This window comes from Condylostylus longicornis, unplaced genomic scaffold, assembly GCF_029603195.1.
Source record: "Condylostylus longicornis isolate FDR11 unplaced genomic scaffold, ASM2960319v2 ptg000053l, whole genome shotgun sequence".
Lineage (NCBI taxonomy): Eukaryota > Metazoa > Arthropoda > Insecta > Diptera > Dolichopodidae > Condylostylus > Condylostylus longicornis.
The window spans coordinates 501,359-645,537 of record NW_026578022.1 but is presented as its reverse complement, the minus strand read 5'-3'; the positions used below and the strand labels follow the sequence as shown (position 1 = coordinate 645,537).

At 23.9% G+C, this 144,179-nt stretch overlaps 3 protein-coding genes across 5 annotated transcripts; 1 reads left to right on the top strand and 2 right to left on the bottom strand.

Annotated features, from left to right (window-relative positions):
• Nucleotides 1-1,447: 1,447 nt before the first annotated feature.
• LOC129611596 (circadian locomoter output cycles protein kaput) lies at nt 1,448-7,977 on the bottom strand. Its single transcript, XM_055524807.1, has 8 exons — nt 7,540-7,977; nt 4,590-4,738; nt 4,293-4,474; nt 3,989-4,208; nt 3,567-3,875; nt 3,026-3,483; nt 2,631-2,954; nt 1,448-2,562 (listed from the first exon to the last, which is right to left on the bottom strand). The coding sequence occupies exons 1-8, from the start codon at nt 7,575-7,577 to the stop codon at nt 1,738-1,740; spliced, it is 2,505 nt and encodes an 834-aa protein (XP_055380782.1). The 5' UTR covers nt 7,578-7,977; the 3' UTR covers nt 1,448-1,737.
• Nucleotides 7,978-30,197: 22,220 nt separating this feature from the next.
• Nucleotides 30,198-139,214, bottom strand: LOC129611594 (LON peptidase N-terminal domain and RING finger protein 1). Of its 3 annotated transcripts, none has more exons than XM_055524802.1 (7): nt 139,125-139,214; nt 132,212-133,848; nt 42,886-43,004; nt 32,287-32,424; nt 31,722-32,205; nt 30,733-31,613; nt 30,198-30,658 (listed from the first exon to the last, which is right to left on the bottom strand). In XM_055524802.1, the coding sequence occupies exons 2-7, from the start codon at nt 133,746-133,748 to the stop codon at nt 30,383-30,385; spliced, it is 3,435 nt and encodes a 1,144-aa protein (XP_055380777.1). In that variant the 5' UTR covers nt 133,749-133,848; nt 139,125-139,214; the 3' UTR covers nt 30,198-30,382. The 3 variants fall into 3 exon arrangements, with proteins under 3 accessions (XP_055380777.1, XP_055380778.1, XP_055380779.1); XM_055524803.1 differs by lacking the exon at nt 139,125-139,214 and adding an exon at nt 138,575-138,731; XM_055524804.1 differs by lacking the exon at nt 139,125-139,214 and adding an exon at nt 135,793-136,113.
• LOC129611595 (larval cuticle protein A2B) lies at nt 87,553-88,668 on the top strand. The gene is made up of 2 exons (XM_055524805.1): nt 87,553-87,602; nt 87,771-88,668. Exons 1-2 carry the CDS (start codon nt 87,588-87,590, stop codon nt 88,362-88,364), a joined length of 609 nt encoding a protein of 202 aa, XP_055380780.1. The 5' UTR covers nt 87,553-87,587; the 3' UTR covers nt 88,365-88,668.
• Nucleotides 139,215-144,179: the final 4,965 nt, after the last annotated feature.

The following is a 144,179-nucleotide window of genomic DNA, read 5'->3' as shown; positions in this document are numbered from 1 at the left end:
TATAAATGTGTGGTACTTGGCTACAAATGAAAATGTAATTAATATATTTCAAAGAAGAAGAAAACGGTTTTTTATTCACTTATATTTTTACGATATTATAGAAAATTTCGATATGCTGACATGACACTGTTTTTTATTGAAAAAAAATTCATATTTAGAAACTTTAATTTACTAAAGTGATTTAACGAAACTATGCAATAAATTCTATTGTTTATACAAATTATTTGAATTTAAAATAAGTTCTAAAATACACAAACTAAACCGCAAAATTCATTCCATTTACCTCAAAATGAAATTAATTAACGGGAACATTTCGTTTTCCAGGCAACTGTCTTTACTCAACCTCAACATTTGCAATATTTCAACAATGTGTTGAATGAGTATTGACTAAAGAAGGGTAATGCTGGCTAACTAAGTACTCGCTCCGGTAGACACAATAGACCTTTATATGCTTGTCATGATGCACTGTTACCCTTTCTTTATATGCACAATAGATCTTTATATGGTGGTCGCGATGCACTGTTGTCCTTCTTTGTAGTCTACAATCTACACTAAGTACTAATACAATAAAGTATTATTTTAAAAACTAAAGGTCCATTATATTATAAAAAAAATTAATTAATAATAGGCAGTAGACTCGTATATCATTTTTTGAAAGTATTATACCACACATTTTTTTTTTTGATAATTTAATAAGAATCGACCAGCTGGCAACTGGAGTCATTAATTTAATTAAACACTTAAATTTTCTTAAGATTTTTTTTTTTATTTTATTTTCAAGCGAACTGATAAGTATAGCATTTGACTGATACGTAGCAATTTCATCTGAAAATAGATTTCAATTTATTTTCTCTATAATTTTCTTTTTTTTTACCAAATATTTTCAAACTTTTTTAAAATTTTTTAAGTCTTGTTTTTTTTTTCCTCTTTTAGTTTCCATTTAACTTTAACCATATTGTTTAAAATTATTTGCAAATTTGTATAAACTATCTCTTAAAATCTAAATTTTAATTCTATAATTATTTTATTTATATTTAATTTCTTAAATTGATCATAAATGTAGATATATAAATTGTATATATATATACATATATATTAATATATACATATATATTAATATATACATATATTATAGTTTATTTTAAGTGTTTTCCCGTAGAAAATATTAAAAGTTATACGTTTTGAAATTAATTTTAATATTGATTTTTTTTTCATAATTAATTTATGTAAATTTACACTTGTATTTTTATCAAATTTTTATCAAAATTAATTTATTTTTATTATAATTTTTTCTTTATAAATACATATTATATATATTAATAAAAATTAGAAAATTTAAGAATTTCACATAAGACATTTTCAGCATTTTCATATACATAATATAATTTTCTATATACTTACTAAAATATTCTAATTTTATATTAAAAATTATAATAAAGTTTGGAAATATTATACACTTAGATATTAAGTATAGATACATAGCTAATAATAATTATTAATTATTTAGATAATATTACAAAATATTTGGAAATGTTGCTTTAAATAATAACATTTTTTTATTTAAATTTTCTTTAAAATTAAAATAAAACATAATAAAAGCACTATACACAGTTTTCATAATAAGATTTTAGTACAAATTTCAGTTAAAAATTAATTTGATTCCAAGTCCCAAAAAATTGAGTTTTCACCATCAAAAATGATAGAAAATACATTATTCCTGAGACAATAATTTATATTTTATTGACTGTGACGTGATGAACTTGATGGTGAACCAAATAATAACTGTGATTGTTCAGTTGACATTTGATATGGTAAAATCTCTAAATCATTTGGCATTTGTAATTGTCGTTGATTTAAAGAATGTTGTTGTTGCTGTTGTTGTTGTTGTTGATGTTCTTGTTGATCTTGCATAGATCCTGGTATATTTAAATTAGTTATATGTGGATTTGATACAGTTGATAATTGCATATAAGAAATCATTTCATTTTCTTGTGATGATAATTGATTACTCATCATAGGATCCATTTGTGGTTGTTGTTGTTGCTGTTGTTGTTGTGACTGTTGTGACTGTTGAGATTGTGAATGTTGATTTGATATTTGCTGTTCAATAGTTGATTGATGATCAGAACCGATTGACATTGAACCAGCTGCTGATGATGATGATATATCATGTTGAGAACTAGGATGTACAGAATGTATATTACTATGTTGATGTCGTTGCATTACTTGCGATGCTGTTTGTTGCATTTGATGATCAGATAAAGAAGATGCAGAACTACGATTCATCCCTTGTGGCTGCTGTTGCTGTTGTGTATGTTGTTGTTGCTGATGATGTTGTTGTGATTGTGATGAAGAGGCATTTGTAAATGTGACAGGACTTTCAACTATTTGTGGAAGTAATCCATATCTAGCCATTAATAATTGTTCTGAAACTCTTCGAAGTTCCTCTTGCTGTTGGACTATTAATTTTTGAAGCTCTTCGTGTTTTCGTTGTAGTTGATCTTGAACATGAGATTGATTTGGAGTCATTACCATACCAGATGGTAACATGTCAGTATTCACCTAAAAAAAAGTTTTTGCTCTGTTAAATTTTTTCATTCAAAAGAAAAATAAGAATATTTAATTCATACTGGTAAAGGTGATAAGACTGCACTTGGTGCTGGAGCAAAAGCAGGAGCTATCACAGGTTGTACTGGTATGGCGGTAAGATATTGTTGAGGTTCAATAAATGTTTGTCCCATTACTGTTGAAGTGGGTATAGGACTTAAGCCTTGTTGTAGCTGCATAGGATGCGGAGAATAACTTGCTTGCATAGGATGATGCATCATTGTTGCTGCAGCTAAGTGATGTTGCTGAAGCTGCTGTTGCTGCTGTTGTTGATGCTGTTGTTGCTGCTGTTGCTGTTGCAACAACATTTTCTGATGTGTTTGACTATGCTGCCTTATTCGAGATCGCTAAAAATTAAAATTCATTTTAAAAAAAATTTCATAGTTTCGTTATTTGATTTCAATAACAAAGTTCATACCGAACTATATTGCGTTACAGCCGAAGTTCGACTTGATGGTGAATCTGCGGACATTGAAGTAGAATCTGAACCATTCCCGTGACATACTGAATGTCTGGAACGACTTTTAGCACTTGAGGAGCTTCCAACATTACTTGAAAATTTTGAAGTTCTAGAATTTCTTGTCCATTTTGCGACAGGAGCCGGCGAGTTTGATGTTACTGACATATCTGATCCATCGGGATTTGAATCTTTAATTTGTTGGGTAATACTTGACGTTGTTTGCGGTCCTGAACATGAATTTCGCATTTGCTTCATTACATCAGCATGACTAACAACACGATGTGTACATACTACGAATTCTGGTTTTGAATTCCACTGATGGTAAGTGATATAGAATCGTGTTTGTAACCATATCCATTGTTGACCTTTTGTTAAAAATCTATAGTAACAAGATTTTCCTTCACCCTTTTGCATTACTAAAATCAAATATTATAAGAAGAAAATATATTAAATTATTAAATTATAAAAATCTCGCTGCAAAAATTTTTATAACACTTACATGCTTCGTGACATAAAATCACCTTTTCTAGGTCATCAAAATGATAATAATCATATCCAGAAGTACCTAGTACTTCAAATGGCAAGTAACCGATAATTGGAGGTGCTCGATGATCTAAAAATAAAAATTTCCATTCCAAACTGTGCCGTGAAGTAAATTCACTCTTCGTTGAATCTACAATTGACATTTCTCTAATTAATTGTGGAGTCTGTATTCTCCCCGTTCCAACAAATATAAGTCTTGTATCTTGGTCCACCGGATAACAGGTTCGAGTATTAGTTAACATATTGTCTAAATCTACATCACTCCCTAAAATTGAGAAAAAAAATATATAAAATTCGATTTCATTTTAAAGAATTTCTTTTAAATTTCAAAATATTCGATAAGGTATAACTATTGAATTCATCTAATTATTCACTTACTAAAATATCCGACAAATTGTACTAATTCATAAGAAACTTCTTCACGATAGTCTAATCCACCGCGTTTCAAATGGCATGAAAAATTTACTTGGTTTTCAGTTGTAAGTTGGCCCCCTTGTAATGGATCTATAACAGGAACTGGATTTAATAGGATATTATAAAGTTGAGAATGATCTTCTTCATAGGTTAGATCATAAATCGTTGAACTTAATAAATCACTCTGAAATTAAAAGACAAAATATGTAAGTTTCATAATAAAATAATAAATTTATCTTTTTGTCAATTTATGGGATTTAATTCTTACAGGCAAATGTCCTAATAATGACGTTATACTCTCAGATGCATAAAATATTCTACCATTAGATGAAAATACTATTATAAAACCATCAAGAGCTTCCAATATTAAATGCGTAAATTCCTCATTTGATAAAAATGATGGCTTCCAGTCTTCTTGAATTTCATGTACACGTGATCGTACAGCGATTTCTATAAATTAGAAAGACCCATAATTATTATCAAGTTTATCTTAATTTAAATGAAAACAAGTAAAATTTTATTAAATGAATAAGTATAATAAATTAAATGAAAACAAGTGACGTACCATTATGATGTTTCAAAAATGCAATTGTCGATTTAAGGACAGTTGATTTATCCATTTTACGATTTGATGATGAAACCATTGAACTGAGTTCGTTAACCAAAAGGTTAAATTGATCACGGCGCTTTTTCTCGCTAAGATTACGTGATTTTCTGAAAAAAATAAAATAAAACTTTTTACTATAGAATTTCATTGATAAAATTATGGTTACATAATTAGGTAAATTTTTATTTGATTATGTGTTAAAATATTTGAAAATTCAAGAAAAGATAATTAGGTTAAAAAAAAAAAGGGAAAGAACAAGATAGTGCAGCAGAATGACTGCTTGAAAAATTTAATTCGTATTTTGAAATACGTCACACAAATTTCCCATTACAAATAAAATTTTCCACATTGCAAACAAACATCAGTCCCTAAAAATCTATAACAAATTTTGTATAACCATCATAGTTGACAAAACGTCATATAAAAAGTTGGTTTTCAAATAAAGTAGTTGTCATTAATTATTTAACTAGTCATACTATCCTTTGCAGCGGTTAATTAAATTTCAAACTGCTGCAGTACTCGAAATAATATTTTTATAGTTCACTGAACTTACACACAAATAAATAAGTTCATCCTAATACAGCACAGAAAATTGTATAAAAATTTTCTTTAAATTTTTAAAGGAAATTTCCAGAATTTCCAATTTTTAAATTGTACCCATTAAAATTTAAGAAAGCACCTATTTAAAAATTAATTTCCATTAAAAAAGAAATGGTAAGAAAATCACACCCAGAAAAATATTTTACGTACGATAATTAATTCAAAAAAATTCTTCTTTTTTTCAATTCTTTTGTGTGAATGTTATTAAAAATTGTGACACACGTCTACGCATATTATTAGAAAAAAAATCAATCTTCATATCTCTACCTACAAAACCTTGGGAATGATTTAAATTCATTGTTAGATGCACAGAAGTCTTACACATAAGCTTTATATGAATGTTTTTTTTTTTGTTTTTTTTTTACATTTCGATTTTTTTGCTTTCAATTTTAAAAACAATTAAAAAAAATTAAAGAACTCATACCCCCGGAAACCTTCCAATCAAAATAATAATAAAAATCTAGATATTTCGACAAATAATCTAGATTCAAAAGGAAAAAAAGGGAAAAAGAAAGTAAATTGGAGTAGAAATTGTTGTAGAAAATACGAGAATTTATTAAAGAAAATTTAAATTCTTAAAAAAAAATATTTCGATGAATCTTAATTATTTGCTTTAATTTTTTATTATTCAAGGATAATTATGCATTATTAAAAATCTGATGTATACGTAACAAAACCGATCAAACTGCCGATCAGTTAAAGTGTACATCATAAATATTATAGTACAGTATGATTTTCCTTAAATTATTTCATTACGAGACTTATCCTCTAAAATTATACAAAATTACGAGACTAATCCTCTAGATGAGCTCTTTAAAAACATACATAATTTCATTTATATATATTGCTGATTACGACGGAAATCAGAATAGGTCAAACTTAAAAATTCAAATTATGTTCTTGAAACACAAAGCAACTAATTAACCAGACACAAATACACAATAAAAAATATAGAAAATATTTGAAAAGCAATGTTATATCATATATGAACAATAAGGCTTTCGTATCCGTTTTAAATCAAACAAGCTGTTATATCTTATTGTCAAATGTAATGACCAGTGATGTGTCTGCCGATAAAATTTTAATTAGGAAATATGCTACTTTACAAGTCACGAATTTGAAATTTTTCATTTCTTTAATTTAAAGGAAAGCGCCTACCGGCTATCTATAATTAAATAAGTTTAAAATTTAATTGAAACCTAATTATTAAAAACTCTTTTATTTAAAAATGCTGTTTCTCACGCAGAATGTTTCGCCTAAGGTGGCAAATAATTTCAGGGATGATTCTTTGATCAATTTCTAACAAAAAATTATACAGGTGGAGAGTACAGTTATACTCGTTTTCGACCTACAACCTGCTAAAAGAAAAAGATATCTACCAAATTTTTCCTGCTTTTAAATAAATCCTTATTAACTTCGGAAATGAGCAACATAGAAAAACTATCGGAAGAAAATTTATAAAATCTGCCTTTTCCTCTTATTTTCAAAACATATCTAACACGTTTTGTCGGCAAAACTATGAGATATAGAAGAAAATGTTATATTGGTTAAAGTTTAGCTCTCATTGTATAGCGGCATTGTCTAAAGCAAAAACAAAAAAATAAAACAAATTTCGAATTTTTCAAAAAAAAAAATAAAAAAAAAAAATAATTTTAACTTTGACGAGCTTTATTCCGAAAACAATGGCTCAAATCAAATTTATTGTAAGATCGAAAATAAAGAGCAATCAATCGCATGTAAAACCTGTCTCGAATGGTTATTCTATGTCGCACGGTTCCAAAGTTATAACCATGTATTTATATGCAGAAAAAATCTGGTACCGTTCTGGTACCGTTTTTTTTTCAATACGCTGTAACTCGAAAACGAGTATATGTGCACCCTTCTCCCACTATACACTTTTTTACTAAAAAATTGATAAAAGAATCATTTGTCACCTTATACGAAACACTCTATATAAATTCATTTTAATCGGTATATAATACTTTATTAATTAGAAAAATTTAGATCTACTTTAATTGCTCATGATTCATTGAATCAACCCTAACTATGCATGTATATACATTTAATTATTAAAAAAATTTTTAAATTACTTTATTACCCTTTTAGTGAATACAAATTTTATTTAGTCAATTTGTTTTACAGACAAACTCACTTCAATTTCTTTGTATATCTCTTATATGTAAATCTATACATAAATTATATTTTATAATACCTATAGTCAAAATATTAATACTAATTATTTAAGATTATAAAATATAAATCAAAAATAAGATGAATTAAAAATTAAATAAATTGAATTTTCTCTTACCTTTTTGTATCATCTTTGTCATCAGTGTCATCGTCCATTTTGATTAAATTTAATATATTTCCTCTTTTTTTTTTCTATTTTTTTTTAAATAACAATATTATAATATATGTATATATATTAATAGGTGTATGCAACAAGTTTACTTATGTATCCTTTATAATCCTTTAATGCAACACATGCATATACCTATGTAACTATGTATATATCACTATATATATTTCAAGGAAATTGAATTTCTTTTTTTGAATATTTTAAAGTATTTTATTCATTAAATTTTTTTTTTTCAATATTTTATCAAAAATATTTTTTTTCTTAAATAGCTTGTTTTTTTAAAAATATTTTATAAATATTAATAATTAAATCACAAATTTGTTTATTTTTTTTTTGAAATTCCTTAAATTTATTAAAATTTCATTCACTTCTTTTGTATATCCTTGGAAAAATATTTCTGAAACATTTACAGAAAAAAAAAATCAATTTTATTATGAATTTTTCTTTTTTTAATATTCTCTAAAGAAAATTTTAATATTTTTCTTTATTTTCTCTATATTAATTTTTCAATAAATAATTAAAATATTTTTAATTTTTTAAGAGCAAAAATATATTTACTGCTATACAATGGCGGTAAAACAAAATTTCAATCAAATAACATTTTTATTCATCATCAGTGTCAAATTTTTAATGTCATTAATTCAATATGATTTTGATTTCGTTACACAGACTATACTGCTTATATTTTTATATATAAATATTCATTTTATTTCTTAAATACCTTGTATATAAAGGTAATAAATAATACATATATTTTCTTATAAATTAAATTAAAATTGCGTAATGTTTAATAGCGCAAACGCACTTTAAAACGTCAAATAAGACAATAAAAATATAAAAACCTTTCAAATACAATAAAATAAAAAATAAAAAAAAAATTCTTATAATTGTTGTTGTTGTAATTGTAATTTATACTTTATTATTACATATTTGCTTTTTTTTTTTTTAATTCTTGAATGAAATTTATACATAGTATGTATATTATATATTCCACAGGTGATATATAAGAAAAGGTAAACAAAATTTAGATGACGCTTTGATAAAAGAAGCAGGGAAATTTCACATTAATATGTAAGTGAAAAAGGAAATTTATTATTATTTTTTAACATTATTGTTTGTTTGTCTATATTCACATGCTTTTAATTATTAATATTTTTATAATTAATTGGTGTATCCTTGCAATCATTTTACTTTTAAAATGTATAAGCAAAAAAATATATGTGGTACCGTATTGCCTCTATGCCATTTCGTGATGACACTTTTAAATTTATTTAATGTACGGTATTAATTATTATTTTTGCCCATGTATAGAATACCCATATTAATAAAAGAAGAAAAAATAGAGTTGACCATGTCAATTCTGTTATACTTATATGCAAATATTTGAGTTACGTTTAAAAACTGTACATTTTATAATTTCCGAGACACGACTAAAATAATTTTTGGACTACAAGCAAATTTTAATGTAATATCGGCCTCATGATCGCACTCATTTATAAAAAATTTTAATACCATATGCTTTACAGTTCGACAGATATATGACCAAATTATTGTTAGAGTTGTATTTATAGTAGTTACTAGAACCACTAATTTGACTGAAGTCAAATTAAATAGTATTCTTGCAATAACACCTCTTCTTTCGGTAATTGGTGAAAATTCCTTTAGATCAGCTTAACAAATTTTTGAGTTATCGCTAAGATGGGTGAACGGACGGAGTTAAATCGATTCAGAATTCGTTTGTGTAAACATAAAATATTGTCCCATTTTTGGATACAATTAGGTGCTATACAGATACACTAATACATTTAAAATTTTAATAATTATAGCTATATATATTTTTCCCAATATTAAAATTTTTTGAATTTCAAATTCACTTGAGTTTTTATACTACACTACGTTACTTTTATAAATTATACGAGTAGCTATGTACACACTTTATAAATAAATCAACATTAATTTAAAAAAAAAATTGTTAATCAATTCTTTAAAACTATATACGAGTACTATCTATACATATTGATGAATTGATTGCATTATATAATTTTTGTTTACAATTTGAATGTAATTATGTAATTATGCAAATATATTCAATAGGAATAGAATAATTCTGTTATATTATGATATTATGTATTTATGATATTATGTACAAACACATATGTATATGTATAATAAAATGGCCCAAATAAAATTATCAATAAATAATAAAATTTCTTATTTCTTCTATCACGAATTAGCATAGTTAAACATTGAAATGACAAAATTGCCGTTAAATAAACCGTTATGTAAAACATATTTTTTTCAGATTTTTGATATAATTTTGTAAATTGTGTATAGAAGTGTTGAAATTTTACCAGCTTTTGGACACTAATAAATGAATTATTTCATTGGAAGAAAATTTTTTTACACCACCACCACCACCCTCTCCAAATTTATAAAATTTGAATTTTCGGTATCTTATATTTCCGAAACTGCAAGATTTTCCAAATTTCTATAAAAGCAAGAAGTTAACGGAAAATGCACTCTTATCTAAATTCAGTAACTGCACCATCCAATTCAACCGCTATGTTAACACTTGTTTCAATTTTTTTTTTGCTCATCCGAAATGTATGCAATAATTGGATATATTTTGGTAAATGAGTGAGTAATTTAAGGTAGACCCCGAGGCCACATCCTAGAGAACCTCTGTCAGAAATCATTGAATATCGTTTTGTGACACAATTAAATTTTATTTTTTCTTATTATTATTATTTATTTTGAGAACTTTTGAACCTCTGGTAATGGCTCGCGACTCCGACTCAACAAAGTCTCATGCTCTTTCAAAATTATTTTAATAAAATAAATGCTTAACAAACAAACTATGGGATTGGAATGTATTGATTCAAAACCTTTTACATCTTTTTAAAGTCCACTTTTGTCACCATAGAAATTATTAACAAATTCTAAACTAATTAAATATTATCAGAAAATTAGAAATCCTCATCTCTATTTCAGTTCTAATAAAATCTTTTTTCAAGTAAATTGTTTGCATTTTCGAAAACCTTTCGAAATTAAATAATCACTATTGCAAAATTTTTTTTTAATCTATATTTTGTGTTAGTGAGCATGTATTATCAAATTGAAATACATATATTCTTACATTTTTATAGTGTATTAGACATTAAAGTTACAACAAAAAAAGCATAGCTTAATGTAAAAAAAAACGTAAATAAACAACAATAGGTGCAAGCAAATGTTTGACGATGCATTTATGTATGTGCAATCTAGTAACAATTAAAGAAAACTTTAAAGTACAATATTTATTATGCAATTAGTTTGCTCGTATTGCTCGTATCATTCTTACACACTATAAATTGTAATTTTTCAAAAGTTCACTTTTGCTTTCGTATAAAATATTATGACACGCTTATATTCCATGAAAGAATAATGTGTATGTACAACATATGTATATGTAGAATGTAGAACAAAAATATACACGAGCGTGTGCATAAATGTGTAAGTATAATAGACTATGTAATTCTTAAAGAATATTAAAGTTAAGTTGTAAACTTTAAAGTATAAATTAATTAGAATTATTATGAAATAGTTAAAAAAAAAAACATCTGATCAAACTTGCGGATTTGTGGAAAGTACAAAGCTTTTAACATAGTAAATGAAATCAAATGACGTGATTCTTAAATTTTAATGTAAAATAAAAAGTTTAAAATTCAACCCAGAAGAGGAAATATACAAGTGAGTTTAGTATGTGTGTATATTGTAGTGTATTTGTGTATATTTATGTTTTAAATTGCATAAATTAAATATTTGCATATCTAAATCTATGTACCTTTTATAAATATTTAATTTGTATACTTTGTATATAAGCGACATTCACCTCTCAAATATTATGAACGAGGCAAAACAAAATAAAATAAGCATAATTGTTAGAAAACATTCATAGAATGTTGTTGCCGTAATAATTTGTCATTATTCAGTAATTTAATCCATTATATATTCACAGTATGTACATATATATAAATGTATAACAGCTTAAAATATAAATATCGGAAATAATTTCTTTGAAATTTGTAAACAATTAAGTAATTTAAAGCTTTTTGGGATTTTCGTTTTGATTTTATATTTTACGATCACCCGAAATGTGAAATTTGAAAAAATTATCGATGGAGTCGAGGATTTATAGTTCAATCAAAACTGACAATTCCAACAAATTAATATTACAATTTGGAATTGATAAGAAAGTCAGAAGCAAGGATAATTTCAGCCTAAACAAACTTATCATGAATCAGATTTGCACATTGTAACAAGATTTATTTTTGCTTGGCTGATTGTAAAATTGGGTGTAGTGCATGTCGCGCAAGCGCATACCTCTATAAAGTTATATAAGCCACCGTCTGTTCAACGATGTGTAGTTGCGAAAGGTTTGTGCCGCCGTTTCTATCTCCTCATTGTAACGCCGGTAAGAAATTTCATAGCAATTTCATACTTTTACAAAAAGAGGTCGGGATGTCCTAAATATTTCGGTGATGATTATCTGACTTAGTATCTGACAAAACCACAAATAAGATTTTGACCCACTACCTCACGTTTAAGTTTTTTTTTCTTTAATATCCGTCAATACATATACATAAGCTTGGCCTCACATCACAATAGAACATTATTTTATTGAATTCCATAGTAGAAATACATTATGTTATTCCGATATCTCTCATGAGTAAAGCAGATACTCCTAAATCTGATCGGTTAAACAATATTGTTAAAAGATGTTTATGAATTTGGAAAAGACTCTCTTTTGTACAAGGCCTGTGTATATAAATATTACAACAAAATGTACTATTGCAAGCCAACAATTAATCTTAATCAGAAAAGTTTAATGTCACAGTTAATTAATAGTAACTATACACAATATATCCATTTTTATTCATTTTAGTTTCGAGAACTTTCCAATATTTATTAAAATTATTTCAATGACTAAATTCAGTGAAATATGTAAATCGAAAATATTGTCAAACAATTCATTTTATACGTAAATGTAAACAACTAAAATATGTACTCAAAATTCAAAGTATAGAAAAAAATATTATAAAAGTGCAATGTACTTTTAGCCGCGATTTTATGAATCAGTAATTTTGAATGCATTAGACTATTTATTGCATAATATTTTGAGATTTTTAATTTCTATTTTCTATTCTCTAAGTTTTATTTTTCATATTATTTGTAAGTTTTGTTTTTTTTTTCTGCTAATTTAAAATTGTAATTTTGAAGTGAGCTTTTTACGCAATAAAATGCTGATTTTTCAAAAATATTTTAAATTAATTGAAATATATTAACACCCTATTGATATATAAGTGTTGTTGTTCTCAACTCAATAATATAAAGAGATATTGGAAATCTAAAATGTTCCTTACACTTTAGTTCTTACTGGGAAAAATATGCGTACTAGGGAGCAATTTCAGTTTCAATAAGTACACTGTTATATGAAATCACCAAATCATTATTGAATATTTATAGCCTGAGCTCTAAACATACGATTGATGTAATACTGTATTACTAATAATTATTAAATTATGCGGCGTTATACTATTACCGCAATTTCGATATCTGAGTCATTTAAAAGAATTTTGAAATATATTGCAGCAATATCAAGTTTGTTTGATTTTCAAAATTAATTTCTATTTTTGCTGTTAAGAAAATTAAGCAAAGCCGATTTAAAGCGTAAATTTATATAAGAGCTATAGAGCAAAAGTGTTTTATCCTATCACAGCCGAAGACTTACATGGGTGTGGTTATAACTGAGACGAATTTGTAGCTTAGCTATCATTTTCCAAAATTATATAGAGCAATTAATTTCAGTCTTGATCATAGATAATTCTCATAATTATTCTTATGAAAAAGTTTAGGCCTATTCCCTGCTTAGATAGTAGAAAAAAGATTGAATATAAAACTAGACGTAGCCTCGGAAACAAAGATCATCTCACGGTAACCAACATTAGTACACAAACAAGGACAAGAATAGCACGATGGAACGTCTCTTCATGAAACAACAAAGTTTGCACTCTATAAAATCGATATTCTGGGAATAAGTGAAATGAGGTAGTATGGTTATAGAACAAATTCATTGCAAATGGTAATACTCAGTGGAATAGATGCGGATGGTGAAAGTGATGTTGGGATTATAATAAACAGAAAACTCAAGTCAACCTTAGAAAACTGAAATACAATCTGTGAATGGATCATGCATCGATAGAAGAAGCCCATAACGAAAAGAAAGAGAACTTATTGATAGTGAATTTACGGCGACTTTTCTTGATCTAAATACGAAAGTTGGCAGCGATAGCAACGGTCTTCAGAAAATTATGGGGCAGCATTAAGTTTGAGAACCTGTCTTTATTTACTTTGTTGCACTTTATTTACTTATTCGAACAGTACAGTAATTAGCACAGCAATTAGTAATTAGTTTCAATTTAAATAAAATAAGTTTAAGTACCCTAAACCTATTTTTTTAAATGCATTTCTTGGTTCGATTACCTCCATTTGAAAAAAATTATTTTCAATTGCATTAGGTAGTTAAAAAATAGCCAATTAAAAATTTTATTTATTAGTTCATTGATCATGCAAACTTAACTGATAAATTATTATTAAAGTCACTTTAAAATAACTCTTAAATCTTTTATTACCAATAATTACAATTATTGGATTTTTGCTTATGTCAAAATAAGTACATATATGCATATGTGCACTTTAAATTAATTGTGTGATCAGAAAGAACTAAAAAATAATTATGTAACAATTTTTATTAGCCATATTAGTCTGCTCAATTATTCGACGTTAAATCAGAAATATCTACGAATGAGAAAAACAAGTACTCATTGAAAGTAGTCATTAAAAAGTACTCGTTAAAAATACTTTAAGGTTTATAAGAAAGAGAAAAATAACTTGCTAATTTGAGCAATTCATTTTTCTATTTTAAGAACAAATTGAAAGCTCAATAATTCGGATTAGTAATTTTTCTAGGAAATTCTAAAAAGGGAATCCCATTTCAAATAATATTCATATTTGTATAAATCAAGTATTTAAATATAAAAAAATATTAACTGTTATAAAATAGGAGTTTTATATTATTTGGAAATGTTGTAATCTAAAGAAACAATATAACAGATCTTGTGTTTACAGAAAGTAAAAACAATTTTATTTACATAAATTAAATATACTTGTATTGAAGTATTTTTTTGAATAAAATTTTATATTTCTGCGCATGCAAATTAAAAATTAAAACGCACCAAATACTAAATGAGTAATCATGGCCCACTGGCCAAAATGCCTACTAATTACAAATTCGAACATGTGTTAAAATAAAACAATTTCAGAATGCATTAGGTAGGTAAATGTATATTGAATTAGATATAATTTTTGTTTTGTAAAAATACCAGCCAACCCGATACGCATTGCTGCAATTTTGGAAGAAAAGATGTGGTATTTTGTTACTTATTTGTTCTAATGCTTTTACGATATTCTTTATGATGTATTCTCGTTACGAAATACGATATTCATTGTTTTTCTGTCCGGGGGCTATATGAATAAATGAGAAGAGTTTCCGAAGCGTGAGTTAGTGTTATATAGTTTCCTAAACCAGAAGCCGGAATTTTTTAAATCTAGCATGTACACTTGAACTCTTGTCATTACAAAAGCGGTTTGCACTGGAAAATAAATCTAGAACTAGATATGTCCATATATACATACATATTTTTAATACTTATTGTATCAAGCGTATCGTAGCAATATCTGGTAGTTCCGTTTGCTAATGCCGGTTGGTAATGTGATTATGTCGATTGCTCATGCATGTTTGTCAAGCCTTTTGGTCAGGCAGGTTGGTCACTCTACTAGGTCATGTTGATTGTAATGCAAGTTGGTCATGCAAGCTGATCATGCCAACTGCTCATGATGACTAATAACATCGAACACGAAATGGCATGTTTAACACGCATGACCTACCTGTATAAAACACGTGCATGAGCTGTCAATCATACAAATTTTGCTAATTAAACTCAGGAAAAACAAAAATTATTCTAATAACTGACCAAATTGATAGAATTTTCAATTGCCATTCCGTGTCACAATTTCATTAAAAACTAATAAGGCCTTTTTTTAAAGGTTTCGTGAGAGTCTTAACAAAACCCATCAAATATAGTTTCAAAGCCCTCTAAAGCTAAACAATATCTGTCTCGTTTCGCCACAAGTCCATAAAGAGGTTCCAGGAAATACTATGTAGAAATCATCAAAATCGATCTTGCGGCATGTTAAAATTTTCTCGTTATTTGTATCTATTCGTAATATCTTTTCAATTTATCTCGTATTTTGTCAATTTCTTAATTGTCTCCGGAAATTACAGTATTAAACATGTTTTAAAGAAAACTTGGGGCCACTTTTAATATTATTTTCTTTTTTGTAATAATCTCCTTTATTTTTCAATATTGTAATTTTTTTAGATGTCTAGCTCTTCCAGAAAAGCTTGGATATGATGGCATTTTATATAAATTTACCAAAACTGTACAACCTTAAAATTAGTATAAAATCAAGTCATACTTAATTAACAAATACTCATCAAATTATATGGCGTGTGGACAATAAAAATGATTGTAAAATATTAAGATTTAAGCTTCTCATATTTAAGAACTCAAAATGTTGTTTTCAACTTAAAAGCGAAAATACTTGAATATTAAATTACTTAAAAAAAAAACAAATTAAAATAATAACTATAAGTACTCGTGTTTTATTATTCCCATCAATTGTGTTAAATTGCAAATTTCATTTTACATAGTATCACTTTTTTATTAAATTTTGTTTTTGATTATAAAACGCATTCGCATAATCAAAAAATTTTTAAAAACTATACAGTTTTCAATATTTTTATTTTTCATAAAAAAAAAAAAAATTATTTTTATTATTAAAAATAAGTTAAATAAAATGAAAGTTTGCTGTGGCCAGAACATACCCAACCGCATTATGTTTTGACTGAATAAAATAAATTTCCACTTATCATATGGATTTATTATTTTAACGAAAGTGTCGGCTCATAGTGAAAGTTTGGTTGTGAGTATCTAGTATTATAATAGAGAGACCTCGGTGCACCTTCTGGGGGAGTGTGATGCTCTCTCTCTCTCATAGGAGAAGGGAACTACTGGGGAGTTTTGGTCTAACGGCGGCCGATTTGCGATTTTCCGCGTCTCACAAATTGCTTGAGTTCATCAGGAGGGTGAGTCTCGAACGTGTGCTGTAAAGCATCCAGTGGGAGAGGAGGCTCGCACAATAGACTCTTATACGTGGTCGCGGTTAACTGTTGCTCCGCCTGTACAAATCTACAATCTACAATCTAATATTTCTGAAAAAATATTAAAGTCATTGTTTTAACAATCATTGTTGAAATATAAATTTCAGGGCCATTTGTTGATTATTGCGTTGCATATATGAAGGAAAATATAAATTTGCCTCACAGTAAAGGTCCGTTGAATCTAATTTTATCGAAAGGTCAATGGCTCGCCATATTGTCAGACGCAGCTTATATACATATGGTCCCCATAATGGCAAACCAGTAAATCTGCAAAATTGTTGTTTTAAGATTTTGTAAAAAAAAAAAAAATTTAACCTAGCGTTTTATTGTGTTTTCATCGAATTTTAAATGACCATAATATTGAACATTATTACAATTAAGAATTTTTGCACCTAAATATAACCATGATATTGAGTCGATTTAACTAATATTTTATTTAAAATTCGTAACTTTGTTAGTTTTTTCGGACGATGTAAAATTTCAAGAAAGCATGTTTAATATTTTCTTTAAAACGATTAAAAATGTATAATTTTGTCCGTATAACAGTGGCTGAGATCTGACATACACATCTAAATTTGAACAATGCGTCAAATTGTTAAGGTAAATTCTGGCGCAGATAAAACGTCCCACTGATGTCTAATTAAAAACAAATTATTTACGTTTCTCTTTTATGGACATTAGAGAAAACTAATTGATAAACTAATCGATATTTGTGATATTTTGTGTCATCCTCCAATACCTCCCTTATTGTATTGCAATGCTATCGTTAATAATGTAATTCAAAAAATGCTGAAATTAACAAAAATGTAAGCGGCTTTTTTTTTATTTTGTTCAAATAAAAATTCAATATACAAAATTTTTTTGTTTTATGCAAAATTCAGTCTATTTAATGAAAAAAAAAAAATTGCTTGCATCCGTTTACTAAGAATACTTATGGGTTCAATTCAATATTTTTTTTTTTTGTTTATACAATAAAAATTTTTATATTTTATAAACTGGAAAATATTTGTTATTTTGCATTCTAAAATAAATTTATAATATTTTTTTTTTAATATATTTACATACGTGTTGATAAATTATAATTTATGGGTAAGTATAGCTATATTAGAAAAGTTAAAAAAAAACTAAACAGATTTTGCAGCGTTCAGCTTCTTAAATTCTTGCATTTATTATTACACCATATATGTGTTTCACAAGTTGAAACTATGCGCGAGTAAAATTTAATATTCAAATTTTTATGATTCTTATCATATTATATTAGATATTGTAATGTATATTAGAATTTGTATAAATTATATATATATGTATGTAGGAATATATTAGTATTATATATGACAATATAAGATTACAATCGATTAAAAAGTTAATAGAAATCAAATTACGGAATATTTGTAACTCAATTATATATATTTGAATTAATTACAATGTTTTGATAATATGAAAATTTTAAAATATTTTCAAAAAATATATAATATTTTCTATTGTTCTATTTAAATTCAAAGTATAAAATTCTTACCTAACTTTTACTTGGTATATGAATTTAAGAAGGAAAAAAATACTTCCTGATTCTGAAATTATGAAAACTATAAATTCAAATAGCAGTTATAATTATGAATTTTTTAACTGATATTATGATTTATAGTAAATCTAAATTAAAACTAGATTAGCAGGCCGTGTCAACCCTGTGATACCCGTACGAATGAATGATTTTAAATTTCGGAAACAGTTAACATACAGTTTCACACAACTTCTTGCTTTTTATATATGTCTAGTGCTATTTTATATGCTATATATATGCTAGTTATTCTAAAAGTGTTTTACGTAATATGATGTCTACATTACCAAATTTTTTTGCTCAACATTTCAGCTTTGTAACATAAACGGTTTGTGAAGTTGTATGGAAGCTACCCGAATCAGCGGATCATACGCAAATTACGCATAAGGTTCCGGCATTTACTACTATAAATCATTTGTAAAAATTTGGTTAGCTTAAGTCAATTAGTTTTTGAGTTATCGTTGGGACGGACGGATAGATGATGACCAAAAAGAGATATGCTTGAGTCTATATCTCAGATCTTTATTACACAAATGATCTTAGCGTCACAAATGATAAAGCAAATTAAGTATACCCATGCGAACGTATGTTCATATAATGAGCTAAAAAATACATATATAATATGCAAAAATGTAGAGCTTGAATTAAGAGAACCTCTTTAAAAACTTTAGTAAGATTGTAGTACTAAATTCTACAATTACGAGTATATTCAAATTGTAATTGATTAAACTAAACAATATTTTGAAGTCTTCAAAAATTATATTTCCTTACAAAACGCTTAAAATGTCATTTTTTTTCAACTTGTAACAATATGGAAATCGCAAACAAAATTCAAATGGTGTAAACTTGATTCTTGTGCTGTTATATGACATTACACAAGTTTTACTTAAGCAATCAATCGCAATTTAATTTGGTTCGGAATTTTAATACAATTTTTTATTAGACAGCTGTAAATATATATGTATGAAGAATGGTTCATTTTGTAGGAACAAATTTTCTCTTCTCCAAATCTCCTTTTTCTCTAAAATTTTCACCAATCAAAAACACTAAAGTGACTCATTTCTTTAATTCATTTCTCCGAAGATGTAGTCAAGAGCAATGATAATTTTAATTCTGCTATTTAAAAAAAATAATATTTATTCTAATTAAAATAATTATTCAGAATAAATAATATTTATTCTGAATTCGACCAAGTTAGGTTTACGCTTCTCATAATTTAACGCTATCAACCTATAAAGGCATACGATGAAACGAAATAAAAAGACAAAATAAATAAACCATTGCAACAGTTAAAATTCTGTATGGGAATTGTGCCATTTTACAAACCTAAAAGTAATTAGGAAACTAATTATGGAAGTTAATAAATAATTTATTAAACATGATCCTTGCGTTCATGTGCTTACTAGCAAATTTTAATTAGCGTAATTATTAATTTGTTATTTATATTTTATAATAATATATGCAATATCATAATATTATGTATAACATAATAAATTCTATCTATATAAATATAAAAAAAAATCAGTTTCCAATTTCCTTATATTATAAAGGAATAGTATTATGGGCAAAAGTATTAAATATTTGGTTTATAAATAAAAATTTATATTACTATAATGTACTTATGATGATGTTTCGTTACAAATACATTGCATTTAACTACATCACTTACAATTAAATTATATAATTACATAATATCCATAAATATTATATACATACATATTTCTTCAATTCGATCTTGAAAGTGAATATAATGTTATCATTTCGATAAGGTACTTATATATACTTATATATATATATAATAATATTTTGACGTCACATATTTTTATATACCATTTGTATATAAGAAAATGCATATATACTTCATAAACAATTATATTCGAATAAATTCACTGTTATACAAGAAAAAAAGCTTTTATGATTTTAAATATACAATACATATATTTGTTTAATATAATTATTTATATACATAAATAAGTATATAACATTTATTAAATAATTTTTATTCCAAAACAATATTATTTAATATATATAAATTAAATAAACAACTATTTGTATATATATATAAACTGCATTATCATATTAAAACTTTCATTTTCGAATATATAATAATTATATAATATTAAAAAAAAAAAAAATTGCAAATTCGAACAAAAAAAATGACTATATAACAGTTTAAAAGTTAATAAACTTTTTTCAGAATTTTTTAAAATTACTCTTGTTATTTTATTTATTTAATTTTATTATTATAAAATTTAAAATAATTTTAAATATTTTATACGAAATTACTTACATTATTTATAATTAATTAAAGTAATTTTTTTTAATTACTAATTTATATGCAATTAAGAATTTATTTTTATAATTATTATTATTATAATATCATTTTACTAAATTGATCTTCACTTTTTCAGTATAATAGTAATAAATATTTTAATTATAAATTAACAAATATTTAATTGAAGCATAATACAAATAATGTTATACTGTATTCATTTATTATTATTTAAATAAATTTTTCATAATATTTAGTTTAAATTTTATTAATTATTTAGTTTAAATTTTTTCTTTTATACTCGTATTTATAATTTTTTTTTCAAATATATTAAATAATATAAGACATATTGACTATTTCACTGTAATAATCACGTTTTATATTATCAATTTAATAATATTATAATAATATAAAATAGTAAAATAATAATTAATGACGTACATGCATTGATATATAAATATTTATTTATTTATTTATTTATTAAATGAAATTTTAATTAATAATAATAATAATAATAATAATAATATATGTGTACTAGAAAACCACCAGTTCAAAAATAAATTAAATAAATTTATAAATAAAATAATATAAGCAGTTGAAGTTTTGTAAACCCGACAGATTTTTCTACACATCTATTCAGAATCTTTTTTATTTTGCATATAATATGCAATTTTAAAAGTTATATTTGTAAATATAAGTATAAATAAATTAAATATAATCGTGTATGTTTGTATTACTAGTTTATTTTCCTTTTTTTTTTATTTTATTTTACATATTATTTAATACTCTACTACATTTAAAATATTTCAACTACATTTATATTAAATAATCAATGCATTTCAATCACTTATTCTTGTATATCATTCAAAAACATTTCTTTCAACATTATATATATATATATATATATATACTTAATATATAAAATATGTAAATATTAAATAAAATTTTTATACAAACACACTAGTAGAATACCAAAATTTTCTATATAATTCTATATGAAATATAATATTATACTAAAAAAATTTGTTGACTATAGAGCGAGTAAGAACGAACGAGTTCCGACCACATTGACAAACACACAAGATATTTTAAATATTATGAAATAATCTAAACTTTATAATTCTTTCTATATAGTATTTATTGCACTTATTCTAAATAGCAAAATCTAAATAAAAAAAAAAAAATTACGATTCGAAAGGGGAAAAAATTTTTTTTCTCGTTATTAAATATACTACGATAAAGCGGTACATATATACGTATATACACACAAACGCATATTAATTAATTTTTTTTTTTTTAATCTTATTAAAAAATTTATTTAATTTTATTCTTAATAAAATTTGATTTTTTCTTTTGCTCTTTTATCAAAAATATTTATATTTATTTATTTTAATTATTTTTAAAATTTTATTCAATATATTTTATAAATTTTATTGGGAAAAAATTTTGGATAGCACACATTTAACATTTCTGGTAAAAATTTTTTATAAAAATTAATTAAATTTTCAAAAATTTTATTATCAAAATAGATTAAGGAACTTTTATTATTATTGTTATTGTTTTTGTTTTAATTCTTACTATAAATCACACTTTGAAAAAAAATAAAATAAAATTTGTATATCACTTTTAAAATCAAAATTAATAAATATTTTTAATTATTATAGGCATAAGAAAATAATTTCTTACTTATTTCTTAGCCAGAACATTTCAGATTGAAAGAAATAAGAAATGGCGTTCGAAACAAATGTGAAGAAAAAACAATAAATCCAGCGGGGAAAAAAAATCCGAATTGCGAAAAAAAAATTTCATTTTCCTTTTTTGTTTTTCTTCAACTTAATTTCAAGTTATATGATACTGTTAGGATTTTTGTTTTTGTTTTATTTTCTTTTTTTTTCATATAAAATTATAAAATATTAAAATTTTCATATTATCATTGCATTCACTCTTACATCATATATTATTCACGCTTATAATAATATGTGCATATATGTGTGTGCATTTAAAAAGTGTTATACTAATACACAAAAAATAATTAAATAATATAATAAATATTTAATAATTTTCAAAAATAATATTTAATTATTGTATACCGGTATTATTTAATTTCTTTTAATAAATTAAAAATAAATAATAAAATATTGAAAAATACAAAGATCACTTTAAACTATATACATACATATGTATGTACGTAAGTATTTACGCGAATTAAAATTAAATGTATAATAATAATAATAATTGCATTCTAGCCAGCTAGAATTGCATACTAAAACTGTTTTACTATATTAAACTTAAAATAAGAATTTATTTCGAAAAGCATTTTAAAAAACCTACTGATTTCTATATTTTTTATTTGTATGTAAATGTATCTGAAAAAAAAAAATTTAAATGTATTATTGTATTACATTTATATTGCATTGGAAATATTGGAAAATTTAATTTTTGATGGAAATAAAATGAAACTTTTTTTTTTTGCAAAATTTCAAAGCAATTCAAAGTTTCAAATACATACGTAATTGGGTAACGGTATGTGTGAATGTTAAAAAAAATATTCAGTTAAGTTTATTCGAGATTTCGAATAATATAATATGTAAAGCTCCTAAAAAGTTTAATAAAACAAAAAAAAAATATACATATAAATTTATTAAAGTAGATAAAATAAAGCTTTTAAACAAAAACCATTGCCATGCGTTCTAAATTATAAAAAAGGAAAATTATTTGATAGAATTTGTAAATTGTTTAGGCCAACGCAAAATTTTATGTTCTACGTCAAAGAATGAAGAACTTTGTAATTTTTTATTAAATAAATTTACACATAATTTTAATAGAAAACGCATTTTTTAAATTTTTAGCAGCCGAATTATGTATTTAGGCCAGTTGCAGTCAATTTTCGTTCTTAATAATTGAATTTGTCATTTTTTCCAATATGATTTTCAATAGATTTTGAAAAAAAAAAAACGAGATACGGTATTGCACGTTTTTCTCACGTGAAAATCATATCATACAAATATATCACTCACTTAATATAACTCATTTTTTTCACGCCCATCGAGATGCGTGTAGTCACTATCATATTATATCCAGATATTTAAATATAGAATGGGGCGTATTTTATTAAAGGACCCATTGAGCTACAACAATAATCTAGAAACATATGGACCCGCCGTTTCGTAATTATTTATTTTCTGTTCGTTTGTATTGATATACATACATACTTACTTTATCATATGTCTCAAATATTTTTTAAAAATAACTTTCCCAAAAAAACCTCGTAGTTTTACCTAACAGATTTGTGTAAATCAAATATTGCGTTGTTCTTATACAATTGCTTATCATATTTTGCTTCTTACTTATTGTAGTTTGTAATGTTGGTGACTCAAAACTTAAAATTAGAATGATAGCTATGTACTTACTTATTTATAACATATTAATAGAATCAGTGATCTCGAAATATAATCTTCTTTCAATTTAACTGAACCTTAAATATCAATGTTTTTTAAATTTAAAATACAGTTTAAGGACTGCATCATTTCACAGAAACCCTTAGAATTCATTTTTGAAAGAAAATCTTTAAAGTGCTATATAATATGAATATTATTCTAAAGAAATTAAGCTACATTTTATAATTTTAAATTAAATTTATTAAATTTAAAGCAGTACTCAAGTCCCATTTTATAAGAAATTTTAAAGGCTTTACTAAGATAAGATTTCAATTTTTCGAAAAGCTTTTCGAAAAAAAACAACATTTAAAGCTTAACGGTAACATCGAGAATGAAACGATAAGTTTAAAATTTACGTTGCAAGTTATAATTTTTACGTTACATTTTTTAAAAAATTTTTTAATACACATACACTATTATAAAAAACAGGCTATAAATTAAATACGTAAGTCATAAGCTAAAAATTTAAACGTTAAGTATGCTGTCTGTTGAATAAGTTTCATATTAACTTTTATTTTTTTTTTTTTTAAATTCTTTTTGAATAAATTCAATTTTACCATTCTGCTCTGTTGTTTTTACTATTAAAGGGCAGCTCATAGTTTATGACCAATAAACTAAGGGCTTCTGGCCAACAATTTCCTTAGTTGCTCTCATCTAGTATCGGGCTTTTTCGATAATTCAGTTCTGTACTGAAAGATCTAACTTAGGTTTGTAAAAACTTTTTACGCATACTTACAAACTTCTACAATCTGAATGACATATCTTTGCATGTCTGAAATGTTTAAAATTTTTTTTAACAAGCTTTTATTTTGTTGTTTGCAAATTGTCAATTTTATAAAAATAAAAAATGAAAGATGTCTGAAGAACAAAAAAAATTTCTAAGCAAATATGTTACAGATCAGATAATTGATCTACTTAATGAAAAAATTGAAAAAACTAATATACGTTTTTATCTGGAAAATAAAAGAAGACGAAAGCATTTGTTACTAACATACATTAAAAAAAACGAAAAGAACCTTGTACCTAAGGTACCCAATTACTTAGAAACAATCAATTTGATGCCGGATACCATATTTTTTGAACATTTCAGGATGGAGCGCGATTAATTTGTAGTAGTTTGTTTCATCATCAAGTCTGGCTTATATCAACATTTTTATTTTACATTTATCCCATTTTCTAGCTCTCTATGAAAGAAAAACATAAATTATTAAATGTACAAAACAAAAATTGCATAAATTTACCCCATTAATTCTTCAATATCCGACATTTTTCTATTTTACTAATTTTCACTTTTATTGCAGTATTAAAAAAAAATCTTTAAAATTGCCTAAGAACTTAAAGCTCAATCGTATTTTCGAACGAGCTTTTTTTGCACGAGAACATTATCGAACATGCTACTTTTACAGATTTTGCAGATTCGATTTATCGAACGTGCTTTACATTCAGAACTAAGTTAGAACTGAATTATCGAAAAAGCCCATCCTCCTCTTTGATCTATTGAGAAATGTTATCATTCATTTTGATAAAAAAGTTCTTCTGCATAGAATTTCGAATTTATTTTAATTTTTTCAAATTATAAAAATTCTTAAGAATAATCCATCACGTCAAGTGATCCGACTAACAGAATATGGGTCTTATCTGCAGATGTGCAAAAATATCTTATCTGCAGTTGTAGTTTTTTTTTTAAAAAGTACCTAAATTTTTAATACAACAGCTTTACAGTTTAAGCAATTCTTATAAACCCTCCACACTGCAATCTTGTACTAAATTAATACTGTGTTTACAGAAGAATCTTTAGCCCTTAAAAAGATAACCCATTTTCTTATAAAATTCTTGGTCATTTTTACAAGAGAAAATAAAATTAAATAGTATTTTTTTCAATGGGAAAGCTGCTTTAAAAAAATTCTTTGGAAGTTTTAATTGAAATGTGCTCGCTCATAAGTTAAAAATTTCATTGTAATTAAAACAAAAATTTTTAGTTTATATTTTTTCTTTTTCATAATTATAATTTTTTTTTCTTCTGTTTAATATATTTGTTTTTTTTATATTTTAAGAATAATTAGTAAAGTTTTTCTTTTGAAACCTTCAATTAAAAATAATAATATTTTAACTTAAGTAGGAGTAAAACAATTAATAAAAAAATTCTTTTTGATTTATATAATTTTTTTTTTTATTATTTATTTTTGTTTTTTGTTTTTTTTTTTAATAATATATTTAAATTTTATTAAAATTCTAGTGTTAATAAATTGTAATAATGGTAATTATTTAATACATAACCATTTTGTTTTTTTTTTATTTTTTTTTTTTTTGTTTTTCTTTTTTTTTTTGGGATAGTAAAGATTTTTGAAAAATATATTGTAATAGTTTAATATTAATAATATTATTTTATTTGTTTTTTTGAATTTAGAGTGCAAATTTTGTTTAAAATTGAAAATTTTAAATATTTTTCGATTTTTTTTTTTATTTCTCTTTTTTGTTTAATTATGTATTTTTGTTTTTTATATAGTTGTAATTAAGTAATAATAATTAGAGTAATTAAAAAAAGTAAATATTTTGGTTTCAATTTTTTATTTGTTTTTTTTTTTTTTTTTGTATTTTGGAATGTTTAGTGCAGTAATTTTGATATATTTTTTTTTTAAATATAACTTTATTTTTAAAATAATAAGGAGTAAAATATTTCTCCGATAGTATGGAAGTTATTAATAAAAAATAATTTTTTTTAAAATAATTGCAAAAGATTTTTCAAAAATTTTAAAATTAAAATTTTTTCTTTTCTTTATTTAAAAGTTCGAACCTAAGTATTTTTATTATTTATTTCGGCATAATTATTAAGAGTAATTCTTGTTTTTTCTATTATAAAATATTAATGTAGTGTTTTAATTTAAATTTTAATTATTTGGCATATCAAATTATAGATTTGATATGTCCATGAGATTCGAACGAGTAAACTAAATACATTTTATATTTTTTTATTATTTCTTTAATGTAAATTTTATTTAATAAAAAAATATTATATATAATGCCATGAAGTCTGTCATTTTTGGTTTTTAATTTTTTTTTTATATATTTAAATTATTTAATTTTAAAATTTTAAAAATTAATATACAAAAGAAAAAATAAAAATAATTAAGAAAAGAAATATACATAAATATCAAAAAAGAAAAATAATTGCTAAAATTGTAATACTTAAATTAAAATTTTATACAATTAGAAAATTGTTTTTTTGTTTTTTTCTTTTTTTTTTTTATAAATATTACATTTTTCTTCTAGATAATTACATAGTACGAGACATTGAAATTGTTACAAAAATAAAGTTATATAACGTCTACAATCGAAAAAAAAATTTATACTTTTATTGAATAAATAATTTAAGAAAAAAAATTAATATTGAACAAAAAAATAATTGGAATTTCAAATGTGATATGTAAAAAAATTAAGTAAAAGTTTTTGGTCTCACAATAGTTTTTGGTCGAAAACTAATTGTTTTTTGTATCCAACGAGTTCAAGTCAAGAGTTTCATATAGCTAGTGTGAATTATTTTTCAATTCACTTTAAATTTTTAGAAATTATAATTATTTTTAAGAAACTATCTTAATAAATAGGAGAATTTCAAATATTTTAAGCAAATGTGATGCTTTTAGAATTTATTTAAAATTTGAATTTTTTTTGTCAAACTACAATAATTTTTAATATCAAATTAAATAAAATTTAATATTAAATTTGTAATTTATTAAAAAATAAATTAACAAAATTTTCAAATGCTTTATTACGAAAAGTTTTTATTATTTTTGAATTTTAGAAATAATAATGTTGAAATTTATAATTATAATATTTATTTTTTATAAATTTATATTGTTATTTATGAATATTTCATTTGCATGTGATGGTTACAATGTACAACACAAAATGTGTTACAGAAAATTATATAAAATCATTACTTATTTATATATATATAAAAAATATAATTAAATAATAAGGTATTTGCAAATAATTTTACGTTATAAACGCTGTTTTTGTTTTTAATAAAAAAACACCATTTATGTTAATAAAAAAATAATAAATACTATATTATTTTTGTTTCAGTTCAAAGTTTTATTAAAATGACACAGTTCAATTAAAATTTTCGATTTAAAACAATTTTTTTTTTGTTTAATTAAAAAAATAATTATAATTTTTATTTTTGTAACAATTATTTTAATATTCTATTTATATTTTATAATATTATTTAATTACAATTTAAAAAAAAAAATAACACAATTTTGTAAAAAAAAAAAAAAAAATGAAGGATTGAAAAACATTTAAAATATTTTGTTTTTTTTTTTTTTTTATAATTTTCTAAATGTGGTTAATATATTTTATATATTTTATAATTATTATTATTTTAACATTCATACAAAAAAACACATACATATCTAAAGTACATACATTCTAATATATACATATATATATAATCTGTATTATTTACATATACCTAATATTTATTTAATATTTTAAATAGTATACAATACGATATAACATAGAAATTATATAATATTTAAATATATATATATATATATATATGTATATCTAATTAGGTAAATATTTTTTAATTAACTAACTATTTTAAACATTTAAGAAATATCTAATTTAAAAAAAAAGAATTAAAAAAAAGACAATTTATTTTATTATATTATATTTTTTCTTATTTCTAAAATTTTATTATAAAGTATGTATAAATATATATAATATATATCATATATATACATTATGTATATATATAAGAGTAATTAAAATAATCTGATTTATAATTATTTATAAATTAGTAATTTATACAAAAAAAAAATTAAAATTAAAATTAAAATTAAAATTTTTAATTAAAAAAATAAAAAAATTTTAAAGTACAAAAAGGAAAATTGATTAAAATACAAAAATAAAAGAAAAATTTTTTTTTTTATATAATTTTTCCCTCATTTTAATGATTGTTCTACATTTTATGTTAATAGGCTTTTCATATTTATGTATATTATGTATAGGCTTTTCATACAATATATATATATACATTAAATTTTTTATATATATCAATTTATTTCAATACTAAATTTTCTCTCTAAATTTAATTTGAATAATACATACACTATACATACATAAATGTAATTATTTAGATTTTCAAAATATTAAGTTTTATAATAATTATACAAAAGATAATTTTCATATATTTTTTTTTTAAATTAATTGAAAAATTAATTATTTTTTGTTTCATTTATTTTATTTTTTATTTCTTCTCAAATTTAATTTATTTTTAAAAGAGTGTTTTTCAAGAGTTTTTTTTTTTTTAATATGGTTGGCCCCAAAAATACAGAATGTTACTACAGTTTTATAGTTTTCTCTTTTATAGTTTAAATTAATAATAGTAATGTTTGAGAAAAAAAAAGAAGTAAATATAGATTAATTTAATAATTTTTTTGATTAATAATTTGCAGTTGATTTACTTTTTTTGTTTTTAGTTTTTTTTCTTTTAAATAAATTTAATATAAATTTTTTTTAATATTTTATAATTTTATAATTTTTTATTTATTATGAATTCTAATTTTACAAACCAGGGCTAGCTACAAAATAGTTGTCAATTTTTTTTTCTAAGTATATAGTTATTTAAAATTTTAATTAAAATATTACTTTTGTTTCTATTGTATTTAAATATTTATTTTATTTTATTAATTCTATTAGAAGAAAATACTAAAAAAATGTGATTTTTGTAATTCATTTTTTTTTTTTGGAGAAAACAATAAGATAAACAGAATTTTAAAGTATTTTATTACATATTTATGATATATATATATGCATACATAATATATGTATATATTTATATATATATATGAATATATAATATATTATATATATATATATATATATATTATTTACATATATAAATATATATTATTTATATATATATATTATTTATATATATATAAATATATATATATATTATTTACATATATTAGATATATGTATATATATATAAGAAACACAGTTCCATATTAAAGCTTTGGTTTATTAATTTCCTCTTTCTAAATATATTTGTATGATTTATATAATATTATTTTTTTTTTTCTTTAATTATATAATATTTTAATAAAATTGAAGAAAATATTAATTTTTTTGTTTTTGTTGTTGTTATAATTTTAAAAATATTAATATAAATGTAATTATATTTTTATTTTAATTATAAGCTACAACATATAGCTAGTTGAATGGTGATGATGATGATGATGATGGTGATGATGATGATCATTACTAACAACATTATCTGTATTGTCATTAGTTGTAACAGATGTTCTTTGACAACATTCAACAGCTTGACATGCTTGTAAACCATCACAAGGTGTTTGTGGTACTGTTACACAATTTTGTTGTTGTGTTCTACGATCTTCACCAATAATACAATCTAATGTTTTTTCAATTGCTCTTAAACGTTTTTCTAAACTTGTTGTCTCTAAAATATTAACCTAAAAAAAAAAATTATAAAATTTTTTATTAATTATAATACAATTAATTTGAAATATAAATTTTAGAATTATACCTTTAATTGTTGATTGAGCGGTAATATTGCAATTATCCACCATGCCCATGCTGGACCATCACTTGTTGTTTCCCAATTATCTTCTAAATTTGGCATTGTACCGAAACTTCTTAAAATTTCTTCTTTAATTGTATTACCAAGACTTTCAAACCATCTTGTTGCTTTTGTATAAACTTTATTATGTTTATTTGTTAATGATTCTAATGAATTTTTTGTTATCGGTTCATCATAAATATATTCAACTTTAGCTGTTTCATAACCATCTTTTTCATTTCTTGTTATTATTTTAAAACGTTTTGAACCAATTGTACTTAATATTGAGCATCCATCACCTAATAAAACTGAATCTTTTATATCTAACATTGTACCAATATCAGAATAACGTGTTTTTCCATTATTTGGTTGTACAATACCAAATTGTCTTTCACCAGATTCTATGGCACGTCTAACCATTAAACGATATCTTGGCTCATAAACGAATAATGGACATGGCACATTTGGAAATGCTGTTGTACATATAAATACTGGTACAGATGGTTCAGATTCTAATTCTTGTCTTCTACGTTTTTCATACCATTCTGGTATAAAACGTTTCATTGCAATTTCTAAAAATCTAGTTACAGATTTTGCAACTAATGAAAATGGTAATGGTGTTCTTGAACCATCATAATTACTATAACATTGTTCAATTAATGGTGACATACATAATGGACATGATGATGAATAATCCATACAACGATCTAAACAAACCCAACAATATGTATGACCACATGGTGTTACAACTGGTTTCCAAAGTGTTCGACAACATAGTACACAATCAAAATCAGCAACATCAATTAGAGCTGGATTTACAGTCAATAAATTTAAATTATTATCAGTTCCTATAAAAATAATTAAATAAAATATTAGTCACAAATTACACAATAATTAAAAAAAAAAAATTACAAAAAGAATTAAATACTTTTTTTTTTATTTTTTTTTCAACTTACTTTTAACTTTTTGTACTTCTTGTTGAATTCTTTCTAATAAAATTCTAAGTGTTGTTGTGCTTTTATTTCTATTTAAAGATTCTTCATCTAAATTTATATTTTTATATCTTTTTGAACATCTACTATTATTATTATTATTGTTACTATTATAATTATTACTGTTATAGTTGAATAAACGTTCAACATTTGTATGATTGTAATTTTGCTTATAAATTCTATTATTATAATGTATTAAATCGTCTTCACCACAACTTGAAATATTTTCATCACAGTCACTGATAATATTATCAAAATTACGTTCTATATCATCATTAATTACATTAGAATTAATATTTTGTGCGATTTTACGTAATTTTCTTCTACTATGTCGACGATTAAATCCTGTTTTTCCAGTCTGTATACAATATGGTGCTGACGCTTTTATACGACTCTTTAAAATACTATGATTTGTTCTAGTTACTGAGGTAATCATACATTGTAAAAGCTAAAAATATTTAAAAAAAAAAAAAAAAATTATTATAAATAATGGATCTAGAGATAATTTTCTAGAATATTTTTAATTTACCTTTGCTAAATCAGTTTTAAATGTTGGCTGTGATGCATATAAATACTCCAAATCTAAATTTGCTGTTATACAATATGCTATTATTGCTTCATCTGGTCTACCAAGATTTGTTAAAGCGAGTGCTCGCCTATAAAATGCCTAAAAATAAAAAATAAGAAATTAAATATTGTTAGGTATACAAATTTTTTTTTTATAAAAATATATAGCATATTCTGTCAAATTTAACTTTCACACTCTTACAAGTACAATCTATTCACAGAATATAAAGCAGGTACCATGAAGTACTGCTTGCTGTAGTCACATACACACATACATATATATATGACGTCGAAGCCTGGTCATTTATTTTATGTTTTATTTTTAAAGATTTCTTAAAACATTTGCTTTTTAATTGAAAAGTAATGCAATATCTTAAACTATATTCTCTTACTTAATTATTTTTTAAACTATAATCGCAGTAATCACTTAAAATTAAATTATATTACATAATTGTTATATAACTGTTATTATAATATCATTTCATAATATTCTTAGACTCCTCTTCATATTCAAAATTCACCTTCAAATAAAAGGTCATAATAATTATTACACCTTCTTTTGAAACAATTAAAAAACAAAAAAAAATAAAATTAAAATATGAGAAGAACAGTGAAAATATTACCTAATTAGCCTCTTTAATCTATCCATTTAAAATTCTTATTCAAACATACATAAATACATTACATTAAAAATATTAATAATATTATACTAGTAACTATATACATATAAACTTGTAATATATGTACATAATGTATACATATGTGCATAATATTTATTTATTTACATAATATATTCATCTAGATACAAGCTTATTATACATAAATGTATAAATGTACGTATGTAATACAGAAAAAGAGAAAAAAAACAGAAGATAAAAGGCTGTAAAATTGTTATTAATGCTATCACATCATCACATATCCTAAGGGGAGAAAATTTTTTCCACCTAATTAACATGACCTTTACAAAAGTTTATTTACCTTAACATTTTGCAACAACAGTTAAATACCTCAAAAAAAAAAAGAGAGAAGGAAACAAAAAATAAATAAAATAACAAGCTGTAATTCAACTCTCACAAACTATTATATAAATGTATGTACATACATATGTATGAGCAAAAATCCAAAAACAACAAAGGCAAAATGAGAAAAGACAAAAAAAAAAAATTGAGAGAAAATAATAACTAACTACCTACCATTTGGTTATTACTGTTATTAGCATTTATGCAGAAAATATGTAAATAAAAATATAAATCTATACAAGATATGTACATATATATATAGATAAGAATATATTAATGACCTAAGTTGAGTACTTAGATATACAAAAAAATAGAAATATTAAAGAAGAATTTTTTTTTCTCTTTTATAATTTAGAACTGAAAAACAACTTTCTATCATCAATTAAATAGCTTTTTCCTACAAACATTTTATCTGTTCGGCTTTCATATAAGTAGGTAAAATTCATATTCAGGTATACATTTTCATATAAGTAGGTAAAACAACAATATACACTGAAATATTAGGATTGCCAAATTAATCAATTATTGCTGCTAAAAAATATTCTGTATGTCGTTATCACACAAATTCATTCAGTAATATAGAACTTATATTTTATGAGAGAGTAGAGTATATTGTTATAACATAATAGAGTCTAACACTGACATATTAGAAAAGGCGAGTGTCTTGATATTAGAAACGGCGAGTTTATTTATTATAATTTCAAAAATTTAAGTGAACAAAACCAAAATGCATTTAACTCGATATTGGTAAAAAAATTTAGCAAGATTTTGAAATTTTTATTAATTATAATTTTGTGATTAGTTAATTAAATTAATTAAATCAGATATTTGACATAATTTTTGATTATCTTTAAAATTTTTATAATTTTCTATATTGTAATAAAATGTTGAACTGAATTTTGACGTTTAGAATTGTATTTTTCAAAAATCCTATAATTTCCTTAATAAAATCAATTCAAAAATTCAAAATTCTATATACTGAAAATCACCCCAAATGATGTAACTAAGAGGATATGGGTGATTATTTAAATATTTTTACAATTATTTAACTGTATTTGAACACGAAAATTTATTCTTTACAAAAATTTAATTTCGTCAAATAGATTTTAGAATAACTAAATTGTTAAAAATCTGGTATATTTGAGCTTTTGGGAGTTGTCATATCATAAGAATAACATTAAATAGAGAAGAAAAATCAGGTTTTGGAGAAAATATTGAGAAAAATTAAGAAAATTACTCATAAGAAACGTTCGATTTGCAAATGATATTTCACAAATTGCATAAAGAAATAGCTTTAACTACATGATAGTTCAGTTGGTAACACTCTTCAAATACAATTGAGTATGCATAGAAATATAATGTAAGGTACGTGTATGTATGTACATTATTTTACATGACCACACATGCACAATCACAATATGAAAATTATATTTACATAAGAAAGTAAAAATATTTTCGCTAGCAAAAACAAAAATTTAAAACAAAAGAAAAAACAGAATTTATAAAAGGCGCAATTATTTTGCTTCAAGTGAAAATATGAAAAATTTTCATTTTCCTTTTTGATTTTCCTCTGTTTTTTCTGTTTTCTTAATTTTCTTTTTTTTTTTGTTGTTTTTGCCTATTATTTTCATCTTGTATGAAAAGAAAATTTTATTACATCTTTTTTTTTTTTGTTCTGTTAGTTTTCTTTTCTCTTTTTACATAAGAAGAGAAAAAAGAGAAAAAAGAAAAACTAAGAAAAACTCCCATTCATTTTGCAATTTATTTTTTATTTTTTATTTTGCTTCAAGCAAATTTTTACAAGTTTTTCATTTCGCATTTTCATCCATACACTCATTTCAACATAAATAATGTTACACAGCGTTTTACATATGTAACATATATATGTATCTACATGTATATTGTGTAAGTATGTATGCCTACAAATCGAAAATATATTAAATACGCGTATTATATTTGCATAATGGTACATACATTCATGCATTATATACTTACATATTTACATGCGACACTTCTTATGTATTTACACATAATTTTATTTTAATTTCATACACGTTCGAATATATATGTATGTATGAATGTAAAATTTTCTGAGAGTACAACAACCTTAAAGAAAAGTATAAAAATATAAAGAAAATTTTCTTTATAAGAAATTTTATAAAAAAGGGAAAAATAATTTCCTTTTCTTTCAAACCTCTTTTTTTTTTCTTATTCATAACATTCTTTACTGCAAAATTTATATTATAAACGGAACCTCCCTATAAACACATTTTAAATGAAAAACTTACTAAACTTATTTACATACTTAACCGAAAAATAAAAACTAAAATAAGAAATTAAAAAAGAAAGTCAGAAAAAAAAAATAAATTAAAAATAAAATGTGAAAAATTGAGTCGCAAAATATCAAAAAAAAGAAAATTTGTTTTTGCCATAAACTAAAAAATCGTTCATGTTATAATTGTATGTACATAGGCCAAACAACATAAAACCAAAGCAATATACTATATATAAGTATATAAGCATGTACATAATATTCTGCATATAAATAAATAACAATATATATATATATATATATATAGTATGTACATATGTATACAATTCAAGTTCATTAACCCGCTAATTAGATCCATCAAATAACACACAACACACGACTCTAATGGATCGTGTGTTTGCTTTTAATTTTATATATTTTAGTAAAATATTATGTACATACTTATATGTACTGTACAACTATTTTTGTATTAGAGGGAGGGAGCGAATTATAGTTTGTTTTTATATTGTTAATTTTTATTATACTATAATATTATTGCAATTACATATTTTAACTTGTTTGTTACATTGTGTTTCTGATTTTTTTTTTCTGTTACCTATTGAACATAAATTTTTTTCTTATACTTGTTATACCTATCAAATTTTTGTAAATAATATTTTTGTATGTATGTATGTATGTAGTATATTGTGCACAACATTATGTTACAAACAAATATATATATATATATATATTATTTTTTCAATATAATGTGTAAGTCATGAAAATCTTTTTTTTCTTATATTTAATATTTCTTTATTTATATCTACTTTAATCGCACCCATAAAACAACATTACCATAACAGGAAACAAAATGTAAACAAACTAGTGATAACACAAAATTGATTTCTCTTTGCTCTTTCTTAATCTACTTCATATTGATTTGATATTCGAAAATTAGTGTGTTGTGTGATTCTAACAATAGTGTTAAATATTGTATTCAACTAATTCTCAATAATATTATGGAATTTGATGAGTTAAGTCGAAATTTGCAACAAGATATACGATATACGATATAATAACAAGATTTCTGTATATTACTTTTTCACTCATATTGATTGAAAGGGAAATGAGCAAGTAATACGAAACCATGTACATATAAAATTTGAAAGTGATTAAAATGTTTTCCATATCACGTGTCCTATTTTTTCAAAATAATAATTCGCAGTCACTTTGTAATTTTGTAATAATTTAGTTACATTATTTTGGAATGCTGAAAAATTAAAAAATTCAGTTGAATAAAAAAAAACGTGACTTAAAAAATTATATATAGAATGAATAGCAGTTTACGATCGTTTAGGAAATTACAGATATAGTACCAAAAATACTATTTGCACTTACTGCATATTTAAGTAAAGTGCATATTAATTTATATTTAAGTAAATGTCCTCTCACATCTCTCATTGATGGCCAACATTTTTAAAAATTAATATTTTTCAGCAATACCTTCCTATTTTCAAAATATATTATCTTTTTTGGATTTCGTAATGATTTGTTTTTTAAAGAGAAACATGGAGCTGGTGCATAATATCGATGATAAACTATGAACCACCAGTTTCTTGTGTCATTAAGTTTGCTAAGTGGGTGACGGGCCTTGCGAAACGATATTAGTAAAATTAAATCGAAATCGTAAAAATTTTCATATCTTTAAAATGTGATAGTATTTTTCTATGGGTGCAAATTATGGACTAAAATATCTAATTTTTGTTTTAAGATATAAGCAAATATTTTGTTTTTGCAAATAATTCCAATATACTTATAGGCTTATATGCACAATATCAAACTTATATAATTATGTAAACAGGCATATTTTATGTATATACTTATTTACTATGTAAATTTGTGAAAAATTATATGCTTTTATGTACATAAAGCAAAAAAAAAAAATCAATTAATTCGATATTAATATCAATCTAAATAAATATGTATACATAAGTATATAAAACGGGTATTTTTTTTAGTAAAGGCAATGGCACTCAAAAATAAAAGAAAACGGAAAAATTTGTATATATAGATAAAGGAAAGTAAATAAATGAATTTCCACATTTGCGAAATATTTTATTGTTGGACAAAATAAAATCACTTTTGATATACATCAACTTATATGTACGTGTATGTACTTGAGTATATACATTATTAAGTGTACAAGAATGAAATAGAGAGTAGTTTTTTTTGTTTTGTTGTTTTCAAATATATTTAAGGAGTTTGAACCCAAAAAATAATTGACTATAATTATATTATGGTTTGTACATTGGCTAGTTTAGTTGATGGCAATGAACTATTAAAATTTAAAGAAAAATTATTCATTTTCTTTTCGAGTAAATTGATCAAAAAGATAAAGGAATTTTTTTGTAATTTTATTCCTGTTTTGTATTTTCACTTAAAGAAAGTAATTTTTTTCCTAACAAAACAAAAAAATTATTATTTGTTGCAAGTGTACAAAAATATTTGTGTTTCATATTTTTTTTATAACATAGTTTCTATTAAAATTAAGATCTTGGAATAAAGCTGAAGAATGTTAGAAGAATGCTTTTATGATAATAACAAAAAGCAGTATAAATCAAAAAATTCGAAACAAATTTTAAATTAAGATTAACGTCTTTGAGACCGACTAAATTTTAATAAATTATTGATAAAACTGCAGACAACTTCAAAAAGATCAAACCCTTTTATTACCTTTCTAAAATAATACACTTATTAATCTCATATACAATTTTCACTTGGGACAAACTCTTGGTAATATTATGAAATTTCCCCGCAACAAACATAGCAGTGAAAATTTGCATTTGCTACGTATGCCAAATTAATTTAGATACCGACCAAAATAACCAATAGTTTCAAATTGAATTTGGGTCTAATAATTTGAAGACAAAATCTGATTATTCAATGTGTATGAATACGTAAAACTAATGTTGAACTTGTAGACAATTATTTCACCAATATTAAGCTTAATTTGTATATTAAATTAAAAATCTTTTATCTTCAAATATGGCAATGCTGTTCTAGAATTCCTCATTTAATCACAATTTATTTACTTACTTCCAAAAAATAAAATAAATTCAAATCAAACACAAATTTTGGTTTACTTTGTGCCAAATACCGCGTGTTAATTGTTTAATTTTAAATATTTTTGACCTTAATTGAAAATTTTCTAATTCTGCTTCTTCCAAAGACTTATTCATCTCCCTCCCTTCACTCCTATATTATTACTTTTCTTTAATAATTCATTACGCATCCAAAAAAGAAATCCTAAAAACTCTCATTTTAAATTTTTTTGAATCACATATGGCATACCAATACCAACAGAATACCAACAATTTATTTAACAAAAATTTATTTTCTAGAATTTTCACTAAAATCGAAAAATCATATCGATTTTATTTTTTGTTCTGGAAATGACAAGTGAGCGCCACAAACAATTTTAAAAAATTATAATTGAAATTGATTGTAGGTATATAAAGAGAAAGACGTATATATGTACATGTAGAATGCGTAATTGTCAACTCAAATATAACAGTTTCCGAAAGAAAAAAAAACATGATCAATGATTAGATTATTGCTTTTGTCATAATTTTCTATATGTGAATTGGCAAGACACAAAAGAAAAAAAATTATATATAAAAATTGAATATCAAAGGTCTGTTCACTTATTTTAATTGTACATAGCAGTAATGGAACTATACAGCATTGCGAAAAAAAAAGAAACAGAATTTAAAATTAAATTGATGGACAACAAACATATTGACAATTGAAAAGTAACAAAATATTCGACATTTAAACGAGCATGATGATGCTTCAAGAAAAAAATGAAAATTGAAAGCAAATGGAAAAAATATCATAACTGCCTTGAAATAATAAAATTGTTGTATTAGAATATTTACATAAAATTTGGCAAGAAACTTTGAAATTAATTTGTAATTAGAGACATGAAGCACACGTTCTCTGTACGTAATATGAGAAGCAATTATTTTACTGCATTATGACAAAAAATTTCAATAATATTTGCAATTTTAAAATTTACAAAATTTTGAAATTTATTTAAAATTTTTGGTTTTTCTTTTAGAAAATATTTAATTTGGTTGATTTATTTTTCGAAAATTATTAATAAATAAATTATTTTAATATAAAACTACATACATATATAATATGTATGCTTATACCATATATAGAATACCTAGGAGAATGGTATTCGAGCTGTACCAGAAATCAACAAAATTCTACTTTAATATTATAGAGATTTCAGTTTCAATAATGAATTATTCAATATTATTCTTAATATTCGAAAACAAAGAAAATTACGCCCTAATGTGTTGATTTTTCGAACTTGTTTCCGAATATTAATTTTTATTGTTATAATAACTACAAAATTTTAATTATTTATTGAAAATTTTTATAATGTATTCGTTTAAGAGAAAAAAAATAGTTCTCTCTATCACTTTAAATTTCAAATTTAAGAAAAGAATTAAATCACCTTTGTTTGTATTATGCCTTCGCCATAATTTATTTTATGCGTCATAAAAAATTTTCGAAAATCAACAGACTAAAACGAACATAAAAGCGCAACAAGAAGAAAATATCTTGTATTCTTCATCATAATTAACATTTTTATAATGCGTTAAATTTTTCAAAAAAACTTAAAAAAGAAAGAAAAAATTTTTCCAATTTTAAAAAACAAGAAATTTTTTTTTGAGAACAACATGTCGCATGTAGATAATGTACTTATAGCGTCACTTAGGAAAAAACCATAGATTTGAAATTCGCAATTAAATTTTATTGTGATTTCAGTAAATTTCAATAAATTAAACAATAAAGGACAGGATAACAATAAGTCTGGCATAAGAAAGTTTTTAAAAATTTTATAAAACTTGAAAATACTTTAAAAAATTTTAGTACGCTTAATTACTTTTTAAGAAAAAATGAGAGAAAATGATGACGTCATCGTTTTCTCAATTTTTAAAGTTTTTCCAAATAGATTTCACCTACCGACATCGACGCTTTTTCATACGTCACACGACGATTATTTTACACTTTAACTGACTGATTAACTTGAATAATAAAAAATAAATAGTAGCTTTTAAATTAACAGAAAAGGTTATACATATGTTCGTAATATGTCACGGTTTTAACAACAAACTTTTATTGCAGAAAAAGTTTTTTTTATTTAGATATTACAAAATTTTTGTTTAAAATAATTATCAATATTTTTAACAGAGGAAAAAACAAAATCGCAGCCAAATCGCAAAAAGAGCACCCGGGGACATAAATTTTCAAATCGGAGCCAGACGACTGCAATGTCAAGTTTCAATCTTAACTCATAAGATTGTTTACTACAATTTATCTATTTCACTATTTTTTTTTCAAATGTCAATGAAAATTAAAATGTGTCAGTCACTCTGTCGTAGAAATTATCAATTTTATTATAGTTATTTTGATATCGCGTTACATATTATTCCGTAATATCAATTCGAACTCAAAGAACAGTCGAAAGTACATTAAAGTTAAGCTAAACTTTAACTTTTAAAATAAAATTTGTTCTCATGTAATGTTCTCACACTAAATTTTTTTTATTAATTACAAAATTTTGTTGCATTGCATGTAAACCTATAGGTGTCTGCCTAATTTTAATACGCAAATTTATATGAAATTTTCTCCCTTCTCATTACAAATTATTGTAATGTGCCAAAAAAACAAAAACTAAACACTATAGGTAATTTTTATAATTAGTGCTTATGTAAATTTGCTAAAAATAAAAAAAAAATTCTCATTAAGTAAAATTGCAATTTTTTTTTTGTTTATTTGGAACACAAAAATTTATTTATTCTATTTTCTAAAACTAATTTAAAATAAAATTTTACATGCTATAAAAATTCCCCGACGACATCACGTCACTTTTATTTTTTTTATTTTTAATATGAAAACTACCAAAATATTGAAAACATTAAAATGCACAAATCACATCCCATAGACCAGAATAGTAAATATCTCGAATAATTTTAGATTTCTAGTGTATATATAGTTTAATACAATGCTATTGTCTGCGAATACACAGTCTTTGTTTTCCTCAAATATTGTGAAGATGAATATACGTTCGTCTACATTCATACATTAATTTTAAGGGAGAAACGTCTTCAATTTTTACCTCTTAAAAATATACTCACATACATAAGTATGTAAACAAAAGTTTTTGTACTGAATTTTCTCGCTTTTTTCGTTTTCATTTCTTAAAAATAATTTCTTTAACAATAAGATTATTCATTCAGGAAAGAAAAAACAAAACAATTTTTGCTTTTTTGTTTTTTTGTAATAAAATAAAAATGAAAACCAAAACAAAACAATATTGAAGTTGTGACACGACACAACAAAACGTCGACGATAATGTAACCAAAACGTTATAATATTTTTGACAAGATGCCAAATAAATTAAAACAAAAAAGAATAGAAAAAAAAAATAGAATATTATTGTTGAAAATTAAAATAAAAATAAAATGTAAATAAATAAATTAATAATAGAATCGAACCACATAGAACACAATAAATTAAATTTGAGAAAAGAGAAGATACAAAGAGAGTATAGAGAATAACAATTTGTAAATACGACGACAAATTTGATGCGGAAAAAATTCAAAACGTCATTGTCTTGTCATACAGAAAAAAAAAATATTTTTTTTTTTACACATTTCATACAAAAATAAATACAGAGACATCTATATTTTATACAAATAAGCTTTAATGTCATTCACACCTTAAAATTTTTAATTAAAATATTTAGGTTTATGTATATGTGTAGCTGTACGTATATTAGTGAAAAATCATTAAAACAAACGACTATTGCACTTTTTATAAAGAAATGAAAAAACAAACAAGAAAATTGCGCAGTTTGTCACAAGGTAAGTAAAATTAAAATTAGATGTCAATTCACGAGAGAATAAGTAAAATATAAGTGAGCTATTTTTTTGACAACATCAAAGTACATATTATGTAATAATGTAAAAAATAAATCGATCTGTCAAAAAATTCAATGATATTTCTTGGTAAACAGGCTCACGTGACAAAGCTCATTCTTTTTTATTAAAATAACTGAATATAAATTTAATAAGGTCTCATGATGAGATCGTGGCTGTAAGTTTAAAAAATTGAATTTTATTTTGTCATTTATACATACAAACATACATTCATAATTGCATAATAACAGTATATTTTGTAACATTAATTTATAATAAAATTTTCTAATTACCTTGGCTGATGTTGGATTACATTTTAAAGCGCTATCTGCATCCGCTAATGAGCTTTTAAAATGATTTAATCTATATAGAACTTCTGATCTTAATAAAAGGCTATTCACATGTTTTGGACCTGAAAAGGCAAAAAATAAATAACAAAATTTAATAAAATATTTATAATTAATTAATTTAAGTGTTGTAAATTTTAAAACATTTATATTAGAATCTATATATGAAGAGCTATGTTAAATTCGAATTTTAATAAATTTTAACTACATTACAATTGCATTACATTCATCTCCACTATTTTGATTATTATTTAAATTCAAGAACCTGTTTATATTCAAATCCCCTCCAATATTCAATTTATTTAAATAAAAAATCCCAAATTATTGTTCTATTTTCATAATTCTATTAAATGACACTATATACGCTTATCATATATAATTTAATTTAACAAAACAAAACCAAAAAAAAATAAAATCTTTGACTTTTAACAGAAAATTTTAATATTTCATTTCAGTTTTGGATTTCTTTCTTTAATAAAGCATAAACCAGAAAATTATTTAAAAAAAAAAGCTGAAATTTTTCCCAAAAACTTTACTATAAAAATCCAATTAAAACGTGAAGAATAATGGGCAAAAACAGAAAACCAAATAAACTAAAAAAATAATAAACAATATGGAATTTACTTTTCCTACATTATATTTAAATTGGATTATCCTTATTATCCTAGACAAATAATAATAAATTTTATTGTATGAAAAAAAAAAACAAAAATAAATAAAATACAAAAAGAAAAATCTTCACTAATATTTTTAAATCCTCTCTTATTTATTATATTATTTCTGTTTCCTTTTTTTTTCGTTTTCTTTCTCTCTGTTTTTATTCCTTGCTCTTTGCCATTTTCTATATTAATAAGAGAAAGAAACAAAATTAGACAGAAACAAATTAACCATTAAGTAATTATGATGAGCGATGAGCTGTTGAACTAAAAATTTTGATGAGAATTCGTAGAGTTAGGTGTATAAGGCCGAATTCCTGTTGTACTTATTAAATTTTTGCAAGAGTTAGAAAAAGAATTCGAACAAAATTTGAAAAAACTCGTTACTAATGGTCCTTTACACTGGTTTCTCCTTATAAATTATTGTAACATGTTCATTCAAAATTAAAATTCGGCTTACAAACGGTAGTTTTGTCGGATGAAATTACGAACAAAAATCAGGATGTTTTTAATGTAGAGGCTGCTTGTTTATATAGGGTACATATAATAAAGGATTTCATATAAGAACATGTGATGTACATGGTACGGCAATTGAATTTTTTAATATGTCACATAACAATATGTAGGCAAATATGCGTTGCATAGTCCCATCACTTGACGTAATGGGTTATTATTCAGAAACGTTGCAATTTTCTGAATAAAATCTATTTCGAAACGTGAAATTCTATAATGAAAACTGCAACAATTTTCAATTGTTAACCCTATTATATCAAATGTGGTGACTAAAAGAATAGTGGTGGAAGATTTCACCGAATTCTTCTTCTAATTTTGAATAGATTCTAAATTTCAATTATTACATTCAATTTGTATTTATAAAAAAAAAATTATGTAAATCTGCTTAGCTCTGTAGATATCTGCTCAAATACTAATATAGTGTTCAACTCATCAATATACTCTTGTCTCATAAATTGCTATAATTGGACGGAAAAATTCACTGATTTCAATTTTTCTTTAAAATAAATTTCATTATTTTTTTTTTTGGATCATTACTTAAAATTCCCTGTCTGTTTTAACTTTTTTCATTAAACTTTTTTAATGTTAAGTAGAAAATAAAAGATGCAAACAAAAGGATTTTAAATAATATTGTAAGAAATAACCATAAAGTGGAATAAAGGACGTTAATAAGCATAGAAAAGGCGGCATGAGGACAACAAACAAAGGAAAATAAAATGCGTCTTTCTTTTCGTTTCTATTCTTTTTCTTTTTATTTTATTATTGTAAAACATGAAAAAAAAATCAATAACTATAAAAGAGAAAAATGTCAAAAGAAGACAATGAAGTTGCCACTAACAAGTAAAAAAGCAAAAAAAAAAAAAAATAAAAAATCTTTAAGGACTTTAAAATTTATTTTTTGCCTCTTTATTTTTGTTGTCCTTTCGCTACATTAAAAATAAAAATGGTATCAAACGTCAACTAAGAGTTTTAAAACAAAAAATAAAGGAAGTCGCGTTAAAAAACAGTTAACCAAAAAAAAGAGAACAAAAAGAAATTTTCAATAAAAGTACAAAAACAAACATCCTGTGCACATTTATGATGACACACAAACTCCATTCCATATAACAGATAAATTCAAGGACTTGCAAAAGAATTACTATTTTTCAGTACAGACTTTTTAATTTTGTATGTCCAGCGAATATTTTTTAAATTTATGAGGCGCTAAAATATTCGTGACAGCTTGAACATGAAAAAAAAAATTTTTAATTCAATGTTCTCAGATATTTTATTGCTTTTCATTGGTGTTGTTGCTGTTGGAATCAAACTTCATTTTTTAGATTTACGATTATATATTTTTCTACATTTAACATTTAATATTACAATTCGTTTTTGATATACAAGGTTACCATTATATACAGTTCAATTCTTGCTATCAGTACAAAAATATAATAGAATTTTGTATAAAAGTACACATTGGAGTTGTTGCTGCAATGCTCTGCTTTCTGGTAAATTTTTAGATAATGGTGTTAAAATAGGGCAATTTAAAGTAATAGTAAGAGTGAGAAGCAAGATATTTATTTTTAAAATGAATCACCATTTTTATTTTAGCAAAAATAAAAACCTATAGATTTCGACTTTTAATTATTAAGAGTTAAGCATTTCTTTTGATTATAAATATAGTCAGTTTCCCAGAAAATAATTTGCAAAAGTGATGAATTCAAATACGCTTGTGTCATAAATTCCACTTGAGGCTGCTAACTGCATGAATTACTGTTCTCATTGCTAGTACAAGCCTTTGTCAATTTCAATTTCTTGTGCATTCTTTTAGGTGCTACTACATTCGCAAGAACAATTTTTTTAAAATGAATGCTATAATTGTATATGACAGTAATTTGAAAATGCAAGTAATTCCCGAGATTTAAATTATCGTCAGTTTGATAACGTTCACTGTGAAAGTGCCATATATTGAAGACATTTACCGAGACTATTGTCGTAAATTCTCTTATACCCAAGCTAGTATATTTGAAAGTACATAAAAAATAATCTTTATTATGATTGATTTTCACAATTCTCATTGCCATTGTTTTTAAAAAAAAAATTATTTGCATCCAAAAACCCAGCTGAATTCACACAATAGCTTTTATAGTTTAAAAATTTTTCAAAAAATATTTATTACTCTTTTATCAACACTGGCTATTATTTATGAAGGGCAAATAGTTTCAGCAATATGCAAAGACAATAAAATATAAGATGACAGTAAAACTTCAATGTCATTTCCTTTTTCCCAATTTTCTAGCTCCACTTTTTATTTTATTTTTTTGTTTTTTCTGGTTTTTTAATTTTCATAAATTTTATTAAGTAGTGGTTATTTTTTTTTTTTGTTATTTTCTCTATTTGGTTTCATTGCAGATAATTAAAATTAGGTACAATGCTGGAAGCAGTAAAACAAAACCAAAACATAAGACAAGAGAAAAAAAACCAGAAAAAAAAATAATAACAAAACCGGAAAAACATAATACGGAAGCAAAGCATGCAATTGTATTATAGTAATATGATAAAAATTTCTAAATTGCTTGCATGCTAGTAAAAATGTTATTAAAGAAATCTGAAAACAACACAGAAAAAAGAGGAAGAGAAAAAGTAATAATGAAATAAAGAGAAGGCAAAAAAAAAAAAAAACTCTATTGCTTTTTATTCTGTTTTTCATGGTCAATGCAGCTGCCTGCTTATATCATCATGTCATCACAGTAAATTTGTGACTCTACATTTTAACAAAAAAAAAAATATGTACAAGAAAATAAAAATTGCTTGCATCTGCACATGCTGTAATTTTTTTTTTTGAAATTCTTTTTAAAGAGTCAAAAATATTTTGGATTTTATTTTGTAAAAACATGCAACATTAATGGAGAAATGTTATTGTTATCATTGTTATTGCTACTGACTCTGAGTATTGGGTACTGTTTTATAACTGCTCTCATTGCTCTGTTCTGCTCTGATATTTTTTTTGTTACAAATGCTAAAAATTAAAGAGATTTTTATTCTTGTTGTAATTGTTTTTTTTTTTTTTTTTTTTTTGTTATTGCATTTTTTCTTTTCATTTTAATTCAATTTCTTATTAAGTGTACCCAATAATAATAATAGTAATACTGTTATGTAATATTATACAGACAACCAAGTGCATAGTACTCTTATAGTGTTAGTTTGTGCATCCAACATTAAAAAATTGCTTTTTTTTCTATCTTTATATTTTAAAATTGAACTTGCAAAAATTAAAAGCATATCAGATAGCAAAAAAAATAAAGTAAAATTTAAGTGAGATTTTTTTATTTAAAGCAAAAAGTTGTCATACAGGTTTTCTGCTGTTATGCAAAAAACAAAAACTACAACGAGACAGACAATAATAATAAAATCTGTATATATACATACATATTTCTAGACGATATATATATGTATATAGAAAATGGGGAAGTAAATTGGTTACTGTTTGGCCTTCAAAAAAAAAAAAAGTAACTAGTGTGTACAAGTAATTGATTGCTATGAAGTGATACGATATTGAATGTTGTGTTATGTTGTGTGGTAGAAAACTGGTGTGTTTTTTGTATTTGTAAGCGGGAGAGGTGGAAGGAAAAACGGAATAAATGTAAATATAAAAATAATTTTCATGTTTTCCCACTCATTGCTGGTTTCGTCATTCCAAGTGTTCATTTTTCATCGAATTCTTCAGTTCGAAGTCAATTTTTGAGTTATGGCAGCATTTTTGTTAAAAAAAATGAGAAAAACAAAAATAATTTTTTGTTAATTTTGCTTGCTACGGAAATTATTTTGGTCTTTGTAATGGCAACTTTGATGGTTATTGAAGAGTAATGTAGACGAAAATATTACATAATATTTTGTGAATTAGCAGGTACACACTCTCACACATACAAACACACATTTGTGACAAAGAAGAATACGAAATAAAAATCAAACATGAAAAGCAGATCACAAAAAGTCATTGGTAAGTGCATTGGAACATGATGCAATAAAAAATAAAACTAAAAATTAAAAAAAAAAAAAAAAGTAAAGTAGACAGAAGCGTTACAGATGCGCGCATTTCTTGCTTCTTGATTTTTTATTTTTCTTTTTGTTTTCAGTTTAAGCACGTTTATTTCAAGACGCAAATTCGATACGTTCATATTGCAATTATATTGTTCTATATCGGCTTTGTTATTGTGTATGTGTGTGTGTGTGTGTATTCAATAACATTGTAAATATGCAATAGAGTTGTGATTGTCAATGAAAACTTTTTATTTTTTTGTTTTGTTAAAAATGTTAACCACAGCTCTTTTTACGCTTTAAATGAAATGAGGAAATCAAGGTTTTTACATTGAAAAAATATTTTTTTTTCTGCTTCTGTTTTTTTTTTTGGTTGTGTAACAGCAGTGATGCGTTCTGTTGCGTTTTAATATTTTTGCTTTTGCTAATTTTTTGCAAAGTTGAAAAAAAAAGCGATTCAGTTGTTTGATTTTTCTTTTTCTTTTAACTTGTTTTTATTAAGTTTCTTTAATACAAGTTCGTTGATATTTTCAAGGATCTTTTGAATTAAAAATATATTTTATGTTTTATATAGTTTGAAGTACAGTAATTAATAAAAGCGTATATAAATATATCACGCTTTGATCTTATTGGGAGACGGAAATCGATTAAGTAAGACGATAATGCTTTGGACGATAAATAATGCCTAGAATATGTATATAAGCAACTAAACATTTTAATACTGTACGAATTTATTTGAGTTTATGCATATTGGTACAAACATACGTATATGACTGAAGTAAAATACTGCTAAATGAGCCTATTATTATGATAATATTTCGCTATTTATAACTTAAGAAAATTACTTATTGTGAACATTGAGTATAAAAAATCCTTCACAATAATTCACAATATATTTGCAGTAAGTAATTGTAACAAAAAGCATTTCAACTTATTAGATGTAATTGTTATACTAATATATGACAGTAGTAAAATTTACTGGAATTTTGAAATCATTGAAATGCTTATAGTGAGATGGTAGGACTTAACTCCTAACAACACTAGCATTTTATCTAATATTCGATATTTTCATGTGAAACGCATTGTTTTGTATAATAAATTAAATATTTTTTTTGCTTTAAGCGTAAAATACTAGAACTGGAACAAATTTTTATATAATGTGATCAAATAGTTTTAAGTTTGTTCTCACATTAAAATTATATCACTGTCTTTTTGCATTGTAGTGAATTTTTTCAATTATTTCTTTCAGTAGAATTATATTTTTTGGATGTGGTTTATCAAATTAAAAAATTATGCATAAATTCATTGACAATATTCCTTTGCTTCTTCTTGTTTTATAGAAGAACATTAAAATATCATTATCACAATTGAAATTAAAAAAATTTTCTATATTTTATTTATTAAAATTTTTAATTTTCAATGGTGTTGGGGGATAATCAAAATTTTTTTATGAAAATAAATTAACCTTGTCACAAACCTTGTTCCCCAACTACCCCCATTTCAAAAAATTTTAAACTTCTTATTCATATTATCCTTTCTAAAATAAAAAATAGCATTATCGAGATGTAGAGAGGGAGAGAGAATTTTGTTCAGGGTTAAAATAAATTTTATTTAAATATTTCTTTTTAAAGGATAATGCAAGGATTCAAATTTAAAATATCGTATAATCTAGTTTGGATTTTCCAATTTTTTTTTCATTTGAGAAAATATTTTATACTTTTAGTATTTTGCATTTTAAATGCAGAAACAATAACTAAAAAATTTTTTATAATAAATTCAATTTGTTATGGAAGTGCAACATTTTAAACTGTTCTATAGAATTCTATTTGTTTTTTTTTTTATTATAAATGATTTTAAATGGTCATCTATTCAAAATTTGTTGCATTCAGAATTTTTCGAAATTTTAATTTTTCATACATAAATGCAAAATTAATCATTTTAAAATTAAAAATGAAAAAATTCATAATTTTAAAATTTTTTTATTTATTTAATGTGAAATAAATAAATTTATTTGTTATTTATTAAAAATCGATTAATAATTAATTTACCTATAGCAGTATATAAAATAAATTCATAGAGCAATAAAAAATTAATTTTTTGATTAATTTCAAAAATTTTAAAATAATTTTTCTCTTCTAAATAAATTGCATATTTCTATATGGGGGTCTTTATTAAGAATTTAAAATTTTATATATGTATAACAAAATCAATTGTTATATAAAAAATAATTTAATATTCTGTGAAACAACAGAAATAATAAATGATCAGAGCATTTTGTTTTAGAAAATCTAGAACATTAGGAGATTAAAATTAAAATAAATGTATATACACGTACATAATTATACATATAAATGTTATACATATATTATACTTAATATGCTATTATAAATATTATTTATTAATGTGCGTATATCATGAACATTAGTTGGAAAATAATAAAATAATAAATTTAAATTTAAAATCTATAAAATTATGCTCATACATAAAAGATTTTTCACTTTATAAAATTGATGTATTTTAAAAATAATATGCAAGAATATAGGCAGAAATAAGAACAATATGCAGGCACAGTTGTACACTAATACATAAAGTTATACAGTTGAACCTGAATATAAGGAGAGTTTTTAAGGTTACGCGTAAGTCAAACTGGGCATTTAAATTATCGCAAAATTCATAAAATTTATTGCATTCATAGAGTATATCGGAATTCCTCTTATAGTGAGACTTTTTGTTAGAAAATTCAAGGGATCGGAATAATAATTTCATTTAAAGATGTTTTCTTGTTATCCAGGAATTATTTTCTTGTTATCTTTTTATGAAGAAATTTTATTACTTACTAATACTAAATTTTATAAATGCAAGAGTATGTTCCTGTTAGAATAATTTAAATGTTCGAAAATAAATTTTAAATTTCCAAATTCTCATATTACACCTTTTACGTATCCCTTTTAAAAATTACGGAATTCCGTTTAGGGCTGTGAAATTTATATTAAAAATTCTCTATATATAATAAGAAATTTAAAACTTGCAAATCTTCTGTATGCAAACTATAACAAGTAGTGCGAGTACACATTTACTGTTAACCGCACTTTAATTTCCAGTTGAGATTGCTTCTGATTTTCTGTTAAATTAAAAAATGCGTATAAAACAGCACACACCCTATATTTAGTTTTTCGTATCTATATACACTTATATACTATGTATATATAATGTGTGTATATTTATTTAAAGATCAATATTATGAATTTCTTATATTAAATGTAAGAAAATAAATTGAAATTTTTAGCATTGTTCTTAATTGAAAAACAAACAAAACAGAAAACAAGATGATTTTGTCTCTTTATACCATATACAAACGCACATATTATATACATATACGCCATATTTCTTATTATTTAGGTTAAAAAAAAATTTCAATTCAAGAGGAAAAATGAAAATTATATTGAAGAATTTTATTAGACTGAAATAAGAGAAATTTTTTTAAGTACACACATACTGAACTCATATATGTTTATATGTTATGTGTATATTAATATACTTCAATGCAACAATTAAGAGTTAAAAATTATATTTATGTTTATATTATAGAAAGGATAATATGTGAATATTTTTATTTTAATATATTATATGGAAAAAAATTTTCTTTTTTCGTCTAAATTAATAAATACATAGATATGAGCAAACACAATATAGAGAAATATAAACATCAAGGACGATAAATGCGAAATGAGTCACTTCTCGTCCCCTCATTTCTAATGAACATGAAAGTGAAATAATATTCAACTAAAATTATACATATTTGCATTGAATATACATACACACATAAATTCACTCTATATTTCTGTTTCAATTAAAAATAAAGGAGAATCTTAATGCACATAAAGGATTCATCGTATATTATCCTTTTTTTTCTGGCTCTTCTTTTAATCCAGAATAAACAAAGTAAAATTAAAATAATAAAAAATAATAATAAAAATATTTTTATAAAAAAGAGAAATAAAAAAAAAAAAACTTCATTTTTAATTATGAAAATTTTGACATGCTCGCTACGAAAAATTCGACAAAAATCATAAAAAAAAAATTTTTTTTTGTTAACAGTAAAACAGAACTCAAGGACGATTATTTTTTATATTAAGCTTCTAAAATATATATATATATATATTTTTCCACAACTAGGTCATTCAAAAACCTTAACGGAATATACGCTGCAAATACTCAATATTAATAATAATAAACAAAAAAAAAAGTAAAAAGAAATTTTGTAGTTATTAAAAAAAAAACAAAAAAAAAAAAATTCTTTCACCATTTTCGAACCACAAATTCGCTACACAAATAAATAAAAGAGAAAATCTTACAAAATAGTTTCAAAAAAAAAAAAAAATTAATTAGTGCGCCAAAAGGTATGCAATTTTTCATATTTTTTTTTTATATTTGATTAAAAGCTAAGTGTAGTGTAAGATTTTAATATTCTTCAAAATTCTATTACAGATAATTTAGAGTATATATATATGAAACAACCAAATTCTTGTCATTCCTTTTAAATAAAAATTTCAGAATAAAATTAGGCATGGGTTGTTTATTATAAATATTATTCATTAACATGCTACTTTCGGCAAGTGTTTCGACAGAAGCTGCATTAATTTTTGTACTAAAAATTTTTACATAAATTCAATCCAACTTGTAAATTTTCAATAAATTCTTGAAAAAGTATATATGATTATTTGCTCAAGACTTTTGTGAAGAATGAATGGTTATTTGACCACAATGCATACAATTAGGGAGTTTATTTATTGTTGGGGCTATAAAATCGGGATGGCACCCGGAAATTTAAAATTTTTTTTGTATACAGTAGAGAACAGAATTAAGACAACAATTGATTGATATTTGAAATCCAAAGCAATTGTATATGCTTTTCAATTCTATTGTACTATTAAAATTTGCTTACTAATCATACAAAAATATTCTCAATTCTTTAGCTAACTATCATTATACAATGGCAAACACAATCAATCACTATCAATGGCTACAAATGGGCTCAAATTATTCATTTCTCAAAAATATATTTGTAATAATCATAAAATTAAATAAAGTTTTCCAATTATTTCAAAATTATATTTTTCAACTATAATCACAGGAGAACCATTTACAGAAACCATTTTTTTTTATAAGAAATTCATTAAATTAAAAATCATGTCATATTTTCGAAAATTAAATTTTGCCACCGCCACAAACAAATCTGATATTTAACCTTATAACATTTTGTTAAAATAATTCAAAATATAAAGTGTCAATATAAAACCAAAAATTTAAATAATTTCGACAAACTTTCTTCCACCAATTTAAATTCAATATTTAATTAAAGAATCAAATAAGGATTTTAAACAAAATATATTATAATATTAGAATTTTTTTTTTTCGAAATGAAAATAAATTTAGTATTTTTATTCAAATACTCGTATAAAATTGTAAATATAGAGAACGCCTTTATACAAACAAAGCATTTTATGCACACACAAAATTCACGTTATTTACATTTATCATTCGCGAGAGAAACGATAATAAAAAATAAAAAAATTGTCATAGAGGAAGAGGACGCGTTTTTAAAATAAAAATATAGAAATAGGAAATAGAAAGAAATAATTTATAAAGCCACATGTATGTTTGCTTTCTATGTACTGATACATGTAGTAGTTTTGGAATGGTATTATATAAATGTATACGTTCTATTATTATTCTTCATTCTTTTTCATACAATTTTGTCGTCTCCGTTCATTATAAATTTTTAATGCAAACAATTTAACTATGAAATCCTTTGATGTAAACCCTACAATAAATGTACATTTAGTATTAAATCTAAAAATCAAAATAAATTTCATACCGCAATTATATTTAGAAAAACGGTACAATCACAACATTAAATATCGTAAAAATTAGATATCTAATACAATTAAATACAAAATAAATAATAATAAAATTAAATTGCATTCTCTTAACTCTCATCACTTGTCATCTCAATTTTAAGATGATTACTGGCCGGGACAGCAAATTCTCCGATAGTATAATTTACTGTGACGTTATTGTACAATTTATGTACATACACGCAAATGAAAGAATAGTTTTCATAAGAAATTGACAATACTTAATTGAAAAGAAGAATTTATTAAAAGAACTGCAACAATAAATTTTTGTTTTTCAGAAATAAGGGTCTTATAATTAACAATCATATATTCCTGGCAATCTAGCAATTAGCAACTTCGAACTTAATACACTCGCCACGCAAATTATTTGATTTTAATAGTTTGACTGAATATTTCAAGAAGAATTTTGATTTCTAAATTTTTAATTCATAAATTCAAAAATATCTTAGAGTAAAAAATTCCTAGAGTTTACCAAATCAACTACTTACATGCACCTACTTCATATAGTTTTTTTGTTATTTGCCCTCATGCCTCTGGGGTCGTTTTAATGTTATAAATTTTTTTTTGTGTATCCTGATCATAAGTTTCCAATATACTACACATTATTTGTTCTGTTATCCTTTTTTTCTCTCACATACGAGTATTTAATTTATGGAAAATTACAAAATATCAAACACCGAAATTTTTTATATTTGGTTTCGGTTTCATATATCAACGTGGGAATTACATTCTATGTATGTACATTTATACAGTACTATGTGTCTGTCTGCACATATACACGTACAATAGATAAATATTAATATATTTAGCAGGATATAGGAGTTTTTTTTTTTGCACATTTTCATAAAATAGAAAATTTAAAATTTTTACAAATATTTATTCATCCTTCCTTGAAAATGACAATAAATAAGCCAACAATAAACCAAACTATATGGAAATTTTTTTCGAAATCATGTGGAATGACACAATTTTTTTTTGATTTTTTTGTTAATTTCATTTTAAAATTTGTTTTTCTATTGTTTTTTGTATCCTAAAACTCAAATTAGAAAAGAAACAAAAAAAAAATTGTATAAATTGATAAATCGTGATCAAAATATTTAAATTGCATCTTGTTCTCCATTTAAGAGAGACTCGAAAATTTTTTTCCTTTTTGATAGACTCAAAGATTATAAAGTAAAAATATTTTAGGATGATTTTTATGCTGCCGTCAATTTAACATTTAATTTGTAACTTGTTATTCTAGGATCTTTACTTCTCCTGGAAATGCTATAATCGTAAATTAATTATGAACTTTTGTCATAATTTTTATGAATGGCAAAATATGTGAGTAAAATCAAATGATCTGATTAATTTAATTTAAACCTTAAATAGAAATTTAATTTGAATCTATTTTAAAAATGGTGCTAACTACTCCGGATGTAGATTTTGTTGGCTATGTTTGTGCATTCATGTACAACATTAAAGGAAATCCTATTTAAAGATTCTAGTGAAACATTTAAAAAATCCCTCGAAATAACTCCAGCTAAAAAAGACCAAACCCCAGCTTTCTACCATGAGACCCTCAAAAAAGTCATTTCAAAAATCACTTATAAAAGTCACTTCAAAAAATCCTTTAAAAAGGCACTCAAAAAGATAACTCAAAAGAATCACTCAAACCTTCCCGACAAAGAACTGTGTCTAAAGTTCCAGACCCCAGCTTTCTACATTAAGCCGTTTTCATGTTAGAGCCATTCAAAAATGTCATCAAAGTGTGATCCACTGACATAGTAGCAGATAAACTAATTAAGAGTAATTTAGTAGAGAACAAGAGGTGTTCTGATTCTGACTACATTTTCAAAAAATGCAGTATAAATTCTCTGTCATCCGAAAAATCATATTAAAATTAATATTAAAAAATTTTTTTTAAATAAAATAAAATTATTGATTAAAAGCTCTGGAATTTGTCACATACTTTTAAAATAATTTGTCACAAAAAAAGAGATTTTGTTACCAAAAATCAAGAGTATGTGCATCAGAAAAAAAATCCTTTAATAATCTTCTATAAAAATCAACAAATATGGACATGAATGGACAAAATCTTATGAACCTATCAACACCATATACACAATCACATACACTTACACATAGAACAAATGATTTTTTAATAAACTAAAATTTTCTCTTAATATTTTTTTTGAAAGAAGGTATAAAAAGTAATTTATAAGTTGTGATATATGACAAGGGAATGACATAAAATTGTAAAATAAATAAGGTGAATTGTGATGGCTTTAAGAATAAGAATCCTTTAGAGATTTTAAAAACGATACACAGAAAGGACATTATTCTTTTTTCATTTTATTATAATAAAATTTGAAAATCGTATACTTAAAATCCTTATGTACATAGATGGAAAATCAAGAAATTTTTATAATCTCGGTAAGGACCTTTCAATTTTCTGTACTATTTTATACTTTAAATTTTGTGTACTTTTCCGGAATATAAAAAAAATTATAGTTTTGGAAAGAAGTTTCAATTATTTTTAATAACTTCTTTTTATGTTCAAACACACATTTTTAAAAGCATACCATTTCGGGATGACAAAATAAAATTTTATTAAATTTTCCTTTGACTTTGCCTTGTTTGTTTGAAATTTTTATTCTCAATTTCTAAAAGAAAAAATTTTAAATTTAATTTAGTAAAATTTTTCGAACTAAAAATTTTCCATCCCTAATTATTAAATTAAAAACTTTTAAATTTAAAAAAGTTATTCTGTAAGACAAAGCGATTCATTCAAAAAATCAATTTTAGAATGATACTAAGAATTGTTTTTTTTTTTTTTATTAATTTTCTTTCACAAAAGGAGTTCCAACTTATTATTTTTGAAATATTTCAATAGGTCCACAATTTAGCTTAAGGTTACACAGTAATGTTTCTTATGATTACAAAAATTATTGCATTCTTATGGATTTTTTTTCTGAGAAAACGCTCAGAAAATCTATATTATTAATATCACAATGATCGAAGCCAATAGAATTAAAGCCATAGCCAAGGGACCTTGAATTTTAAAATAAATGAACCCAGGTATACTTGGATCTCTACAATAGCGAAAGAAGCAGATCGAATCAATAAGATATGGGCAGATAAATTTTTTTTTTGCTAACCAACATTATTAATTATAAGGGGTAACCGTGTTTCCATACTCAAAATACTGATCGCAACAATAAATTGCCGTATGACACCTCATCTCTTCTCTATAACATTCCTATATTGTGAATATTGTTGCTTCGAGCAATTGTAGCGATTTTTATTTGTTCATACTTTTGGTGTTACGAAATACTGTAGAGGTTAAGAACCAAGGATGCTTAAGGTATTAGTTCGAAAAAGAATTCACAAAAATCAAATCCGTTCTTTTTTTATATACGAGTAAATTTAGACCAAAACTAATTTAATTGTAAAATTTTAAATCTCAATTTAAAATTAAGACACAATAATTTGACCCCATTTTTCTTTAAAAGCTTTGTTAAATCGTCATTTTCAAAAATTCTTAATTCAAATATTTCTTATTTTCTAAATAATTTCATCATAATTAATAAAATATAATTTAATTTTAGGGAAAGAAGGATTTTGTAATTAAATTTCCATAAGAATATCTGAAATAAAAATTAAAGATAATCGATAAGGTAATCGTACTAGATTTAAAATGCAAATATTTTGACCTTAATACTTTTATACGCCACTCATTTATCATTTTGTTAAATTAAATTGTATATGCATACTAGCATTTAGATTGAACAAAAAACTAAAGAAAAAAAATTTAGTATAAATTCTGAAAAAAAACGAGAAAAAAAGTAGAGTTGACTTTGTCAACTCTGTGATACCCGTACGAATTTGTTATCCTATGTGCGAATAACTAATGTGCCATAACTAACTCTGGGGCAGACTATGACTTTAAGTTGCCGTATTAATTTATGCAAAATTTCAGTACTATGTGTTTTTCAAAATACTGGTTGTGCCAAACTACTATTGAAGTTGTATGGCAGCTACCAGAAAGAGCCAAGAAATTTTAGCGAATTTTATCAAGCACATCGGCCCTACTAATATATTATCTTGTGTGAAATCTCAATATCACAGCTTTTATAGTTTCTGAGATATAGCCAAATAACTTTTGAAGTTGTATGGCAGGTACCAGAAGGAGCCAAGTAATTTCAACGACTTTTATGAGACACATTGGCCCTACTAATATATTCGTTTGTGTGAAATTTCAATACCACAACTTTTATAGTTTCTGAGATATAGCCAAATAAATTTTGAAGTTGTATGGCAGCTACCCGAACCGGTACCCCGATCACGTCCAATTTAAATAGGGTTCTGGCACTTACTACAATAAATCATTTGTGAAAATTTGGTGAACTTAGCTCAATTAGTTTTTGAGTTATCGTTCGGACGGACGGACGGACGGACGGACAGACAAAGCTAAATCAACTCAGAATTTGACGCTGATCAAAAACATACACTTGAGTCTATATCTAACACCGTTATTTCTTAGCGTTACAAACGGTAAGGCAAATTTAGTATACCCTTCGAACATACGTTCGTACGGGTATAATAACGAGAGTTCGAATAGCATGTGAAAATTTGAAAAATCTTCTCAGTTTTTTTTCTTTTAAAAATTTTTTGACTTGATTAATAATTGAGCGCGCACATAAGATAAAAAATTTTTTATACCAACTGTTTTTTTTTTTGTTATATTTATTTTGCTTTTCTCTTCTTTTTCTCCTCTTTGTATTTAAATAAACGATGGAAGGAAAACAAAAAAATTAAATAATAAAAAAAAAATGTGAAAAATTTATTTTATGCACCAAAAAATGCACCAGTCTTCCATAAACTTTTACTCGATTTTAGGAACAAGAAAAACAAAAAAAAAACAACAAAATATAAAAACCAGTAACAAAATAAAAGCAATAAAGAGGCAAAAACAAAAATTAATGCTCTTCTAAGAGATGAAAAAACCTTGACAAAAAAAAAAAAATTTAAACAAAATTTAGCAACAACCAACAACAACAACTAACATAGCAAAAACGACACAGCAACTATGTACAGTATATGCAAGTATTATGAGCATAGAGAGCAATAGCAATAAAATAAAACGATATATAATGAGTAAAAACAAGAAGAATAACAACAGTTGCAAAACAGCAATATAGCAACAAATAAAATGCTATTCTCTGTTCTATTTTCTTTTCATATTTCTTTGCTATTTTTTTTTATTTATTTATTTATAAAAAAAAAATTGCACTCTAAGGATTCATCTGTTCTTTTATTACGAAAAGAAAAAAGTCCTTTTACCTTTATATATATGAGATGCACATAATATTATTATATATTATATAAATAAGGATATAAATGTAAAATATTGCAATACTTTGACTATTAAAACAAAAATAATAATAATAATAATAATAGTAAAAAGAGAAAATCATCATATAGAGACCTTCGAGACCGTAATAATAATAATAATAATATTGAAAAAAAAAAATAGAATGAAATGGTGTTGTTGTTAATGTTTAAAGTTTTCTTTCTTTACATTTTTTTCAATACACGTGGGTTATAAATATATTCCATACGTATATAATGAATATTCTTTTATAATAAATTTTATAAGGATTACTAATATTATTTTATTTGATAGAAAAAACTTTGAATGAAAATATTTTTATTTTATATAAAATAATCATAATCATCAAGGAATTCAACCCACCATCATATTATTTTAAATAAATATTATTTTATTGTTTTCTTATATTTCTTATACCTTTTGTGAATAGATTTTCAATATATATATTTATTATATATGAATACATACATACATAATATGCAAGAGATGTGATGCATGTGCAATCTTAAAATTCTGTAGAGACTATTTTTGTTTATAACAATTTATATACATATAGGTATTTAAGAATATTAAAGAAAACCTGAAAAAAATAAAATTATAGAGAAAATTATTCACGTTTTACAAATCTGTTTCTTCTTTTACATAAAGAAAACTCGTGTGTTTTACTCCTTCCTTAATCCTCTTCTTCCTATCTTAATGGGTTTCTCAATATATAAGTGTGTTGTATAGTAAGGTATAATAATATTACATTAAAAATTATATAAAGAGCATTTTAAAATTACTGTTATCCTTTTAGAATATTATAAATCATAGTTCATAAATAATTTATTTTATAACAAAATTAGAATAAGTAAAAAAATAAAATATTATGAAAAATTTTAAATATTTTAGGATATTTGTATTTTTCAAATTCAATTCCAATTCTTCAAAGAAATCATAAATCCCATGAACAGGATTAAAAAGTATTTTGAAACGAAAGGAAAAATGATTTTAATATTTAATAAAAGAACCATTAAAAATATTTTAAAAATTCAAAATATTAGAATTTTTTTTGTTTCCTGATAGTTTCATAATAAACTTTTACTTTTCAACTGAAAAATAAATTTGCAGAATTAATAAGGAAAGGCTTAAGAGAGTTTTATTTAAATTTTCATACAAAAATTTTACTCTTTCTTTTATAATATTATGCTTTCAAAAAATGAGTACTATACTGTATAATATGATAACTGCACTGAATAGTGAGTACTGTACTGTATTGAATAATACTTGCTTTAACAGTAAGAATACATTTTTGATTGCTTATTTTAGATTACTGTCTTCGAATACAACCCCATTTATGTATTTCTTAATACTAATAATGCATAATATACACGAACTCTTTAAAAATAGATTACTTTATATGAATTACAGCTACATGTGACCGAAAGTAAAGAGAATTTTTTTTTTTAATATTACAAAAATTTTATAACAATTGAAATTGTTCTTAGTTATTCTACTATTTTTAGAGATGAGTAATTTATAGGGATTCATTTCAATTTAATGCTTTTTGAGAACATATTTTAATGGAACTGAATACATTTTTTATTATCCCGCTATATAAAGGGATATATTATATAAATAAAAATATATTTATTTGATTAAAGCAGTAATATCATATATTAAATTAGAATAAATAATAATAGCGACGGTCAAAATCAAATTAAGTAAAAAATTCAATAGAATATATTTTCTTAATTTTGGTTATCTTGTTATATTTTCTAACCTATTTGATTCTCTCTAAAGCAAAACTGTTATAATAATTTCTACACGAACCAATATATTGACCTTGGTCACTAATACAGAAATGTGTATTATTATTAAAATTTCAAAAAATTAGTAAATTAAATATGTAGATGTAATTATTTTTTTGAGCAAAAAAAAATCATTATGTTATACTATAAGTTTTAACTAGACTAATTTGTAATTTATATCTAATTACCACAAAATAATGAACAAAAATTGCACTAATGTGCACATACATATATGTATAGTTGCTACTACATAATATTCAATTTTACACGATTTACATACGATTAAACACGGATAATGATTATTTGTAATATGTATAGCTACTAATTAGCATTATTTATCTATATGTAACATTTAATCCACATATATTCAACAAGTAAATTTACATATTGCAACAATGTATATTTAATCCAATAATAATTATATTAAAAATCTTACAAGCATAAAATCAGTACAAGTATAAATGCTTCTCTGTTTTACAAAGTATATAAATATCTGTGTATTTATGTATATTATATCCATAATAATACATAACAAGTATTAAGCGTATAATAACAATTGATTTTTACTGTCCCGGAATCAAAAGAGAACCATAAATAAGAGAATAAAAGTAATTTTTAAAAATAAATTTCACTTTTGAATTGATTGAGAAAATTTTTATATTGGAGTAATTTTCGAACACAATTTTTTTTTGTATAACACAATTTTACTTCAAATTATATTCTAATACATATTCTATTACTCTAATATTATATCCTGAAATGTGTTATATTTCAACATTATAAATAACTACTATGAGTATTATAAATTTAATAATTGCTCCCGTTTAGCCCGCTCCCAAAAATAATTAATTTTAATACTTTGTTATAAAATTATGATAATGAATAAATAAATTTTTCCCGTTAAGAATAGTAATATATCATTAATAAAATACTTAATAATTAATTAAAATCTTGAAAATAAATATTTGTTCACCATATACATACAAAATATAATAATTAATTACAATTTCTCTATTCTATACTTATGTAAACCCTCTATAATATAATTTATATACATATATATATAACAGTTTCATATATGTTTCATCAATTATTGAAATAAATAAATTTAAATATACAAAATGCTACAATACATATTGTGATGTAAGTATTCGTATATACAATATACTGGGTGTTTCGTATGAGATGGCAAATAATTTCAGGGATGATTTTATGGTAAATTTTTAGCCAAAAATTGTACGTTTTTAAAACATATTAACTGGCAAAATTGTGAGAGATAGAGGAAAATGTTATGTTTTTTAACTTGTGTATAGCTTTCATTGTAGCGCATCGAAAAAATTAACAAAAATTTTCGAGAAATTTCGAGTTTTTAAAAAAAAATTTTTGACTTCGGCGAGCTTTATTTCAAAAACTATGGTTCGAACCTAATTAATTGTAAGACTGAAAATAAAGAGCAATCAATTACGTGTAAAACAATTGATAAAATGCCTTCCATTTTTACTCTATATTGCATGGTTTCGCAGTTATAAGCATTTATTTATATGAAGGAAAAATGTGATATCTTTTTTTTTCAAAAGGCTGTAACTCGAAAACGAGTATAACTGAAATATCCCAGCCATGCATTTTTTTGCTGGAAATTAATCAGAGAAATATCTCTGAAATTATTTGTCACCTAATGGGAAACACCCTGTATGTATATAAATAGCAATCATACTATTTTTTTAAATTAGTGCACGTAACAAAAATTCATTATGTGACTATTATTATTTGATTATATTAATATACATTATTATAGAATATTATGATTGATTGATTAGAATGTTATGGAAAAATGAAGTGAGTACATATGTATGTACGTATGTACGTATTGTGTATTTGGAATTTTAAATAAATGTCAAGTATATATAGAAATATTTTTATAATATTTTTCAACTAAATAAAATAATTTCCTTATATTTTAAACTTTTATACATATTTGTATTTTGTTTATACAATTTATATTTATATTATATATAAATATTATTGTTATAAATATAAATATTTTATATTTATATTTATAACAATAATAATTGCAAATTTTACAAATCGACAACGCGTCATCTATCTTATTTGATTTTATAACAATCTCTTAAAATATAATTAAATTATAGAAGTGGGTGTGATTTGCATAGTTTCTATTTTTCAATAATTAAATATGAAATAAGAAATAGATTTTATATATTAAATGGATTACATACATTCATTTCTAATTATTATTAAAGTGGAGTAAATTAAAACTGGAATAAATTATACACATGTACGTTATACACCTACTTCGATTTTTGTTATACAATTTTAAAATACTCACAAAATCATAATACTTTTTGTTATTTTATTGTAAGAATTATTTCTACTAGGTTGCTACCATCACATATATTAAGGGATTGAATATGAAAAAGGGAACAGTAACATATTTGATCTCTGCTATCAATAAATCTCAGTAATTGGGGAAAAATATTTTTATATATTTTAGAATAGCCCGGAGGAAATATTATTTGAAATTAACTTGAAAATATTAAAAATTTTTAGGCTATTTTGTACAAACAAGACTTCAAAGAGAATTCAAGCCGAATAAATAATTTTGAATCTAGAGTTTCCAAGAAGAATATAGAATTAAGGCTAAAATATATCGACATAATATTATGTATAAACAAATATATATTGTGTTTTTCATTCATCAAAGCAAATATTCCGAATAAATTATAGAGCAGGAAGCAAAAATTTTTTTTAAACTTAATAATATTTAAAATAAATCAAACTTATAATTATAAAAGTTGTCCAACTTTATTTAAAATAAAAATTTATAATATTTGAATTTTTTATTAAATTTGAGTAAGATTCTAGATTATTCACTTAGTAAATATATTTGATTATAGTGAATCATAGTCTATAAATCTATAAATCTGAGTACAAATATTTCAAGATTAAATTTTCTTTTTCACTTTTTTACTACAAAAAATTTAAAGATAAAAACCATTCACGAAAACAATTACTTTATAAGTAATTGTAAGAGATCACTTATAACTGTAAATATTTATGTAAATAATCATTATTTATAGTATTCCTTAAGTATTAGCCGCAATAAACAAATTGTGAATGAAAAAAGAAGAAAACTTTAAAATTACGTGTATAACAAAAGTGAATTAAACTTTAAGTTAAATTTTTTTGATTGACGAACACAAGTCCTTGTAAAACAGTAATCGCAGTCCATCTAATCGCAATTGCAGTCTACTTATTACATATTATTAAATTTGTATTCTTATATATAACAGTTATATAACAGTTATATATAAATATTCTTATATATAACAGTTTAAAAAATGTTTATTGAAATTCAGTATTATACTAAAATATTGTATAATAGATCTTTTAAAAATATTCTCAATTAAAATTATTAAACTCCATATATTCTAATATCTATTTAAAAATACAGTGAAACCTCTATAACATAAACTCCTCTAGTACGAAATCCACCTTGAATACGAACATTGTTTTACTGCATTTTACATCATATTTATTTTTATTTGTTATACTTTATAACACATATATACATACTCCACGGGAACACAAACTAATTAATTTTTATTTTTTTGCAAATAGTGATTCGTTCAAAATGGAGATCGTAGACTGTATATAAAATAAATTCATGTTTTATAGTTCACATATTCTTTGAGCATTTCCTGACTGACACTCCTTATTTTTTTTTTAAATTTTTATTTTTTAAAATAATAAACTCCATAATATGCATAAATGGAAGGAATGTGTTTACAATGAGAAAAAAAAAAAATCTTAAAAATTTAAAATTATAAAAATTACATAACAATTTCAATAAAAGAAAAATTATTATGAAAATTACAAGTTCTTAATAAACAAATAGATTTCAATTATAACCATAATTAAGTTTATTTTTAACGTAATCAAAAAATTTATTGTGCTCTTAATTATTTAAAATTGAAAATGACTAATAATAGTTCCTATTACATAATTTAGTAAATTTCTCAGAAAATGCTTAGTAATTTAAAGTAATTTTGTAAATTATTATAGAGAAATTATTAATGATTTTCCGTTTTTCTTAAAAGATGATTCCTAACTCAAGATTTAGATATTGATCTGTAGAAATTTATTTAAAATCTGACATCATAAATTCTAAATTTAATTTAATTGGAATTTTGAATTAATGCATCACTATTTAAACTTCGTAGGCCGAAATAACATTATGTTATGCTCATATGTAAATCTTCTTCTTCTTCTTCTTTCGGCTCTACAGTTCGGGGTGAACTTTGGCCTTCTTCACGATCTGCCTCCAACTATCACGATCCTTTGCTGTTGTTTTCCAGTTTATGATTGTAAGCTTTGCAGCATCACTTTCAATATTTTCTTCCCATCGTCTTCTGGGTCTTCCTCTGTGTCTATTTAGACTAGGTCTTGCTTGCAGAATTTTGCTTTGTGGTCTATGTTCATCCATTCGAATTACGTGCCCTGCCCATTTTAAACGCTGCGACTTGCTATACCTTATTATATCCTCGCCTTTAATTAAGTCGTTAAGCTCATCATTTGTTCTTCTCCTATATTCGCCGTTTTCTAGATTTATGGGCCCAAATATTTTTCTTAATACTTTTCTTTCGAATATTCTTAAATTATTTTCATCTACTTGATTTAGGGTCCATGATTCGCAGCCATACGTTACTACCGGACGAATAATTGTTTTGTAAATTAGAATTTTAACTTGTCGCGATAGCAATTTTGATTGAATTAATTTTTTATTCGCAAAGTAACATCGGTTTCCTGCCCTAATTCTGTCTTGTATCGAGTAAGATATGCTGTTGTCGTTACATAATAATGTACCGAGATAATTAAAGCTTGTCACTCCTTCAAACTCAAACGAACCTATATTTACATTTTGTGGTCGTCTTCTTTCGTTGTTTCTCGACATTCTCATGTACTTAGTTTTATGCTCGTTGACGCATAGACCAACCCTTTTTGCTTCTCTCTCTATTTGTAGGAATATTTCTTCCATTTCTTTATGTCGCTTTGCCACTATTGCTACATCATCTGCATACGCGATAATCTGATACGATTTAGTGAAAATAGTTCCACCTCTGTCAAATTTGCCTATCGCGTATTGCAATACCATATTAAATACTAATGCCGAAAGTGCATCTCCTTGTCTAACACCACTTGTAATTGGAAATTCTTTTGATATATTTCCCTGTACCATTATTTTGGCTTGTGATTCATTCATTGTCATCTCTATCAGTTCTGTAATTTTCTTTGGTACGCCTAGCGCCAGCAGTGCAACCGTAACAAATTTTCTGTTTACACTGTCAAACGCCTGCTTAAAATCAATAAACAATAAATGTATGTCGATGTTGAACTCATAGCATTTTTCCATTATTTGCTTAATAACAAATATTTGATCTATTGTGGATCTCTGACTTCTAAATCCCGCTTGATACTCTCCTATTTGCTCCTCATAATAACTTCTCAACCTGTTACATAATATTTTTGATAAAATTTTATAGGAAGTGTTCAATAATGTAATTCCTCTATAGTTGTCACACAGTAACTTGTCTCCTTTTTTGTGAATGGGACATAGTATTCCAGTTCCCCATTTTTTCGGCATTCTGGCAGTCTCCCAAATTCTACATATTAACTTATGTACTCTTAATTGGAGGTGCTCACCTGCCATTTTGAACAGTTCCGCTGTTAATTTATCTTCTCCAGGAGCCTTACAGTTCTTTAGATCCAATATTGCACTTTTCACTTCTTCAATCGTTGGCAATCTATCCTCAGGTTCTGCAGTATACAACTCGAGATTTCTATTTTCTATATCATCCTCATGCGACGTATTTAAAATTTCACCAAAATATTCACGCCATCTATCAAGGATCTCATCCCCATTGTTCAGAATGATACCAGATTTATCCTTGCATGCGTTCAATCTTGGCTGAAATCCATTTACTTGATTTTTAATTTGACCATAAAATTTTCTTATGTTCCCTACATTATGTTCTTCTTGTATTTTCTTTACTTTATTTTTTAACATTTCTTTTTTCTTTAGTCGACACAGTTTTGTAGCAATACGGCGTTTTTCTTTGTAGTTTTCTCTATTTGCTCTGGTGTTTCTCTGTAGCATTCTTTTTCTAGCATCATTTTTTATTTCAATTGCATCCATACATTCTCTGTCAAACCATTCGCTATTTCTTTCTATTGGTTCATTACCTATGTTTTCCCGAGCCGCAACAGTCATTGCATTTTCTATATACGTCCATTCATTGTCAATATTATTTTCCTCTTCACTATCATTTTGTTCTAATTGCTGCTCTATGCTGTTTTGGTACTGGCGAAGAACACTCTGATTTTTCAATTTCTCTACATCCCACCTTATTCGTTTTACTCCTTTCTTCTTGACAATGTTCGATATTCTTTGCCTTATCTTTGTTATTACAAGGTAGTGGTCACTGTCGCAATTTGCGCCACGAAAAGTTCTAACATCAATGATTGATGAGGCCCATCTTTTAGATATAAGTACATGGTCAATTTGGTTAACTATGTTTCTCCCAGGTACCTTCCACGTTCCTTTGTATATATCTTTTCTTTGAAATGAGGTACTTCTTATTTTCAACTCATTTTCCGTAGCAAATTGACATAATCTCATTCCATTATTATTTGATTCTTCGTGCAAAGAATAGATACCAGCGACGTTTCGAATATGTTCCTCCCTTCCAACTTTAGCATTAAAATCTCCCATTATTACGACTGTGTCGTAGCTAGGGAACCTTTCACATGTATCATTCAAGCGGTCATAAAAATCATCTTTATCGTCATCATGTGATTCTTCCGTTGGGGCATATGCAGTAACTATTGTCAAGTTATTAAATTTTCCCTTAATCCTAATATTGCACATTCTGTTATTTATTGGCTCAAAGCCAATTACTGCACTTTTCAGCTTTTTATTAACTATAAATCCAGTACCATATCTTCCTGATCTGTCGACATCACCACTATAATACATTGAGAATGTAGGTTTGTTTATTGTTCCCTTACCTTTCCACCTTATTTCCTGTAATGCTACTATATCCACTTTGTATTTCGTCATTTCATTTACTACCTCCTGCATTTTACCAGGCTGCATCATTGTTCTTATGTTCCATGTTCCAATTTTCAAATCATAATCCTTTATACGTTTCCGGGTCTGTGTTCCATTATTTCCACCAATTATCCGAGGCCTATTTGAAGATTCCATAACAGTTACATTTTTCACAGGGTAGGATCGTTAGCCCTACGCCCAACCCCCATCTTTGGAGGGCCGTGGAGATGCCCCTCGTGGAGATGCTCATATGTAAATGTTAACAATAAATAAATATTACATAAGAGACAGTACGGACGATATGTACGGTATGTTTAATAATTTATGACAGTATTTGAGTTATTCAAAAATATTTTAGAGATAATATTCTATTATCTACATTATAACATTATTATATATTCTATTATTTTACAACATAACATTTAACATAACATGAATAGGTACATACATACGTTAATAAAATGTATTAAAAAAATTATACTGAATTTTTTTTCCAACCACCTACAAAAAAAAAAAGAATATAATACGTAACATGCAATCTAATGAAAGGGAAATCGTAAAAAAAAAAAAAATAATGTTTACAAATTCATAGGTATATATGTATAACAGTTGAAATGTACTACAATATATTATGTATAAATATTATGAAGGTATGTATATATTATGGATGTTTTGAGAAACAATAAATGTACTTGTTGAATAATCGCTTATGTGTTTATAGTTAGTTACATAAATAAATTCGGTAACATAAAAGAAAAATAAATTTTTTTTTTTTAAAATTAACTGTTATATTATTAAATTATGTAGGATTTGAGAGTTTAGTCGGTATTTATATGTTTTTAAGTACAAAAGTATATTGTATATATATATATATATAGGATTTTCCTCCATTTCCTATACTGTAGATAAAAGAAATGTGGAGTGGATTATTTCTATTTTTCTATTGTTAAATACCTAAAATAATTTTTGTCCATGTGGTATTAAGAGTCGGTAATAATTACATAAGCAATGAATTGAGTACATGTAGATACATTTATTATAATAAATTGTGGATATAAATGTTTGTGTTTATGTAGATATGTATAACAGTATATGAATGAATAGAATTTATATTTTTATTTTGGTTATATTGTGCTCTTAGATGTTTTTAACTTTCTTATTATTTTATGCACTTCATTTGGAACGTATGACGTAAATATTATTGAATTTATAAATTTTCGAAATTAATTTTAATTATTTATAATTATTGTCATTTACAGGGATTAATGTTAAAACTTAAAATTATGAAACTTGATTGATAACATGTTTGAAGGCTCAAAATTTAAGAGCACCCTTCATTCAGGTCAAACTAAGACTAATTTCCCAAATATTATTAATAAAGCAATAATATTATATTGCCCCAATAATAAAGCAAACAATCTCCTTTTATATGATGTATGTAAATTTAAATAAAGTGCATGTACCGCGATAAAATTTAACATGTTCATGTTATAGGATTTTAAAGGTATAGTGAACGTGGGAGCAATGTACTTTTATATACATACCTACAAGTACAATAAATCTAAGTTTTTCTGTCCAAATTTTTCTAAAATACGATTAATGTATTTTAAATAAATGAGGAAGAAAAAAAATATTATATGAGTTATGCAACAAATTAAAAATTTTGTAAATTCTGATTATAAAACTAAAAAATAAGAAAAAAAAAAATATGAAAATATAATTTGTTTCACTCCTTATTATAAAGAGAATAAAGAGGTCTTAATGTAATACATTCAAATAAGTACACACACATTTATAAAATAAAATCATTAAAAATTATTAATGTGTTTGTAATCAAAATTCATTAAATGGAAATAATTTAGTAGGAAGCGAATTGGAGTGGAGAATTCTCTTTATTATGATTTACAATTTAGCCTAGCCTGATAATAAAAAATTGATGGGCATGGTTCGTATTAAAGCATCAATTTTTAAATCAAAACCATTTTAAACTCACAAATTTAACACTAAAGAGCAAGAATAACATTACATTTTACATTACATTACATTTTGTTTGTAATTTGTATTATAAAAAGAGCTATTATTAATAAAAGTAGAGAATTTAATGAAAAAATCAAATTTTAAACAAAAACTTATTCTTACTCTCTCTCTCTTTCTCTCTCTCTTACTCTTTTTTTTCAAGAAATAATATGAGCGAGAATAAACTAAAAAAAGAGGCTTTATTGTACAGTTACATTATTCGATTCGCTTATTTTTAAGATAACAAACATTATCACAAATTTTAATTCTTTATAATTCCGCTCTCTACTATAGCACAAAAGCATTTCTCAATTCTCCATTCATAAAAAATGAGTATAAATTTTATTTACATAAAAAAAATATATATATACATTTAAAATAATCTTGTGCATAATTTTTTTTTTATTTGTTAAATTTTAATATTATTAGAACAAAATAAAAACAAAGAAATAAAATAATCTAAATATAGTCATAATTAGATCGAAATAAATGCATAACTAACCTAACAAAACATTTTTGTTTCTTACACAACACATGCAATACATACTCAATATACATACATATACGTACGTACATAAGAATTCCTACCACATGTCAAATTTTATTGTTTATTTCGTATAATAGGTACAATATTGTAATCACAATATAATTATTATGCAATAAAATTTTAATTATAAATTTTAAATTATATTCTACGAACTGTATAACAGTATTATGGGCAAAATAAATATGAATATTATTATTTGAAGTAAAATGAAATAGAATTTTCCAAATTCGTACATTGTTGTTGGTTATAAACTGATTTATATAAAAAGGTATATTATATATTTGATTTTTATGAACACGTTACATAATAGTAAACAAATCAATGCTCACTTATGTATATGTATTTACTGCTTATATACACAACACCAGTGTCCACGAGAATTAGAATATATTGCCATACATTTCTATATGTACATGTAGATTCGATTTGCGAACAATTAAATTCATTAATTAATTTAGTCATAACAAATTAAAATGCTCATATATGTAGATGTAGCTATATATGTATGATTAGATTATTTTACTTGGTTTAATTTTATGTGCTCAAAATAAATCACAATACTAAAATCTCAGTGTTAACAATTAATTTTACAGAATACAAGAATTATCTGATAAACTGATGATAATGTTCTACATAATGAATTATATAGTATGTACATGTATGTATTTAATTAAAAACAAAATTAAATGTAATAAAAATTTAATAATATTCACCACACATGCATGTATTTTTAAAATATATACCAGTTTACTTCTTCACTTAACCAAAGAAAATATTTTATTCGTATACAAATACCATAATTCAATTTAAAAATGAGTAGCAGAATAAATAATAAAAATCTTACTCATATTTATTATAAAATATTACTCATTATTTGTTTACTCATAAGAAATTTATAAAAGAATTACCAGATAAATTAAAAAAATCCAAATTTTTCAGTTTTACTCGTAAGTCATCTCTTTATATGATCACCATATAATTTCATATGATTTCCACAACAAATTGAAATTTGAAAGAAATTTGGAATACGATCTCTAGTGAAATTAATATGAAAACAAGCTCTGCTGTAATATAATTACAGCATAAAAAGATTTTTTAGTATAAAAGAACACTATCTATTACTCAAAAGAGCATTAATCAAAAGAGCGTATAGAGAGAGAATATATCATAGTGCAGCATATATTGATCAAAACAAATTATTTTTCTATAGCAATTGTTTTACGAATTACATACATATACATACACATATATGTAAATTAAAACATATTGCAATAATTTACATATTCTGCTATTTCATATTACATTACGTAACATACTTTACGATTAATCACATTCAATATTACGTTTCAGTAAATTAACTATATATGGCAAGGTTATATTTACAATATTATAATTTATATTTCATAATTATCATGAATGTTTCGATTCTGTTTACGAAAACACCATAGTTGTTACAAATTATATACATTCTGTATATAATAAAATATTCTTCTTACTCATTCTGTTAAAGTTTAAGAGACTAAAACGAATAACTTTATTACTCTTTATTTTTTTTTTAAATTCTCTCAATGTCACCACTTGCGCGAATATACATTTATAATTTTTGCATTGAGTCAACTAAGTCAACATTTCTTTATCACGTATATAACAATAATATTATCATAATTGTATTCAATCATAAAACTTTTATGAGAAAATGAATTTACATATCTCTTTCTCTCATTTTCAATTTCTTCTTGTAAAATTTTGTTAAAATCTGTTATAATTTTCTGTTATGTTGAATGAAAATTTCAAAATTTTCCTTTCATAATATGAATGTATAATTATTTTATATTAAGTTCATATTATTTAACATTGAAAATGTTAAATTTTTCACAAATTCGAGAAAATATTTCTAAAAAAGATTGATAATTTTTTTTATTTGACACAATGTTAATTGACGGGGACCGGCACAAATTATATAGAAACAAAAAAATTCATCAAAATAAAATTAGTTTTTCATTTTCTCTTGATTTTCTTCAATTTGCTTCATTCTCTGCTCTTCTAATAAAGTAAAGTTCTCTTTAAATAGTAAAAATTTACTCAAATTTTCTTCTACGCAGTTTAATAATTTTTGAATAGAAGGTTAGTTAAATTTTAATATATAAAATGTATAAATATTGAGTAGATTTTTTCTATTTAAGAGAATATAACAAAATAGTATCGAAAATAATCATTCTCATATATAACATACGAACGCATGACACATTAAAAAAATCTCTTTTAAATTATCGAGAAATTCTGTTTTTCTCTAGAATTTTTAAATATTCAAACAATGATACAAATACATTTGTATTATAATAGGTTTTTGAAATAAGAAAAATTGTGCTACATGATCTATGACATGTTAGAATTTTTATTTTCGTCTTATTATTTTATTTAGAACAAACACAAATTTCCATTTATGTATATATACATACTTATTATTTGTATAACAATATTTTGAATTATGTAAAACATATTGTAATACACATGCATATTTTTTGAAGATAAAGGCTCTATGTATAAAATTCAGGTGTGTATGAATTGTTACATAAGCAAATTTATTAGTAAATTTATTTTACTTGCCGTGTGCTTACCATATACAGTAAACGTGATTATATTTTCCAAATGTATACATACATAGTATAAAACATTTATTAAGGTAACAAAGAATTATACAATATGAGCCTATGAACAAACACAAATGAATTTATTTTACACTTTTGAAAATTTCTGTTATACATTTATATTTTACAGTATAACAATTATCAATAATATGACATTTATGCTTTTGTTTTTCAGCTAATGTTTGTACATGTTTTTTATTCGATATTAAAATCTAATTTTTCATTAACTATGAACATTTAGTTGAAAAATATAACAATAATTAAATGTAGTGCGTCGCAGCTGCAGCTCTCAATGCAAATTTTAATAAAATTAATAATATTTTCAAGTTTATAAAATTTTTATACTCGTACTAGGCTTTTCTACTTTTTTCCTATTTCGTTCTGTTCGAATATTATTTTTTATACTCTCTGAATGTCATTACATTATGAACTAAAAACTTTTCATTATATCGTGTATCTGCAATTATTGTTTTTTTTTTTTTTCTTTTATATAAAAGTTTTTGGGGTGGTTGACCTTTTACTGAGAATATTGTATACGTTGTTTTTTTTTGTTTCTTTTCTGTTTTATTGTTTAAATTTATATTATTGTATAACACATTTATATGTACGTATCTATATTTGTATGTAATACCTACTAGAATATACTATGGGGTGATTATACAACAGAGCGCGTTAGAACAAAAAAAAAAAAGAAAAAGAAAATAAAAATTAGTATGATTTTTCATTTCTGTTATATTTGTTAGAGTTGTTGTTTGTATTTTTTATGATACAGGGCAAATTGTGCGCATCATGAAAGAAATTTTGCTTTTTTTAGGTTCTTATTTTTACATACATTTGTGTATGTACACTCTCATCGTGCACAATGTTATTCATAACATACATACATACATACTTTATAGTTATTGTTTTGTTTTTTTACATTTCATATGTATAGAAAATGGAAAAAACTTAATTTTTTATAATTTACATAGAATTATGGCACATTAAAAATTCTTTGTTGCTTTATATTTTTTTTTTTCATTCTGTGTTAATTTAGTATAATAGTTAGTAGTTTAAAGAAAAAACTTTTTAAATTAAAAAAAAATGTAAATTTCGTATGGCGTTTTGCTACACGTTTTTTTTTTTTTTTTTGTTATACACTTTAAATTTCTCTATTATATATGTATGTCTATATGTATATTCATGTAAATTGATATGATATATGGAATTGTGTAATATGTATAACAATTTTATTCATATATGCAGCCGCTTATGTTTTGATATCCTTTCTCTATTGATTTTATAATGACATAAGTCAAAAACAACTTTAATTTAAGTTAAAATATTTGAGTTTAATTTAATGACAAAGTTATGAAATTAGGGAAAATCCCTGTTACCTATTGCTAATTTCTATTATTATCAGAATTTTACTGCAATATATGTGTTATATGTAATATAATATTATGTATGTATAACAGTAATAAGACACGTATTTTAATATCATTACAACAATAATTATTAATTTACTCAAAGCATTTCATTAGTCATCCACTGTTATGACAATTGCATTATGCGACACTGTTTTAAATGAAATTCTTTTTTTTTTTCGGAATTTTGTTTGTCAACAAGATTCTCTTTATTGTTATATTCAAAACAATTTTAATTCAAAATCATTGACAGGTTCAGAATGAAATTTGTTATGCCCCCCTCCATCTTCCTAAGATTATTTATCTTCTTTATGTATGATATAAATGTGTATGATTTGAAATGAACATCAAACAAAATATTATTCTGACATTTCATATATATACAAACATAAATATAGAGGTAATATTATAAACACATGTATTTTTTACTTTGTAGTCACAACTTCTAATATCTTCAAAGTAGGTATATGTATGAAAACAGATATTATTTGAAGGTACTTAGTAGGCAAGTTGAAAACACATTAAACCTGAACCTCAAATGTGTCCTTATAAGATCATTACATACAAACATATATCATGATTTTCAGATTCTTTTTTAAAAGTCAATCTTTTATAATTTTTTATCTTATTTAAAGGAAAAAAATATTTCAATATCAAATATAATGACAATAGCATTCATTGTAGGTGAAAACATGAATCACAATGGTTATCAATGTATGGTATAAGAGAAAAATAATGATAAGAAAAATGTAAGTAGGTAATGATTTACAAAATATAATCATAATATGATATTTATGTACACATGAAATGTATGTTTGCATATAAATGATAAACAAGTATGCACGTAAGTATAATATTGTGTATAGTGCGAAATTTATAAGGAAGACAAAATTTTGAATTGATATTTATTTTTATATTCTTTGATATCAAGTATATAAATGTAGCAGATATGTGTGTATGTGCACATATGCGTTCCTGAAAATTTTATTTATTGACGTCAATTGATATGGAAAAAAAAATTTTTTTTTTCCATTCATACATTTCTTATTATTTTCTCATTATGTTCGACACCCAATATTAAAAATTATGATATAAAATATATGTACGTATGTATAGGTATGTTCAAATATTTAGGTTACTTTAATATATAACAGCCTCTCCTCCATATATCTTCTTTATATTTATTTATGTATATATTATAAGAAACAATGTAAAACAATGATTAAACTTCTTATATACCTTTTTTAGGTAAAGGCTCGTTTGTTATCTCATAATGTATTCGAATATAATAGCAGGAGTCATTTGACCTAAGAATGTATTATACATAATATTATACATAATATTGATCAATACACAATTATAATATGTAATATTAATTTTTCAATAAAGGGCGATTTTAGCAACTGGAGAGGCATGTTATGAAAATTGTAGCCATCATTCTATATTATCATAAATAAATTAAGGATCACATAAAAATTTGACCAAGAAAACACCAGGCGGGTTTTAGAGCAAAAAGAAACTGTACTGAACATATTGACACAATAAGAATAATTACAGAATAGTCTAAGGAATTCCATCCATAAATAACAATCGATTAGGAAAAAATGTTTTAACTCTTACAGATTTTTGCAATAAACAATAATGTATAAATTTTAATATATTGCTCCAAAAATACTTATATGTATATATATATATATATATATATATACGTATAACATTAACATATTAACTATAGCCAAAATATCCGATAAATTGTCGGTAGTTATTATTACAATCACGCAATTTTCGTTGTTCAATTTCCTGTATATATATATATATATGTATATACACATACATAATACACAAATATCTTTATACATAAATATTATTATATTATTAATAAATACACTTGAACTAGACAATATTTATAATAAAAGAAAATCAGCAAAATCAAAAAAAAAATTATAAAATAAATCAAACCGGATTTAAAAAAAAAATTATTAATTAAAATGTTGCTTATATGACAATGAAATCAGTATTTAAATATATGTATGTAATATATAATAGATATAATCATATAATAATTTTAAATTAATATTTCATGAACAATTATTACAATTATTTTACCTGTATCGAATTCTAATTAAATATTGGCTGTACAAATATAATTTAATAAGAGAAAAATATTTCATTTTAGACCACACGAGTTGAGAAAAAAAAGTAAATAGTATAACAATTCAATTGTTAGTATTATGACAATAATTATTATGTACATATATATGTATGTAGTTATTTCCTTCATTTGAGCGTAATATCAATATTTATTGTACTACTTAATAAACTATGTACTTAATGTAAATTTAAAACATAATTATCACACGTACGTCATAAAATGTACCGTGTTTATGTATACATATATGTATGTATATGTATATGAAATTAAATATTATGTAGGTATTTTTAAAAAGCATAATGTTATATTTATTATTTACTCTATAAATAATTAATTTATATGAATAAATAAAAAATGTAGTTTCATCAACAATAGCTTTCCGTTTCATCATTTTAAATTATATCGCGAAATTTAAATAATTATTATAATTGATTCATCGCCATATAATTACCACCATATTCATTAAAAATGTTACGCAATCATGACATTTTTAAAATTCTAATTAAAAATAAAGCAAATAAAAAAAAAGAAACAAAAATCATCGAAAATATGATTCAAATTTAGAATTTAAAAAAATCACAAAATTTCAATTCTAGCTCTAGAGAGAGACAGGCATTCCATCCAAATTACATCGCACTTCAGTAAAGCAAAAAAGAACAAATCAACAAAAAAAATAGAACCAAATTTAGAATCTGATAAAAAAACAAAATAATAATAAAAAAAATGTGCTGTTTATCTCTTTCTCTCATTTTCCTCTTTTTCTGTTTCTACTCGATTTACTCTAATTATAATAAATTAATTATAAATGCTCATATAATTTAGAAGTTTGAAAAAAATAGAAAACAGTGACCTGTTATATTAACTGTCATAACAGTCATAATAAGTTAAGTATGAGAACAAAAAATTAAAGTATAACAAACACGGCAACTCATTTTAACTTCGTTTTCGTTTCGTTACGGTTATTTTATTCACAAACAAATCAATTTTATCCCCCATTTTTTATTTTGTGATTTTAATTATAATTTTTTTATTACAATGCCAAAATGAACAAAAAAAAATATAAATTTAAATAATAAAGACGTAAAGACTACAACAAAAAAACAAAAAAAAATTTGCAAATTTTATTTTAATTATTTTCCATTACTGCCAATTAGAATACCTAATAAGATTTAAGCAAAATGATAAAATGAAACCCGAAAAATAAGGGCAATTTTGTATTTTTTTATTAAATGAAAATTGTGCAAAATTTAAAAATTTTTGAAAGCTATAAAATATTAGGCCACACATTTGAATATTAGACCTCTATAAATAGAAACTACAATTAAGAGCATATAGTTACTGTTGCACGGACAAGGTGTACTTGATAGTAATTGCTATAATAATAGTTATTACTTAATTATGTTTAAATATTCAGTTTGTAAAGAGGTTCTTACACACAACTCTGTAATCATTTTTGAAAGAATATGTGTTACACTCATTGTTGTAAAAGGAACAAAGCCAATTGTATAATAGAAATTATTTACTCTTGCATTAAGAATAGGTTTTTGAGAAATTCAAACTTAAACGTTGATTATAATCACGTTATAAAATTATAAATTGTAAGGTATGAAACAACTTAGTATGATATCGAATCTTGGTACGAGTGTCAAACAAATTGTACAAGGAATTCAAAAATTTAAAATAATTTTTTGAGAAAATAGATAAAGTTTCATTTTTGTGTCTGCTAATTCAAATTGTCGAAAGCTTTTAATTTTATCTTAAACACTTATTGTTGAGATTGAACTCTCATTTATCAAACTAAGCCATCCATAAGCTCATATTATAAAACACAATCCCTAAATTCTTATACGTTTTGTATAACATATAAGAAACTCATTGTTGTTATAAATTCTTTTAGGTTATGTTCGATCTACATATATTTTCTAGAAAATTAAAATTTATCTATAAATGAAACGAGTAGCTGATATTATTCTAAATGATTTTCCATAAATAGAATAAAAAACGAAAATAAATTTAAAAAATAAAAACAAAAATTAAAGGCAAACGCAAAAAGAAAAAAAAAATTATAATTTGCGTTCTAAACGCCAAACAAACCAACCCAATCACCCCGAAAAAACAACAAAAAGCTTTAAAATTTTTTTTTTCTGCTTTCTTTTCATATTTGCTTTTTTTTCTTATTTTTTTTTTTATTTAATTTTTACCCTATTACGTAAAAAAGTTTTTTAAAGGACTTTTATTTTTTTTTTTGGTCTTTATTATTTTCATTTTAAATTCCGAAATGGCAATGAACTTTTAGGTGGTGTTGTTATGTATTATTTGCTCTTTTTTTTTTGAGTCGGTTTTTTCTCAGTGTATATGTGTGTATGTACAATAAATTATTTTAAATAAAAATTACTTAGTAAAAAAGATGAGCTCATCAGTTTTCTCATCCCAAAAGAACAAAATTTTAATAAATTTTTTAAACAAACACACTTAGGTAGTAATAAATAATTTAACCAAAAAAATAAAATAAAAGAGAAATGGAAAATTTTTTTTTTCTATCACCACATTTGAATTTTAGTTCAAACACCAAATAACCTTCACCTCACAAGTCACAACACAACAGAACACAAGCAAATATTTAAAGTACGTATAATCAGACTTAAAATAATAACAAAAAGAAGAAAACAAAAAATTATAAACACACACAATAATCATGAGACAACCGAATGCACATATCTTTTTTTTGTTAAACCAATACTACCCCTTTCAATCGTCCTCTAACCCCCAAAATTTTTTATCTACATATACATACTTTCTTTTCTTTTTTATCGCCCACTCATGCGTAAGCTTTACGTACGTGATTATGAAATTCTAAAAATAAAAATAAAAAAAAAAAATTCACACCATCGTTGACGGCGATAACATAAAATTAGAATAGGTAAAAAATTTTCTTATTTATGGAAAATTATTAAATTTTTATTGAAATTTTAAATAACTAGAGGGGAGGAGAAGCGCAAAGAAGAGGTGTGCATAGAAAATTTATTTTTGGTTTTAATATACGAGTAATGTCAATGAATTGTAATTTTTAAAAAAAATTCAAGTTCAAGAAAAAAAAATTTCAAGTGTTTTTAAATTTAAAAATTAAGAAATATCACCTGAGTATACATAGATCTAATTGGGAAGACAAAAATTTCATTATTTCTTCTATTTCTAGAAACTATATAAGTATGTTATTATTATTAAAATTTTATAATTTACAGTAATTTTTAATAATATTCAAACTCCGAATTTATTTGATTTACTCCGAAAAATAATTGTAATTTCAAATGATTGGAAAGTCGAAATCGCAGAGGTTTTTTTTTTAATAATAATTGGTGAAGTAAGCATCAGAATTGAAAATTTTAATTTTTTGAAAATATACATATAAATGTACCGGAATTGGAAGCGGAACATTTGCCGCAATTCAAAATTTATATCAAACTGACTTTAGAAAAGAAATCAAAGGAACGTAATTTTGGAGATGATATAGAACTACCATGGACATACATAGATAATATTTCAGTACCATATCAAAAATCGTTACTATTAAATAGCACATAACCTAGATGGTTTCAGGATATAGAATAGTGAAATTTGTAATTTTAGCAAAAAAAGTGAGGCGAATCATAAAATACAATATTCGACTCAATTCTCTGAACATTATTAAATTGCATTACTAACCAATAATTAAATTCTAATTCGTTTAGTAAACTTTGTACGAGTAATATTACGGTACCAGTCACATTTGAATATCAAGATTTTTACTTTAAAACTTAAATTCGGGTAATGCCGCTATGCAGAAATGCAAAGTGTTTTCGAATTCCGAATCCTTTCTAAATATGTAAATCGAAAATAACTGAATAAAAATATTAATATTTTAAAGCTGAAATATTAAGCAATTTCTAGTTCTTTTAATTTTAAGATTAATGTCACAATTATGTTAGAATAAACGATAGTATATACAATACTAAGTTCACTTTCTTCAATCCACGGTATCCAATATCCACGGTATTCAATTACCGCCAGCGAATTTTTATTTAAAAAAAATATAAAAAATTACCAAAACAAATTCAGAATTAAATTCAAAAGCATTTGAATCGAAAAAAATTTTTAAATTGCTTCTTATAAATTTTGAGAGGTCATACACACTAAACCTCAAGGTTTCGAAAAATTCAACAAACTCTTGGTATGTACCTTTAATCTGTATATAATTTCTTATTTTATTAATATATTAGCATACTATATGCATAAATATAGAAATATTAAATTTATAACACACACATATTGACCTTTACAAATTAATACCGAACAATATGAATAGAATGAAAAGTCCTTGAATAGTTTATTGAACTAAAAAAAAAAATGACCAAATAAATTCTATTTATTTTTTTTTCCCCCATTATTTTTAATAATCTTTGACAATATAAAAATGAATATAAAAATAAATTAACATATTACTTTTTTATACATGCAATATTGAATTTTTAAGGCACATGAAATATCCAAAAAGAAATTTTCAAGAGTACATGCTAATGGTTATGGTATATAGGTACATAATAACAATATTGATGGGAATAGTGGAATAATTTAAATTATAATTCTATTAATCCAAGTACCTATCTACTGTATGTATGTATATCCAGTATAGTTATACTTATGCATATATAGTACACAATTTAAATATACCTAAAATTTTTCTTCCGAAGCACTTAGATTCTCACGTTTACCCATAGGATCTTTTGTGATTTCAATCCCCACCTACATTAGAACTATTTCTATGCCCATAACAAATGACAAAAAATCTACAACGAGACCTCCATCGAGGTCACAAAGCCCCTTCTAAAGCATTTTACTCACAGGCAAGCCAACGTCTTGCATTTACACAATAAATACTCCACCGTTTAAGTTACTACGAGACTTGGCAAATTTTTAATTTTATAGCTAAGATCATTTAAATGTAAATATTTTAGGTAAAACTAAACATATTAAGTGTGTACGTATGTAACATAACTATGTTTGTACATAAATTTAATCGACTTGAAATTGACTGTGCTAAATACGCGAATTTGTCAAAAGTATAAAAAATTATTGTGATAATTTATATTAAAATTGTACACTGTCAGTGCTGTACAATATTGCCATTGCATAACAAAAAAAAAAAAAAAATGTCGAATAAATCCATTTGCCATACATGAAATTAAATATACTGGCGAACTCATTAGCTCAAGAGAATTTCAAAAATTTTACCAATTCACCATGTAATTTATTCTAATCCTATAATCTACGATTTAAAGAAATTTTTCCAAAAGCAAAGCTTATACCAGAAAATTAGGAATTATACCTACACAAATAAATTTATTAAAATAATTTCTCTGATTAAAATAATAATAAAAATGTTATTAATAATCAAAAACATAATTCACAGTCTTTAAACTATTATGTAATCTCTATAAAGCTTTAATTTTAAAGAAAAGTCCAAAGGTTTTTTTTATTTTTTGTGAAATTTTTAAAAACTTATCAACTAACAATAAATATTCACATACACACACAGACACCTAAAATAATATAGAAATTAAGAACGTCCAGTATTTGTGTCTGCTCCCAATTTACTTTGCATATTAAAATTAAAATAAAACTTAATCAGCAGCAACTTAAACAAAACAATCAAAAATTGAATTGAATTCGCTAAAATTCGACAAAAAAAAAAAAACCAAATTCATGTCCTCATTTAACCTTGATTAAAAGTCATCAAAATATTATAAAAAAATAAAATAAAATTTCTATACTAATTTTATTTTTTTATTCAATTTTATTCTTAATAATTTTTTTTGTATTATTTTCCATATTTAAAGGCTCATTGACTGCTATACAGACTAAGGAATAAATATTTTCGGAATATCAAATAGAAAAGAAAAAAAAAACACCAAATAACAACAAAAATATTTTTTTTTTTCCTTTTTTATCGCTTTATATAAGAAAAATAAAAATTATAAGCGATATTAAAAAGTTCTAAATAAAAACAAACAGAACAAAGAGAGAAAAATAAAAAACAGAAATAAATGAACACCACAAGTTATTGACCGGGGTAAAATCGCGAAAGTAAAATAATGACAAACAAAACAAGCAAAAAAAAAAGAAAAAACCATCATCGAAAATTTCAACGATTTGGTTTTGGGCTCGTCAATAAAACACATACAAAGTGAAGAAAGAAAAAAAAAGAATATTAAAAATAAGAAACAAAAAAATACCAAAAAGCACTGGTAATCTGCAAACGACCTTGACTCTTTTATTGTTGTTATGTTCTTTACTGCTTGTCAGTTGATTTTAACCCAAGAAAACAACAACAAAAACGAATACCACAACGAAAAAAAAAAGCACCGATAAAAAAATAAAATTCCCAAATAAATTCTGAGCATATGTAAAGATGTATGTACATATATAAATATTAACGAATATCGTATGTTATTATGTGCATTATATGTATATATATAGTTTATTTATTGTACATATGTAAGTACATAATATGTAGGTGAGCATGTTTGATATAACAAAAATAGCACTTAACTGTGATAAAAAAAAAAAAAAGAATTTCACTACTTATTTAAATTTTTTTTTCTTATTTCATATACAGTTGAACCTTTTTTGATTTGATTTCGAAGAGTTGAAGAGAAAGAAGATGAGTGAGAAGAGAAAATGCGTTATAATTTTTCAAAATTTCGAAATTAAATTTAAAATTTAAAATTCAATTATGACACGTCATGTGATTACAAAATTATGACATAAGTGACTGCAGAAATTTCCGTCTAATCTGAATATAGGTTAAATCATTAACGAATGTAGTCAATTTACCAACTCAAATAGGGATTTATTCAATTATCAATTTTACCAATTAAAATATTATAAAAATTAAATTCTATTTAGAAATAATTACAAAATATGTATTGTATGTAAGTACTGCATTATGGAATTGTAGTATTTGTAATAAATTCTTTGGCATAGGTAAATTTCAATTTTGACAGATTAATATATTTCATTCTACTGTCATTTATTTATGGAAATCTATTTTTAATTTCATAAATGTTATTAACAAAATTTAGAATTTTCAATTAATTTTTAATAATAATTATAAAAATTTTCAATAATTATACATTTGAAATAAATTTGACATTTTATGCGATAAAAATAATGAATTATTTGCATATGCTGTATTGCATTTGCATAATAAAAATTTATAAAATGATGAATGCTTTAAAGAGTTTTAGAATTTATGTTAAGTTTTTAATTTGAAGGAGATTACAAATATACAAACATATTCAGAAATTAAAGTACATATGTATGTATATTTGTTATATTAAAATGAAGTTTCACTGTACTCGTATGCATTCTAAATTTATTTTCAAATATTTGTGTTAAATGTTGATAGCATGGTTTATATCTGAAAATTTTTTGCAACTATACAATGAAATTGTTTAATATTTTTAGGAAGTCCAGTTCCCACGAAATACCAACCAGCCATATATAAAAATAGATATTGGATATGAATGCATAATATGTATGTATGTAGATATGTGTACATACATACTAAAAACTATAAAGAAAAAATTCAAACAGTTGACTGTTCAATTTCTATTTCAAATGAACACGACCTTAAAAAAATCAAAGAAGCCGCTTCACATTGATTTAAGTTTTCACTCCGTTCCGTTCATTTTGATGGACAATTAAAATAAGTTAACAAAATTTTTTTTTGCTTTTATTAGACTAGAACTAAAAGAATTTGGTGTATGTATGTATGTATGTATGTAGGTAAAATAAATTATAGAAATTTGAGACATCCAAATGACGTAGCATTACACACAACACTTTGAATTCAAAATTTGCCGTAAATATTGTGATACGCTTTTAATACACAATTCAGCTTACACATAGATTCTAATTGCTGAATTGAGAAGTAATGCAGTGTGATACGTCTGTGTTACGTACATAGAAACACCATTCTCGCAATAATTTAATTTGAAATTAAAGTTGAAAATTTTATTAATGAAAATTTTAGTAAGACTTTAAAGTGCCACAGCAAATTATTAGGTTTTTTACGGGGAAATCTGCATTTTTTTTATATGTAGATTTTCAAATTATAAGTATGTAGTTTCCGTCCTATATAACTAATTAATTTTCTACCTGTAACAGTTTATTCATTTTACTTACTACCGTTTTCTCATTTGTATGATGTTGACGTTTGCGGAAACAAGAAATAAAAAATAACGATAAAAAATTTTTGTTTCACAAGTGTGGAATATTTTGGCATTTTTCTTTCAGGTTCGAGAGTTTTAATTTTTTTTTTTTATTTTATTAACAAAAAAAAAAAAATAATTTAAAATTTTGCTTGTGGGTGAAAGTACAGAAATTTTAAGTTTTACGACTTTTATGATGGCTCGAGAGCTGACCATAGTTTAGGATAATTTTATTTATGCCAAACTTAAAATGTTATTAACAAGGTCCTTCAGATAAATTTGTTCATTGAAAACCATAAAAGTTTCTAAATTTACCAACATTAATATGAAATTTTTAGCGTAATTCTCGATATCTTCATAAGGATGTAACAACAACTGCACTAAAATTAATCTAGTAATTCAAAAGTTCATCTATTGTAAAACGGTAAAATAAATGTTAAGCTAAATTAATTAGTATTGTGATATTGCGCATAGGTATTCCATAAAATATTCGAATACATCACTAAACTATTTTCACTTGTACATTACTCGCCTACATTTTAAAAAGCAGATACCTCGGCAACATTAAAATTCGAAATGTAACAAGATGTTTATATTTACATATTCATTGTCCTTATACATATATGAACAAAAGTAAAAAAAATTGAACTTGTTTTTGATCTAGGTAGGACACTTATCCCATAATAAAAATGGGAATATAACAAATCAACAACTTCCAAAAAGATTCGACACACGCAGACCTTACTCAATCTAGTCTTATCATGAGATAGTTTCTGAAATCCTGTTGATAATTCTTTCTATTGAGAAGTAAAAAGAAGCTTGTATAAAGTACCCTTTTCTTCCCGGTATCGAAATATTTTCTTGTTCATTTAAGAACTATAACCAATCACATGAGGTTTCTTTCTATTTATCATGGCTTTTCAATATTGTAGTTGCTTTCAAAATAAAGTTCGGCTTTTGTTTATACACTTATTATTCTCAAGGGTAATTTGCCACAGAATACCAAACGGCATCCAACAATTGCATTTTGGTGGTTCGATACTACCTTAAAATCTACACCAATAATAATATTTTGGCTTAAAATAGATTAATTCTTTCAATTTATGCAGTCAGCGAATTTCAATCACATAAATCTGAAAACCTACACGTAAAACCTTGAAAACCTTTGAAAAGATCAAATCGTGTAACGTCTTGTAATTAATTAATTAATCCCTTCACTTTATACATACATACATTTATAAACACTAATTTGGTACCTAATATGCAATTTGTGTTTTATTTATAATTCCTTCAAAATCAATCAATATTCGAGGTCAAACAATTGCATTTTAATCACTTAATTTATAATTTCCAACATAAAAAATGTATTTCACATATTAAAGAAAAATTTTTTTAATGCAATTTTATAATTTTGGACACAAAATATTACAAAATTTATTTTTAAAAATTCAATAAATTCTGAACTAAATGTAAAGTATTTATAATAAAACGAATAATATATTTAAAACGCCTTGAAAACCTGTCAACACGTCACCATCATCCAATTCCAAGTAAAAATAAAAAAAAATTTATTACAAAAAATTAAAATTATATTCTGAATTTGTCATTTCACATTACTTACATACACACGTATGTACATTTATTGATTATAATTCTTCGCAATTAAATGCCAAATTATAAAAAACCATCATGTTTAAATAAATATTTTAAAGTGGCCAAATTAAAACCTAATTTTGTTCACCACTTATTCGCATATTTTTTCGTGTGTTTTCTTTCATTGCTTTTAAAATGCATTCAAAGCTCGCGCGTACTCTTTTTTTTTTTTTTTTTCTTTTATAGTCTTTGCTATTATTATGATTTCTTTAAGTAAAAACTTATGATTTTGGAATAGTTAATTTTTTTTTTCTATATATGTATGTATGTATATTGTGCTTATTTGTCTTGCCTTGCACATATAGCCTTACCCGATTTTCGTGATTTGAATTCAATTTCAGGAATTTTTAAATTTGAATTTTAACTTCATTCCATACTTAAATTTTAGTTGAAAACTTACGACATTTCCAAACCCTGTCTATGAATCCAAAAGCAAAAAAAAAAAAAAGAAAAATTGAAATTTCTCCATGGTATAAAAACGAATCAAAATTTGAATTGTTATATCAGTTTTGTGTTAACACAACAAATAGTAAGAAGTTACTAACTTTTTTTGTTCAAAAACAAATCCTTTAAGCAAACAATGTATTCACTTATTGTAAGTAAATAACAATTTTTGGAAATAATTTCACTTAAACGAAAACAAAGCGAATACTAAAATTGGATTACTTAAAAATTGTCAAAAAAATTTTGTGCCTAAAATACTTTCACAATATATTCGAAGAAAATGGTGTGTTTTCATCATAAATTTTAAATTAAATTTCAGATTGCTGTTATCTCAACATTGGCTTACACCTCAAATGGTGCTGTATTACATGCTGCTCCATTTGCAGCAGCACCAGCTCCATTACTTGCAAGATATACTGCTCAACCACTTTTAGCTGGACCAGCTTCAGTTTTAGCTGCCGGACCTGCACCAATTGTTCATCATGCTGCCGCACCATTAGTTCATGCTGCCGCACCAGCACCAATTTTAAGAGCTGCACCTGTTGTTGCTGCAGCCCCAGCACCAATTGTTAGAGCTGCTCCAGTTGTTGCAGCACCAGCACCAATTCTAGCTCGTACTGAAATAATTGATGCTCATCCACAATATCAATTTGCTTATGATGTTCAAGATGCTTTAACTGGTGATTCAAAAACACAAGAAGAAACTCGTGATGGTGATATTGTTAGAGGATCATATTCATTAATTGAAGCTGATGGTTCAAGACGTGTTGTAAATTATTATGCTGATCCAATAAACGGTTTCAATGCTGTTGTACAAAAAGATGTACCAGTTGCTGCTCCAGTTGTTGCTGCAAGAGCTCTTCCTGTACCATCAAAAGTTGTTGCTGCACCAGCCCCAATTGTTGCCGTTTAAATATTTTTTTTTTTAGAAAAAACAATTAAGAAACAACACTGTTATTAATCAGCACACATCTACATATATATATGGGTGATTTACAAAATCACTTCATATATAATAGCTTCTTCCTTGTATATAGAAATTTTTGGACTGACTTTTATTTTATGGATGATATTTTTTGATATGTATAATATGTATATTTGCAAAAGGTGGGACACTAGGTGAATTTTTAGTTCATAATTTTGGTCTTCCATAAGGATAACACAATAGTGTAATAATTTAAGTGACTGCCATTGTAAAATAACAAAAAAAGCAAAAAAAAAAACTAAAGTAATTCTTATCTATTTGCCATTGTTTTCATTTAATTGTATTTTTAAATTTATTTTTACTTTTGTTGAAAAAAAAAAGATTTAATTAAAAAAAAATTCGAAAAGTTTTTTAATTCAAAATTTTCTAAATTTAAAGTTTCAAACAGCTTTTAAAAAAATGAGGACAGCAAAAAGGAAATCTAAGAAAGATTTGTGAACATTTACAAATACATATGTCTCAAAATAAAAAAAAAAATCGGAAAAAAAATTTACAAATTCGGAGTTATATAGAAAATTTTATAATTTCATTTAAATTTGAAAAAAAAAGAAAAAAATTAAAAACAATTTCATAAATAATCCAATAAAAATTTATTCAAAATTCGAAAAAAATCGTTTCCGAAAGTTTCCGAAAATTTTCGGAATTAATTAAAATATTTAAAATTGTGTTCAAAATTTTCAATATTGTTCCATTTAATAAAATATAAGTTAAAATTTATAATTTAATTACTCCGAAATGTAATACAACAATTCCGAAAATGTATATAAACGAAAGAAATAACAAACAAAATACTTGTTATTCATACGATAATGCGAAATTACTTTCACTTTAATAACAAATAAATATTATTAAAAAAAAAATACCTAAATAGATTTATCAATAAAAAAAAATATACTTATAATATATTGTTTACACATTAAATCAATATTATTGTTCTTTCAATGACATAATGTCATTTAACTTTACCTCTCTCTTATGATAACAATATTATACCTAAATAGTAATTTTAATAATAAACTAAACTCAATATAATAAAGATATCGATAATCTGCAATAAAAATTTCAAAATTCACAGAGGGATAGCACAAAAAAAAAATAAAAATCTTCTGATAAAAGAAATTGAGTAAATAATATAAAAAATAATAAATATTAATAAATAAAACTCATTTAGAAATTTATTTTAATAAAAAAAAAAAATTTTATTTATTTGATTATATGAAAAAAAAGATCACTGAATACATCACCAGACATTATGACGTCTTTAGGTAATTTCATGGAAAATTTGAAATTATAAAAATATTAAAATGAAAAAATATAAAATAAGAAATTAAGTACTTATATGTGTTATACATTTAGAACTATAAATTTGACAAATTAAATTTTTTTCATAATACTTTCTACATTTTACAATATAATAATTTTTTATTAAGTATAATAAACTAAAAATATATAACAATCATTAAAATTTACAAGAATTTAATTTTTAAAATTAAATAATTAAATATTTTACAGTATTACATCAAACTATTATATTTAATATTAACATTTTACATTAACATTTTACAATTATCTCTATTGTATATACTTATAAAATAAATAATTGCATTTAATAATTTAATTTAATTCAATTTTTTATTATGAAATATTACACTTAATGAAATACACATTACATAATATTAGATAATATTATTTAAGTATATTAAAATTTTTTATTCTATTATAACTTATATACAAAAATGAATTTTTATCGGTCTTCTAAATGTTCTGTGGCAACAAGGAAAACCCGTGTATAATTCAATTTAACACAAAATCGAGATATTACCTTATTTGAATTCTTCATATTTAAATTTATAATCCAACAAAATTTCATTTAATTTGGAACAATCCAAATTGCTCAAATCGGAATTGAGAAAAATACCATAGGGAATTTATTGATTCATTAAGAGTATTTATAATAAAATATAGGTTAATTGAAAAATACTTTAAAAATTACTCTAGTCATAAGTAAATAGAAATTATAGACTTAAATTCTACCGATTCGATCGTCATAATTTGACATAATATCAAACGTACGTATATTAATTTACTCAAAATAACTTAATTTCAACTTAAGTCATTTTCTCTTATTTTCAGAGTGTCATCATATTCAATTTTACTGTTGTAATACTATATGAAAAGTTGTCAATCAGTTACCTTATATCACTTATACTCACATACATAAATGTATACGTAAATATTATGTCATATTCAAATAATAAAATATAATATCTAAGTTAGTATATAATTTATTAAATAAGTAATTTGAGTACATAAGAATATCATATTATTATTTTTGAAGATAACAAAACAATTTTTATATATGTATGTATGTGAAATTCTTTTATGTAATAAAGCTCATATTTTTATAATAAATTTCATTTTTGTAAATAATAAAATTTCAAATATAAGTGGTAGGTACTTTAAATTATAATTATTTAAGTACTTTTAAAGTGAATGAACGATTAATTAAATTTTAATCGTACTAGATACAGATTTTTTTTTTATTTTTAAATTAATTAATTATTATATTTAATTTAATATTATTCGTTGAACTCGTTACGTCAAGTTCTTGTTGTTTGGATATTTTATATACAGTCTTAGATAATCTACAATATTTTCTAGAATGCCTTTTCTGAAGCGCATGTATTTAATTTAATAGCGTTTATAAAATTTCTTTGCAATATATACAATTCCATTATGTCAATAATTTTTAAGCATGAGGCATACATATATGTATGTATATTTGGAATTCCGAATAAATGAATAAATCAATCAAATAACTGACTCATATGGCACTTGTATAGAACATTCGTATTTTCTGATGATATCAAAATAAAATGCATTTTTAAAATATGTGCTTCTAAATTTTAAAATTATTCGAATAGCAAGCAATTTGTTATTATTTTATATGACCGTAATAGGTTTATGTATTCAGAAGCACTTATATGTCAAAATTATTTAAATATAATATGAATAATATAAAACAGGCATATTAACTGATCAATCATATTGCAGTTAGCAAAACAATTAAAACAATTATTATAGAAAAAAGAAATTATATCAAACATGAATTCGAAAGGAGTGAATGAGTTGCTGCAATATGTTATAATTATAGGTGTACATAAGCTCTTAAAACGATAAGTTTTACATTTTTATAACATTTGTTTTTTCTAGAAAATTTCATTGAGACTGAATGAGCGTTTTATTAGGGCTCAGATAGTCATGCAATTTTTAGTTTTCCAACAACTGTTTGATTGCTTTCATAGGATTATATTTAAGCGTGCACACATGAAACAGTATGATCGCATACAATCAAGCAATCAAACAATTTCTAATTCTTTATATATTTTAAAGCATTCGATTTGAATTGACGCAATTGTTCAGTTGATTAGATGTGCCCGCAACGAATTTATAATCAAGCAGTAATTACAATACTGAAAATTGTATGTATATCTAAACCCTTAGTGAGAGACGGCCATACAAAATTTTAGCTTAACTTTTGTATATTGTACAGTTTTTCGATATTATTAAATATAAAATTATTTTATAACTGTTATAACAATTCCGAAAATTTATTATCAATTTGATCTAAGTTGTATTGCTGCACGTAACACAATTGTAATTGAATTAACTCGAAAAAAAATATATATATTGAAAATTTTAAGAATTACTAAATTAAAATTTCAATTACATATGAACATTATGTTGTAATCTCATAAATATACTTGAAATTTGATGCATATATACATACAAACATACCCACATATAGTCAAGTAATATTGTAAATATTTAAATTGAATCTGAATTTAAAATTAAATTGACGTTATTCTTATACAATATTATTCAAATATGTGTTATACATTCCTATAATACCAAATGTAAAAAAAAAAAAAACAAAAACTATAGAAAAAATAAGAAATTTTACAAAATAACTAAAAATACATTTAGTTTTATTGTTTAGTAATCACTAACTATATTGCTAACCTTTTTATTTTTGTTTTCTCTTTCTTTACTTTTAATGTGTAGGTGCTTGTAGTTTACTACTCTATACTCCTATAAACATTTTCTGTAATTTGTTACGTACTTGTATACCTATATTTTGTAGTCGTACATATTATGTTGTACAAATGTACTAAATTTATTTTACATTTAACAACAATAACATTTTACATTCTTATTTAACTCCTCACATTAATTAGATCACGTTTTTTTCTTTTTTGTTTAATAAAAATCTACATTACTTAAAATAAATAATACAAAATTTTATAAAAGAAAAAAAAAAATGTTAAATAATATTATTGTAATTTTTTGTTGTTGAATAAGAAATAAATGCATACAAAGAAAAATAAAAAAATTATTTAAAGTTTTTTAAAAGTTTGACTGACTAAACAATAAATTAACTGTTAAATTAATTAAGTGAAGAAACGTTTAAATGCTTACACCATTATAAATTCAATCTAATGTACTAATAGCAGCCCCGAATCTACTATATATGCAAAGTAAGCATATTATGTAATCAGAGCAGGAAAACAGGGAAAATTTTAAAAGTACTGTTCATTGCCTTGAAATCGGAAGCAGCACACTTTTTGAAAATCACATAAGGCACCAAACAAATCAGAACCGAGCCTGACTACTAAGTGTTCATTGTACTGAATAAACAAAGTCAATTGCTGATATTTCTAAATTTTAAGTATAAATATATTAATTATTATAAATACGCAATATGATAAAATATTATTCTTGTTATTATACTAGAAATGCAAAATTAATATGGACACAATCCTTCCTATTCTTCGAATTAAGAACAAAATTATCTTCATTCATCATTTTTGAGCATTTTATATTTAAATAAAACTATTTATTCCAAACAAAATAGGAGCATACATTGTCTAATTCGAATTAAGTATTTCGACAATTGTGTACAAATTTCATTAAAATTCTGACAAACATCTGATTAATTTCAATATATATACACTCAAATAAATTATTCGTTGAAAATTAATAAGGCAAGGTATAATTGTATACATAACGTAAGCACTTAGGTTTTGATGAAATACACATTTGATACTCTTTGTTATATACGAGTACATACTCGTATACATGGTTATTACGTCAAAATAAAATAAAAATTTTATTTTTGCTCTATTATTACACCTTATTATGCCATCTTTATGTCAAAGTGTATATTTGTATATTAAATTAATTTTAATTTTTTTTTTTTATTATTATTTGTATTTACTTTTGCCATTTAATTTATTATAAAAGCATATAAGTAGATAATTATATATACCTAAAAATAAATTTGTTAAAGAAATGCTTAATCTTTGTGAAAAAAACATGAAAGAGTTCGGAAACCCAATATCATTTTTTGATGTAAATATATGTAGGTACATATTGAATTTATTTTAGAGCTTAATAATATTACATAAGCAAAAACATTGAATTAACTACAAGAATTGAATAAAGTTCTTGTATAAAAACGGCTTACGGAAGGAAATATTAAAATTAATTTTCTTGAGGTCAGTTTTGCCAAATAAATTGATCTACTAATTGAAACTGCAGAATCCAGCTTATAAATTCAGTACTAAATACCTACTGAATTGGGTTACAAATATTTTACAATATCTATACCTTTATAGCTGATTAATATACTCTCGAAATGAGGTCTTTGAAGCATTTACATTAAAGAGCTTATTTTTCCTGTTATACAATTAGAAAACTTCAATTCTGTTAATAAGTATAACTGACTTCAAAATCACAATAACCAAACTTTATACACCATTCAGCTTCATTGCTGAATCATGTAGCAATATACAACAGTACTATTGCAATTTTTAAATCAGGTATAGGTTTAGAGGACTTATAAATTTTAAAATCCTATATGATTTAAAGCCGAAAACTGTAAAAATTTTTAATATACTAATTATTTGTAATATGATAATTTTATATTAAAAATTCTTATGACATAATTCAAATAAAAACAAAAAAATTAATTTCAATTATAACTTTAATAAATAAATTGAATTTGCGGCTTAATAATGTTAATTTATTAAGAAAATTTTATAACAATATTACAAAAAAAAACAATATTATTAAACTATAATCTAAACATTTACGTGATTTTCATTTTACATATTTAAATAAGCTTGTAAATTATTATACAATATACTTAAATTATATAGAAAAAACAAAATAGAACAAAAACAATATCTATACTAACCTTTCTAATCAACAACCTCATATTTATATATTATGCAATAATTGCACATTTCTATATGTATGTATGTATGAATTTAAAAGTTAAATGACCATTTAGCGTTTATTTCTTTGGTTCTAGAAAACTTTAAGCTATATTACGTATATAAATTGTATATAATAAGTATTTAAATATGTATAATTTCTGTTATATCGTATTTATGACGTATATGCATAAATTGTCATATACTTATTATATTTTTTTAAATTCCAAGGTACATACATGCATATACAAACAAATAAAAAAAAAATATTCTCGGTTCAGAAGAAAAACAAAATTCTCAAAAAAAAAATTTAAATAAATTTTTTTCCTTAGAATTAGAATTTATTATAAGTATATTTTTTTGTAAAATGTCCTAAAAGAGAGAAAATTCTGAGTGAAATTGAAATTGTAAATTTGTAATTTGCATATACATACATATGTATGAATAGGTGTGCAACGTATATAGACATGTATGTGTGTGTTTTATATTGACTAATGTTTTCGTTCTTAGTTAATGTTATAAAATGTAAACAATTTATAGTTTAATTACAGTCGAATGAAAATTTTCAGTACAAATTTGAAAATTGAACACTCTTTGTAGTTTTGATGATTTTAAGTTTAAATACATTGGTGCAAATGCGTTCAAACTTAATTGTATAGACGCATATGTTGTGCCTTGCTACTTATACAACAATTTTGTTGAAAATATAATTGCTTAGTAATAATATAGTTTATCGAAAATTCCGATATGTATTATGTAAGTATTCAAGTTGCCGGTTTTTGGGAACTAAATTCTATTGAACCTTGCCAGTTAATTTCTATAACTTATATATATTTAGCAACATGTAACAATATTTTACGTAACCGAGATTTTCATATAAAATTTTATAATTTTTTATATATAGATCAAATATTGAAAACAGTATCAATTTTAAGTCAAACAACAATGATTTGAAATTTTTTGTGGGAAATTAAAATAGCTTTAGTATAAATATGCAAATTAGTAAATAAAGGCAAAATTAAGAAATCAAACATCGTTTGAACATCAAATTTTTGACAAATTTGTATCTAATCATACAAAACTCATATTAAAATTTGTTTGATATCCGAATTCCAGCAATAATCATTAAAAGTTTTGTATGACAATAAATATTATGTAGAGCAAGAAAAAAATAATTATTATTATTTTTAAAAAAAAAATGTGCATTTTACTGTTCAAATGGACTACACACACATTTATATACTCATTATAATTTGTGTACATATACAGAATATAAATATATTTTATATGCGTTGAAGCTTTTTAAAGTCAAGTTGACCGTTTTCACGTTTTTATTTTTCATATTTTATTTTATTTTATTTTTGTTTCTATTTTATATGCCATTTTTTTTTGTTTTGTTGCATAACAATATTCATCATATTTCTAGTTTATCATATCAAAATACACACAACAATAAACTTCATAACAATTAGAATATTTTTTTTGCGTTCTTTATTTTATTCTTATACAATCTACTATTATGTTAGTAACTTTTATGAAATTATTTTTATTTTTCATTTTAAATTGCTATTTTCGTTTTATTTTATGCATTTTTTTTTTTTTTTTGATATAACATGAGGTGAAGAGAAAATATTTGTGTTATAACAATGATATATGGAATGTTCTTATGAACATGAATGTACACATAATGTTTTTGTATATTAAACGCAATTTTTAAGAAAGGTTTTAATTCCATCAAAACGTTTGTTTGTGTTTTTTGCAAAAATGCAAATATTAATTTAATTTTGAATAATAATAAGAGTATTTAAGAACAAAATGGACAATTCAATAATGTAACATACTTAGATATAGAGTATTAAACTTTGAGAACTTAGCTGAAGCATTTCTATTATTGAATTAAAATTTCCATCACATTTAATGCCGGAAGTGCCGACAATTTTTTCTTGTTCTATGTTTTATAGCCAAATGTATCAAACGTCCAAAATACAAAGTGCGTCAAATAATTTGTAGAAGATTTGGTAAAATTGTTTCGATAAGATTCAGAAATGGAAAGTATTTTCATTGGCAAATGTAAAAAAATTTCATTGAATTCAATAGATTCAGTAACGTCAATTTTGGTATGCTACTCAGTGTAATTAATGGGAGTAATTTTAAGAAGCTATTATCACTCAAGTATCATATATAAGTGCATAGGTTATGTATGTATGTATGTATGTATGTACATGTAATTGTAATCTATAGTTTCTTATATTAAAATTTTACAGAAATTTATAAAAAAAAATTATTAAAATTGTGTATATTTTCTAATTCACTACTGAACTCATTTTTGATATTAGTATTCGATGGGAACCTCAAAATAAATTTTTAATAAAATTGTACAAAATTTTATAGAAAATTTTAAATATTAAAATTTAATTGAATTGTTTGTTGCCTTTTTTTTTTAAAAATTTTGTAATAAAATTCAACAAAGTCTAAAAAAAATTACAATATTTACTATTGTGTAAATATGCAAAATTACATAATCAAATGTTAATAATTTTCTAAAATTAAAAACAAGAAAAAGGAAAAATACAAAAAAAAATTATAATACATTCTTCCATATCTACTTACAATACTTATTCTATATATACATAAGAACATTATTTAAGAAAATAACACAAAAAACAAACAAAAAAGAACAATAACAACCTGTTGCAAGCAACAAAACTAACAAAATAATAATGTACATTCCAAATATGTATATATAAGTAGATATTAAATATAAATTATATATATATTATATATTTATGTAAGTACAGTTTACGTACATAAATATATTATGTGTGTATATAAGAAAATCAAGGAGAAAGATATAAAATTAGGACTCTTCAGTATTCACACATACTAAAAATTTTCCATTTGACGCAATATTTTATGTATATAACATGTAAATTGTTTGTATGTGTTTATGTAATAATGTACATGGCTCCCGTAAATCACCAAGTAAAAAATAAAGTAATTTTCGCAAGGGCTTAAATAATAATAATATAAAAATTCCATTTTGACCTTCTAAAAATTTGTATATGTGTCAACAGTAAGAAAAAAATTTTTGTTTTAAAAGACAAAATACCAAATAAAAGAAAACTTTAAAAACCGAAAAATTTACTGATAAAATACCATCCATACCACAATTGAAAGGTTCTACCAATATGGTATGATGATTTACAAACAAAAAAAAGGGAAAAATTACGGACAAAAGAGAAAAAAAACATTACTGTTGTTATCGGCAAGGCAACAAAGAATTTCTTATATTATTGAATACGCACACAAACACATATACAATTTACTTACAAAAATAAGTACAAAAGTAAACAATATGATAAAATAGGAAACGGAAATTATAGCTATTGATATTGTTGGCTTTTTATTATTTTTTATTGAAATACTTATTAATATATACTTTGGTATAATCATACACTTGCTTATATTTATAACCATTTTTTGAATAGTAGTTATACTGCACCTATAAAATACACAATATCACAATAATAAGTACTATGTCAACAATAAGGAATAATAAACTCTTATTTTATAGTTTTGCTTACAATTTTTGTAAATTAAGTGTCTTCACCCAATTTATTGAATTTGTATGAAAGTTTTTACGTTTTTTACGTTCTATACGTTTTTTACGTATAGAACGTAAAAAACGTTAATTTTTTATCTATTTTATGTATATATTTATTGTAATCTTTATATTATTATATTTTATGTAATCATCTTTAATTTCAGGATAGTATTATGATAGTTTTTTTTATAGCAACATTTTTACTGCCAGATTTGTGGACTTGTTCTGCAGTTTTTTAGCATATATTTCAGAATAATCATCCAAAATTTCAATTTTTGAACAATAATTAGCTTAATCTCAAAATAATTCGAATTTAAGTAAATTAACAAAAAGTATCAAATCTGAAATTTAGAATTAAAAATCTTAAAAATAAAATTTTTCTTAAAATGTTGCTTGAATTATTGATAAAGGGTGCGAAATATGTAAAGATATTTCCATAATTGATAAAATTTCAATATAAACTGTTATATTATCATTTATTTTGTAATAATATGCATAATATACTATATAGTCACTATTATAATGTAACATCATCATAATATTTATATGTAATCTTCATATTACAAAGTGATTATAGTAAGTTTAGTTAGAAGTTTATCAATTTTCTGAAAGAAAGAAAAATATTTTCATACTGTGTAAATCTTCTCTTTACAAACTAAAAGTTTGTTATGTTGAGTAAAACAAGGTCTTTTATTGGTTTTATTATAACACATTGCATATTATTATGTAGTTTATGTATTTACTTATGTATAAGGACATGTTTTAAGTATGTGGCATGTAATATGTAAATTTTATTATATGCTTTTCTTACATTTTTTCAAGGGTTTTATTTTTTCAAAGAAAAACAAAACGGAAGTTGTTATAGAGGGAAAAGAGTTTTATATTATAAAAGAAAGACCCTTTTTTCTGGAATTCTATATACAAGTGCAATTTATTTTCATTATTATGATGATAATTCTTATGATATAAGATTGATATCCATTAAAAAAACATTATTTAAAAGAAAAAAAATAAGCAAAAATTTTATAAGAAAATTTTTATGTTTCAGTGAACAAAAATTCATTTTGAATACTAGTTGTTCTGAATTATAGAAGAATTTTAAATTAAAATTCTTGTTAATATTCACCGAATTAATTTATTTCAGTTATTTAATATGTTTTTCAAATACTAAAGCCTATTAAGGTTAAAGGATGTTAATATGGCCCAAGAAATATTAATGTCATAATTCTTACATTTCTTTTATATGGTACACTTCAAAAAATTTTTAAAATATGCATCTACTTCTATAGCAGTTTGAATTGAAAATTATGTTATACAGGAGTAGGATTAACCTATGTGTACATATTGAATGTAAAAATTTGCTTGATATTTACTATATGAATATACCAGAATTAGTTTTCTTAATTATAAGCTTATAGACTCTTATATGGGCTCAACTCAATATACAACTGAAATGTTATACTCTTGGAGTATTTTATGTATGTTGTTATACTCTTAAATAAAATATATAATTTTTATAATTGTATATAACAGAGAAACATTAGAATTAAGGATCATTTATTAAAATAATTTTAATTTTAAATTAATAAATTGGAAGGCAATATACTAAATTATCATTATCTTGTTAAACACTTTTATGAAATATTAAGGCAGTGTTTAAAAAAAAAATTTATTCAATTTAATTTTTAACAAAAATATTTGTACTTAATTAATTTATTTCCTCATTTGATTAAAAAATAATTGACTACTTTAATTATGTATTTGATTAAAAAAATTGTTACAACATAAATTTAAAATTTTATAATCAGGCAACGTTGCATTTAATAGTGATTAAAACGAATTTTTAAATATAAAATTTTTATAAAAGTATTCCCATATACCCAACAAGTATTTCAAATTCTATATGAGAAAATATTTTTTATCAAATAACATTATGCAATCTGCAAAATTTTGAAATCTTGAAATTTAAACTAAAAACTCTCTACATGTTTGTATATGTATATATGTATCTAAATAATTAAACTTAATATAATTCTGATTCCACGCAAATACTGTTATACTTCTGACGTTGTACAAATATTTTTAGTACATGTGGCATATTTAAAAAAAAAAAAAATTTGCAATTATTTAAAAACCTATTTTTTCGTATATATACGTACGATCATACGTATATACCTATATACATACATGTATAATTTGCTTTTTTATCAACTCTACTTTAGTTTTTTTTTTCGCTTTTAATGCGAACAAAAAAAAAAAAAATTCAAATTAAATTTAAACTCAGTTTCCATATTGCTCCAATTTTTTTTTTATCTTATTTTTTTTTTTTGATTTATTTTTTTGTTTTTGTATGACTAGTTTGGTATTACACTTAAAATATTCATGTAGCGCAAAATATTTCGTCACAACGAATAAATGTTATACAAGTTCGAATTACTTATATGTATATGCATATTTATGTATAGATGTATGGATATTAATACCATTTATAGATTCAATAGCAGACAATTTAATTTTCTATTGCCATGTCACACTCTATTCGAATACATAAATAGAGCGATAAATTAATTTATAATCTAATGTATATACTCATTTAAATTTTGTATTAATCTGAACTGTACTACATATTTTGATTTCATAACTTTTTCTAATATTCTAATGCATAAGATGAATTATAAGTACATACATAAGTAGGTACAAAATTTTAAACGACAGTTAGTAATGTGACAAAACACAGCTATACATATGCAATGTAACAACTATATTGCATGCCATTTCATAAAAATTCAAGATTTTAATAGAGAACGAGCATAATGTATGTAAAAATTTACAAATAAGAAGTAAAACGTCTAAATATCATTTAATTATTTTTTTTTTGAACATTCAAAATACTAAAATGAAAAAAATAAATTTTTTTGATGCATTTACTCAACAGTTACAGCGATAACAGTAATACAGTTGCTATGTTATGCTATATAGCAGCACAAATTAAAATCAGAGAAAAAGAGAGAAAAAAAACGAGTAAATGTACAAACCAAGTTAAAAAAAAAATGACTCAATCATAAAAATGAGAAAATCACTTATGTAATCCTTAACCGACGAATTCAATTTTTAACATTTTGAAACTGAAACTACTTTTTGACGATTGAAATTTTTTTTTGGTTTTATTTTTAATTTTTTATTCGCTTATTTGTTTGTTTGACATTATTTTATTTAAGTATATCTGCGTGCTTAATTTAAATTGAGAGCGGCTTGGATAAAATGCTTGAAGGAAAATTGTTTCGAAAAGATAAGTAAATGGTATAAGAAATTCAATTTGGGTAGGGTAGTTTAAGAATCAATCTTTGTTTCGAATAATATTAAAGCAGCATTTCAATTCTGTTCATAATTTTAAAATATTGAGCTGAGCAAGATTTAATATATAAATCATCTAACTTTCGAATGTCGGCATGTGGGAACTAGTTTTTAATTACTTAATAAAATCTCATACACATTTATAACAAACTTAGAAATAATGAAACTAATTGGCACTGGAAATCGGTAAGTACTTGTAACCGATTCAAATTTTTTATTTCTTTTAAATCTTGTTGCGCCTACGGGTATATAAAAGAGTATTTGCACATAATATTATGATTTAAATTAATTAATATCAAATGCACATATTTATGCAATCCTACATTCCAATGAAATTATTATTGAAAAAGAAAAATTTATATGTGTGTATAAATATTTATTCTGATTAAAAGAGCGTGTCAATCCTTTTAAATTTATATTTATGTCAAATTGTAAGTATAGGAGTATTTTTTAATATTATTTTTGAAATTAATTAAAAATTTTGTCATATCAGAAACCTAAACTAAAATTTATTGTAGTAATAGTAGATTTCAGACTCATTATAATATTAAAATTTTTAAAAATATTTGAAAATTGTTTAAGAAATTTAAAGAAATGTATTTTGAGGATAGCATAAAAATGTACTCGTAATTAAGTGATTAATTTTTTAATGAAATTTCAATTAAAATTTAATCAAGGATTTTGTTTTTCTTTCCTTACTCCACACTTTGGGACATAAGAACCTTCCATTGGAATTTTGAGTCAGGCGTCAGTTTTACAGACCATTATGTTAACTAGTTAGTGATCAGCCAGCCGTAGTTTTTTCTTTATATTAAAGAAGGTTATTGATATTTATTGTTAATTTTTTTTCTTGTTGGTAAGCAATATCGAATATTTATGAATGTATGGGCGGCGATTATTTTTATATTAACATTTTATTTTATCATATTTTATGTTAAGCTATATATTATTAAATAAAATTATTATAGTAACCTGACTAGGGTTTGAATCCGAGGCCCTTTGGTTAAAAGGTCGGCATCATAATCACTGCACTATTGGCCCGACTATCGAGCATTATAAGTAATTATATATTGATATTCATTAAATTTCCTAAGAAATTTAAGATTACACACTTGATCGCTATAAATACTTATTGTTCGCTTGTATTAATCATAGTGGTATGTGAACACTTTCAAATATTAAATTAAATAATAGCGGCAATGCTATAAATTGCGGCAATGCTATAAAACAAATATTAATTAAATTTTGGTTAGCTATTTTGAATAAAATTGGGAGATACTTAATGACATACAATAATTTTGCCGTCGACGACGCAATTAATGTAATGCAAAATTAATTTAAAGTAAAAAGATACAAGAACGGGATTTCTAAATATAAGATTTTTCAATCCTTTTATAAAAATTATTTTATCAATACATAAATTTGATTAAGCACCTACAATTACGAATAAATATTAAAAAATTTTCTTTAAATAGTCAAGATACTACAGACCGACACGGAACATTGAGTTTTCCATTTGCATTATGTAAAAATTATAATATTAGCATTTTCAACATTTTACTATATTCTTATATATGTATGTATGTGCATATTGTGCATATTCGATTATGTAAGAATAAAATTCGATTTAGAAGTTATAAAAAAAAGGAGAAAAGAAAAAAACAAACGAAAATCACTTTAAATAAAATAATAACCAACATATCGTAATTGCATTTTTTCACATACTCTAAGTGAGTATAAAATGAATTAATACGTATGTGTATATGTGTATATGTGTACGTGATTTAATAAAAAGTAACCTGCTATAATCAATTAATAATATTAAATATTCAATTAAGTAAGCTTTTAATTTTTGAAAAATTTTAATTCTACTTTTACGAAATTTTTTTTTTGAATTTTTAATTTAGTAATGAAAAAAATAAATTTGTACGTGATTATTTAATATGGTGCTAAAATATGTACATATAAGGATGTTTCGTATAAAGTGGCAAATAATTTCAGGGATTATTCTTTCATTAATTTCCAGCAAAAAAACGTATATGTAATTTTATATTGGGGATTGCAGAAATACTCATTTTCGAGCTACAGTCTGTTGGAAAAAATGGTACCAAATTTTTCCTACGTATAAATAAATGCTTATAACTTTGGAATCATGTAACATAGAGTAACCGCTCGGAGTTTGTTTTACAGGCAATTGATTGCTCTTTATTTTCAGTTTTACAATCAATTTGATTTCAGCCATAATTTTCGAGATAATAAGCTCGTCAAAATCAAAATTTTTTGTTTATTTTGAATTTTTTTTAAAAAATTTTTCTAAAATTTCTCGAAAATTTGTGTTATTATTATTTTTTTTGAGTTTAGTACGTATTAGAAGAAATTAGTATGAAACACTCTGTATTCATATAGCAGCAAGTATGTATAGGTTTTAAAGATGACGGATGAATAAGGATGAAATAATGAATTTAAAGAATAAATTTTGTTTTAATTTTAATAGGAGTGTGCCTTTTAAAAAATTTTAAAAAGCGCTTTTATCAGAATTTCAAAGAAAATTTTTTATAATTTTTTCAATTAAATTTGAAAAAAAAAAAATTATTGTACGCAGCTATACTCCTAGCTACGAGTATTTAATTTATTTATTTTCTTTTGAAAAAGTTCAATTTCCTTTTCCTTTTTTAGAAAATTGAATATTTAATACCTATAATTTTATATATGTATGTAAGTATGTACATATGTATCCTAATTTTACAATATTAGCATACTTTACGAACTGTGTTTTTTGAAAAAATATCCTTTTTGTATTTTAGATGAAATATAAATATTTAATTAGAATTTTACTTTAGGAAAATCTTGAAAAATATTAAATACTCGGCATGTATATGTATATATGTATGTATCTACGTAAAATTTAAATGATTTACAATTTTGAAGTAGGTGTATTGTAACTGTAAAGAAACAATACACCCACTTGAAAAGTATGAACTTTCAAAGCAAATAAGTTAAAATTTTTTGTTCCGAAAAAAAAATTCAGTCGGACTGACTAAAAACTTTGAAGAAATTTTATAAGAAAAATAATTAAAAAAACTTCTATTTCAAAATTTTATCATTTATTCAAATTTGTGTGATTTCAAAAATATGAAAAATATTTTTTTTTTTTTGATTTTAATGAATTTTAAATTTTTTTAGTACGTAACTTTTATAGAAAAATTTCTTTTTAAAATTTTGCCCCTAATTTTATGCAATTTTTTCTCCAGTATCTTTAATTTTATGGTACATGCATATATTTATATATTTTGCATATAATTTCAGATTTCATGACCAAAACTATTTCAATAAATTTACATACAAATAATGTTATAATTTTGGTACTAAATAAATAACAATAATGTTAAATACAAAAAGAAACAAAATCAAAAATAAAATTTAAATTTTTTTTTTTAAAAATATAATAAGTACCTACACTTTCACCTCACTTCAATAATTTTAGTGTTATTTGGTATTTACTTAAACTCTTTTCCCATATTCTTGAAATATTAAAAGAAAATTTTTATTTCAAGAGAATTTATTGTTAATTTTTTCTGAATAATTAAGTTGATATTTTTTCATCCGTTAGTAACGAAAATTTTATTGTTTATTTATAAAAAAAAATTTTACCTTGTACTTTTTGAAGCAAAAAAAAAACTTCAAATAATTCAGTTAAAAAACATAAATAAAATATTCTTTGCTTTTAATTTTATTATGTAAAAAAAAAAAAAAAATTGAATTAAACACATTGTTCATGTACCTATATATATATGTACATACACAATAATGTTATATGTACATACTTATATATATAAATATAATAAGGTATTTAAATTGAAAGAATTAATTTTTTGCTTAACAGGGTATAAATTTTTAATTAATTTGAAGGCAAACATACAAAATGAACAAAAAATTCTATTTAAAAATTGACCTTCACTGAATTCTTAAAAAAGGTAACTAAATAAGTGTACATAAACACATCTACATATACCTAGTATACATAAATATTTAAAAGAACCTTCAACTTGACTAGAAAATCTACAATATAGAAAATAAATACCTACATACATAATATTAAATTTGAATAATGTTTAAGCATATAAAATGCATGTTTTTTTTTTATGGCATAATATATCAAAGAAAAGGTATTTATATATTCAGGAAAAATTCTCTGAAATTTATTCAGAATTCTGAATTATTAAAATTAGTATTTTAAGTACATTATTCAAATAATTATAAATTAATAATTGAACTCTTATAATTTAATTCAACAAATTATTTTATTTGATTACAAAATTTCTAACAATAATAATTGTTATAAAGTCATAAAATTTTTTTACTTCACAATTCATAAATTGATATTTTTTTGTAATAAAATCGCTACTCGCTAGCACACCACACGTCTCTCTCGTAACTTTTAATATAACCATTTTAGATGGAGGAAAAAAAAAACACAAAAAATTTCATAACAAACGCAACAAAAATATAAAAAAGAAAAGATAAAATTTTTAAAATCTGATGTGTCAATCAAAAAATTATAACAAAATAAAATAAAAAAACCAAACCATGTACACATAAAAATATTTCATGTCACTCTGTTGCATTAATTTTTTTTTGTACAACACAATTTTTATTCGGTAACAACACAACCAATAATAAAATCACCTATCTATGATGACATAAAAATCCCAATAAAAAGAGATAAAAGAAAAAAAAAGAGTTGTGTAGTAACGCAATAAAAATTGAGTGAGAGACACACAAAAAAAAAAAAAATTTTAAAATTAAACAACAATCAGCCATCATTGGAAAAATTTTGTGAAGCCACAATCACCACAAAATTGCTGTCTTAAATGTTTCATCAACAAAATAGTAAATTGTTATATTATAGCAATAAGAAATTACATACCAATGTATTATTGTTATAAAAGCAAGAGCAACAGCAACAAGCAAATTCACACTACATACAATATAAAAATCATTTAAAAAATAATTTATTTATTATGTACATTTATTACAAATTCAAGTGAGAGATAGAGAGAGAAAGAGAGAGAAGAAAAATGAATGGTGGAAGCGTTTCTCATCGTTTTATGATTTTTGTTAACGACATTTTTCGCACTATTTTCGAAGTGTGTCAAAGTCATTCTTTTTTTCTTTTCGTGTTTATTTTTTCTTTTCGTTTTGTTTTTACCTCTTTTTATCTTTTTTTTTCATTGTTTGTGCTTAGTTCATTCTGCATATTTTTGGCGGGGCGATTTTTATTTTTGTTTTTTTTTTTGTCTTTTATTTCAATTATTATTGCTGTTTTGCTTCTTATTTTTATTTGTTTTTGGTTTTGAACTTACGTAACATCATCGACCGCAATTTATTAAATTGCTAACAAAATATGTATGTATATTAAAATATAATAAGAGAGTTTTCAAAATGTACGCAATGATTTTTAAAATTTTTAATAAGATTCATTTTACATATTATTCCATAATGCGCAGTAAGGGTTCAGGCAGACATGCAATTTTTAGTTTTGCAATTACTGTTTAATTGCGTAATATCATACTGTTTGATTTAAATTCAAATCGATTGCGTTAATTAAAAATTGCAATCAGTTTGATTGCTTAATTGCATGCGATCATACAGTTGCATGTGTACGTACTAGAATATAAAACAATAGAATAGAAATAAGTAATTAAACAGTTGCACAATTTAAAAATTCTGGTATGTCTGTCAGAGCTCTAATACAATTCTTAAATTTAATTCATAAATTTATGTTCGAACCAAATTGAACAATTCACGTTTTACAAATAAAATCGGAATTGAACATCGTATTTGTAATAGGCAACTTAAGGATTTAGTTACATCTTCTAAATCAAAATGTTGATACCATTAAACAGGGTTTAACTTCATCAAACATTGTTCATACAAAACGAACGAACTAAATACATTTTGTTTGAAAGGAATTGAAGCATGTTGTATTTTCATCCTAAAACATTTAATTCAATTAAACTTAAAATGTTTGATAGTGTATGATGGTCTAACGTGTCAGACGTCAACCAATTGCAAGTACGAGTATATATTGACGTATTAATATTAAAGGGTGTCATATCAAAATGTGCTCCGTTTTGGAAAACCTTGTAAAACTTTTAAAATTTTTGGATGAAAAGTAAATTAAAGTAAATCAACAAAATTATTTATTATACATATACACAACTGTATATATCTATATTACGGTTTTAAGTCTTTTGTAACAATAACATTGTAAGAAAAAAAAATATGTAAAAAATGAATTATAAATTTTAATAATTTTCATTGAATAAAGAGACAATTGACTTACAAATTTGCTTCTTTTTTTGTTTTTCAAATATTGTAGTACATTTACTTAATAATATATATAAATGTAGTGTGTACATGTGAAAATCTATTTCCGAGGCAAAGTATGTATAAACCACATATTTTAAATAAAAAAAAAAAAAACAAAAAATATAATAACAATGTAAACTATGTCAGATACACACACATGTGTACGTAGATATTTTATATACGATTTTACGCGACCGTATTTTCATGGTATTTGAACAATTAGGTGAACTCAATTTTCATTATTATTAAAATATTTTCAAGTTTATATAAAATAAACAATTTTTAATTTCTCACAAAATAAAATTTTATTGTTTAATTATTTTTTGTGTAACACATACAATTCAAAATATTTTTTTTTTGTTTTTATTTTAATTAGTGTAATTTCGCGAAATTTTGAAATTTTATTTTTGCAATGAAGATCACGGACTCATTGAATATACGCATACATTTATATTAACTTGACTGTTACGAGATAATGTGATTCTATTTCTTCTTGAATAAAATATTTTTACCTCAAAAATCAAAAATAGATATTTAACACAATTTATTTTATTTAAAACAAATTTAAATTATTTGTTGTTTTCAAATACATTTGAATATGAAATAATGGGGACGGATAAAATTTTTTTCTTTTCAATTTGCTATAACAATTTGTTGGTAGAAAAATTTTTGGAAAAATTTGCTTTGAATAACAAACAAAATAAGAAGTTCCTTAATTAGTTTTTTTGGACAAATGAAACACAGCAGATTAGGCACAAATTATTTAGTTGCAATTCAACCCGAGCACAAATTGAATTTCCAATAATTTCATTTACAATAAAACCATTTTGCTTTTGGAAATATTAAAAAAAAAAGACTAATTATATAAGTACATATATTGTAAATTCCTCAATTTAATTTATTTAATTTATTTTTTCCAGTGTATTTAGAAATTGTCGTACAAATTTTCAAAAAGCACTAAACAATTATTTTCTTGTATACCATTTAATCTGCATATCTGATTACGATATATATAATCTAATTAATTTATAATTAATATTTAGTTAATACTAGATACTGGATAAGGCGACCATATATCAAATATTAAATTATAAAACCACATGAAAATGACAACTGGCCACATTAAATATTCATAGTTTTGTTCTCATAATATGTATATAGTTTTGCTCCCTAGGATATGCAATTTTCAATTAATTTCTATAAAGTGTTTAACTATACTTAGCAACAACAGTAAGTATAATAATAAAATTTTATTAAGTAATTTAATTTTAATTTGCTAATTAACATTCAAAGTTGCATATTTAATTAAATTCACATGAATATTTGACAATTTTCAATTTTCTATTTTTAATATTTTATTCAAATATTTTTCAAAATAAAACTTTTATTTCAATAAAATTGTATTATAAATTTTGTAAAACTTACAGAATATTAAATTCAATTTTAAAATTCTATTTAAATTTTACCAAAAAATTTAAATAGAATTAAAAATTTTACAAAAAGAAGAAATTTCAATTATTCAATAATAACCTTGATCTATAATTTAATAACCTTAATCTAATTCTCTTTTTCTTTAAATTTTAAACCTTTACAATATTTGATTACAAAAACAGAAAGAGCATCAAATATTATTTATCTTCTATCATGCTCACATATATGTCATGCCCCCCTCCCTACATACACATAATCGTATACAACCAACAGGGGTATCTACGTAAATCTGTTAAAATAATTAGAGAACACGATACGTATTATTTCTAATTTTATAAAAATATTCCAATTTCATGTAGGTATATACGAGTACATAATTATTTTGCGGAGCAAGCCAAAAAAAAAAACAATAAAAGTATCAAATTAATAATTTATTTAACTACAATTAATGTCTAATTAAAATCTCAATATTTCTTTTGTCTTCCCATCTAGTTTGCATAGATAATTTTCCTTTCTATTTTTTTTTTTATTTAATAATTATTTTATTACTATTATATTGTACATATGTTAACAAATACATTCACAACAGAAGACACAAAAGATGAAAAAAGTATCCTTTTACATGAAATTTTAACGAAACAAGAGAAAAAGGCAAAAAAAATAACAAATAAGAAAAAAAGGAAAAAAGAGAAACGATGAATGTGTTATGTAACATTTTAGATTTTTTGTTGCTTTGTTTTGATATTTATGTGAAAATAAGTATAAGTAAATATCCTTTTGGGTGGTACAAAACAATAGAAAAATAAATAGAAAAATTTTTTTGAGAAAAGTATGGGTAATATTTACTAAGAGTTTATTAAAATAACATTGATAACTTTTTATTTACCTCAAATATACAAGTTATCACCGTCTTTAGTTACATATTCAAGTGGTATCAAATTACATCTTCAGTACGATACTAATTTCTGTTCACATGAAAATTGCTGACACAGCGTCTGCAATCGAACATGTTTAAACATGAAGAAATTACGAAATTATCGTTCCCATCAAAAATGCTGACGAAACGTCTATAATTTTGCACGAGGCCGGAAATGAACTTAATTTTAATTACTATAAATACTGTTAGATTTTAAGATATGATTTAGTCTAAAATTGGTGTTAATAAGAATAGAATATTATAATTAAACTATCAATACGAATTTAAGTAATTGTAAAATTTAATTTTTAAGTAATAGTTGTGACATTGTGCGAAATAAAATTATTTTTTTATAATCGAATCAAGATAGTTTAATAACTGGCGCCCAACGTGACTTGAATCGTGAAATCGCAAAACTCTTCGTTAAATTTTAAAAGAAAAGAAGAAAAATAAGCATATCGCGATAAAAGTGTACCCAACTATAGTGCGCGTATTGTGGAAATCCGAAGTGAAATAAAAAGAAAAAGGAACTGAAGCAAACCGTACTTACAAAAAAGTGTTGAAGATTGTGCCGCAGTAGGACGTTTACGAGAATAAAAGTTCACGTCTAAAAAGGACAAACACAACTCAACCGCTATTCGCATTACTCACCAAGACTCAAACAGATGAATTACGTTTTTTTCCTGTAAGTAGTTTTTCATTACACTTAATCTTAAAAACTTAACTGAGGGAAACTAACTGCATCTCACTGAATAAGCTTTAAAAATATAGAAGCTTCGTTAATTTTAAAAAAATTAAGATTTAAAAAAATTGAAGTGATAAATGAAAATTAAATTGAAAATTTGAAAAATTAATCAATTAACCGATAATAAATTGAAAAATTAAAATTTAACCAATAAATATTTAATACAAAAAATAAAACAAAAGTAATTAAAAATTTAAATGAAACCAGTAAAAAATTAATAAGATTAACCAATTAAATTTTATATTACCAAGAAATATTTAATTAAAAAATAAAACAAAAGTAATCAGAAATTTAAATAAAACCAGTGAAAAATTAATAAGATTAACCAACTAAAAACTTAAATTTAACAAAAAATTTGAAATTAATCGACAAAATTTGAAAGAAAAATATAATTTAAAAGTTTAAAACCGCGTAATAGAATAATTTAATTAGTGAAATTACCTTAATAAAAAGTTAAAAATGGAACAAATAATGGAAGAGCTCAAAAAATTAAATGGAGCCATCAATGCTCAAATTGAACAAAGCAAACGGTTTGAAATTCGCCTAGCAAAACTAGAGGCTCAGTTCAATACACCACAACCGCAGGTAACAAATTTGGCAGCACCGAAAAGTGAAGACGACCTGAAACAAATATCGAGACTTCCGGACTGTGTCAAAGATTTACAAACCTTTGATGGCGATGCAGTGCAGTATGTATCATGGGTGCACAGCGTAGAATCAATTCTACGAGATTACGAAGTTGTCAGAAACAAACCCATATACAGAGCAATATTACAAGCTATTAGAGGAAAAATTAGAGGTAGAGCAGATGCAGCTCTAATATCGTACAACCTGTTCGACGAAGAATGGGCCGCAATCAAGCAGTGTTTGTCCCTGCATTATGCCGACAAACGGGACATACGCACATTGGAGCACCAAATGAGCACACTGACACAGGGAAGATCAACCATAGATGAATTCTACGCCAGAGTCAACCATCAATTCTCCCTCATAATCAATAAGATCAAGACCGAGAATTATACAAAAGAAACTATAGACGTACTGATAGAATCACAAAGAAACAGAGCACTGGACGTATTTATCCGAGGGCTCAATGGGGAATTGTCCAGGTACTTGATGCTTCAGAAACCGTCAACTCTGCCAGAAGCATATTCAACGTGTCTAGAGCTCCAGAACTATAGTTGCCGAAACTTCGCTATACACAACAGGAATGATAACAACAGAATCACTGTACCATTCAACAAAATGTCCATGAAACGACAACAACCAAGTGCTGGGAACCCAAGGTCGTATCAACCAGAACAGCCATTAACAGTGGAACAACGGAACTTGGCTTACAACATTCAACATCAGAGAGAATCGCAACCTCCACCTAGACCGCCAAAACCGTTAGAGAAGATGGACGTTGACCGATCCATACAAACACGTCAGGTTAATTATATGAACCGGCCAGACAACTACAGGGGAATATACAAGAGGCCACCATCAGTAGGCAACATGCCTAGCAATAAGCACCAAAGGCTATTCAATATGGAAACACTTGAAGACGACGTAGATGACCACCCAGAAGAATGCAGCGAATATGACGAAGAACCAGCATATGCAGATGATGAGGTTCAAGAAGTAAATTTTATGACGGACGCCTTTCAAGCGTTCCTTACTTAGAATTCAAGACAAAAAACAACCAGCTCCTAAAATTTCTAGTCGACACAGGAGCTAATAAAAATTTTGTAAGAGAAGAGATCGCGACAAATGCCAAACCAACAACAAAACCATTCAAGATACGTTCAGCTGGAGGAGATATAACAATCACCAAGAAGATCGGAGGAAGATTTTTTCAGAGTCTGGGAAACAACACCTTTGATGGTATAATTGGAGACGACACGCTTAAGAAGCTCGAAGCCATTATAGACAGAAAGAACAACACCTTAAGGATCAAGCCAGATATAAAAATTCCGTTAAAGGCAAAGGCATCAGCTCAAGTCAACACCATCGAAATCGGGGCAGACCATTTACCGAAGGCAATCCAAGAAAAAATTATGGGAATAATAAGGAAATACGAGAAAATATTTGGCCCAATAAACGACAGGGAAATAATAGACACACAAGTGAAAGCAGAAATTAAAACTACTACTGATGATCCCATATACACCAAGTCATATCCATACCCAGCCAATATGAGGAAGGAAGTAGAGGAACAAATCAAAAAGCTGCTAGAGGATGGAATTATCCGCCCTTCGAAAAGCCCTTACAACTCACCGATCTGGGTAGTAGCCAAGAAACCCGACTCATCAGGTGTGAAGAAGTATAGAATGGTTATCGACTTTAAACGACTTAACGCAGTAACGGTACCAGACACATATCCTATACCGGATATTACAAGCACACTAGCAAGCCTAGGCCAGGCCAAATTCTTTACAACATTAGATCTGACATCCGGATTCCACCAAATCATGATGCACAAAAAGGACATTCCCAAGACGGCTTTTTCAACAATGAATGGAAAGTACGAATTCCTAAGACTACCATTCGGGCTGAGGAATGCGCCTTCAATATTCCAACGCATGATAGATGATGTTCTAAAGGATCAGATAGGCAAAAGCTGCTACGTATACATCGACGACGTTATCATATATGGAAAAACGGAGGAGGAACATTTAAGGAACATTGAAACGATTTTTAGCATATTGGAAAAAGCTAACCTGAAGGTCAACCTGGAAAAAACAAAATTCTTCAACACCGAGACAGAATTTCTTGGATATATAGTCACAAGCGAAGGAATCAAACCCGATCCCAGAAAAGTGGCGGCCATTCAGAACATCATGCCACCGACAAATTTGAAGGACCTAAAATCATTCTTGGGACTCACATCATATTATCGCAGATTTATTCAAGATTTTGCAAAAGTGGCGAAACCACTAACGAGCTTAACAAGAGGCGAAAACGCACAAATAAAGGCCAATCAATCTAAGAAAGTTGGAATCAAATTGAATGCAGAAGAGTTAAAGGCATTTAACAGGCTGAAAGAATTACTTATATCTTCAGAAGTCCTAATATTTCCAAATTTCGAGAAGCCGTTCATCCTAACAACCGATGCTTCCGACACAGCTATTGGAGCGGTGTTATCACAAGGTGAGATTGGAAAAGATAAGCCAATTACGTACATTTCCAGATCGCTCAATACCACGGAAGAAAACTACGCCACAAATGAAAAGGAAATGTTGGCGATAGTATGGGCATTAGACAACTTGCGAAATTATTTGTATGGGGCTAACAAAATCAAGATACTTACAGATCACCAACCACTCACTTTCACCTTGAGTAATAGGAATCATAATGCAAAGCTCAAAAGATGGAAATCAAGAATTGAGGAATATAACTACGAGCTGATATATAAGCCTGGGAGAACAAATGTTGTCGCGGATGCACTATCCAGGCTGCCAACCGAAGTAAACAGCTTATCAACAAGCTCGACCGAAACGGCAAGCAGTTCAGATGAGGACAGCGTAACGGAAACAGCACATAGTGGCGAGGAGGACAGTTCTGATCTCATACCCCACTGCGAGACGCCGATAAATGTCTTCCAGAATCAAATCATTATAAGACAAGGAAAATACATAGAAGCACACGAAGAACCACATCCAAGGTACCACAGGCATTACATCGATCTACCAGAAATAAATGAAGGAACCCTCACGAAAATACTGAAAGAAAGATTAAATCCTAACCTCGTGAATGGAATAAAGATCCCAGAATGCTACATCCGCATACTGCAGAAGGTCTTTAAGGATCACTTTAACAGATTCAAAATCCGTATAACGCAAAGCATAGTGGAAGACGTAGCTCTAGAGGAAAGGAAATTCAGCATAATCGAGAGCGAACATAAGCGAGCACACCGAAATTCAGAGGAAAACAGAAAGCAAATACTAGCAAAATATTACTTCCCACATATGAGCAGTTTAATAAAACAATATACTAAAACTTGTGATATCTGCAGCAGCAACAAATACGATAGGCGACCACATAAACCGCAGTTGCAAGAAACTCCAGTACCTAAATATCCAACACAGATATTGCACATGGACTTGATGGAGATACAGGGAGAGAAGTATATATCATGCGTCGACAAGTTCTCTAAATTTGCGAAATTCTTCAGAATCAAGGATCGATCAGCTATTCATCTAAGGGACAAAATAACGAAGGTATTACACTATTTTACCGTCCCGAAAATGATTATATTCGACAATGAGCGCAGCTTCGTGAGCCCTATAACACTGAACTACATCAGGGCTTTGGGAATAGAAATCTACACCACACCATCACAAAAAAGCGAGGTAAACGGGACAATCGAAAGGGTGCATTCAACTATTATCGAAATAGTAAGATGTCTTCAGAAAGAATACCCGCAACTTTGCCAAAAAGAAATCATCAACTTAGCAGTAGATCGCTACAACAATTCAATACACTCTGTAACAAAAATGAAGCCCAGCGACGTTTTTTTCGGCAGACCAAGTGGAACATCCTATCAGAATCTCATCGAAGCAAGAATAAAGATTAATGATGAACTCACAGAACGCATCGAGAAAAATCAGAAAACGAAATTAAAGAGAGAAAACAACAAAAGAGACGAACCTAAAAACTATCCAATAGGTGAAACAATTTACGTTCGAGACAAGCAAATCAAGGCAAAGCACAAACCGATATACAAGAAAGAGATTGTGGCAAAAAACAATAAAGCTACCATTATTACCGCTTCCGGAAAAAGAATCCATAAATCACACATCAAGAACATATAACATTAGAATATTATGTTAATAATCAAAACCTTAGGTTTCTTTTTAGACTAGCAGTCACTAGAATTACAGCATTTCCGAAAATCTTCGAATTCAAAGGCGCAATAGCAACCATTAAACAAGGACAAGGTCAAATCTTGGAAGGAAATTTCAATTTGGTGCACATCATTGATTTAAAGAGCTATGACGAGGTTATACAACAAATCATTCCTTTGGTTGATGGAATCAACTCGACCAGCATAATGAAACCACAGTTAGAACACCAACTGGCTCAAATAATGGAATTTCTGACTAAATTGAGAAGCAGCAAATCAAGAGTTCAACGGTCAATAAATTGGATTGGTACAGCATGGAAATGGCTGGCAGGAACACCAGACGCCACAGACTGGGACAACATCGTTACAAGCCAAGACAAGCTGATACAAAATAATAATCAACAGTACAAAATAAATCGTGAAGTTATGAGGATAACAAACCAAGTAGTAGAAAGATTTAACCACATTTTGGAACATGTAGGGAACTTAGATCATCGATCCGAACAAATAATATTTAACAAACTTGGAATCATAAAAGAAGCCTTGGGAGAAATCGTGTTAGCGACAGAATTAGCAAAAAATGGAATTGTCAACACAAATCTTCTTAGCAGGATTGAAATCCAAAAAATACTGAAGGAGATCGATACACTACCCTACGTCAACGAAATTGAGGCAATAGAATACGCAAAACCACAGGTAGTAACCAATGGACGAGAAATTCTCTACATATTATCAATACCGAAGACAGGCAACCAGTACTATGACCACATTATAGCGAGATCAACAATCCGAAACTCCCAACAAGTCTACCTCGAATATCAGGAACTTCTCGTGAAAGATGACGTATATGGCATATCGACAAAATGCGAGAATTTAAGAAACATCACCATATGCGAAAGAAGTAAAATTCGAAAACTGGACGAAGGACACTGTATGTATCAACTGCTAAAGGGAATAAACGCCAGTTGCAGCCTTCAATACAATAAGGAAGAAATCATAGAAACCATAAGTGAAAATATCATCTTTCTCAATAATTTCAATGGGGAGCTAACAAGTGGCAACACGAGCAAACACTTAACTGGAAGCTTTATGATACAGCATACCAACGAAACCGTTCACATAAAAGGTCAGAAATTTACAAGCGAATCTGCCACCACGTCGCAAGTTTTACCACCTGTTCTTCAAGAAAATTTAAAAGAAGGAGATATCAAGCTAAGCCTCGACTACATTCACGATCTTCATATCAGCAACACAAAACAACTTCAGAAGCTAATACCAAGGAGCCAACTCTCTATAGCATCCGATATTACTATAGGACTCGTCATCATTGCAGTCATCATCATTTGGGTCATCAAGAAAAACATCAGCAAGGTTGTGAGAAAACGCACTCCAACAGTGGTTCCTACTATAGAGATTCCGCAAATTTCAGTCATAGAAGCACCAAAATTCCAGCTTGATCTACGGGACGCAGATCTTTGAAGGGGGAGGAGTTATCACCGTCTTTAGTTACATATTCAAGTGGTATCAAATTACATCTTCAGTACGATACTAATTTCTGTTCACATGAAAATTGCTGACACAGCGTCTGCAATCGAACATGTTTAAACATGAAGAAATTACGAAATTATCGTTCCCATCAAAAATGCTGACGAAACGTCTATAATTTTGCACGAGGCCGGAAATGAACTTAATTTTAATTACTATAAATACTGTTAGATTTTAAGATATGATTTAGTCTAAAATTGGTGTTAATAAGAATAGAATATTATAATTAAACTATCAATTCGAATTTAAGTAATTGTAAAATTTAATTTTTAAGTAATAGTTGTGACATTGTGCGAAATAAAATTATTTTTTTATAATCGAATCAAGATAGTTTAATAACTTACATGTATATACATGTAATACACACCCATACGTAAAAATATTACAGTTCTGTGGTTGTAAGTAAATTTGCCTAAATCGAATTTTATATTCTTTCATTTAATTTCAAATTTGAATTTTTTTTTATATATTGTTCAAATTAAATTGTGTGGGAATTTTACTAACGAAGCTCAATTCTATTGAGAAATTCTAAGGAAAAATTGTAAAATTTTATAACATTTTTTTTAAAAATTAATTAAACTCAAGCCAAATTTAAGAATTTTTTGCAGAATAAATTCGAATTAAAAAATTTTATATTTTAATTGATATTCTGTTAAAAACTTGACTTAGCTCTAAATTTATAAATAGACTTGTATTAAAAAGTCAAACTCTTATATTCCAACAAGAATCCTTAAATTTAATTTATTTATAATGAAATTTTTCGACATATTAACTTTTGTTTCTAAAAGTGATAAACTGTACAAAATCCGTTTTGGCAGATACATACTTAAAACATTTGTGAACGCAATGTACATGTGTAAATTGAGTTAAATTTTGCGTAAAAATAATTATGTATATATATATATATAATAAGGGTAAATGTATAGCCTTATTATTTGACACTTTAATAATAAAAGCAATACTTTTTTTTTTTTTGGGCTTAATTAAAAAATAATTATATAGGGCTTCTTTTAAGAGTAGAAATTCATGAATGGTATGACATAGAAACAAAATATTAAATTTATATTAGGAACAAAATTGTTATAAAATGAAATCTTCAATTTTGTTAGCAACCTTGAAATTGCTAGCAACCACTTTACTAATTACTTATATGTAAATGTTAAGGGAGCAGCTATAGGTGCTAATAATCACGAGAATTTTACGCATAAACTTAACATTCAATTCAAATTTACTCAAAATCTCTCATGTTATAACAAAATGCGTATATATAAGTATTATAGTTAGTGTGTTCAAAAATAAATTAAATAAAATTGCATATATTACGGCAAAAATTGTAATATTAAAAATTTTGTAAAAAAAAAAATTTTATTATTAAATTTTCTTATAATCTAATAAATTTTTTGTTGTCTTTCTAGTAAAGTACCTGGTAACTCTCTTAATGAATCAATAATCAATTACATACTTATAGACCATATAAAAGCGCCTAAGTTATTATTGCAGATGCTTCAAACGAATCGATTGCTGTCACATAAGCAAAAATATCAACCAAATATTTCTACACAATTTCTAATTTTACACAATCTTTTTTTTTTTTTTTCATCAAAATGTCAAATAGTATAGTCATAATGACAGTTGACATGTTAATATTCTGACCACATTCATACATGATTTTTTTTTTTAATTTCCTGTCATTGTTGTTTTTATTGTTATTTTTTTTTTATTTAACATAAAGTTAATTGCCAAGTTATATACAGAATATCCTTTTTCATGAAAATTTTCAATATCAATTTTTTTTTTCTTATTTTTGCTTTTTACTGCGCTATTCTTATGTAATATTATTCGTTTAAATGACAGAAGGAGTGTGTGTGTGTTTATAAATTTATGCACATTGTACCTATAGATTTATATTTGAATATTTAGGTGTGTGCATATATACACGTATAAGTCTGCATAATACTTAATGTCCTCGTACATATTAAAAATAAAAATTAACTTGAGATTTTAGAGTCCAAAAACAAAAAGAATATCAAATAAAAATAAAAAAAAATTTTTGTTATTATTGTTTTTTTTTTGTATTTAATTAATTTAAGCTTTATTGTATCTTTTCGTGTTATTGTGTAATAAAAGCAAAAAAAAATATTAGGAGCAAAAAAAAAACCTTGTTGCTTAATATTAATGTGACATTTAATAATGGTTTTAATGGTTTAATACTATAAAATTTTAAAAATGCAAATACCTTTTTTATTTCTAAATACTTTTAAGTAAATATATATTTTATTCATTTTTATGTAATAAGTACATACATATATACATATGTATATCTGTTTATCGAATTTATTGGACATATTTCTGTTAAGCATTCTCCCTGGTTTCCATATTGTAAAACAAAAAAAAAAACACATTTCTCTGCAATGTTTCATGTTCTATTTTGTATTTCAAAAGCTTTCGACAATAAAGTAAGTTCCAAATTATTTAGAAACCGTTTTGAATACTCGGAAGAAAGCGGAGAGAATTCCGAAAAATTTCCCAATGCTTTATTAAAATTAAAATCAATTTAAATAGCCCTGAATTATATTTAATTTGTGAAATCAATTCGTAAATCTGGTAAATCTAAAAACTTTAAATCTAGGCGAATAGTTTTATATATTAAAAAATACTGTTTTTATTGTCATTATACCTTTTAGAAACCATAATTATTAAGCTATAAAATCTTAAAATATGAAAATTTTTAATTTTAACTTTGTAAAATGTATAGATTTCACTCTTGAAAGCACAATTTAGCTCAGAAACAGATTCACAAAACAATTCAGAAAACTTGAAATAGATTTAAAACTTCTCTGAAATCAAATTACCTCACTTTTACTATTCACAATTAAAATTCTATTAGGACATTTCACTCCTCGAAAATCTCTATAAAAGGAAGACTATAAACAAAAATTTTTCATAATTTATTTCTGCAAAATATTTTTTCAATTCGAATAGCACAAAATAGGTGTAACTAAAAATTTTAAAATCTCATGTCGCCATTTTTTTAATATCAATAAAAATAATTAAAACTTAATTTTTACTTATAGGAATTTTAAATTAGAAATCGCCATTAAATTCAAAACAAAAAATAATAAAAAAAAAAAAAACCAATAAAAAAGAAAAATTAATTATTAAAATAGAATAATTTTAAGTACGAAGAGGAAATACAAAAAAAAAGCAAGGACATTAAAAAATTCCAATATTATGAGAAACTTTTTAAAACTTCCTTAAGCTATATGCCACTTTTTTTTTTTTTTAAATACAAATAACACTAAAAACGTTATAAGAATAGAAATTTTTTTTTTGTATTGAACACAAAAGAATACAAAAATGGAAAATGAAAAAAAAAAAAGGATGTTCGAAAGATTATTTCCTTTTGATAACAGTAGAAATAGAAACAAACCCTAACTATTGAATACATATTCATATATCATATATATATGAATTTTAAAGAAAAGGATATTAATAAGGACATGAAAGAGAATCAATAAAATGGTGTTTTTTATTTTCTCTTTCAAAAAAAAAAAAATTGTTTTTTTTTTTTTCATTTTCATTTTCGAACAACTTTTTTACTAAATTAGAATGATAATAGAAATGAATAAAATATTGATATATATATATATATATATATATATATGAATGTAAGATAAGGACGATAAAGTTTTATACCTAATAATGGAATGATGAAAAAATACTTAAAAAGTATATGAATAAAGAGAGGAAATCTGACAAGAAAATATTAATTAAAGTAATTTTTTTTATTTTATTCTTTCTCTAACGAATTCAAAACGTTTTTATAATTCTGTTTTCGTTGTAGAAATATCCTTAAAAGGATTTGTTAACACCATTCGTATAATATTCTACTATATATATATATATATAAGACGACCATCTATTGTAGTCAAAAAAAAAAGTTCTTTCTTCTACAATTTAAAATAAAATCTTAAGAGAAATTTTCCTATTTCCTAATGACCTAATATACAAACTCAAATGAGAATGAAAATCAAGAAGGAAACTAATAAAATAGAAAACAAAAAATTTATTTAACTAAATATTGAGTTCTGTTTCAATTGCAGACATTTATAATTACGATTTTAGAGAGATTAAAAGATTCGTTAAAGAATTAGAATGGAAATTCTTCTTTTTTTTTGTTTTGAATACTAATGTCGTTATATAAAAGTTTTATTAAATAATTAAGTATCTAAATTATCTAAATATTTATTCGAAAAGTATAATTTTTTTATTTGTGTAAAGATTAATTCGATTATATTTCGATATTTTTTCGATTATATTAAAATAGAATTTGTATTGTTATTTAAATGCTAGATTATAATAGATTCTAGGGATTTTTATAGCTCTTATGTGGATTACATAATAATTTTAACAAGAAATAAGAATTAGATAAAACATGCAAGAACAATAAATATAATACCAAAGTTATTAAGCGTAGTTTTAGTAGGACAAAAGCCTATATACATATATTCGTATATGAGAATAAGATAAGGGTAAATGAGAATAATATAAGATTTAAATTATTTTCAAAAAAATATTTAATCAAGACTTCTTTTAGCTAGTAATTGAAAATACAAGAAATGTTAATATTAATAATTAAATTCAATTTGAAATTAAAATTTTTAAAATTTTTAAAATTTTCACGAAATCATAAAATATTAAACATCTAAGGTAACGCCTATTTATTTGTGGGGGTGGCGATGAGACCGCCGTGCACATTCTCTGCGACTGTCCGGCACTGGCTGTTCGGCGCCGCAATTGTCTTGGACATGGGTCCCTAAGTGTTCGGGAACTATTGTCCAACTCCCTTAGGGATATCGCCGGCTTTGTGATTGGGACGGGGATATTATAGACGGGGGAGTGGGGTGGCTACAATAAGTCAAAAATGGCTGCGGTGGCTTGGGGGGATGCTCCTGTCCCACTCGGTTCCCTTAGAATCTACGAATCTACGAACGCCTATTTACAATAGAATAAAATGATAATGGTGACCATAGAGGCGTACATTCATTTGCTTAACAGTTAATTAATCAACATGATTTTACAATAATATTTTGGGGATTTTTTAAAGCAATTTGTACATATTTATGAAATCATTCAAATGTTGAAAAACTTTTGCTTCAAAAATCTCAAAACTTAAATTTTATGAATTGTAACAGAATAGTATTCTATTGTTTAATAATTATAATATTTTATAAGGTAAATTTTATTCAGTTCAGATTGGAATGAGTATTTGAAGTGAATAAAATAAAATCTAGTTAAAAAATAAATATTTTTCTTGTAAAACATGTGCAAAGGTATAATTATTTTAAAATGTAATCTAAGAATTAAATTCGTGCCTAAAATTAAAAAAAAAAAAATTATATAATTTATATTTTAATTATGCTATTAATTTTGTGATCTGGTGGGAGGAAGGGTGGAGCGAGCATAAATATAATATGACCTTAATTTGAGAATTAATTATTTTTTGCCATGTTTTCTCTTTAATAATAATGACCATAATTAAATATTTTTTAAAGGAATGTGAATTTTAGCTGTGTACATTTTACAATGTTTAGGTAAAAAAAAAATTAATTTTTAAGAATAATTTTTTTTAATAAAATATTATAATGTAGGTATGTATGTATAACAATAATTAAAAAAATTAAAACTAAATTTTTTGTTTATTTAAGCGTTTAATTAAAATCCTTTATTAATTTAAGTTTTTAATATTAATAATGCAACTGTTATCGGTACATGAACAATTAAATTATCAAAATTCAATTACTTAATAATATAAGCATATGGCACATTCATTTAATGTATGGTTATAAATAATTTATTAAAATTAAATATAAATTTGAATTACTAAAAAAAAAATATTACATAAGTAATCAATATTATTGCATAACACTTCAAGCTCTTCAATTAAAGAGAATAAATAATAACTATAATTTTATGGTTGTAGATAGATATTATGTATATGCATATATGTATTAAACTAACAATATAATTTAGGCAAACAATATAATAATCAAGAAATGAGTATACCAATATTAAACATTTACTAACTATATTTTGAATTCGTCTTTTATAATAAATAATGGAATTTTCCTTTAAAAGGATATATTATGTAAGTGTACACAAGCTATACAATATAATGTAAATATATCCACGTGAATGTTACAAACATTCGAGTTACAAAGTTCAATACAGATTATTAAATTATGGTTATGTACGTATATGTGTACGGGATTTTAAAAAAATGCAAAAAAAATATATAAAAATTAATTTTATAAATTGAATTAGATATTTAATATCATAATATTTAAATAATAATTCAAATACAGTCATTTCCAGAATAAGTGGCAATACAATAGCAACTTAAAATTATACATAAAAGAATTACTCCTGATTGTATATTTGTACTTATGTTTTGCAAATTTCATTAAAATCAAGGAAAGTAAAAATTTTAACTATAAGAAATTTGATATCGAAACTAAAAATCGCAAAAATACAAATTTCGAAAGAAATTTTTGTGAAAATTAAAAATTAATGAAGCTGACTGCAAAAAAAAAATCCTACATTACTAACGAAACGAAAAACTTTAAACGCTTATGGAATTGTTTTAAAATTTTCCTATTCTCTACTGCCGAAAAATGCTTCCTTATGCCATACAATACAATGCAACTCACTGACACAAATTATGTCAAAGGAGTCGTACTAACTCAATTTTTACCATCGTACTTTCAAAATACTATAAAATTTATATATAATTAATAAATAATTGCAAATAATTTATGACAATGACTGTATTTGATTTGCCTACATTTGTATAAAAATGGCAATATCGACCCAAAATATTATGCATTAATAGAAAAAAAAACCAGTATGTACACAGAAAGTAAGTAAGTATGTAATGATTTTCGGTTTAATATAAAAAAAATGTGACATTTACTTATCTACGTCACATATTCATACATACACAATAATATATTCTCTGTTATTCATTTGCATGCCTTTATATTTGATTACCATCGATATATAAATAAAAATTATACACCTTTTAAATTAGTTTACAGTGTTACCCATGTTATTTATTTCATGCATTAATAAAAAATATTTAATAATATCATACCGAACTTCTTATACTACAATACAAAAAACAGGCACCCCCTTTTTAATATTCAATAATTTCTAATAAATTACGAAAAAATTTAATTTTATTCCATAAGTACTCAACTAATAATAATATTAAAATTCCATTTTCAGTGCAACTATGAAAAATACTATGTAAATACAAAAATATTATGAGAACATTATAATTATACTTATTTTGTGAAAATGAAAAAGTACACAATCACTTTTATGAGTAAAAGAGAAACAAATAAGTACAACGCAACACAACTTTACGTCACAACCCAACTGAAAATTTTTCGTAACAAAATCAAAAGCTTTTATTGTTGAAATTTTATTTTCATAATTTAAGAGCAATTTAAAGCTACAAAAGTAAATGTTAATATTTCGAAAATACAACATTGCCTTATTATTTTTTTTAAGCTTAAGTTTTTTGTTTGTAGTGATGTAAAAATTATTTTTTTATTATCAAATTTTACTGAATCTTGCCACATGGTTTTATTAACGAAATGCAATTTGAAAGAAATAAATTTTTTTTTGTTCGTACAGATTGATGTTATAAATTTTACAGAGGATTATGTAAAGTTTACTTAAATTTGGAAAATTAAGAGAGTAAGGAAAAATGAGCTTTAAAACATGATAAAATAGTTAATCATTAAGTAAGAATGAGGATTGATCCAACAAATTACAATACTCTCAAACTTTGAAGAATATATGCCAATACAACAAACTCTTCAAACTTCAATTGCATTTAAAAAAATATACTTAAATAATTTCCAAAACCCTATAAAATTATGATTAAATAGCTTTTTGAGTTTAATCAAAATTTCAAATTCAAATTTTAAGTCGAAAAAAATAAAACTTTTTATTAATTACCATTCCGAATTAATATTAAATGCAGCGTGTGTTTTCACTACATTAATAAAATTTTATGGGAAGGTCTATGTACTATGTACAACGCCGACAATGTATGATATAAATTGTACTTAATACTTATTATTTTTGACAATAAACTTAGACAGGAAAACAATTCGAAATGTCAAATACTGTCGGATCAAGTTTTAATAAACTGTCATTAAAATTTCTCATATTTAAAAAATAAACACCCGGCTTATAATATTTTCCAATACAAACATGATTTATGATTTATAAATTAGGCATTTGTACATAATATGTGTAAAACTTTAACATGGAAAGCTTGTATAACATTAGAAAATTGCTATAAATAAGAATTGTTACATAATTAAAATTAAAATTCTATATACTTATTGTACCTATATACCTAAGTAAGAAAATAAATGAGACTTATCATAAAATTGGTAAAATAAAATAAAAAAAATTAAAAAAATTACAAAATATTTTCCTCTTAAATTTTTAAACACGGCATAAATATGAAAATCGTCGGCGTATTCGTCATTTACCATCAACTTACTATCTATACATAAGTACATATTTCTTGCATTTAAACAAGTTATACAGGCCCATAAACACAAATATATGTAGACAGATATACATTATACATAGTGTACAGTGTTGATTATTACAATAAAAACATGCTACAGGCAAATTGTTGTTGATAATGATTATAGTAATGCAACAGTATTATGAAAAAAAAGTAACAAAAAATATAAGCTTTTATACAAGTAAGATAGAGGCAAAGTATTGTGTATTGATGGCAACATAGTAAATAAAATAAAAACGAAAAAAAAAAATGCTGAAAAAAAAATTTATTTTACAACTTCAACTTATTTTTAAAAGTAAAAAACAACAAAAACCGAAGTCAACATATTAGGCAAAAACAGAAGGAAACCAACAAAAAAACAAAACTCTTTTGAAATAGTTTTTATGTCACGAATATTATGCACAATATCAGAAAAAATAAAACAAAAAAAAAAAAATATGAGCGAAACGAAAAAATATTTTCTATCTCATTCCTTTCCATTCATTGAGATTTCTTAATTATTTTTTCTTCTTCGGTTTTCTCTCGTTTTTCTTTTTTTTTTTTTGTTTGCTCAAACTCCTGTTGCTTCAAAAGGAACTATTAAGTAATAACAAGCGATAAATACATTGAAGATATTTACTTAGATTTTCTTTTAATATTGCACGTGAATTTATAAATAATTATTTTACTACATTACAAACTTAAAGTACCTACTAGGTTCGTGTTCACACACAAAATATTAAATAATATGGTAACTATACAAAATTCGATTCGATATATAACGTAATAAAATACTCTTTTTTAATGTCAACAACTTTACGTAGAATTTCTTTTGAAAATACGTTCCAAAAATCCAAAATTGCAAACTCTGCTAAAAAAGCATGATCAAAAATTACACTTGCGATCAAATTTCTAAATTTTAAAATTTTTTTATAACTACTGCAAAAATATTACTTGGAAGAGGAATATAATTAAGAAAATGTTGGATATTGAAGAATTACTAGAGTATGTTACAAGTAATCAAAAAGCAAAATCGCAGTTTCTGCAAATTTGTATGAAGAAGTCTCAGTGCACGTATGAATTATTGAAAATCACCATTGGTAAACATTTGTAAACTCCCAAATATTCAATATTAGAAAATTTTGATCATGGGTATTGGATACTAGATATTAGATGTTAGATACTAAGTTGTGAATCTCTTAATAAAATTTATAATTTAATTAATTTAATTCTTTAATGAACAAGTTCGCCAATGAAGCAATTAAGATTTACATCGAATTAATATTCCCATTGTCTGCTCTAAATAGCTGCAGAATGTTGTAACGAAATTTAATATTGCTATATATATATGCATATAGAAATTATAGAAAATTCTTATTGCCTTCAGAGATTTTTTAATACCATCAACGTACAGTTATTATTATTATTATAGGTGCTGAATTAATTCACTAAGTGGTGTAAAAAATAAATTTTTATAAATGTATAATTTTAAAGAATTTCTGCATTTTAATTTTAACCAAATTTCATTCTTTTCAAATCAAATAAATTTTAAAAACAAAGTTGCACTTTTTTTTAACTACAAGTATTAAGTAAAAAAAAAAATAAAGCGTGTATAATTAAGAACAATGTTTACCTAAAAATTCTATTATAATATGCTGAGGTAATGCGAGTAGGTAAACAACAATGAAACAATGAAAAATCTTCTATATTTTACATAAATAAATGTATAGTCTTATATACCAGCACATAAGTATATTTTGTATATTTCGAACAAAAAGTTTGTATGAGCGCGAATATGTAATTGGAAACAAATAGGTTCTATAATAAAAATAAATTTTTAAAATTTTTTTTTTCTTTAATTTTTTTGCTACTCCCAGACTTTTAATTTTGCATTTTAATGCATTTCAAAGCGATGTACATACATACAAATATACGAATTAATAATTACTTTGTATGAAAACATATGACATAAAACAAAGTATATGTATGAAAACATAATTGAAAAAATTTATGTGGTGCGATTAAAAATAATAAATATAATTATGCAATTAACATAATATTATAGAGTGGCGACAAATTTATACCAGTGATATAACTAGAATGTTCTAAGAATCTAAAATAATTAAAAAAAAAACTACAAGAATAAGTAAGTAATTTGAGTTTATGTAGGGCACTTGGTTTATATTTAACACAATCATAATTTTTGGATTTTGAAATGAAAAATGAAAATAACTTTCACAGCATTTCATAGCTGTAATAATTTATATCGAATAATAAATTCTTAATGTTGTAAATACTTCGGTTTCACAGTTCAACTATAACGCTATTTAGATACTTATATATACATATTTAATGTAACTTAGTAGTGATAATGCAAAAATATTACATTAATTTCATATTTAATTATTGATATTATGCTACTTTGAATATGAACTCTACATTCTTGCAATTAGGCAAGAAATTAAAGTTTGTAGCTTATTTCAATAAATTCTCAAAGCAAATACAAATTGTTCTGTAGCCTGTAACTAGAAAAGTTGACATAATGTATGTACAGAATTGAGCAAAGATTGCAAGTTTGAAATATTTTTATAGTTATTGGCAATACTTTATGTATAGTTAGTTGGTTGTACTTCCGATGATTTACTTTTACACCAGATTTCCAAAATAGGTTTCAAATTACATAGGCTTACATTGCTGTTAATTGGCTTTTGAATCCAGAAGTATCACAATCATATCCGTTTTCCATTATTACAGACTACTTTAGTAAATACCTGAAATTTCCAGTTTTAACAGACTATTCAATTAAATTCAATCGTTTTACCAATCATTTTCTTCAGCCTACGTCACATTCTTTTAATATTCTTCGAAAAATGTAATATTTAAGGGTTTTGTATACATATGTACATATATATGTAAATATGTAAACATTATTAATGTTAAAGTTTGTTTAAATTTAATTTGAATTTTAAAACTTTTAATTTTCTATATTTACATAATATTTTTTTATTTGAAATATTCGATATAGGGTACCTTGATTTATTTGTTTTATTTTGCTTTCTGGATTTTATGTCAAGGGCATGAATTGTCTCTTTGTAATTAGAAAAACATAGAATATGCTTTTTTAATATCCTTTTTTTATTGTATAGTGTAATTGGTAATAGTTAGGTAACTATAAAAATTTTTTTACGCATTGTTTTAGGGAAATGAATCATTTTAAATTATTAAAACCGGAAAATTAGAAACTCATATAGGTAAAAAATTGTAAACAAAAAAATTTTATTTTCAAAAATTTTTTTCTTTATTTATAACGTTATAAAAAAACAAATATGTAGGTATTTTAATCAATAGTCGCAATTATAATTTAATATCCTTGCATAATTTAATATAAAACATTTTCAAAATATGTTCTTTGTTATAAGCAAGAATATTATAGGTGTATTGTAATAAATAAAAATATTTATACAATTAGATATACATACATATTTGTATAATGTTATTGTAATATTTTGGCAAAAAAATATTAATGAAATATTATAGTTTCTTTATAGAGAAAGAACAATGCCCACACTTTTTTCATGTACATTTTAAATAAAAAATAAAATAAATTTATTTTGAATTATAAAATTACTCATAAAATTTTTTTATTTTAATTAAAATTTTTAATATATTATTTTATACAAATATAATATAATTTATTAAGAATTAATGATATAATTAAATTTATTAAATACTGATAAACTTATGTACAAACACACATATTTCTTGCCATATGAATTTTGAAACCATATGGTGAATATTGTAATAAGTGTATATATGTTACTAGATTTATCGCACTCTATCTCCCTATTTCTCTTTATTAAACTATTGTGGCAAAAAAACAGCCACAGAACTTCAAGATTCCAAGTAAATTTAAGTTATACGTCATTTCAACGTTGATTTTTGAAAAAAAAAATTCAAAAAAGTCTCTTATAAAAATAGAATTTGTATGATTTATGCAATATTCATACCCTTTCCTCCCCTTCGTAAATTTCAAAATTTAATATTTCAATATTTATAAATAATAATAGTATTAATTTCAATATTTAAAGAGTATAACAGTTTTATTTTAAGCGTATAACAGTTTTATTTAAATAGTATAACAGTTTGTGTATAAACTTTTAAAGAACTTTTAACAGAAAGCAATTCGTAAATATTGTTAACATTTAAAGATCAGGGATCGCACTACATTGTTTTCTATCATGAAAACTATGAGGAAATATAGCTGAATGATCCTTGAAACTAACCGTTATACCCTAAATAGTTTTTCGATAATTCTACACTACAATTCGAACGTGTTTCAAACTTTAGCAGTTTAATAAATATTAGTAGTCAATATTTAATTGTCAATTGAAAAATCAATTTTTAATCCCCTATTTCTTTGAAACTATAAAATCTATTCGCTGATCGTCCTCTTTAAAGCTTTAAAATTCAGGTTTTATACTTCCATAAAGTTTTGGGTTTTTATCGTAAAATTTCTCCTAAATTTATGCAAAATTGTTTAATAATAAGAAAATTTGTTTATTTATGTAAGTACATATGGTTTAAATTACTGAGATCTTAAAATCAAAAGTTTTGAAAGGAAAATATGTGCTATCTTTGCAAACTATGAGTTGGGTTGAGCATTATTTTATTTTTAATTGCATAAGTATTTACTGTTTGTTTCTCCTCCTCTATTTCCAATAACTGTGATTATTTGTACTTGATTACAGCAAGATAAATTGTTATAAATATTCTCATTTACTTTGTCCTTTAGTAAGAAAGAAAACTACTTATTTTATTTATAAGAAGAGGAGAAAGAATATTTCAATATCGATAAACAAAATTAAGTTATTATTATACAAAAGGACATTTTCAATTTTTTTTATATTTTGTGTTTATTATAAAAAAATTTAAAATGAGTTTAAAATAAAAAATTTTTTATATTTAGATTTATTGCAAAATTAAACTAAACACGCTTACATAAATAACATTAATAAATCGATATTTCACCCTTATTAAAATCACCATTTTATAAATGGGATAGGATAACAAAAAGAAAAACGTACAAATACTTATAATATAATATGTGTGTACATATTAATTATATGTATACTTTATGTATATAAGTTTATCTAAGATTAGTTCCATTGAATTGCAATGTCATATCTTAAAACAGAAATAAGTAATTTCTTTATTGTTATATAGATTATTTTAATTTGTTTACAATTTGAAAAAAAAAAAAAATCTTATGTAATGTTATACGTTATGATTGTTATGATACATAATAAGTACATACTATATTTGTGTACTATGGATATTATGTTATATTTAGATATTGCATCATAAATTGTTATATAGATTATTGTTATACCTTTACAGGATATTACACAACAATAAATTTTCTTTTAAATTTTTATATTTGACTAGTTACTAATATTGCGTCAATTCTACTAAAAACATATTATATTTAGTAAAAGAATAATGAAATATACTTAGTGATTAACTAATATACATATTATATTTATTTATTCTTGCTTCTTTTTACAAATTAAATAAGTATTTAAAATTAATAATATGAACAACAAGTTTTTGTTGAACAAGTTTTCAAAAACCGTGAAACGGAAGTTAATGAACAAGAGGTTTGATTGACTAATAAATTAAAAAGAACGTATTCCATCGTTCCCTAAATGTACTCAAGAAGCTATTGAAATTTTCTGAAATTCTCATATTTGTGATTTTTAAGTACATAATTTTAAATAAAGGTTCTATAAGAAAAATTTATTTTAATTCAAAGAATTTTAGGCTGGTAATATTTAAGAAATTAGAGCATTTTTAAGAAATTAATTATTAGTGACGGACGTACGATGAACAGGCTTTTAAACCTGATTTTGTTATCAAACAACTTATTATAGTTTATGAGAAATAATCATAATTTGACAACAGCAAGTAGCTATTACACGCTCAATTTTTAATAATCGCTCTACTCGAATCACTTGTTAAAACAATTAATTATTTAATTTTTAAGGAAAAAAAATATAATTTAAAATTTTTGTAATATTATAAGTATTAAAAATAAACAATTTTTACTTACATTTTTCTAAACTTTGATTACATAATCTTAATGCTTCATCTAATGATTGTATATCCATAAAATGCATAGCTTGCTCATTTAATTCTCTTGCTTGTAATTCGGCACTCCAATATTTATCAACTAATCTACGTACTAATATATCTGGTTTTAAATTTGGTGATAATATTGTTGTATTACTATTATTATTATTATTATTAATATTATTTGCGTTTTCATTATTATTATAATTTGTATAATTTTGTAATTGATTCATAACTTTAGATTGTTGACGTTTTTGTTGTTGACACAAATGACACTCATATAATTCACCATTAATATTATTATTATTATTATTACTATTATAATTACTACTATTATTATTATTATTACTATTGTTAGTATTAGATGAATTCATTGAATAACAACATTCGCGACAGAATGTATGGCCACATGAGGCTGTTACAGGACACCTTAATATATCTTCACAAATACCACATAATAAAGGATCAATAGTTGTTATATTATAATTATTATTTTTATAATTATATTGTTGTTTTAAAATTTTAATATCCCTACGATGATTTGTTCTTTGTTCATTTTGTTGTTGATAATTATTATTATTTACATTAATGGCATCACTATCATTATTATTTATTATAATTTCTTTATTTTTATTATATAAAGGTAAATTAATTTTTGTAATATTGTTGTTAATATGAGATAATCTTGAATTTGTTAAATTTATTGTATTTGTATTAAAATTATTATCATAATTATTTATATTACTTGTAACTGTTGAAGATATCATCGATGTTGATGCTGTTTTTGCTGGTACTAATTTTGGGGACGATGACGATAATGATGATGATAACGATGTTTTTTGTATTTTAATTGGTAATGTTGAACGTGTTCTTTTACGTTTTAAATTATTACCTTTAAAATTATTATCATTATTACAATTTTTGGCTAATAATGATGATGACATTGTTAAATTTAATATTTGATTTTTATGCGAGGCAACATTTGCTGTTGTTGTAGTAGTGGTAGTTGTTGTTGCAGTAGTAGATGAAGATTTTCTTAAATTTGATATTGCTGTTATTGATGATGAATCATAATTTATTGTTGATACTGTTGATGACAGTGATGATGATGATGGTGATGATGATGATGTAATTTTTGTGCCATATGATAATCCAGATAAAGAACTTTTTCCTAATGTTGCTGTTGTTGTTGTTGTTGTTGAATTTAAAATATTATTTTGAACTTGATAATAGCTATTATTTGAATTTAATGCAATAAAATTATTTAAAATACAAGATGATAAATGTTTTAAACGTTCCCATGGTATAACACCATCCAGTTTATATGCTAAATATGTATAAACATCTATAGCATTTTGTAATTGGCCAGATCGAGCAAGTGAATCACCATAACCAAAGTATAAATCATATGGTACACATTGATTTTTTTGTGTTTTTTCACGTATACAACGTTCAAATAATTCTACCGCTAGATGGTAGTTGCGACTTAAAAATGCATCTTTTGCTAATTTTGACATTTTTCATTACTGTGTTTATTTTTAATTTGTGTGTTTGTTTTTCTTTTTTAAACTTATTTATTTATTTTAAACTTAATGTTTGTTTGCTTTTTTGTGAAATCTAAAAAAAATTGTAAAAAATTATTGTAAAAAAATTAATATATTATTGATACACTTGAATAAATTTTTTTGAATATTATAAATTCAAATTTCATTAAAATAATTTAGGACATTCAATTATATATATGTAAATTATATATATAAATTAACATTGAATGAATTTAAAGAAATTTACTATGTATATGTTTTACTATGTATATGTTTTACTATGTATATGTTTATATACATAGTAAATACATAGTATAAATTTACTATGTATTTACTATGTATATAATTTATTTATATATACCACTTTCTTTCAGTAAAAATTCAATAAAAAAATTAATTTGTTAAGTTACTTATGTATATATATATATATATATATATATATATAATATATAATATAATATATATATATATATATATATATATATATACAAGTAATAAAATTTTTAATTTCAATGAACACTTATTTCAGTTGTATAAAAAATATTTAAGTATTTTAATGTACTAGTTACACTTAGTGTTGGGATCAATATTAACAATTGTAAGTATATTTAGTAAAAGCATTATAAATGTAATTAAAATTCCCGACTATACTTATTATATAAGTAATTGAAAATTTTAACCTCTAAATTTTATTCACCACTAAGTGTTATTCACCACTAAATTTTATTCACCACTAAGTTTTGTTTCTTTTATTGTTATAATATTTTTTTTATTTAATTTTATGGTATTTATTTAAAAGTTCTTATTTTACATTTACTATTTTATATTTTAAAAAGAAATAAAACATTTTTTTATAAGTAAATTAACTGCACTATCTTAATAAAGAAATTTATTCATATTTGTTTCGTACTATATTAAAATTAGATATTTATTTGTACATAATGTGTTTACATGAGTAAACAATATATCCATATTATAGGAAGGTCAATGCATTATAAAAACTATTATGTGTATGTAAGCACAAGTAAGTAAGTACAGTTATGTAAAATATTTTGTCTTCCATAATTACATATAATAACTATAACTGTTATTATTATATATACAATATGAACTTAATGGCATAAAATTAGAGGTATAACACAGTATTTTCCAAAGTGTATGAATTAAAAATTTTAGATGTTATGTAAAAACTTAAAATTTTAAAAATTAGTCATTTTAATAATAAAGTAAGTTTATTAAATAGTAGGCATAAATTATTTTAATATGTAGGTAAAAGTTATGTAGGCATATAAATTTTATAGGTATAACTAATATTTTAATTAATTAATATTAGAATTAAATAAAAAATATTGTGCAATAATTTTTTACCTTAATTATTTTATTTTTATAATTTTAATAAAATTCTCATACTATTTCTTTCTCTTTCTAATAGTAATAAATATAAGTATATGTATTTATACACGCTTATATTATTATAATTTTTTTTTTAAAAGACAACCAAAAAAAAAAAAACAAGTTACCTATCTAATCGGAAATCACATTTTTTTTTGTGTTTATTTTGAAAAAATTGCGTACATTTCGTCTGTTTACTATTTAGTAACTAGTATTTATGTAAGTACGGAAATAGAGGGTGTTCGAGTTTATTAATGTCTGCTGCAATTTTTTTTTTTATGAAGTTATAAAAGACAACACAATACTTATAATATGAAAACAAGAAAAACCGTTATTTATTTGACAATCACACATTGCCATTTATGAGCATATACATATACATATGCAAATATACCCACATACACATTATAAGTAAAAAAAAAATTATTCATTGATTTTAATTTTTGTTCTTTTGTCACTTCTTTAATACGATAACGGTATTAATATTAAAATATTAATTTTATTATTATTTTTTATAAAAACTCAAAATTTGAATAGAAAAACAAATACTCTTTTATAACTGTAAAATAAATACATTCAGAATTTTTATATAATTATGACAAAATTTTTATACTTGTTCACTCACTTTGCATTTTGCATGTATGTGTACGTAATCGTGTCTCTTGTCTCTTTGTTTTTTTTTTTTTTTTTGAAAAATTCAATATTTTTTATTCAAAATTTCTTTGTTAAAAACAATAAAAACAGAAAATAAGTAAAAACAAAAATAAAACAAATTTTTATTTTGTCGTTTTGTTATTATTTTTCTACCATCTTTTTTGTTTACATAACATTAACGGTATATCGTTTTTCTATAATATATTTTTGTTGTAGTTTTATATTGTTATGAATTATATTCTTGTTCTATAGCTTTGTTCTGGTTCTGGTTGTTTTTATTTATTAATACTTCTATACATACATTATGTGCTTATTTATACATAATAATGTATTTGAAGTTTTTCTTGTTTTTAATAATAATAAGAATTTGTTGATTTTGATTATTAAACGATGATAAATTTATTAGATTATCAATTATAAAATAGTTATTTTTTTTGGCAAGTGGGTACCTACCTATTAATCTTATAAAATCGTAAAATCTTAATATTTTATTTATTAACGTATTGATTTTAATAAAATTAACTATAAGTGGACATAAATATTAATTTGCACTGGAATTTAAATCAATATTATAAAAATAACAAAATAGTTTAGAAATAAATATTAAATTTTAAATTTAAACAATATTAATGAGCACAAAATTAAAAGCAATGATTATTTTTTTTGCACCAAATTGATTAATATTTACTTAATAGTATGTGAATGTAAGCGGTGCAATGCTATAAGTACATGTATGTATGTGATTTAACGATAAATTAAAAGTGAGCAAAACTGAACAGACATTAGAATTTTGAATAAAATGTTAAAAAATCACAAAACAGAAAAATAAAATAAAAAATCGAAAACAAAATAAAAAATTTTGTAAACAATTTTTTTATATTTATGTATACGTATAATGTATGTAGCTATAGTTATTATAGATAATATACAAAACGTTATAAAATAGTGAATATGTAAATATGTAGGTAAATATATATAGAAAATTATATTTGTTTATTTTATACGCAAAAATATTGTTTATATCTTAAATTTCTTTTATTTCATTTTGTTTTAATTTTTTTGCTTTTCTGATGTTTGTATGCATGTACATACAAATGTACGTACACAAGAAAATGTGATAGTAAGTATAATTATTATAGTTTTTAAATAATAAGGTAGGTATGTTAGTACCTATATATGTATGTTGTTATTAATATTATACATTTTTTTAAACTATTAAATAATAATATATTTGTATATAATAAATTATAACTTTTATTTAATTTTGTTTGAATTCTATAAAAAGAAAAAATATAGTGATATTATAAACAGATGTCAAAAATATAACGTATATACACATATACACACAAAAATTATAATAAAAACAATATTTTTATTAAAGCCCACTCTTCACTTATTGAACTCGTGATATTTTTTGTTGGTTTTTTTTTATGATTCATTCATTATGATTTTTTTTTTTTTGTTTTTTTTTTTTCTAAATTAAATAATATACTTATTATGTACGTACATATGTATATTACTTATATCTTTTTTTTTGTATTATTCACTAAATATTTAATTTATATTTTAATTTTTCAAAGTAAAGATTTCAAAGTTATAAATACTAATGTATACACTATATATGTATGTATAACAGTTTAGGATATAATAAATTTATCATCATCAATATTCTTATTCAAAATAACACATTTTTTTTTCTTTGTCACACAAATTTATTTTGTGATTCAGAGTAATTTAATAATATAATTTGATTCATGTTTTTTTCAATAGAAAATAAATATGTATAACAATATAACAAAAAAAAAAAAATTAAATAAAAAATTTAGAACAAAATTTAGAACCAACAACTTTTTTACAATTTAAATAAAAATCACCAAAAAATTTCTTAATTTTTTCCAATATTATATAGGTAAGTATACCAGTATATTATGCAACACATCCACATGTAAAAGTTTGTTTATAATAAAATATTGAATAACTTTTTATATAACATCTAAATAGGTAGGTAGGTACTTCATAAGTAGTATATTTTATATTTTGCACAAAAAAGAAAAAAATTAAAAATATTTTCCTTTTTTACAAGTATAACAATAATAAAAAAAAAAAATGGAAAAAAAATTTAAAAAAACATTTTTTTTTTTCTATATTAGTTTATAATATGTATATGTATATTATTTTGCTAATATCATTATTAATTTATATTAATATTAAAATACATTCATTTACTTAATATATATGTACATTATGTACCTTCACTTATGTATATAATGTATGTATGTATATATAATATGATAATATATAAAACGATTACTTAATTCTTAGAAAAATTATTACTTAATAATTTTTTTTTTATTTTTCTTGTTCTTTTTCTTCTTATTTTTCTTTTGCTTTTTTATTCTTGTATAATACTTTCACTATATACTTATGTATGTAAGTATATATTTAATATTCTATTTAAATATATATATATATGTATGTAGTATGAGTGAATTATAAGATTTATACAATTTATACTGTATATTAATTGTACCTAAGTACACATACATACACATACATACATACATATTAATAGTTATAAACTTTTTTTTTTCTGTTTTATAATATTATTAATTTTAAATTTTAATTTTTTATTTAAAATTTTGCGATTTTATTTTTTTTTTTGTAAATAAAATTACTAGTTTTATTAAAATTTAAATAATTATTATGTTTGAATAATATTTATAAAATTCTTCTTTTTAGATTAAATTACTCACATAACATAACATCGCCCATTTAAATACATAACAGGCTTATGTAATATGCGCGCAATATGCTACAATACAATGTTGGAAAAGGCGAAAAGAAGAAAAAAAATTGAATTTTTGTTTTTCTTTTTTTTTTTTTGTTTTTTCGTTATGTGTTGTTTTTGTTTCTTATTTAATTACACAGAAAAAAAAAATTATTTAATTCTTTTAATATCTCACTAATTTTTTTTTTTTTCATAAATTAATTTTTACTAAATTATTAATTTTTTTTTTTTAATTTAAAATTTCAAAAAAAAAAAATTTTTTTCATTTATTCCAATATCGAAATTATTTTAAAAATGAGAATGAGTAGAATACACACAATGAACGAAATATAAAAACCAAAAAAAAAAAAAAAAAATGAGAAAAAAAACTTTTAAGGTAAAAAACTGTTACACAATCTTATATTGTACGTTCTCATTCAGAGGATCCAGAAAAGAACGTGTTTTTGATGTCGTAACACAATATTCACAATAAGAAAAAAAAAATCAAATTTTTTCACTCTTTCAAATATATTTACCATATAAAATTTGTTTTTGTTTCTAAAAACATTGATGTTCTTCTTTACTTTAATTTTCTTTTAATTTTAATTAAAGATTTGTTTTTTCCCTTTATATTTCAAAAAATTATTATTTAACTTTCAATAGTTTTGCAATAAAAAAAAAATTTTTCTTTCTATATTATTATGAAATCAATTTGGTGTATAACACAATTAAAATTGAAAAAAATTTTCACTCAATAAGTGTTCTATATAAGAATTTTTAATATTATACACTTTTTTTTTTTACAAAAAACCGCTAAAAAGCCGAGCAAATTTTTAATTAATTAAAGGAAAAATAAATTTATAATAAAATATTTTTTCTTTTGTAATCAAATTTTTTTATTTTAAAACTTTTTCATGTAATATTTAAAATTTCGTGTTGTTTTTTTTTTTTTTTTGCTTCTCTCTTTTAATAACTTAAATCAGTAAAATTAAAAAACAACTTAACACGCTCATTGATCGAAAGCGAATGAAATTCATTTTATTTCAACGAATATTAAGCATACAGTAGTAGTACAGAAACAGACTACAGTACTGAGTATATAGGAATAAAGAAAGAAAAGGAAAAGAATAAGTAAAAAAAAAGAAAACACGAAAAATTATTATGGAAAAAAAAACTAAAGTAAGAGCAACAACAAAATATAAAATTTATTGAGTAAATTAGAAAAGAAAAATTTTTTTTACTCTTCTGTTCTGTCTGCTTTGTATCAATTCTGTATACTCATTTACTCATCAGAAATCGTTTTTAATATTCCCCCCTATATAATATTATGTTAGTAATCTGTATATATTTTAATAAAAATCATGTTAATTTATCAATACCGTATATACTGTTATATTGTGTAAATATGTTTATTAATTTATTCAATTAAATTTTATATTACACAATAATATTCTCCCGATTTTCTCATTTATTTTTTTATTGTTGTAAATGTTATGTTAACTCATTGAATTTTCTCAAACACATTTATTTCTCTTTTCTTGTCAGAAACTCAGCAGAAACACAAACAATACATTTTATTTCTCTCTGATTTAAGAAAAACAAAAAAAAAAGAAAAATAAAACGTGTTCTATGATTTAAATTGGAACACATAACAATTTAGTATGTATATATACTTAAAAAAAAGCTTATTAATAGAAAAAAAAATTTTTGTTTTTTATACTAGTAGTAAAGTTATAATACTTATTTATTACATGTTATATTATATAAAACCGCTTAACCATGTGAATTTTATCAATGTAAAAAAATTCACGTTATTATAATTTTGTATGTAAATATGATATACAAACAGCTTCTCATGACATTTAATTTTATTCTCTAATATATCAGCCAATATTTTATATTATTTTTCATTACATTGTTACCATATTTTACTGTTATAAAGTTTGGAACTGAAAATTTACAAGTTCTTTTCGTAAACTAAAATGTTTTTGAATTTAATTTTTTTTTTAAATATTGTAATTTTTTCCAAGGGTATTTTAATTAAACTTTCTATAGCAAAAATATCACGATCAAGTAAGTTGTTTTTTAATATTAATCAAGTATGAGACACGGCTATAATTTAAATGTAAGTATTATACCTACTTTTATTTAGAATATTTAATTTGTTTTAGTAATTGGCACTTTTTTATAGAAATATGAGCTAGTTTGTTAAAATCTACACACGCATGAGAAAAAATATATGTATGTAAGGTATGAGGAGCGATCATGTATATGTATGTTTCTCGATAGATGGCTTTAATTTCGCCCCATTTTTAATTTTAAATTAAAGTAGGTTACATTTTACTCTTTGGTGAGTAAAATATAACCTCGAATTTCCTTCCACAGTGTTAAGAGTTCCGTTTATAAACTAATCCAAATTATCATTGTAAACGAAACGCATTTAATATAAAATTATTTTTCAATAGAATCAAAATTTTCGGTTTGTTTGAAATTTAAAGAAAAGAAAATTCAATAAAATATCCGTCAAAATATTAATATTGTATTTAATTAAGCTGCGAATTTTAAAATTTATTTTTACTCTCTGTGTGTCACCAAATAAATATGCTGTCTTGTTATAATATCTGCCTAATGCAACTATTACTTAAATTTAAATACACTTATATTGTAAGAGGTTCTTTACAAAACGTACTTGTATATTCTTGCAAAATCACATTTTAATATAATCTTTAATACATTCATACTAACAAAAGATGGATGATACATATGTATATGTATGTAACATATTTTAAATGTGAATATTGCTTATAATATGTTAGTACAGTAAAATGGAAAAAAAGTACAATGTGTGCTTTTCATTTGGTTAAGTGTTAGTACATTATACCGGTAAAAATGTATTAGTTTTGTAAAAGCAAAAAAAATATATACATATTTAAACTTTTTTCCAATTAGTGTGTAAATGAATAACATAACATAACGAAAACAAGAAAAACAACACAAAAACAAAACAATAAAATGTTATTCCACTAAAAACGTGATTGATAAGAGTTGCGTGAGTAAGAGGTGATATGATTTTTATTTTTGTAACAGCAAATAAAAAATCAGAAACATAAAGAAGAAAAAAAAAATATTTTTTTTTTTATGTAGAGTTTTTTTTTTTACATTTTCCTTTTGTTGTAACCCGTTCATATAGTATTGCCAATCTAAATAAGAGAAATATTAATTTCTATTTTATTGTTTAAGATATATTGAGGTTATTTTTGCGCAAAAATTTCGTATGTAATAAGAAAACAAAAAATAAATATACGTGTATAAAAAAAAAATGAGAGAAGAAGAGAAGTATTTTATGTAATTATGCTGTAATGTTTAATAAAATAATAAAAAAAAAATATACAGAGTTTTTTTATTTTATAACTTTGCATAATCAATTTAGGTTATACATTTACTTTTTTTTGTGTGTTATTTGATTATTATTATTATTATATGAATATATATGGGTACATAATATTTATTTAGAGCAAGCATTGAAAAGGTTATGTTGAATAAATATTTGTAGGTAGAATAATAATAATAATAATGATGATGATATTTAAAATTAAAAATGTAATAATTACTATTATGTATTATCATTATTACTGTTGTGTCATTATATTTTTGATGCAATACAGAGAGAGAGAGAGAAAAAACAATGTATACAAATATTGAAATGAGATGAAAACGTAAAAATTTTGTAATCGAAAATTATGTATGTAACATGTAATTGGTTTTGTATCAGGTAATGAAATATAATATTTTTGAATAATTATAAATTATTACTTTTGAGTAAATTTTGAAAGTGGAACTACTTGCTTAACTTAATTATGCTGAATTATAAACAAAACAAAAATTTGAATATTAATTTTTGTGATTGCATCCTTAGTTCATACATATACTCGTATTATAATAACTTCCAAATAACTCTAAATGTCAGTCAATACTTACATATACACAATAAATTAGATATTGTACTTATCAAAAATCCTGTTTTGGGACCACTATCTTTATACGAACGATATCTTGGTAATTAAAATTACATATTATGTATATACTTCTAAGCTGACCAATGATGTAATGTTTATTGCACCTGTCCGTTAACCGAAGGGCTTTGAATACTTCTAAGCTGAAGGGCTTATATACTTCTAAGCTGACCAATGATCTAATGTTTATTGCACCTGTCCGTTAACCGAAGGGTTTTGAGTTCAAAATCCAATCAGGACCAAAATCCAACCAATTTAATTTTATATATTAAAATTATATATAAAATGTCAAATTACTATTAACCAAATTACCATATTTTCATAATATCCAATATTAAAAGACCAGCAAAAATAAAAAAAAAACAATAAATAATCTTCAGTAACCTTAAATATTTAATTTAAAAAAAAAACTACGATAAGCTCGTCAACAAACCCTAGTTAAAAACCTATTTGACGCAAGAAACTGGGGTATTGTTTTGTTCGATAATTACACACTACTCCTGCCATTCATTCCAGGGATGAAGTAGGACAGGAAAAAATGTATATATTTCTAAACTCACCAGGAAAATTTATTGACTTCAAATTGACTCTTGATAAATAAGTACTAAAATTATTATTCAATAAAAATTTTTCATTGCATGTCTCTGATAGAATAAAATTTTTTGGACAAACTTTTAGCATTATAATAATTATCAATACCTAATCTTTTATACAAAAATGACACCGTTTTACTACTTTTCTACAAGTTACTAGGATTAAAATTAAAATTTTTAAATTTTTTATTATGTGTTGCTTCCTTCATTTAGGTTTAGTGTGACCAACTCATATTAAACATAATAACCAAATTTTACTTAACAATTAATGTACATATGCAAATATCAGTTTACGTAACATTTAAATTTTCCACAATAACAGTTACAGTACTTACATAACATGAAAAATTTTAAAGAATGTTATATTTTACAGCACCTTATTGTACATATAACATTAAATTATTTTTATAACAGAATGTAATCTATTAATTCATAATTATGCTTTGTATGAAAATTATTATAATTATTAACGGTACACTTAAGGATGCCGGGTGGGCTCTTGTTATTTGTATAAGATCGTTTTCTACTAAAAATTATTTAAAAAACGTGTTAATTATGTTGATAAAGGTTAAAAATTATTTATTTTGTAAATCAAGTGCCAGAACAGTCGCAAATTCACAAAAAAAAAATAGGTTACTTTTTGCAGTAATGAAAACATGAACTCAACCTGTATGTGGTACATGGTAATATGTACTTACATATTTAACATGTTATGTAACTTCATTCTGAATATTTCCGTTTTGCTATTGTATGCTCTTATCAGAAAATGGTTCTGTTTCTATATAAAGATGAACGAGTACTGTATATATTGCTATGGTACATTACATCTACATAACATTACATGACATGTATATAATATGCTTTAAATTATACTGAAACCAAAGTAAAAGAGATAAGAGAATAAAAAACAAAATACGCAATGTGTATGGCACATACATACAAATGAGTAAGAGAAAATATAATAAGTTTTTAATATAAATATATT

Excerpts from the sequence above, each read along its gene's own strand:
- LOC129611596 (XM_055524807.1), bottom strand. The coding sequence starts at position 7,577 with ATGGACGATGACACTGATGACAAAGATGATACAAAAAG. Across the intron at positions 4,475-4,589 it reads ATTTTTGAAACATCATAATG|AAATCGCTGTACGATCACGT; the intron begins GTACGTCACTTG and ends TCTAATTTATAG. Across the intron at positions 3,876-3,988 it reads ACAATTTGTCGGATATTTTA|GGAGTGATGTAGATTTAGAC; the intron begins GTAAGTGAATAA and ends TCTCAATTTTAG.
- LOC129611594 (XM_055524802.1), bottom strand. The coding sequence starts at position 133,748 with ATGTCAAAATTAGCAAAAGATGCATTTTTAAGTCGCAACTACCATCTA. Across the intron at positions 32,425-42,885 it reads GTAATCCAACATCAGCCAAG|GCATTTTATAGGCGAGCACT; the intron begins GTAATTAGAAAA and ends TTTTATTTTTAG. Across the intron at positions 32,206-32,286 it reads TTAAAACTGATTTAGCAAAG|CTTTTACAATGTATGATTAC; the intron begins GTAAATTAAAAA and ends AAATATTTTTAG.